We start from the raw sequence: 144,179 nt of genomic DNA, 5'->3' as shown, positions 1-144,179 counted from the left end.
GGCCATCGCTGAGGAACGTAAGACAGATTCTCTCACAATAATACTATACTACTGACAGACTGATATTTTATCTCGTTGCTGTGTGTCTCCCTACCAGAGCGTGTGACTTACGTAAAGATCCAGGCAAAGCCAGATTTCTCCGGTCAGATCACCAGTCCCTTCTACCCCAGCCTGCTGCCCCCTCAGTGCTCCTGCATATGGAGATTTGAGGTATTTAAGTCTATTTGGCTCACATTCACCCCACTGACGAATATTGATGAAATGTCAACAGACGTCATGTGTTGTTGTCCGCAGACCCCCCACATTGCTCTGGGAGTGGCTCTGAAGTTCCAGAACTATGTGCTGAAGCTGAAGGACATAGCGGCCTGTGAGCACGGCTGGTGGAAGGTCAAGGAGATCATGTAAGAGTGTGTGTGTGAGTGTGTGACTGTCTGTTTTAACCTAAAATCTAAATCAAATCAAACTTTATTTGTCACATGCGCCGAGTACAACAGGTGTTGACCTTACCGTGAAATGCTTTCTTACAAGCCCTTAACCAACAATGCAGTTCAAGAAAGAGTTAAGAAAATATTTACCAAATAAACTAAAGTAAAGAATTATAAAAAGTAACATAATTAAATAACAATAACAAGGCTGTGTACAGGGGGTACCGAGTCAATGTGCAGGGGTACAGGATAGTCGAGATAATTTGTACATGTAGGTAGGGGTAAAATGACTATGTGTATGTTGTGTTCCATATCCAGAACCGATGGACAGATTGATTTCCAGATTGGTTTGTTATTTGATTGATTGATTGTGTGCTGGTGTCCATAGATACTGTGGAAGCTACATAGGCCACACCACAGTGTTCCGTATCCCCGACCCCACCGCTGAGGTGGAGTTCCGCAGCAGCTCCCGAAGCTCTGACCAACCCTTCCAGGCCGAATCTAGTAGCTTCAACATCAGCCAACGTAACAACTTCATGAGGACCTTTTCCTCTGTCTTGCTTCCTTCTCTCACTACTTCCTTACCCATCACCTTCACTGAATCTGCATCTTGTTAATGTATGTATTCATTTTAATTTCACTACCATAGTCCTGAGACAGTAGAGGAACCACACTGCTCACTCACCTCTCTCCTACTATACCCCCTGTTCCCATGTTCCCTCACCCCTGTCTCCATGTTCCCTGTCTCCATGTTCCCTCACCCCTGTCTCCATGTTCCCTCACCCCTGTCTCCATGTTCCCTGTTCCCATGTTCCCTCACCCCTGTCTCCATGTTCCCTGTTCCCATGTTCCCTCACCCCTGTCTCCATGTTCCCTCACCCCTGTCTCCATGTTCCCTCACCCCTGTCTCCATGTTCCCTCACCCCTGTCTCCATGTTCCCTGTTCCCATGTTCCCTCACCCCTGTCTCCATGTTCCCTCACCCCTGTTCCCATGTTCCCTCACCCCTGTCTCCATGTTCCCTCACCCCTGTCTCCATGTTCCCTCACCCCTGTCTCCCTGTTCCCTCACCCCTGTCTCCCCCTTCCCTCTCCGCTGTCTCCCCCTTCCCTCTCTGCTGTCTTCCCCTTCCCTCACCCCTGTCTCCCCCAGCTTGTGCAGAGGGCCATTTCCTGTGCTCCACAGGGCTGTGTGTGGAGAAGACCCGACGCTGTGACGGCCTGGACGACTGTCAGGACGAGAGTGATGAGGTCTTCTGCGGTATGTAAACAGGAATTAACAACAGCATCATACATGCTAGAACTTCAGTATTGACATCATCAAAATTGTTGTTAAGAACTGATATATTCCTTTAAATTGATATTTTCCTGTTCAGCAAGGCCTAGTAAGAACTGTGGAGGCTCCAGTCCTCTTCACCCACTGTACATGTGCAACGGCGAGAGAGACTGCAATGACGGCAGGGACGAAACCAACTGCACTCTGGGTAGAAAGGAATCCTATCCTGTTTTTATATATGTGTACACTATATATACAAAAGTATGTGGACATCCCTTCAAATTAGTGCACTTGGATATTTCTGCCACACCCGTTGCTGACAGGTGTATAAAATTGAGCACACGGCCATAAAATTTTTATAGACAAACATTGGCAGTAGAATGGCCTTACTAAAGAGCTCAGTGACTTTCAACTTGGCACTGTCATAGAATGCCACCTTTCCAACAAGTCAAATTGTCAAATTACTGCTCTGCTAGAGCTTCTCCGGTCAACTGTAAATTCTGTTATTGTGAAGTGGAAACGTCTAGGAGCAACAATGGATTAGTTGCAAAGTGGTAGGCCACACAAGCTCACAAAACTGTCCTCGTTTGCAACACTCTACCGAGTTCCAAACTGCCTCTGGAAGCAACGTCAGCACAAGAACTGTTCGTCGGGAGCTTCATGAAGTGGGTTTCCATGGTCGAGTAGCCGCACACAAGCCGAAGATCACCATTGGCAATGCCAAGCGTTGGCTGGAGTGGTGTTAAGCTCGCCAACATTGGACTATGGAGCAGTGGAAAGACGTTCTCTGGAGTGATGAATCATATTTCAGCATCTGGCAGTCCGACAGACGAATCTGGGTTTGGCGGATGCCAGGAGAATGCTACCTGCCTGAATGTATAGTGCCAACTGTAAAGATTGGTGGAGGAGGAATAATGGTCTGGGGCTGTTTTTCATAGTTCGGGCTAGGTCCCTTAGTTCCAGTGAAGGGAAATCTTAACGCTACAGCATACAATGACATTCTAGACGATTCTGTGCTTCCAACTTTGTGGCAAGGTAGGTAGCCAGTGGTTAGAGCGTTGGGCCAGTAACCAAAAGGTTGCTGGATCGAATCTCCGAGTTGTACAACTGACTAGGTATCCCCCTTTCCCCTTTTCCAACAGTTTGGTGAAGACCCTTTCCTGTTTCAGCATAACAATGCCCCCGTGCACAAAGTGAGGACCTCAACCCCATCGAACACCTTTGGGATGAATTGGAACGCCGACTGCGAGCCAGGACTATTCGCCCAACATCAGTGCCCGACCTCAGGAATGCTCATGGTTAAATGGAATTAAGTCCACGCAGAAATTTTCCAACATCTAGTGGAAAGCCTTCCCAGAAGAGTGGAGGCTGTTATAGCAGCAAAAGGGGGACCAACTCCATTTAATTCCCATGATTTTGGAATGAGATGTTTGACGAGCAGGTGTTCACATACTTTTGGTCATGTAGGGTATGAGAAAAAAAGAAGAAACCGGCACACTGCTCTTGCTAGTATCACTGCTCTTTAATACGCTTTACGGTCTTGTAATGTATGTCTCTGTCCATATGTGTGTGTACCACTAATCTGCCATTGTGGATGAGTATACTGAGTGTGTGTTCCCTGGTGCTGTACAGAGACGAGCTGCTCTGACGTCAGGTACAGGTGTAACAGTGGGTCCTGCATCCTGAAGAAGAACGCCAGGTGTGATGGAGTCACCGACTGCCCAGACCATAGTGACGAGAGGGACTGTGGTGAGTCCTCAACCGGAACGCAACCACAACTCAACCACAACATAACCATTCATTTGGTTCATCTCAACTACATCGTGAACATATTCCATATATAGCAACTAAACCTCAATATAAAAACACACAAACAAATTATCCAACCTTGAGTCTAAACCACTTTAATCACTACCATTTATCTACAGTATTTTTACTATGCTGCAGTTATTTAGTGGGGTACTGTAGTACTGTAGCTGCTTCCCTGTAGCTCTGTTCTGCCCCCACTGTAATGGTTCTCTGTGTTTACTGGTAATATGCTGTGATGTAATTGCTCTCTGTGTTTACTGGTAATATGCTGTGATGTAATTGCTCTCTGTGTTTACTGGTAATATGCTGTGATTGTAATGGCTCTCTGTGTTTACTGGTAATATGCTGTGATTGGAGCGGCCTAGGCCTTGATCACACACACACCTCATAGAGCTATCGTTTTTAATAAGGCTGCGGCAGACCTGTCTGTCACAGAAGTGACTCAGCACACATGTACAGTACTTTACTACACACAGACAAACAGTTACTTTACACACACACACCAACATACTTTTATATACACACACAGACAGAGATATTCATACAAACACAAAAAAACACATGATGTACACATTGAGACATGCATGTGTACACACACACACACACACACACACACACACACACACACACACACACACACACACACACACACACACACACACACACACACACACACACACACACACACACACACACACACACACACACACACACACACACACACACATTTCCAAAGTTTTATTAACGATCTGCATCACAGCCTGTGGCCGGTCCTCTACTGCGAAGAAAGTAGACTCGGCCTCGGGTCTTCGGGTGGTCGGTGGAATCAATGCCCTGGAGGGGGAGTGGCCATGGCAGGTCAGCTTGCACTTCTCTGGCTACATGTACTGTGGAGCCTCTGTCCTCTCTTCTGTTTGGCTCATCTCAGCAGCACACTGCTTCAGCAGGGACAGGTGTGTATGCAGTCTACAGACTGACTGACCACATTATGATTATGTTATAACTACTGTACTGAATAGAAGTGGACCAGGTACACACTGATACCAGACTGATACCAGATTCACCCCAGCCCAACATCATCATCCACATGCAACTTTTCTCTGGCAATGACAGTAATGCAATGACAGTAGCTTTTCACTTCATTGAATAAAGTTTATTTACATGATCCCTGTTCAGCCATAACCTTTGACCTTTAACCACTTCCTCTTGACGCTCCCTAGGCTGTCAGACCCGCGCCAGTGGAGTGCCCATCTGGGTATGCTGTACCAGGGTAGTGCCAGGCACGTGGCAGAGATCCAGCGCATCATTGTGCACGAGTACTACAACAGGCTGACCTTTGACTATGACATCGCCCTGCTGCAGCTGAGGAACCCCTGGCCTCCCTCCCTCAGCTTCCTCATCCAGCCCGTGTGTCTGCCGGCCACCTCACAGACCCTCACACATGCACACCGCTGCTGGGTCACAGGATGGGGGTACCGCTCTGAGGAGGGTGAGAGACAGAACCATGGATATACAGAGTTTGGTGTACAAGACTCTCACATACAGATCATGTTCCCCTACTCTTTCCTCAGATAAGACCCTTCCCACAGCGTTACAGAAGGCGGAGGTTTCTGTCCTGGATCAGAGTGAGTGTAAGAGGAGGTACGGCCCCGTCTCGCCCCGCATGCTGTGTGCCGGAGTCCCCTCTGGACAGCGGGACGCCTGCAGGGTGAGTGGCCCACAACCACCCTCAGACTTAGTGTGCTCCTATTCCCCTATGCCCTTTACATTAAGTGTGCCATTTAGCCCTCTTTCTTAGTATGTCCTTATCGTCTATTGCCCTTATCCCCTTTACCCATAGGCCCTAATCCTTACCCTTACTGTGCCCTTTTGGCCCTCCCCAGGGGGACTCAGGGGGTCCTCTGTCGTGCTGGGCCCCAGGCTCAGAGGGGCGATGGTTCCTCACAGGAATCGTGAGTTGGGGGGCGGGGTGCGGCAGACCCAACCTACCAGGCGTCTACACCCGTGTCAACAAGTTCACCACCTGGATCCAGAGCCACATCGTCACCTGAGTCAATTACAACACCCTTTATTTTATAGTCCTATTCAACTGGTAGTTACTGCAAAATTACAATGTGTACTTTCTGGTGTCTACTTCAATGAATCCCATATAAAATGTAATTACTATCTATACCATCTATATCATCTTCGAAAATACCAGGTAATGAGTGGACAGTATGTAAAGCTGTTACGGGAATGAAGATCAGGAGAGATTAACACATGTTAGCACTGGTCCCCTTAAGCCAGTCAACCCTAACCACAAACATACAGTGTAAAAAAATAGATATATGTTTGGTTGACCCAAAAGTTGCGTTACTTAGTTGGGTTGTTTTCTTTAAAAACTGCTGGGTTAACTGCTGGCCAATAAGATCTAGCTGAAAGCCACAACCCTAATAAGCCACGCCTCCTGAAAATAGCCTAAAAAATACCCAGCTGCTAAATCAACCCAGCATGAGAGTAAAAAATACCCAGCTGCTAAATCAACCCAGCATGAGAGTAAAAAATACCCAGCTGCTAAATCAACCCAGCATGAGAGTAAAAAATACCCAGCTGCTAAATCAACCCAGCATGAGAGTAAAAAATACCCAGCTGCTAAATCAACCCAGCATGAGAGTAAAAAATACCCAGCTGCTAAATCAACCCAGCATGAGAGTAAAAAATACCCAGCTGCTAAATCAACCCAGCATGAGAGTAAAAAATACCCAATTGATGGTTAAATTAACCCATGTTTGAGTAATCCCAACAACTCAACTTGTTGGGTTATTCACGCGACCCAGCTGTCTGGGTCAAAGTAACCCAGCGTGTGTTCTGTCCAATATTTACCCAGCGCTTGGTTACCAAATGATCCAAATTGGGTTGTTTTTAACCTAGACTTTTTTAGAGCGTAGACCTAAACCATATGGCCATATAGTCTCCATATCTCTCTGTCTCTGTATGTCTAGCTCTACACTGGTTCTAGCCTAGGCAGCCTGCACTATTGTTTAGGTACTATGTGCATTCCTGGTAATACACTTGAGTCCCCCGTGGAACTGCTCGTACGTAAAGCATCCTCCATTCAGGCTGTGAAGGCGTTATTTTCCTCCTTAACTACCTTTAATGACGAGAAGGCAGAAAAAAACGGGGGAAATATGCATACTTTCGTCATGGAACAATTTTCCACCACTTTCCACCATTTTTGCATTTTCTGACAATTTAGGATGTTGCACATCCATGGCTGAAACAGCTGCCTGGGCTACACTGGCTCAGCTATATGCTGTACTCTATGTAACAGTAACTGATATGTTGTTGGGTCATCACTTTCAACAATAAATATTCCTTGAAAAAACTGCTTCTCGGAGACTAAATTTCCCCCTTAATGTCGAGTAGGCTATTTGTAATGTATTAGGCTACAACTTTGTAACTCATAAATCCTTATAGAGGTACTAAGGGACAGTTCAAAATGTACTGGGGTGGGGGGGCTGGTCCAGGGGAGGGTTGTCTAACTTACTTTTTGGTTTTGAGGAGGGATGTGTGATTTATTTTTATTCCTTCCTGTTTATAAACAAAAGCTCAAACAGGAAGTACCAGTGATGCACAGAAGTGGTCGAACGAAGCAGACGCGAGGCTAAAAGACTGTTTTGCTAGTACAGACTGGGATATGTTCCGGGATTCATTCGATAACATTGAGGAGTTTACCACAACAGTCACAGGCTTCATCAATAAGTGCATAGACGATGTCGTCCCCACAGTGACTATAAGAACATATAGAATGACACGGACATGGACGCACACAAGAAGTTCCGCTACAAACATGCAAAAGGACAGTATAGGAGGAAGGTGGAATCCTATTACACCTGCTACGACGCTCGTTGTATATGCCAGGGCTTGCAGACGATAACAGATTACAAAGGAAGCCCAGCCATGAGTTGCCCAGCGATAAAGAACTCCCAAACTAGCTAAATGTCTTTTATTCTCGCTTTGAGGAATATAGCACATTTACAGACATTTACAATCTCTCCTTGTCCCAGTCTGTAATCCCAACATGTTTCAAGCTGACCACCATTGTCCCTGTTCCCAAGACCTCCAAGGTAACCTGCCTAAATAACTATCGCCCTGTAGCACTAACATCTGTAATTATGAAGTGCTTTGAAAGGCTGGTCATGACACACATCAACACCATCATCCAGACATCCTAGACCCACTCCAATTCACATACCGTCCCAACAGATCCACAGATGACACAATCTCAGTTGCACTTCATATTGCCCTCTCCCACCTGGACAAGAGAGGAAATAACTATCTGAGAATGGTGTTCATAGACTACAGCTCAGCGTTCAACACCCTGTTCCCAGAAAAGCTCATCACCAAGCTATGGACCTTGGGAATGAACCCCTCCCTCTGCGACCGGATCCAGGACATCCTGAAAGGCCGGCCCCAGGTAGTGAGGGTAGGCAATAACACTTCCGCCACGGTGAACATCAACAAGGGGACCCCTCAGGGGTGTGGGCTTAGTCCCCTCCTGTACTCCCTGTTCACCCACACTGCATGGCCGCACACGACTCCAACACCATCAAGTTTCCTGTTGACACGACGTGGTAGGCCTGATCACTGACGGCGATGAGTCAGCCTACAGGGAAGTCAGAGACTTAGCAGTGTTGTGCCAGGACAACAACCTCCCTCAACTTCAGTAAGACCAAAGGGCTGACCGTGGACTATAGGAGAAAGAGGGGAGAGCACACCCCCATCCACATCAATACAGTTTTCTGTTCCCAAAACTAGAATCTGTTACCGACAGTGAACTAAGTTTTGTAGACTTTACCCTTTTCCAAAGTTAAAAAGATAGCTTTGTTTAGGAGTGCAAAAACTAATTGAGTTATTACACACGTACACTAAAACCAGCTAGCAAGACCCTATTGGCATGCTAAAAATGTGCCAATAGGATCTTGCTAGCTCGTGCTTGGCTCTGCCCACCTGCTTGCTTGATCTGCCCCCTATGACTCATTTGTATCCATTTGAAACGATGGGCTGTGCCCTATCTTGGTTAAGTTAAAAACATCTTTGCCACTACAGAGGATGGTGCGGACAACCCAGTACATCACTGGGGCCGAGCTCCAGTTCTTTGTTTCTGGCCATTTTGAGCCTGTAATCGAACCCACAAATGCTTATGCTCCAGATACTCAACTAGTCTAAAGAAGGTCAGTTTTATTGCTTCTTTAATCAGTACCACAGTTTTCAGCTGTGCTAACATAATTGCAAAAGGGTTTTCTAATGATAAATTAGCCTTTTAAAATGATCAACTTGGATTAGCTAACACAACGTGCCACTGGAACACAGGAGTGATGGTTGCTGATAATGGGCTTCTGTACGCCTATGTAGATATTTCATTTGTAACGATGTGCGCTGAGAATCAGGAAGCAAGTTCAGGGAGTGAGTTTTTTAATAAATAAACACAACATAATACAAAACAGACATAACACAGAAACAATAACGCCTGGGGAAGGAACCAAAGGGAGTGATATGCAGTTGAAGTCGGAAGTTTACATACATTTAGGTTGGAGTCATTAAAACTTGTTTTTCAACCACTCCACAAATTTCTTGTTAACAAACTATAGTTTTGGCAAGTCGGTTAGGATATCTACTTTGTGCATGACACAAGTCATTTTTCCAACAATTGTTTACAGACAATTCACTGTATCACAATTCCAGTGGGTCAGAAGTTTACAAACACTAAGTTGACTGTGCCTTTAAAGTGCTTGGAAAATTCCAGAAAATTATGTCATGGCTTTAGAAGCTTCTGATAGACTAAAAATTGTAGACCTCCACAAGTCTGGTTCATCCTTGGGAGCAATTTCCAAACGCCTGAAGGTACCACATTCATCTGTACAAACAACAGTACGCAAGTATAAACAACATGGGACCACACAGCCGTCATACCGCTCAGGAAGGAGACGAGTTCTGTCTCCTAGAGATGAACGTACTTTGGTGTGAAAAGTGCAAATCAATCCCAGAACAACAGCAAAGGACCTTGTGTAGATGCTAGAGGAAACGGGTACAAAAGTATCTATATCCACAGTAAAACAAGTCCTATATCGACATAACCTGAAAGGCCGCTCAGCAAGGAAGAAGCCACTGCTCCAAAACCGCCATAAAAAAGCCAGACTACGGTTTGCAGCTGCACATGGGGACAAAGATCATACTTTTTGGAGAAATGTCCTTTAGTCTGATGAAACATAAAACAAAACTGTTTGGCCATAATGACCATTGTTATGTTTGAAGAAAAAGGGGGAGGCTTGCAAACCGAAGAACACCATCCCAACCGTAAAGAATGGGGGTGGCAGCATCATGTTGTGGGGTTGCTTTACTGCAGGAGGGACTGGTGTACTTCACAAAATATATGGCATCATGAGGAAGGAAGATTATGTGGATATATTGAAGCAACATCTCAAGACATCAGTCAGGAAGTTAAAGCTTTGTTGCAAATGGGTCTTCCAAATGGACAATGACCCCAAGCATACTTCCAAAGTTGTGGCAAAATGAGTTAAGGACAACAAAGTCAAGGTATTGGAGTGGCCATCACAAAGCCCTGACCTCAATCCTATAGAAAATGTGTGGGCAGAACTGAAAAAGTGTGTGTGAGCAATGAGGCCTCCAAACCTGACTCAGTTACACCATCTCTGTCAGGAGGAATGGGCCAAAATTCACCCAACTTATCGTGGGAAGCTTGTGGAAGGCTACCTGAAACATTTGATCCAAGTTAAACAATTGAAAGGCAATGCTACCAAATACTAATTGAGTGTATGTAAACTTCTGACCCACTGGGAATGTGATGAAAGAAATAAAAGCTGAAATAAATCATTCTCTCTACTATTATTCTGACATTTCACATTCTTAAAATAAAGTGGTGATCCTAACTGACCTTAGACAGGGAATTTTTACTAGGATTAAATGTCAGGAATTGTGAAAACCTGAGTTTAAATGTATTTGGCTAAGGTGTATGTAAACTTCCGACTTCTACTGTATATAGGGAAGGTAATCAGGGAAGTGATGGAGTCCAGGTGAGAGATGACACGCAGGTGCTCATAACGATGGTGACAGGTGTGCGCCTTAATGAGCAGCCGGGTGACCTAGAGGCCGAAGAGGGAGCACACATGACACCATTAAAAATCTGCCGTTTCCAGCTACAATAGTCATTTACAACATTAACAATGTCTGCACCGTATTTCAGATCAATTTGATGTCATTTTAGTGGACCAAAAAAATAGCTTTTCTTTCAAAAACATGGACATTTCTAAGTGACCCCAATCTTTGAACAGCTATGTAGGTGTTCCTTTTGTCCAGGCGGGAAAGGGCAGTGTCTTTAGTAATTTAGGCAGGTTACCTTAATGTTCTTGGGCACAGTGACTATGGTGGTCTGTTTGAAATATGTTGGTATTACAGACTCAGTCAGGGACAGGTTGAAAATGTCAGTGAAGTCACTTGCCAGTTGGTCAGAGCATGCTTGGAGTACACGTCCTGGTAATCCATCTGGCCCTGCGGCCTTGTGAATGTTGAACTGTTTAAAGTTCTTACTCACATGGTGATCACACAGTCGTTCGGAACAGCTGATGCTCTCATGCATGCTTCAGTGTTACTTGCCTCAAAGCGAGCATAGAAGTAGCTCGTGGCTGTGGTTCCCTTTGTAGTTTGTATTTGTTTGCAATAAGTGATATCCGTATCGCCGTAGACTACGCTGCTGTCATCCTTACCTCCAAGCGTTTATTCAAGTTAGATAATCTTCGGATGCTGACAGCAGTCGTGCCGTTGGAAGACATACCTTGGACTGTATCCTACAAAAGCCTATTACTGCTCTTTTCCCATGATCCATCAAACACATTTGTTGTGTCATCATAGTGGTCTCTGACTTGTGGTCAGACTCGCTCAGGTGGCACAAACTTAAACTTGCGCCTTTTTTCAATGCTGATTTGAATATCATTGAGAAAACAGAGAAGTGTCAAATATCCTTTCTGAATTTAAAAGTAATCCTTGAAGTATTCATCTAATTTTTCAAAAGTATCTGTAATCTGATTATAACATTTTTGCTGGTAACGTAACGGATTACAATTACAGTTTTTTTGTAATCCCTTACATGTAACAGATTACATGTAATCCGTTACTCCCCAACCATGCTTATAACCTATCTTAAAATAAATATTGACCACAACATTTTAAAACTAATCAAATTTAATTTAGCAAACGAAAATGTCTCAACAGAAGGAAACACAACCCATTTGGAATATTTAAAGAACTAGTTTAGATGAATAAATAGGCCTACAATAACAACAATGATATACAATAAAAATAATAATGCTAAAACAAATCATTATAAATATGACAAAATAAATAAATATAAGTTCAAAAATGTAATCTTTCCTTAATAGTGAGTTGCACAGTAGCCTGCATTTGGCCACACCAACATTCTTCTCATCTTTGTCCACTACAATATTCAAACTTGTCCATATGGATGAAATTCCCCTTGTAGCAGGGCTCCAGACTAACATTTTCCGATGGTGTCACTTGTGCCACTTAGTTTTTCAGTTGGTGGCACCAGCCCATGATTTGGTCACACCAATTTTTTTTGCATCATGCAATAGATAAAATGAGTAGGCCTATCATCGTACAGTGCTTTATTAAAAAGTGTAATAGACTACTAAGACACTATTGAAAAACAAGTTGTTTAATCTTTTCATGTTGTGATTTTTAAAGTTTCTTAATGTGCAATCTAATCCAGTGATTTTCATGCATTGTGGGTAGACAATTATGCTATTGTTGTTATATTTTACTGTTAAAAGATGTCTCCTGAATTTTCTTATTTTCTTTTGTTCAAGAAAGATGAATTTGCCTGCATCTTTAGGTGCTCTAATATCACAGGCTCATTTATTTGGGGCTAATTCACCACCTGAGTAAGTGGAAACTCAAAAACACATCACTAACTCTGAAGATAATACCCACTCATAGTAGCCATGTATTAATCTAACAGTACATTTAATGTCCCCAAATAAATGTTGCAATTGAAGATTACCACCCAATGAGGCTTTTCGCTCGCTCTATATCTCAAAGCCATATCCAAAGTCTTGTTTGTAAAATAGTTGCTATTGAGCTCAAAAAGAGGTTTGAACAATAAAAGTGTGCATACAGAAAGCTGAGAACATCCCCTCTCCATCTGTGACAACAGGATAGCTGTATTTTCAGAGCAATTGAATTTTAAAATGTTATACAATCAGAACACATTTCTTTCTCCCGGAGCATTTTTCCCCCGTGAAGGAAGAGAGAGAGAATGTTCTGCTCTACACAGTAGCAGGTCAGAGCAAAACAGGCACAGGGGGCAGGGAGGCAAACACTTTCATTACAGTAATGTACTTTAATGTTTGACCGAATCATGATTTGAGCCTCCCCAAAAAAAGTTCTGTGTCAGGTGAATGAATGTGCAGCCCGCACGGATGCGACCAATAGGCCTACATTTTTTAACTAGCACAGCAAAGTCAGCAGGTCGCGAAGTGAGACTAAATGGTTACAGGCTTTTCACTATATATACTCTCTAACTTTTGTTTTTACTTCAATGAAAAAGGCCTCCATCTTTGCAATCAACAGTAGCCTACGTCAAGGCTCCTCTCTCATTCTCTCTCACAATTTGGCCAGCAACAATTTTATTTATCAGCTTTTTATTTATTATATCAGCCAAAAGCAGGCATTTAAAGGCTAACGGAAACCCTGCTACCTAGACTAGCCTACAACACCACAAAGCAATGAGTATTGCATTATTGTTTTCACTAGAGTACAATTGATTACAATTCTAGGCTGTAAACTACGGTGAAAATGTCATTTGAATAATGGCACAATCATGTTTCTTTCCTGTCCCAGTCTGACACCTTTCCTGTCCCAGTCTGACACCTTTCCTGTCCCAGTCTGACACCTTTCCTGTCCCAGTCTGACACCTTTCCTGTCCCAGTCTGACACCTTTCCTATCCCAGTCTGACACCTTTCCTATCCCAGTCTGACACCTTTCCTATCCCAGTCAGACACCTTTCCTGTCCCAGTCTGACACCTTTCCTATCCCAGTCTGACACCTTTCCTGTCCCAGTCTGACACCTTTCCTATCCCAGTCTGACACCTTTCCTATCCCAGTCGGACACCTTTCCTGTCCCAGTCTGACACCTTTCCTATCCCAGTCTGACACCTTTCGTATCCCAGTCTGACACCTTTCCTGTCCCAGTGACTATTCTTCGACCTCGAACCTAATGCTTCAATATATCCTAAATATTTGTTATTTAACTTTTAAAATGTATTACATTTTATATGTCGCATAAACACAACCAGTCACAATGTTTTAATCTGATTAGGCTACTTCAAAAGTCTCCTGTAGGCTACCTGCACACATCGGTCCAAAATGTCTCCTGTAGGCTACCTGCACACATCGGTCCAAAATGTCTCCTGTAGGCTACCTGCACACATCGGTCCAAAAAGTCTCCTGTAGGCTACCTGCACACATCGGTCCAAAAAGTCTCCTGTAGACTACCTGCACACATCGGTCCAAAAAGTCTCCTGTAGGCTACCTGCACACATCGGTCCAAAAAGTCTCCTGTAGGCTACCTGCACACATCGGTCCAAAAAGTCTCCTGTAGACTACCTGCACACATCGGTCCAAAAAGTCTCCTGTAGGCTACCTGCACACATCGGTCCAAAAAGTCTCCTGTAGGCTACCTGCACACATCGGTCCAAAAAGTCTCCTGTAGGCTACCTGCACACATCGGTCCAAAAAGTCTCCTGTAGACTACCTGCACACATCGGTCCAAAAAGTCTCCTGTAGACTACCTGCACACATCGGTCCAAAAAGTCTCCTGTAGGCTACCTGCACACATCGGTCCAAAAAGTCTCCTGTAGGCTACCTGCACACATCGGTCCAAAAAGTCTCCTGTAGGCTACCTGCACACATCGGTCCAAAATGTCTCCTGTAGGCTACCTGCACACATCGGTCCAAAAAGTCTCCTGTAGACTACCTGCACACATCGGTCCAAAAAGTCTCCTGTAGACTACCTGCACACATCGGTCCAAAAAGTCTCCTGTAGGCTACCTGCACACATCGGTCCAAAAAGTCTCCTGTAGACTACCTGCACACATCGGTCCAAAAAGTCTCCTGTAGGCTACCTGCACACATCGGTCCAAAAAGTCTCCTGTAGGCTACCTGCACACATCGGTCCAAAAAGTCTCCTGTAGGCTACCTGCACACATCGGTCCAAAAAGTCTCCTGTAGGCTACCTGCACACATCGGTCCAAAAAGTCTCCTGTAGACTACCTGCACATGTTCATCTACGACACTCTTATATATTTTCCAGGTCCAAACTGCCCACCGGCCATGCGATGAATGGAAAGAGACATCTATTACAAAACACTAAAAAGTTTAATGACATTAGGAGATTGTCAAGCCAAGCCTTCGTATATGAGTAGGGAGGGATGTATTTTCTGTTTGTCAAGATCGACATGCTCTATTTGATTGTGGTGTGGAAAATGCAAACCATGATTAAATGCTCAAAGTCGGTAATATGTATGCAGCGCTGCTTATTGGTTGTGTGGTGCATTGACACAGAAACCTGTTGGTGAAATTCATTGCATGTATTTTATATCATTACAAATATGGCATCAGAATGTTCATCTGATTTCCCCCTAGCTGATTATTGTCTGCAACCCGCTCTGATTGTGAAGTAATGAAACAGACAGGGAGAAGAGAGCTCCTCAACCTTCTGGGCTGTAGCCCAGCATGGCATCGACTGTCCCACAAAACCATGCTGAAGTGGTCAAGTGACATCCACATAAACACAGAGTTTACAGTCATTACTTCTGGTGGTAATCATTTTTTTGGTAAATTCTATGACTGGGGAGGATGTGCACATTTTTATTTACAGTACAAGGGGAGGGTCATGTGATAATATTTGTAACTATTTTTTTTAATGACACAGCGAGTTGGACCTGGCTCCTAACCCCTAACTCCTAACCCCCCCCCAGTAAATTTCGATCTGTCTTGTTACACTGGCTGGCCAATAATTACAGGTTATTGTGGTTCCACAGTGCCCTATGTAACACCCACGGATATGGCAGCCAAGTTTCCATTTTTGTAATACCTTACACACAGTGGCATCAAACATTGTTTTGTCCGGCCAGGCACGCGGGGGAGCAAGTTTGCCCCCAATTTCTGTCGCACGGATGGTTGTGTGGATTGTACTCTTTCATAGTGGTCCCATTGTGCCGCACTGCATGCTGGGGCTCCGTGTGACACCTGCTCGCACAGGTATATGGGGGAGTGAGTGAGTGAATGCTCCCGCCGCATCCGACCCGCTCCGGTCCGGTTTCTGCTCTTTTTCAAAGGAACTTTAGGGTCGCAAAAAGGATCTCCTCCCTCTGTAATTTCTATGCCTGGGGTATCATTGCATATCGCCGCCACGGAGCCAAACGGGACAGTGCCATGAGGACTTTCTCTAAAAGCAGAACTTGTGAGGTTTACAGTGTCTCGGGATATGGACATTGTTCTGCTGTCGGTTCACCTGCACAGGTAAGAGAGATGGCTTCAGCACTCACCGCACTTTTCACCCTGTCCGCAAAGACAGGGGGAGACAAAACGATGCTGTTCGGGCTGCACAATCAAAGCAACAGTCTTCTCAGGTATAGGTTTTTATCAATTTACTTTTCATCATATTAGGCCTACTTTTAGCTGTTATAAATTGTTTCAATTGGATGTGCTGTTATAATTGGATGTGCTGGCTCACCGGTAATGGATTTGAGTCGGTCGCCAACTTTCCCCACTTAGTTCTGGTTCATCTTAATTGTAAAATCAGTCTCTAGGGATATCTGGTTCTCACTCTCATGAATGTCCGTCAGAGGACGCCGCTTGATTCAGTGCTGACACTGCAGCGCAAGGCCGTGGGAAAGCAGACCCCTGGAGCCACGCTTTGTGTGCTCCCTTGGGGAATCCTGCCAAGACGCCAAATGTTTTACTTAAATTCCTTCAGAAACAAAGGACGGTTCGCTGCTGTTGTCGCTCTCGGTAACTTGATTTAGTTGTGTGTTTAGTGTTTACCCTACTGTGCTAAGTAAACAGTAGGTTACATGATGGAATGGAAAGGTGGGTACTGGGTAGGCCTACATGTAAGATAAATTACGTTTTTAATTATTATTTTTATTGACTATGTGGCCTGTTAAACCTTTGTAATGCTGACCCATCACTTGAATATGCTGTAACCTAATGTAGCAGGCATAAAATAAATGGCTGAAACTAGATCCCCCTACATACTGATCTTGATGAGAATAAATAAAAAACGGCGGGCCCAACTGTCTCCCACCAACCAAGCAAGGAGTTTTTCTATGGAGGTCTATAGGGTACCACAGTATGAGTTATAATACCCATAAAACCTAGTGGTCAAACAAGGAAATGGTTCCAATAATTTTTCCACCATTAATTTTTCCCATTGGGGAAATAAACTTCAAATAATGGCTGTGTTTCGTGGCTGTGTTTCGTCCCTGGCGTGACATTTTGATAACTCTCTCTAGGGCAAGGTATTTACCCCTCAAAACTGAAATGCTAACTAGCTGCTAATGTTGCTATCATAAAGAACTACAAATGCCATGATGATCTGGACGAGATTGCCAAATCGAGGCAAAGGGAAGAATCTCTGGATTAACTATCTAATGTTAGCTAAATTTAGTCATTAATAAATTAGCTATATTTCTTTAAATTGACAATTCTGTAAATTGTCTTGTGCAAGTTTTAAATTGACACAATAGCTGTAAGAAAAGGTCTCAGCTAGAGATGGAGCTAGCAGGGATTTGTAGTCTTGCATGATGTCTACTTTGATGTTAATTAGCATTTTCGAATCTAAAAGTAGATAGAGATGAATATATTGATAAAAGTCACCTTGTCCGAGAGAGATTTACACAGTTATCAAAACGTCATGCCAGGGTAAGCCTACACGAAACACAGCCATTATTTTAAGTGTTTCAAAAAATGAATGGTGGAAAAACGATTGAAACCCTTTCCCTTTTTGACCGCTTGGTTTTATTTTGTATTATGACACATCCAATGTGGGGCTCTATGAGAGAGTGTCGAATTTGGGCAACATAAACATTTATGGCTTTTTTGCTACAGAGGTTTATTTGATTTAATATAAGTTTCGTAATGCTTAGGTTGTTACGAGTGTACTGATATGACATACCCACAACTTTGAGTAAAAATACTTCATATCGAAGTTGTCTCCAGATGGCTATGCATGTTCATGGCATGAGGCTAGTAGCATAGCATCTCTCTCCATTGAATACAGGCAGTTGACGTCAACAACCCTCATCGAATATTGCAAAAAGTAATGAGATGTATTCACCAATCCAAAGAAAAGATAGGCGGGAGTTAGACAGCCCGCCGTGCCCCTTTGTGGACAACGACTACCATTATTAGAGCGGATAGAAAAGTATCTTGTCAGTATATCCATGATCTTTGGTGTCACCTTGTTATTAATGTCCAAAAGAGGAAGTCGTTTTATGGGTTCTATTTCCATTTCCCCTGAGAACCGGCACATCCGGCGGTTGGGGCCTGGCAGAAACGAAATATGCTGAGACAGATAAGGAGTGCGAGAGAGACCATACAGACATATTTTCTTCTAGGCAAGTCAGTTAAGAACAAATTCTTATTTATAATGACGGCCTAGGAACAGTGGGTTAACTGCCTTGTTCAGGGGAAGAACGACAGATTTTTACCTTGTCAGCTCAGGGATTCAATCAAGCAACCTTTTGGTTACTGGCCTAACGCTCTAACCACTAGGCTACCTGCTATCTGACATAGCCTACTTACACACAAAGAGAGAGGCCTACTCGCACACAAAGAGAGACGGGGGGTGTTGTGATGTGAATAAGTGAAGCAGGTTTGTATCTGATATAGGGGGTCATTACAGAGCCCACCCAGTCACTTAGCCCCCCCATGGAGTCCAAGGCTCAGAGCGACTGGAAGGACCAGGGGGACCAGGGAGGCCAGGGGAACAAGGGAGGCAGAGGACCTGTCTGTGTGGGATGGAGGAGGTGGGCTCTGGGGGTCCTACCCCTCCTACCCTTCACTGCCGCCATTGCACTGAGTCTCCATTTCTTTACATGTAAGTAAGCAGTATCACGTGTGTGTGTGTGTGTGTGTGTGTGTGTGTGTGTGTGTGTGTGTGTGTGTGTGTGTGTGTGTGTGTGTGTGTGTGTGTGTGTGTGTGTGTGTGTGTGTGTGTGAACCCCTCGCCATATAATTGACAGCTAGCAAGAGGCACATGATGCACCCACAGCAGAGCGAGAGTGAGAGCAGTGATGTGATGCCTACATATGCACATATGTCACGCAGTATGCAATTTTCAGGGGACCATTTTTGGCTCGTGAGCTCTACTTTCAGAACTACTTGCTAAAAAGCATAACAATAATGTGTTTGCCTTCAAGCTCCACCCCCTTCAGTGTTCTACCTTGGTGGCAGCGTGGAGTTTCCCAACATTAGCTTCTCATTGGACCTGACTGACCCCGCCTCTCCACAGTTCCGCCTTCAGGCTCAGGCTCTAAGCCGTTATGTAAGTGTTATGGTCTATCTGTCCTGTCCTGTCTTTTCCTGCCCTGTCCTGCCCTGTCCTGTCCTGTCCTGCCCTGTCCTGCCCTGTCTTTTCCTGTCCTGTCCTGTCCTGCCCTGTCCTGCCCTGTCTTTTCCTGCCCTGTCCTGCCCTGTCCATACTTTTCCTGCCCTGTCCTGCCCTGTCTTTTCCTGTCCTGTCCTGTGATGCTCTGAGATAATACTTCTCTCTTTTTCTCCTCTCTCTCATAAATACACTGATGGTACAAAACATTAGGAACACCTTTCTAATATTGAGTTGCACACCGTTTTGCCCTCAGAACAGCTTCAATTCATTGGGGCATGGACTACAAGGTATCGAAAGCGTTCCACAGTGCTGCTAGCCCATGTTGACTGCAATGCTTCCCACAGTTGTGTCAAGTTGGACGGATATCCTTTGGGTGGTGGACCATTCTTGATACACACAGGAAACTGTTGAGCATTGCAGTTCTTGACACACTCAAACCGGTGTGCCAGGCACCTATTACCATACCCTGTTCAAATGCACTTAAATCTTTGGTCTTTCCCATTCACCCTCTGAATGCCACACATACACAATCCATATCTCAATTGTCTCAAGGCTTAAAAATCCTTCTTTAACCTGTCTCCTCCCCTTCATATACACTGATTGAAGTGGATTTAACAAGTGACATAAATAAGGGACCATAGCGTTCACCTGGAAAGTGTAGGTGTTCCTAATGTTTTGTACACTCAGTGTTTATAATCTCCTGTCTAACTTCAGAATGTCACTCTAGATTAGAACATATCAAGTCTAGAACCCTAGTGTTTCTAGAACCTCCCTCCCTGTCATTTTAGAGCATACTCCTGAATGATATGCATCTATTTGGCACTTTAAAGAATGCTGTTGTACTAATTCTACTCCTGAAGGCTGCTGGTCTCTCTCTCCCCTCTCCCTTCTTCCCTTCTCTCCCATCTCTCTCTCCCCTTGTACATGTGTGAAATAGGACAAATATAAGCACCTAGCTTCTCTCCCCCAAATCCCTTTCTCCCTTTCTCCCCCTCCTTCTCTGTGTCTCAGTGTTAAATGTAAAGCGGGTGTGTAACAGGAGCCCAGGTCTGTGTGTGTGTGTGAGTCCTGGGGCGCTGAGGTCTGAGGCCCCTAGGGACCAGGCCCTTTTCAGCAGCGAGGACAAGCCCAGCGTTTGTGAGAACAGCAGGGCCCAAGTAGCTGGAGTGAGAGGAAGAGCAGGCCCTCAATAAAAACATTGTCTATCTGGCTTTCACACAATCAGCTACTCTGTGTCTCACTACCGCCACACCACACAGAAAGAGAGAGAGAGAACTGAGCTGCACTTCCTGACCTCCTGCCAAATGTATGAACACATTAGAGACACATATTTCCCACAGATCACACAGACCCACAAAGAATTTGAAAACAAATCGAACATTGATAAATTCCCATATCTGTTTGGCGAAATACCAAGATTTGTGGCCGTTATCTGTTCATTTATTTTCCCTTTCTTATTGCAACTACTTGCACATTGTTACAACACAGTACATAGCCAATTATATATAATTATATATAATTATTATCATGTTTACTAATGTTTCCCTTGTTTATTGTCTATTCCATTTGCTTTGGCAGAAAGAGAGAGAGAGAGAGTAAGAGAGAGAGAGGGAGAGAAAGAGAGAGAGAGAGAGAGAGAGAGAGAGAGAGGGAAAGAGAGAAAGAGAGAAAGAGAGAGAGAGAGAGAGAGAGAGAGAGAGAGAGAGAGAGAGAGAGAGAGAAAGAGAGAGAGAGAGAGAGAGAGAGAGAAAGAGAGAGAGAGAGAGAGAGAGAGAGAGAGAGAGAGAGTAAGAGAGAGAGTAAGAGAGAGAGTAAGAGAGAGAGAGAGAGAGTAAGAGAGAGAGAGAGAGAGAGAAAGAGAGAGAGAGAGAGAGAGAGTGAGAGTAAGAGAGAGAGTAAGAGAGAGAGAGAGAGGCAGAGAGAGAATGAGAGAGAGAGAGAGAAAGAGAGAGTAAGAGAGTGAGAGAGAGAGAGAGAGAGAGAGAGAGAGAGAGAGAGTAAGAGAGAGAGAGAGAGAGTAAGAGAGTAAGAGAGAGTAAGAGAGTGAGAGAGAGAGAGAGAGAGAGAGAGAGAGAGAGAGAGAGAGAGAGAGAGAGAGAGAGAGAGAGAGAGAGAAAGAGAGAGTGAGACAGAGACAGAGACAGAGACAGAGACAGAGACAGAGAGTGAGAGTGAGAGTCAGTGAGAGTGAGAGTGAGAGTGACAGTGAGAGACAGAGACAGAGACAGAGACAGAGACAGAGACAGAGACAGAGACAGAGACAGAGACAGAGACAGAGACAGAGACCAAAACAAAGACAAGTAAAACAGTCTGCAGCACCTGGCCTCACCCTACTACAATCTAAAGTCAAATGTCTACTGTTTGCTGATGATCTGGTGCTTCTGTCCCCAACCAAGGAGGGCCTACAGCAGCACCTAGATCTTCTGCACAGATTCTGTCAGACCTGGGCCCTGACAGTACATCTCAGTAAGACAAAAATAATGGTGTTCCAAAAAAGGTTCAGCTGCCAAGAGCACAAATACAAATTCCATCTAGACACTGTTGCCCTAGAGCACACAAAAGACTATACATACCTCGGCCTAAACATCAACGCCACAGGTAAAATCCACAAAGCTACGAACGATCTGAGAGACAAGGTAAGAAGGGCCTTCTATCGCATTAAAAGGAACATAAAATTCAACATACCAATTTAGGATCAGTTATAGAACCCATTGCCCTTTACGGTTGTGAGGTCTGAGGTTCGCTCACCAACCAAGAATTCACAAAATGGGACAAACACCAAATTGAGACTCTGCATGCAGAATTCTGCAAAAATATCCTCCAAATAATGCATGCAGGTCAGAATTAGGCTGAAACCCGCTAATTATCAAACTCCAGAAAAGAGACATTAAATTCTACAACCACCTAAAAGGAAGCGATTCCCAAACCTTCCATAACAAACCCATCACCTACAGAGAGATGAACATGGAGAAGAGTCCCCTAAGCAAGCTGGTCCTGGGTCTCTGTTCACAAACACAAACAGACCCCACAGAGCCTCAGGACAACAACACAATTAGACCCAACCAAATCATGAGAAAACAAAAAGATAATTACTTGACACATTGGAAAGAATTAACAAAACAACTGAGCAAACTAGAATGCTTGTCACGTTCCTGACCTATTTCTGTTAGTTTGTTGTATGTGTTAGTTGGTCAGGACGTGAGTTTGGGTGGGCATTCTATGTTTTCTGTTTCTATGTTGGTTTAAGGGTTGCCTGGTATGGCTCTTAATTAGAGGCAGGTGTTTTGCGTTCCTCTAATTGAGAGTCATATTTAGGTAGGTTGTTTCACAGTGTTCGTTGTGGGTGGTTGTCTCCTGTGTCAGTGTTTGTCGCACCATACGGGACTGTTCGGTTTGTTTTTGTACATCGTCATTTTGTGTAGTCTATTTTCCCTGTTCGTGCGTTCTTCGTGTTTAATGTAAGTTCGTCGTCCAGGTCTGTCTACTCCGTTTGTTGTTTTGTTAGTTATAGTGAAGTTCGTGTGTTTTCGTCTTGTCTTTAAATAAATTATGTCATCACAACCCGCTGCGCCTTGGTTCCCTCACTACTCCTCCTTTTCGGTTGAAGAGGAGGAGGACCACCGTTACAATGCTATTTGGCCCTAAACAGAGACTACACACTAGCAGAATACCTGACCACTGTGACAGACCCAAACTGAAGGAAAGCTTTGACTATGTACAGACTCAGTGAGCATAGCCTTGCTATTGAGAAAGGCCGCCGTAGGCAGACATGGCTCTCAAGAGAAGACAGGCTATGTGCTCACTGCCCACAAAATGAGGTGGAAACTGTGCTGCATTTACTAACCTCCTGCCCAATGTATGACCATATTAGAGACACATATTTTCCTCAGATCGCACAGACCCACAAGAACATCGAAAACAAATGCAATTTTGATAAACTCCCATATCTATTGGGTGAAATACCACAGTATGCAATCACAGCAGCAAGATTTGTGACCTGTTGCCACAAAAAAAGGGCAACCAGTGAAGAACGAACACCACTGTAAATTCAACCCATATTTATGTTTATTTATTTTCCCTTTTGTACTTTAACTATTTTCACATCGTTACAAAACTGTATGCAGTATAGACATTACAATGTAAACATATGTTTCCCATGCCAATAAAGCCCCTGAAATTGAAATTGAATTGAGAGAGACGGGAGCCCCACACAGCCAGACTGAGAGATGGGGAGGGGAAGGGGTTTGGAGGAGGGAGGTGAAGGAGGGGAGGGGTGACAGAGTAAGAGATGAAGAGAGAGGAAGAGGAAGGGAGGATTTGAGGGAAGGGGTGAGGAGAGAGATCGAGAGAGATCAGGTTGAGACAGGGTGAGGAAGGAGATGGATTTAGGGGCAGCGATGGAGACAAAGAGAGAGGGAAACTGCGGAGACTGATTGAAAGGAAGGGATCAGGATTCACAGAGATAGTGTAAGGAGAGAGTGAAAAGCATTGAAAGACAAGAGAAGAGATGGAGACACTCTTTAGACAGAGATAGTGTAAGGAGAGAGTGAAAAGCATTGAAAGACAAGAGAAGAGATGGAGACACTCTTTAGACAGAGAAAGGTTAATATATATGGTAGAGTTAATTGATAGGGTTGAAAGTCCTAATAGGTCTGCAGTAATTGCTGTAATTTGGCTATACTGGTCTCTGTTACCATATTAGGTCTCTGTTGATTAAACCCGGGGCCACAGACCCATACCACCAAGGATATACATTACCTCTACATGGCTGACTGGGATGTATGGAGACAATGGAGCTCTGTGCTGCACAAAACCAGTGACACACACAGATGGGCACAGACAGACACACACAGACACACATGCACACATTCACACAAACACATGCACACAGACATCCACATGGGCACACACACACACACACACACACACACACACACACACACACACACACACACACACACACACACACACACACACACACACACACACACACACACACACAATAAAGAGAAGGGCTTTTGTTCTCAGGTTGCAGGTTCCGCCAGGTGCGCTGGTGTCACATATACACAGACACACTCAAAAACACTTACATATGCACACACACAGTTGTGACCTCAGTCTTGGTGCTGTGATGTCACTCTGTGACATCACATTCAGTGGAACATTTCCTCAGTTAAAAGTTTATCCCATTATATGTTTTCCAATGGGTGTTTTCATCAACGTTGGGATGGCATTATAACAATGTTGTGATCAGTTCTCAGAGCTGTATGAGTCCTCTCCCTGGAGCGCCTACTACCTACGCTCAGGAATTACTGCCTTCAGGTGAGCCATGGATGTGAGCTTACACAGGAAACCAGATAATCACTGTTAGTAATGTAGTCCCTTTGTAACGCTGTTTGTGTGTGTGTGTGTGTGTGTGTGTGTGTGTGTGTGTGTGTGTGTGTGTGTGTGTGTGTGTGTGTGTGTGTGTGTGTGTGTGTGTGTGTGTGTGTGTGTGTGTGTGCGTGCGTGCGTGCGTGCGTGTTGACAGTGAAGGAGCAGATGGACTGAACGTGTTCTACTGGAGTAAGTTCTCGGGCCCTGGGGGCGTTGCCATGGAGATCCAGCGGTGGAGTACAAAGCGCGTACAGCGCCGTCTCCCTGGCACCAGTAAGCTGCTGTACAGCCAGAGCGAGGAGCGCTATTACATGGAGAGAGACGACGAATCACTCAACCTGCTGGGTACTGTAACTTCTCTCTCTCGCTCTCCTTCTCTCTCTCTGTATCCCTCTCTCTCTCTTTCTGTATCCCTCTCTCTCTCCCTCTCTCCCTCTCTCTCTCTCTCTCTCTCTCTCTCTCTCTTTCTCTCTCTTTCCTTCTCTCTCTCGCTCTCCTTCTCTCTCTCTGTATCCCTCTCTCTCTCTTTCTGTATCCCTCTCTCTCTCTCTCTCTCTCTCTCTCTCTTTCTCTCTCTTTCTTTCTCTCTCTCTCTCTCTTTCTCTCCCTCTGCCTCTCTCTCTCTCTCGCTCACGCTCTGTCTCTCTGTGACTACAGCTCCCAGAATCCTTTCGTTTAGTGTGTATTCTTGCTTCTCATGCCATTTAAAACTCAATTTTGTATCTACCATATTGTATGTATTTGTGTACAGGTTTAGACTATGACTATGATTCAGACGACAAGGCAGATAAAATCAAGAACCCCAACTCCCTGCAGAACTCTCTACAGAGCGGCAAGTGGCAGCTGGGATTCCAAGGTGAGGAATCATTGTCTTTCTTAGAACATAAACATACAGATATGGTCACGCCAAAGACTCTTCACCCAAGGACACTTCCAGGTATGACCTATAAAGTATGAACCCACAACCTTGATGACAGTAACCCCACACTTCCACCAATCTTTCCCTCTCCCTAGCAATGTCCTTTGACCTCTATGCGAAGTACGGTAACAACCGTACCCTGAGCTTGGTGAGTCCCAAGAAGCCATACTACCAGTGGCGCCTTCGTGTCCCGTCGGGTCATGTGGTGCGTCTGGTCGTCCTCACCCTGCACGGAGCCACACCCGGAAGCTGCTCCTCCCACAAACTGTCTGCCTACGACTTCCTGTTGCCACTACAGAACAAGATCATTGCCAGGTAGGACATATTACAATACATGAACAAAAGTATGTGACACCTGCTCGTCCAACATCTCATTTCAAAATCATGGGCATTAACATGGAGTTGGTCCCCCCTTTGCTGCTATAACAACCTCCATTCTTCTGGGATGCATTTCCATTAGATGTTGGGACATTGCTGCAGGGACTTGCTTCCGTTCAGCCACAAGAGCATTAGTGAGGTCGGACACTGATGTTGGGTGATTATGCTCGCAGTCAGCATTCCAATTCATCCCGACGGTGTTCGATGGGATTGAGGTCAGGGCTCTGTGCAGGCCAGTCAAGTTCTTCCACACCGATCTCGACAAACCATTCCTGTATGGACCTCGCTTTGTGCACGGGGACATTGTCATGCTGAAAAGGTAAAGGGCCTTTTCCCAAACTGTTGCCACAGAGTTGGAAACACAGAATCGTCTAGAATGTCATTGTATGCTGTAGCATTATGATTTCCCTTCACTGGAACTAAGGGGCCTAGCCCGAACCATGAAAAACAGCCCCAGACCATTATTCCTCCTCCACCAAACTTTACAGTTGGCACAATGCATTCGGGCAGGTAGCGTTCTCCTGGCATCTGCCAAACCCAGATTCGTTGGTCAGACTGCCAGATGATGAAGTGTGATTCATCACTACAGAGAACGCATTTCCACTGCTCCAGAGTAAAATGGCAGCAAGCTTTACATCACTCCAGCCGACGCTTGGCATTGCGCATGGTGATCTTAGGCTTGTGTGCGGCTGCTCTGCCACGGAAACCCATTTCATGAAGCTCCCGACGAACAGTTCTTGTGCTGACGTTGCTTCCAGAGGCAGTTTGGAACTTGGTAGTGACTGTTGCAATCGAGGACAGACAATTTTTACGCACTTAAGCACTCGGAGGTCCTGTTCTGTGAGCTTGTGTGGCCTACCACTTCGCGGCTGAGCAAATTGTTGCTCCTAGACGTTTCCACTTCACAATAACAGCACTTACAGTTGCCTGGGGCAGCACTAGCAGGGCAGAAATTTGACGAACTGACTTGTTGGAAAGGTGGCATCCTATGAGGGTGCCACGTTGAAAGTCAGCGAGCTCTTCAGTGAGGCCATTCTATTGCCAATGTTTATCTATCGAGATTGCATGGCTGTGTGCTCGATTTTACAAACCTGTCAGCAACAGGTGTGGCTGAAATAGCCAAATCCACTAAACTGAAGGGGTGTCCACATACTCTTGTGTATTTAGTGTATGTGCACAATATTATTGTGTGTGTGTGTGTGTGTGTGTGTGTGTGTGTGTGTGTGTGTGTGTGTGTGTGTGTGTGTGTGTGTGTGTGTGTGTGTGTGTGTGTGTGTGTGTGTGTGTGTGTGTGTGTGTGCGTATGTGTGCGTATGTGTGCGTATGTGTGCGTATGTATTGTGATATAAATGTATTGTGATATCACCTGTATCACACACCTGTATGTATTGTGACATTTCTATCTGTCTATTCCAGGTGGTGTGGTCTCCCAGTGTCTGGCTCATCTCCTGTAATGAAGCTGACGTCGTCTGGTAACGTGATGCTGGTCACCTTCTCCTTCAGCAGACAGAGAGATGGAGCCATCTTCAAGGCCTACTTCCAGGCCATCCCCAAAGCAGGAAAGACACACTATTACCACAGACAGATATTTCACCGGATGTATAAATATGAAGCATCCGCTTGGCATTTCCTCTAGTGAGAGGAAGCCAAGTGCCGGCAGTGGGAGAAGATGGAACGAGATGGATTTTGGCCGACATTCTGCAAATTTTGATAGCGATGAAACATTTGATCTCAATACAGTTTTCTGTTCCCAAAACTAGAATCTGTTATGAACAGAGTGGACTAAGTTTCGCAGAAAAGGTTTTCTAAAAATGTAGTTCTTTAGAAAGAAGCAAGGGCGAATTCAGTTATTGCACACGTGTACTTCACAGAGTAGACGTTACCTAACGGAAATGTGCAAGTATATGCTAGAACGCGCCAATAGGATCTCGCTAGCTCCTGTTTGGCTCTGCACACTATGACTCATTTGTTCCTGTTTGAAATGACAGGCTGTGGTCCATCTTGGTTTAGTTATAACAAATATGTTCTATTACCACACACTACAACCCTGGTGAAGGCACTGCTTGCCAAATGTTGGTTGTAAATTAAATGATTGGGTGCATATTTAGAGTGTTCGACTTTCTTTCGTTCTTTATTACACCTTTGTAACAGACATTCTAGAATAAAAACCATGTTAGTCCAATGAGCTAAAGCCTTGGCTCTGGGAGCTAAGACAAGTCACCAAGATACCGTCTGTGTTTTACATTAGGTCTTATTACATGTCTTATGTAATAACTTGTCTATTACAGCTGTCCTATAGACTCCTGTTGATGTGTGGTCTGTGTCACCGTTGCCCCCTGTAGGTTGTGGAGGCTCTCTGTCCTCCTGGAATGGCTCTCTGTCCTCTCCGTACTACCCTGCCCACTATCCCCCAAACATCGACTGCAGCTGGACCATACGGGTGAGCTCACACCCCAGGAGACTTAGATATAACACCCACAGTGTGTGTGTGTGTGTGTGTGTGTGTGTGTGTGTGTGTGTGTGTGTGTGTGTGTGTGTGTGTGTGTGTGTGTGTGTGTGTGTGTGTGTGACAGTAGGTCTCTCCACATTCCTGCGTCTGAACCACTGCTTCTCTCCGTTGTGTCTCTTTCAGGCGCCGTTGCCTGGATACCTGATCTCCATGACGATTGTGACGTTGAACATCCAGGACTCTTCGTCTTCGGACGGCTGTGAGAAAGACTGGCTGGACATTGGAGGGGTCAAGTAAGTGTTGCCGTGGTAGCAGTACTGGTGACATACTGCACAGTGAATGTGAATACTGTCTATGTGGTGTGTGCATGTTACATGAATTGTTGTGTATGTATTTAGTGACTTTAATAACTCTACCTACATGTACATATTACCTCTACCTCGACTAACCGGTGCCCCCGCACATTGACTCTGTACCGGTACACCCTGTATATAGCCTCGCTACTGTTATTTTACTGCTGCTCTTTAATTATTTGTTACTTTTATTTCTTATTTTTGTAGGTATTTTTCTTAAAACTGCATTGTTGGTTAAGGGCTTGTAAGTAAGCGTTTCACTGTAAGGTCTACTACACCTGTTGTATTCGGCGCATGTGACAGATACAATTTGATTTGATGTGTGTGTGTGTGTGTGTGTGTGTGTGTGTGTGTGTGTGTGTGTGTGTGTGTGTGTGTGTGTGTGTGTGTGTGTGTGTGTGTGTGTGTGTGTGTGTGTGTGTGTGTGTGTGTGTGTGTGTGTGTGTGTGTGTGTGTCATATTAACTGTGGCGTGTGTTGTCTCAGGCTGTGTAACCCTATGACTGACAGCAGCAGAAAGAAGACCTACTCCTCTCCTGTCTCTCTACACTTCCACTCTGATGAATCTGTCACTCACAAGGGCTTCTATCTTCTCTACAGAGCCTTCTCCCCTGAGAGCAGTATGTCTCACACACCTCTACTACACACCTCTACCTCACACCTGTCTCACACACCTCTACCTCACACCTCTACCACACACCTCTACCACACACCTGTCTCACACACCTCTACCTCACACCTGTATCCCACATCTCTACCACACACCTGTATCACACACCTCAACCACACACCTGTATCACACACCTGTATAATACACCTCTACATCACACCTCTACCTCACACCTGTATCACACATCTCTACCACACACCTGTCGCACACACCTCTACCTCACACCTCTACCTCACACCTCTACCACACACCTCTACCTCACACCAGTATCACACATCTCTACCACACACCAGTATCACACACACCTGTCTCACACACCTCTACTACACACCTCTACCTCACACCTGTATCCCACATCTCTACCACACACCTGTATCACACACCTCAACCACACACCTGTATCACACACCTGTATCATACACCTCTACCTCAAACCTCTACCTCACACCTGTATCACACATCTCTACCACACACCTGTATAACACATCTCTACCACACACCAGTATCACACACACCTGTCTCACACACCTCTACCTCACACCTCTACCTCACACCTGTATCACACATCTCTACCGCACACCTGTATCACACATCTCTACCACACACCTGTATCACACATCTCTACCACACACCTGTATCACACATCTCTACCACACACCTGTATCACACATCTCTACCACACACCAGTATCACACACACCTGTCTCACACACCTCTACGTCACACCTCTACCTCACACCTGTATCACACACCTCTACCACACACTTCTACCTCACACCTATATCACTCACACCTGTATCACACATCTTTACCACCCACCTCTACCTCACACCTATATCACTCACACCTGTATCACACATCTCTACCACCCACCTCTACCTCACACCTGTATCACACATCTTTACCACCCACCTCTACCTCACACCTATATCACTCACACCTGTATCACACATCTCTACCACACACCTCTACCTCACACCTGTATGACTCAAATCTGTATCACTCACACCTGTATCACACATCTCTACCAACCCACCTCTACCACACACCTATATCACTCACACCTGTATCACACACACCTCTACCACCCACCTCTACCTCACACCTGTATGGCTCAAATCTGTATCACTCACACCTGTATCACACATCTCTACCACCCACCTCTACCACACACCTATATCACTCACACCTGTATCACACATCTCTACCACACACCTGTATCACACATCTCTATCACAGACCTCTATCACAGACCTGTATCACAGACCTCTACCTCACACCTGTATCACACACCTCTATCACACACACCTATATCAATCACATCTACCACAGACACCTGTATCACACTCCTCTACCACACACACCTGTATCACACACCTCTGCCAGACACCTGTATCACACACCTCTATCACACACCTGTATCACACACCTCTGCCAGACACTTGTATCACACTCCTCTACCACACACACCTGTATCACACACCTCTGCCAGACACCTGTATCACACACCTCTATCACACACCTGTATCACACTCCTCTACCACACACACCTGAATCACACTCCTCTATCACACACACACACCTGAATCACACACCTCTATCACACACACACACCTGTATCACACTCCTCTATCACACACACACACCTGTATCACACACCTCTACCAGACACCTGTATCACACACCTCTACCAGACACCTGTATCACACACCTCTACCAGACACCTGTATCACACACCTCTATCACACACCTGTATCACACACCTCTACCACACACCTGTATCACACTCCTCTACCACACACACCTGAATCACACTCCTCTACCAGACACCTGTATCACACTCCTCTACCAGACACCTGTATCACACACCTCTACCAGACACCTGTATCACACACCTCTACCAGACACCTGTATCACACACCTCTACCAGACACCTGTATCACACTCCTCTAACAGACACCTGTATCACACACCTCTACCAGACACCTGTATCACACACCTCTACCAGACACCTGTATCACACACCTCTACCAGACACCTGTATCACACACCTCTATCACACACACCTGAATCACACTCCTCTATCACACACACACACCTGAATCACACATCTCTATCACACACAGCTGTATCACACACCTCTATCACACACCTGTATCACACTCCTCTATCACACACCTGTATCACACTCCTCTACCACACACACCTGAATCACACTCCTCTATCACACACACACACCTGAATCACACACCTCTATCACACACACACACCTGTATCACACACCTCTACCAGACACCTGTATCACACACCTCTATCACACACACCTGTATCACACACCTCTACCAGACACCTGTATCACACACCTCTACCAGACACCTGTATCACACACCTCTACCAGACACCTGTATCACACACCTCTACCAGACACACCTGTATCACACTCCTCTACCAGACACCTGTATCACACACCTCTATCACACACACCTGTATCACACTCCTCTACCAGACACCTGTATCACACACCTCTATCACACACACCTGTATCACACACCTCTATCACACACCTGTATCACACACCTCTATCACACACACCTGTATCACACACCTCTACCAGACACCTGTATCACACACCTCTACCAGACACCTGTATCACACACCTCTATCACACACACCTGTATCACACACCTCTACCAGACACCTGTATCACACACCTCTATCACACACCTGTATCACACACCTCTACCAGACACCTGTATCACACACCTCTATCACACACCTGTATCACACTCCTCTACCACACACACCTGAATCACACACCTCTATCACACACACCTGTATCGCACACCTGTATCACACATCTCTACCAGACACCTGTATCACACACCTGTATCACACACCTGTATCACACTCCTCTACCACACACACCTGAATCACACACCTCTACCACACACACCTGTATCACACTCCTCTACCAGACACCTGTATCACACACCTCTACCACACACACCTGAATCACACAGCTCTATCACACACCTGTATCACACTCCTCTACCACACACACCTGTATCACACACCTGTTTCACACACCTCTATCACACACCTCTATCACACACACCTCTACCACCCACCTCTACCTCACACCTGTATGACTCAAATCTGTATCACTCACACCTGTATCACACATCTCTACCACACACCTCTACCACACACCTATATCACTCACACCTGTATCACACATCTCTACCACACACCTGTATCACACATCTCTATCACAGACCTCTACCACAGACCTCTATCACAGACCTCTACCTCACACCTGTATCACACACCTCTATCACACACACCTATATCAATCACATCTACCACAGACACCTGTATCACACTCCTCTACCACACACTACACCTGAATCACACAGCTCTAATAACACCGTATCACACTCCTCTTAACCACACACATCACACACCTCTACACAGAACACACCTGTATCACACACCTCTCCACACACCTGTATCACACACCTCTACCAGACCCTGTATCACACACCTCTACAGACACCTGTATCACACACCTCTACCAGACACACCTGTATCACACTCCTCTACCAGACACCTGTATCACACACCTCTATCACACACCTGTATCACACACCTCTATCACACACCTGTATCACACACCTCTATCACACACACCTGTATCACACACCTCTACCAGACACCTGTATCACACACCTCTACCAGACACCTGTATCACACACCTCTATCACACACACCTGTATCACACACCTCTACCAGACACCTGTATCACACACCTCTATCACACACCTGTATCACACACCTCTACCAGACACCTGTATCACACACCTCTATCACACACCTGTATCACACTCCTCTACCACACACACCTGAATCACACTCCTCTACCAGACACCTGTATCACACACCTCTATCACACACCTGTATCACACACCTCTGCCAGACACTTGTATCACACACCTCTATCACACACCTGTATCACACTCCTCTACCACACACACCTGTATCACACACCTCTGCCAGACACCTGTATCACACACCTCTATCACACACCTGTATCACACTCCTCTACCACACACACCTGAATCACACTCCTCTATCACACACACACACACACACCTGAATCACACACCTCTATCACACACACACACCTGTATCACACTCCTCTATCACACACACACACCTGTATCACACACCTCTACCAGACACCTGTATCACACACCTCTACCAGACACCTGTATCACACACCTCTATCACACACCTGTATCACACACCTCTACCACACACCTGTATCACACACCTCTGCCAGACACTTGTATCACACACCTCTATCACACACCTGTATCACACTCCTCTACCACATACACCTGTATCACACACCTCTGCCAGACACCTGAATCACACACCTCTATCACACACCTGTATCACACTCCTCTACCACACACACCTGAATCACACTCCTCTATCACACACACACACCTGAATCACACACCTCTATCACACACACACACCTGTATCACACTCCTCTATCACACACACACACCTGTATCACACACCTCTACCAGACACCTGTATCACACACCTCTACCAGACACCTGTATCACACACCTCTACCAGACACCTGTATCACACACCTCTATCACACACCTGTATCACACACCTCTACCACACACCTGTATCACACTCCTCTACCACACACACCTGAATCACACTCCTCTACCAGACACCTGTATCACACTCCTCTACCAGACACCTGTATCACACACCTCTACCAGACACCTGTATCACACACCTCTACCAGACACCTGTATCACACACCTCTATCACACACCTGTATCACACTCCTCTAACAGACACCTGTATCACACACCTCTACCAGACACCTGTATCACCCACCTCTACCAGACACCTGTATCACACACCTCTACCAGACACCTGTATCACACACCTCTATCACACACACCTGAATCACACTCCTCTATCACACACACACACCTGAATCACACACCTCTATCACACACAGCTGTATCACACACCTCTATCACACACCTGTATCACACTCCTCTATCACACACCTGTATCACACTCCTCTACCACACACACCTGAATCACACTCCTCTATCACACACACACACCTGAATCACACACCTCTATCACAGACACACACCTGTATCACACACCTCTACCAGACACCTGTATCACACACCTCTATCACACACACCTGTATCACACACCTCTACCAGACACCTGTATCACACACCTCTACCAGACACCTGTATCACACACCTCTACCAGACACCTGTATCACACACCTCTACCAGACACACCTGTATCACACTCCTCTACCAGACACCTGTATCACACACCTCTATCACACACACCTGTATCACACTCCTCTACCAGACACCTGTATCACACACCTCTATCACACACACCTGTATCACACACCTCTATCACACACCTGTATCACACACCTCTATCACACACACCTGTATCACACACCTCTACCAGACACCTGTATCACACACCTCTACCAGACACCTGTATCACACACCTCTATCACACACACCTGTATCACACACCTCTACCAGACACCTGTATCACACACCTCTATCACACACCTGTATCACACACCTCTACCAGACACCTGTATCACACACCTCTATCACACACCTGTATCACACTCCTCTACCACACACACCTGAATCACACACCTCTATCACACACACCTGTATCGCACACCTGTATCACACATCTCTACCAGACACCTGTATCACACACCTGTATCACACACCTGTATCACACTCCTCTACCACACACACCTGAATCACACACCTCTACCACACACACCTGTATCACACTCCTCTACCAGACACCTGTATCACACACCTCTACCACACACACCTGAATCACACAGCTCTATCACACACCTGTATCACACTCCTCTACCACACACACCTGTATCACACACCTGTTTCACACACCTCTATCACACACCTCTATCACACACACCTCTACCACCCACCTCTACCTCACACCTGTATGACTCAAAGCTGTATCACTCACACCTGTATCACACATCTCTACCACCCACCTCTACCACACACCTATATCACTCACACCTGTATCACACATCTCTACCACACACCTCTACCACAGACCTCTATCACAGACGTCTACCTCACACCTGTATCACACACCTCTATCACACACACCTATATCAATCACATCTACCACAGACACCTGTATCACACTCCTCTACCACACACACCTGTATCACACACCTCTGCCAGACACTTGTATCACACACCTCTATCACACACCTGTATCACACTCCTCTACCACATACACCTGTATCACACACCTCTGCCAGACACCTGTATCACACACCTCTATCACACACCTGTATCACACTCCTCTACCACACACACCTGAATCACACTCCTCTATCACACACACACACCTGAATCACACACCTCTATCACACACACACACCTGTATCACACTCCTCTATCACACACACACACCTGTATCACACACCTCTACCAGACACCTGTATCACACACCTCTACCAGACACCTGTATCACACACCTCTACCAGACACCTGTATCACACACCTCTATCACACACCTGTATCACACACCTCTACCACACACCTGTATCACACTCCTCTACCACACACACCTGAATCACACTCCTCTACCAGACACCTGTATCACACTCCTCTACCAGACACCTGTATCACACACCTCTACCAGACGCCTGTATCACACACCTCTACCAGACACCTGTATCACACACCTCTATCACACACCTGTATCACACTCCTCTAACAGACACCTGTATCACACACCTCTACCAGACACCTGTATCACACACCTCTACCAGACACCTGTATCACACACCTCTACCAGACACCTGTATCACACACCTCTATCACACACACCTGAATCACACTCCTCTATCACACACACACACCTGATTCACACATCTCTATCACACACACCTGTATCACACACCTCTATCACACACCTGTATCACACTCCTCTATCACACACCTGTATCACACTCCTCTACCACACACACCTGAATCACACTCCTCTATCACACACACACACCTGAATCACACACCTCTATCACATACACACACCTGTATCACACACCTCTACCAGACACCTGTATCACACACCTCTATCACACACACCTGTATCACACACCTCTACCAGACACCTGTATCACACACCTCTACCAGACACCTGTATCACACACCTCTACCAGACACCTGTATCACACACCTCTACCAGACACCTGTATAACACACCTCTACCAGACACACCTGTATCACACTCCTCTACCAGACACCTGTATCACACACCTCTATCACACACACCTGTATCACACTCCTCTACCAGACACCTGTATCACACACCTCTATCACACACACCTGTATCACACACCTCTATCACACACCTGTATCACACACCTCTATCACACACACCTGTATCACACACCTCTACCAGACACCTGTATCACACACCTCTATCACACACACCTGTATCACACACCTCTACCAGACACCTGTATCACACACCTCTATCACACACCTGTATCACACACCTCTACCAGACACCTGTATCACACACCTCTATCACACACCTGTATCACACTCCTCTACCACACACACCTGAATCACACACCTCTATCACACACACCTGTATCGCACACCTGTATCACACATCTCTACCAGACACCTGTATCACACACCTCTATCACACACCTGTATCACACTCCTCTACCACACACACCTGAATCACACACCTCTACCACACACACCTGTATCACACTCCTCTACCAGACACCTGTATCACACACCTCTACCACACACACCTGAATCACACAGCTCTATCACACACCTGTATCACACTCCTCTACCACACACACCTGTATCACACACCTGTTTCACACACCTCTATCACACACCTCTATCACACACACCTCTACCACCCACCTCTACCTCACACCTGTATGACTCAAATCTGTATCACTCACACCTGTATCACACATCTCTACCACCCACCTCTACCACACACCTATATCACTCACACCTGTATCACACATCTCTACCACACACCTGTATCACACATCTCTATCACAGACCTCTATCACAGACCTCTATCACATACCTCTACCTCACACCTGTATCACACACCTCTATCACACACACCTATATCAATCACATCTACCACAGACACCTGTATCACACTCCTCTACCACACACACCTGTATCACACACCTCTGCCAGACACCTGTATCACACACCTCTATCACACACCTGTATCACACACCTCTGCCAGACACTTGTATCACACACCTCTATCACACACCTGTATCACACTCCTCTACCACACACACCTGTATCACACACCTCTGCCAGACACCTGTATCACACACCTCTATCACACACCTGTATCACACTCCTCTACCACACACACCTGAATCACACTCCTCTATCACACACACACACACCTGAATCACACACCTCTATCACACACACACACCTGTATCACACTCCTCTATCACACACACACACCTGTATCACACACCTCTACCAGACACCTGTATCACACACCTCTACCAGACACCTGTATCACACACCTCTATCACACACCTGTATCACACACCTCTACCACACACCTGTATCACACTCCTCTACCACACACACCTGAATCACACTCCTCTACCAGACACCTGTATCACACTCCTCTACCAGACACCTGTATCACACACCTCTACCAGACGCCTGTATCACACACCTCTACCAGACACCTGTATCACACACCTCTATCACACACCTGTATCACACTCCTCTACCAGACACCTGTATCACACACCTCTACCAGACACCTGTATCACCCACCTCTACCAGACACCTGTATCACACACCTCTACCAGACACCTGTATCACACACCTCTATCACACACACCTGAATCACACTCCTCTATCACACACACACACCTGAATCACACATCTCTATCACACACACCTGTATCACACACCTCTATCACACACCTGTATCACACTCCTCTATCACACACCTGTATCACACTCCTCTACCACACACACCTGAATCACACTCCTCTATCACACACACACACCTGAATCACACACCTCTATCACACACACACACCTGTATCACACACCTCTACCAGACACCTGTATCACACACCTCTATCACACACACCTGTATCACACACCTCTACCAGACACCTGTATCACACACCTCTACCAGACACCTGTATCACACACCTCTACCAGACACACCTGTATCACACTCCTCTACCAGACACCTGTATCACACACCTCTATCACACACACCTGTATCACACTCCTCTACCAGACACCTGTATCACACACCTCTATCACACACACCTGTATCACACACCTCTATCACACACCTGTATCACACACCTCTATCACACACACCTGTATCACACACCTCTACCAGACACCTGTATCACACACTTCTACCAGACACCTGTATCACACACCTCTATCACACACACCTGTATCACACACCTCTACCAGACACCTGTATCACACACCTCTATCACACACCTGTATCACACACCTCTACCAGACACCTGTATCACACACCTCTATCACACACCTGTATCACACTCCTCTATCACACACACCTGAATCACACTCCTCTACCAGACACCTGTATCACACTCCTCTACCAGACACCTGTATCACACACCTCTACCAGACGCCTGTATCACACACCTCTACCAGACACCTGTATCACACACCTCTATCACACACCTGTATCACACTCCTCTACCAGACACCTGTATCACACACCTCTACCAGACACCTGTATCACCCACCTCTACCAGACACCTGTATCACACACCTCTACCAGACACCTGTATCACACACCTCTATCACACACACCTGAATCACACTCCTCTATCACACACACACACCTGAATCACACATCTCTATCACACACACCTGTATCACACACCTCTATCACACACCTGTATCACACTCCTCTATCACACACCTGTATCACACTCCTCTACCACACACACCTGAATCACACTCCTCTATCACACACACACACCTGAATCACACACCTCTATCACACACACACACCTGTATCACACACCTCTACCAGACACCTGTATCACACACCTCTATCACACACACCTGTATCACACACCTCTACCAGACACCTGTATCACACACCTCTACCAGACACCTGTATCACACACCTCTACCAGACACCTGTATCACACACCTCTACCAGACACACCTGTATCACACTCCTCTACCAGACACCTGTATCACACACCTCTATCACACACACCTGTATCACACTCCTCTACCAGACACCTGTATCACACACCTCTATCACACACACATGTATCACACACCTCTATCACACACCTGTATCACACACCTCTATCACACACACCTGTATCACACACCTCTACCAGACACCTGTATCACACACCTCTACCAGACACCTGTATCACACACCTCTATCACACACACCTGTATCACACACCTCTACCAGACACCTGTATCACACACCTCTATCACACACACCTGTATCACACACCTCTACCAGACACCTGTATCACACACCTCTATCACACACCTGTATCACACTCCTCTACCACACACACCTGAATCACACACCTCTATCACACACACCTGTATCGCACACCTGTATCACACATCTCTACCAGACACCTCTATCACACACCTCTATCACACACCTGTATCACACTCCTCTACCACACACACCTGAATCACACACCTCTACCACACACACCTGTATCACACTCCTCTACCAGACACCTGTATCACACACCTCTACCACACACACCTGCATCACACAGCTCTATCACACACCTGTATCACACTCCTCTACCACACACACCTGTATCACACACCTGTTTCACACACCTCTATCACACACCTCTATCACACACACCTCTACCACACACCTGTATCACACATCTCTACCACACACCTGTATCACACTCCTCTACCACACACACCTGTATCACACACCTGTTTCACACACCTCTATCACACACCTCTATCACACACACCTCTACCACACACTTGTATCACACATCTCTACCACACACCTGTATCACACTCCTCTACCACACACACCCGTATCACCCACCTGTATCACACACCTCTACCACACAACTGTATCACATACCTCTACCTCACACCTGTATCACACACCTCTACCACACACACCTGTATCACACATCTCTATCAGAACCCTCTACCACACACACCTCTATCACACACCTCTATCACACACCTCTATCACACAGCTGTATCAAACACCTCTGCCACAGACACCTTTACCACTCAACTCTACCACACACCTCTACCTCACACTTCTACCACACACTAGTAAGACAGCAAGTGTAGTTCATTGGGATGTGAAACTTACTCCTCAGACTGAAGTGTCGCCACTTGCGCAGCCAAATTGTTAACTTTCACTGGCGCCGACTGGTAAGAGGCTTCAAGAGGGCTGTCATGTGTGCTAGCAAGGCAGAGGTCCTAGGTTCAAGCCTCGGTGGAATCAGGAGGAAGTGGTACTCGCTGAGCAAGCAGTGTGACGTCCTTTACACTAGCCTATACAGAGCTATACAACTGAAATACTCAACTCTACCACACACCTCTACCTCACACCTCTACCATACACACTGAGACAAACCTGTAGATTCCAGGTTCTCACCCATACAGAGATACTGTAGTCTCCCTTTCTCAACCCCCGCTCTCTCTCTCCAGCGTGTCCTCGTCAGTTCCGCTGTGGGGATGGGAGGTGTGTTCCTCTCAGGAAGGTGTGTGATGGAGTCAGAGACTGTTCAGACGGACGGGATGAGGCTAAATGCTGTATGTTACCCTCAACACTCTAACTCCTCACATACTGTACATGCATTCAGTAAGGATGCCGAAGATCACCATAAGTGATCTGCCTGTGCAATAAGTACTGTATTTCTTCAAAACAAGACCAGTATGTTGTGTTATGTGTAGCGACCTGTCGTCCAGGTGAGGTGTATTGTGGGAACGGTCAGTGCCGGCCTCACAGCAGCCAGTGTAACAGCCAGAGTAAATGTGGAGATAGCAGCGAAGAGGCCGACTGTGGTGAGTACCATACACACGCCTGGACCACATACTTTATCTTAATTATAAACTACTTATAAACATCAATGCATTGTTTGTTCATCATAAGGTTGTGTGAGACCATGTGTTACTTGTTTTCATTATGCCAGCTGCATAGAGGACTGGTCTGTGGTAAGGACGGCCCCTCTCCCCATTTCTGTGTGTGTGTGTGTGCGTGTGCGTGTGCGTGTGCGTGTGTGTGTGTGTGTGTGTGTGTGTGTGTGTGTGTGTGTGCGCGCGCGCGCGCGCGCGCGCCCCAGGTCAGGTGTTTACTCTGTAGTAATAATGCCGCCGGGGGGGATGACTGCCGTTTTACGGGCTCCCAACCAATTATTTTGTTTGTTTTTTTGCATTGTTTGTAACTTATTTTGTACATAATGTTGCTGCTACCGTATCGTATGACCAAAATTAGCTTCTGGACATCAGAACAGCGATTACTCACCTCAAAGAAAAGACGGAAATACAGGGGGCAGAGATCGGGGTGCCTTGTGAGAATTCGTTGACGAGTGGGTAACCCACCTCTACCATCTGTTCTATTGGCCACTGGTGAATAAACTGGATGATCTCCATTGTGATTATCCTAACAACGGGACATTAAAAACGTGAATATCTTCTGTTTCACTGCGTCGTGGCTGAACGACGACACAGATCATATAGAGCTGGCTGGGTTTTCCGTGCTTCGGCAGGATAGAACAGCTACGTCTGGTAAGACGAGGGGTGAGGGTGTGTGTATATTTGTCAATAACAGCTGGTGCACGATGTCTAACATTAAAGAAGTCTCAAGGTATTGCTCGCCTGAGGTAGAGTACCTTATGATAAGCTGTAGACCACATTATCTACCAAGAGTGTTTTCATCTATATTTTTCGTAGCCGTCTGTTTACCACCACAAACCGATGCTGACACTAAGACTGAACTGAACGAGCTGTATAAGGCCATAAGCAAACAAGATAATTCTCATCCAGAAGCGGTGCTCCTAGTGTCCGGGGACTTTAATGCAGGCAAACTTAAATCCGTTTTACCTCATTTCTACCAGCATGTCACATGTGCAACCAGAGGAAAAAAACTCTATACCACCTTTACTCCACACACAGAGATGCATACAAAGCTCTCCCTCAACTTCCATTTGGCAAATCTGACCATAATTATATCCTCCTGATTCCTGCTTACAAGCAAAAACTAAAGCAGGAAGTACCAGTGACTCGCTCAATATGGAAGTGGTCAGATGATAAGGATGCTATGCTACAGGACTGTTTTGCTAGCACAGACTGGAATATGTTCCGGGATTCATCCAATTGCATTGAGGAGTATATCACCTCAGTCACCAACGTCATCAATAAGTGCATCGACGATGTCAGCCCCGTCAATACAGGGCTAAGATTGAATCATACTACACCGGCTCTGGCGCTTGTCGGATGTGGCACGGCTTGCAAACTATTACAGACTACAATGGGAAACCCAGCTGCGGGCTGCCCAGGGAAGCAAGCCTACTAGACAAGCTAAATGCCTTTTATGTGCGCTTTGAGGCAAGCAACACTGAAGTATGCATCAGAGCACCAGCTGTTCCGGACGACTGTGTGATCACGCTCTCCTTCCCCGATGTGAGCAAGACCTTAAACCAGGTCAACATTCACAAGGCCGCAGGGCCAGACAGATTACCAGGATGTGTACTCAGATCATGCATGAACCAACTGGAAAGTGTCTTCACTGACATTTTCAACCTTTCCCTGGCCGAATCTGTAATACCTACATGTTTCAAGCAGATCACCATAGTCCCTGTGCCCAAGAAAGCGAGGGCAACCTGCCTAAATGACTACCGCCTGTAGCACTCACGTCGGTAGCCATGAAGTGCTTTGAAAGGCTGGTCATGATTCACATCAACACCATCATCCCGGACACCCTAGACCCACTCCAATTTGCACACCGCCCATACAGATCTACAGATGACACAATCTCAATTGTACTCCACACTGCCCTTTCCCATCTGGACAAAAGGAACACCTATGTGAGAATGCTGTTCATTGACCACAGCTCAGCGTTCAACACCATAGTGCCCACAAAGCTCATCACTAAGCTAAGGACACTGGGACTAAACACCTCCCTCTGCAACTGGATCCTGGAATTCCTGACGTGCAGCCCAACAACACATCTGCCAGGCTGATCCTCAACACGGTGTGTGCTTATTCCCCTGCTGTACTCCCTGTTCACCCACGCCTGCGTGGCCAAGCACAACTCCAACACCATCATTAGATTGCTGACTACACAATGGTGTTGTTCTCTCTTTTTCTCTCTTTCTTTCTTTCGTTCTTTCTCTCTCTCGGAGGACCTGAGCCCTAGGACCATGCCCCAGGACTACCTGGCCTGATGACTCCTTGCTGTCCCCAGTCCACCTGGTCGTGCTGCTGCTCCAGTTTCAACTGTTCTGCCTGCGGCTATGGAATCCTGACCTGTTCACCGGACGTGCTACCTGTCCCAGACCTGCTGTTTTCAACTCTCTAGAGACAGCAGGAGCGGTAGAGATACTCTGAATGATCGGCTATGAAAAGCCAACTGACATTTACTCCTGAGGTGCTGACCTGTTGCACCCTCTACAACCACTGTGATTATTATTATTTGACCCTGCTGGTCATCTATGAACATTTGAACATCTTGGTCATGTTCTGTTATAATCTCCACCAAGCACAGCCAGAACAGGACTGGCCACACCTCATAGCCTGGTTCCTCTCTAGGTTTCTTCCTAGGTTCTGGCCTTTCTAGGGAGTTTTTCCTAGCCACCGTGCTTCTACACCTGCATTGCTTGCTGTTTGATGTTTTCGGCTGGGTTTCGGTACAGCACTTTGTAACATCAGCTGATGTAAGGGCTTTATAAATACATTTGATTTGATTTGATTTGGTAGACCTGATCACCGACAACGATGAGACAGCCTATAGGGAGGAGGTCAGAGACCTCTCCCTCAACGTGAGCAAGACAAAGGAGCTGATCGTGGACTACAGGAAAAGGAGGGCCAAACACTCCCCCATTCACATCGACAGGGTTGTAGTGGAGCAGTTCCTTGGTGTCAAGTTCCTTGGTGTCCACATCACCAACACAAACACACCAAGACAGTCGTGAATAGGGCACGACAACACCTTTTCCCCCTCAGGAGACTGAAAAGATTTGGCATGGGTCCCCAGATCCTCAAAAAGTTCTACAGCTGCACCATCAAGAGCATCCTGACAGGTTGCATCCCCGCCTGGTATGGCAACTGCTCGGCATCTGACCATAAGGCGCTACAGAGGGTAGTGCGTACGGTCCAGTACATCACTGGGGCCAAGCTTCCTGCCATCCAGGACCTCTATACCAGGCGGTGTCAGAGGAAGGCCCAAATAATTGTCAGAGACTCCAGTCACCCAAGTCATAGACTGTCCTCTCTACTACCGCACGGCAAGTGGTACCGGAGCACCAACTCTAGGTCCAAAAGGTTCCTTAACAGTTTCTACCCACAATCCATAAGACTGCTGAATAATTAATCAACTGGCCACTCGGACTATTTACGTTGACCCCCCTCCCCCTGTTTTTACACTGCTGCTAGTCGCTGTTTATTATCTATGCATAGTCACTTTACCCCTACCTACATGTACAAATTACCTCGATTAACCTGTACCCCTGCACATTGACTAACCGGTACCCCCTGTATATAGCCTCGTTATTGTTATTTTATTGTGTTAATTTTTAGTTCTTTTTTTGCTTTAGTTTATTTAGCAAATATTTTCTTATCTCTATTTCTTGAACTGCATTGTTGGTTAAGGGCTTGTAAGTAAGCATTTCACGGTAAGGTCTACACCTGTTGAATTCGGGGCATGTGACAAATAACATTTGTTTTGATTTGTTGTCCCCCCAGCAGGTCAATGCTACCACATGTGCCACAACAAGGTGTGTGTCTCCAAGTCCTCAGTCTGTGATGGTGTCATAGACTGCAAGGACCGCAGTGATGAGATCAACTGCACTAAAGCATGTGAGTCAGTCCGTCTGTCAATTGGTCCGTCCGTCCTTCTATCCGTCTGCATCTTTCTTTGTTTATATTCATCCAATCCTCAATCCCTCTCTCTTTTTCTGTTTTTCCCTCCCTCCCTCTCTTTCTGTGTGTCCAGTCCATAAGGGCTGCTCTCCATCCTCCTATAAGTGTGCCAATGGGAAGTGTGTGAATAAGATCAACCCAGAGTGTGACGGCGTCAAAGACTGTTCTGATGGATCAGACGAGACGCGCTGCGGTGAGACTCATTACCACTTATAACACACGTATGAACCTACAATACCAGTTATAACACATGTATGAACCTACATACACCAGCTATAACATACGTATGATCCTACATATACCAGTTATAACACATGTATGAACCTACATATACCAGTTATAATACACGTATTAACATACATACACCAGTTATAACACACATATGAACCTACAAATACCAGTTATAATACACATATGAACCTATATATAACAGTTATAACACATGTATGAACCTACATATACCAGTTATAACACATGTATGAACCTACATATACCAGTTATAACACATGTATGAACCTACATATACCAGTTATAACACATGTATGAACCTACATATACCAGTTATAACACACGTATGAACCTACATATACCACTTATAACACACGTATGAAATTACATATACCAGTTATAACACACGTATGAACCTACATATACCAGTTATAATACACGTACGAACCTACATACACCAGTTATAACACATGTATGAACCTACATACACCAGTTATAACACATGTATGAACCTACATACACCAGTTATAACACATGTATGAACCTACATATACTAGTTATAACATACGTATGAACCTACATACACCAGTTATAACACATTTTTACACCAGTTACTTTCCCCCAGGTTGTGGCACCCGGCCCAGGAAGCGTGCTAAGATAGTGGGCGGGTCTGATGCGGGGACGGGGGCGTGGCCGTGGCAGGTCAGTCTACAGATGGAGCGTTATGGGCATGTGTGTGGAGCGACCCTGGTAACCAGCCGCTGGCTCGTCTCTGCTGCACACTGCTTCCAGGACTCTGACACCATCAAGTGAGATGCTTTGTTATTGTAGTCAGCATTGTTGTGTTCATTCGTTTCTTCGTGATGATGATCATCATCATCATAGTACTCCTCATCATCATCATCATCATCATTGTTCTTATCATCATCATAATAGTCCTCATCATTGTCTTTATCATCATCATCATCATCATCATAGTCCTTATCATCTTCATCATAATCCTTTTCATTATCATCATCATCATCATAGTCCTTCTCATCATCATCATAGTCCTTTTCATTATCATCATCATCATCATAGTCCTCATCATCATCATTGTTCTCCTCATCATCATCATAGTCCTTATCATCATCATCATAGTCCTTTTCATTATCATCATCATCATCATCATCATAGTCCTTCTCATCATCATCATAGTCCTTTTCATTATCATCATCATCATCATAGTCCTTCTCATCATCATCATAGTCCTTTTCATTATCATCATCATCATCATAGTCCTTATCATCATTATCATAGTCCTTTTCATTATCATCATCATCAGCATAGTCCTTATCATCATCGTCATAGTCATTTTAATCATCATAGTCCTTTTCATCATCATCATCATCATCATCATCATCATAGTCCTTATCATCATCATCATAGTCCTTTTAATCATCATCATAGTCCTTTTCATTATCATCATCATCAGCAAAGTCCTTATCGTCATCATCATAGTCCTTATCATCATCATCATAGTCCTTATCATCATCATCATAGTCCTCATCATCATCATCATCATCATTGTCCTCCTCATCATCATCATAGTCCTCCTCCTCCTCCTCATCATAGTCCTTATCATCATCATCATCATCATCATCATATTCCCCGTCATCATAGTCCTTTTCATTATCATCATCATCATCCTAGTCCTCATCAACATCATCTCATAGTCCTCATCATCATCATTGTCCTCCTCCTCATCATCATCATCATAGTCCTTATCATCATCATCATAGTCCTTTTCATTATCATCATCATCATCATAGTCCTCCTCATCATCATCAGCATCATAGTCCTCCTCCTCCTCATCATAGTCCTTATCATCATCATCATCATCATCATAGTCCTCATCATCATAGTCCTTTTCATTATCATCATCATCATCATAGTCCTCATCAACATCATCATAGTCATCATCATCATCATCATCATTACTGTAATAATGATTAGTGTGCCTGTGTACTTCCATGTGTGTCCCTGCATGGCTGTGTGTGTAGGTACTCTGATGCGCGGTCGTGGCGTGCCTACATGGGCGTGCGTGTGATGAACACGGCCAGCAACGCTGCAGCCACCAGACAGATCCGTCGTATCATCCTCCACTCCCAGTACGACCAGTTCACCTCTGACTATGACATCGCCCTGCTGGAGCTCAGCACCCCTGTCTACTTCAATGACTTGGTACAGCCCGTCTGTGTCCCCGCCGCTTCCCACGCCTTCACCACCGGGACCAGCTGCCACGTCACGGGCTGGGGGGTCCTGATGGAGGATGGTAAGAGCTGCCCAGGGATAACGGCTGATGTTGGATACCTGGCAGAAAACAGACAATGTGTCCAACATGTAGCTAGTTACCGTTCATACAACATTCTATAAAGAATGTTCTGTTGAGTTCCAGGTGCTTGCACATAATTCTTTTGTAAATACCAGGTAAATACTAACTCTAACAGAACTAGCTATATAAAACAAAGTGTTACTGAGTTCCTGTGTTTGTTCCAGGTGAGTTGGCATCTCTGCTGCAGGAAGCCACAGTGAAGATCATCAACAGGAACAACTGTAACAAGCTATATGAGGACGCTGTTACTCCCAGGATGCTGTGTGCTGGCAACCTGCAGGGAGGAGTGGACGCCTGTCAGGTGAGGAGGGGTTTCTGAGTGTGTGTGGTGTGTGTGTGTTAAAGTGCCTCTACATTGTCTTTGTTGAGTTTTATCTGTGTGTATGTTTTCCTGTGTGTTTTCCTGTTTACGTGTCTGTCTGTGTTTAAACGTGTGTGTGTGTGTGTGTTTAGGGTGACTCAGGGGGTCCTCTGGTGTGTCTAGAGAGGGGTCGGCGGTGGTTCCTGGCGGGGATCGTGAGCTGGGGGGAGGGGTGCGCTCGGCAGAACCGCCCTGGAGTCTACACACAGGTCACCAAGTTCACAGACTGGATCCACCTGCAGACTAAAGGACAGGTCTGACAGACTGGCAGACTGACAGACAGACAGACAGACGTCTGGATGACATCAGCATGTGAACAGACTCAGTGGCTGGCACCATGTGACTGTAACGGGGGTAAAGAGACATCACCACGCAGCCCCTGCTTTATGATTTATACCAGGCCCCATGTCACTGACATCATTATCAACTGTTACCCCCCACCCCATCATACCCACCCCCTCTTCATTTATGGCCAAGCACCTCTCTTTGTCTCCTCATGGTTTTCGTTGTCCTCCTGACTGTTCCTCTCTCCCCACTTGTCCCTGATCATCCCAGTGGTCTGTCTGTCCTGACTGTTCCCCTCTCTCAACTTGTCCCTGTCCCCACTCCTGATCATCCCAGTGGTCTGTCTGTCCTGACTGTTCCCCTCTCTCCACTTGTCCCTGTCCCCACTCCTGATCATCCCAGTGGTGTAATTGTTCTCTGTGAAGTGACCACTTGGAGATGATGATGTGCCTGGTCTATCTCATGTCCACACTGCACACAGCAATTGAAGTGGAATGAGTTCTCTATGTCGTAGTACAATGTGCTGTAGCGAGTGTGTTATTATGTCTATTTACATTGTGTGTGCATGACTGTATTTGTGAACATATGTACTGTATCATTGTATGAATATGTACAGTACCAGTCAAAAGTTTGGACACACCTACTCATTCAAGGATTTTGCTTTGTTTGTACTATTTTCTACATTGTAGAATAATAGTAAAGACATCAAAACCAAGAAATAACATATGGAATCATGTAGTAACCAAAAAAGTGTTAAACAAATCAAAATATATTTTAGATTTTAGATTCTTTAAAGTAGCCACCCTTTGCCTTGATGACACACTCTTGGTATTCTCTCAACCAGCTTCATGAGGAATGCTTTTTCAACAGTCTTGAAGGAGTTCACAAATATGCTGAGCACTTGTTGGCTGCTTTTCCTTCCCTCTGCGGTCCAGCTCATCCCAAACCATCTCAATTGGGTTGAGGTTGGGTGATTGTGGAGGCCAGGTCATGTGATGCAGCACTCCATCACTCTCTTACTTGGTCAAGTAGTCCTTACACAGTCTGGAGGTGTGTTGGGTCATTGTCCTGTTGAAAAACAAATGATAGTCCCACTAAGCGCAAACCAGATGGGATGGTGTATTGCTGCAGAATGCCTCCTCCATGCTTCACGGTGGAAACCACACCTGCGGAGATCATCCATTCACCTACTCTGTGTCTCACAAAGAACCAAAAATCTCACATTTGGACTCATCAGACCAAAGGACAGATTATCACCGGTCTAATGTTCATTGTTCATGTTTCTTGACACAAGCAAGTCTTTTCTTCTTATTGGTGTCCTTTAGTACTGGTTTCTTTGCTGCAATTCGACCATGAAGTCCTGATTCACGCAGTCTCCTCTGAACAGTTGATGTTGAGATGTGTCTGTTACTTGAACTCTGTGAAGCATTTATTTGGACTGCAATCTGAGGCTTGTAACTCTAATGAACTTATCCTCTGCAGCAGAGGTAACTCTGAGTTTTATTTTCCTGTGGCGGTCCTCATGAGAGCCAGTTTCATCATAGCGCTTGATGGTTTTTGCGACTTCACTTGAAGAAAATGTCGAAGTTCCTGAAATGTTCTGTATTGACTGACCTTCGCGTCTTAAAGTAATGATGGACTGTGGTTTTTCTCTTTGCTTACTTGAGCTGCTCTTGCCATTAAATGGACTTGGTCTTTTACCAGATCTTCTGTATACCACCCCTACCTTGTCACAACACAACTGATTGGCTCAAACGCATTAAGAACGAAAGAAATTCCACAAATGAACTTTTAACAAGGAACACCTGGTAATTGGAATGCATTCCAGGTAACTACCTCATGAAGCTGGTTGAGAGAATGCCAAGAGTGTGCAAAGCTGTCATCAAGGCAAAGGGTGGCTAGTTTGAAGAATCTCAAATATAAAATATATTTTGATTTGTTTAACTTCTTGCCGCACGGATCCCTTTAGCGGGATCATTTTCGTAAACAACCGCTGAATTGCAGAGCGCCAAATTTAAAAAAATACAAAAAATATTTATAATCATGAAATCACAAGTGAAATATACCCAAACACAGCTTAGCTTGTTGTTAATCCACCTATTGTGTCAGATTTTGAAAATATGCTTTACAGCGAAAGCAATCCAAGCGTTTGTGAGTTTATCAATCACTAGACAAAACAGTAAGAACAGCTAGCCTCAAATTACCTTGGTCACGAAAGTCAGAAAAGCAATAGAATTAATCGCTTACCTTTGATAATCTTCGGATGTTTGCACTCACGAGACTCCCAGTTACACAATAAATGTTATTTTTGTTCGATAAAGATTAGCTTTATAACCAAAAACCGCCATTTGGTTTGCGCGTTATGTTCAGAAAACCCCAGGCTCGTTCCGGTCCTGAAAGGCATACGAAAATTCCAAAAGGTATCCGTAATGTTCGTAGAAACATGTCAAACGTTTTTTTATAATCAATCATCAGGTTGTTTTTAACATACATAATCGATAATATTTCAACCGGACGGTAACCTATTCAATATTAGAGAGAAAGAAAATGTCGAGCTACATCTCTCGCGCGCAGGAACTAATCAAAGGACACCTGGCGCGTTTTGAAAAATCTTGCTAATTTTTCAAAATAAAAGCTTGAAACTATGTCTAAAGCCTGGTCACAGCCTGAGTAAGCCATTGGAAAAGGAATCTGGTTGATATCCCTTTAAATGGAGGAGGGGCAGGCAACGGAACAGGGATTTTTCCAAATAAAAGGCACGTCCGGGTTGGATTTCCTCAGGTTTTTGCCTGCAAAATCAGTTCTGTTATACTCACAGACAATATTTTGACAGTTTTGGAAACTATATGCATGTCAATTATATGCATATTCTAGCATCTGGACCTGAGAAATAGTACGTTTACCTTGGGAACGTTATTTTTCCAAACATAAAATTCTGCCCCCTAGCTGAAAGAAGTTAACACTCTTTTGGTTACTACATGATTCCATATGTTATTTCGTAGTTTTGATGGCTTCACTTTTATTCTATAATGTATAAAATAGTAAAAATAAAGGGAAACAATTGAATGAGTAGGTGTTTCCAAACTTTTGACTGGTGCTGTATATTATGAGCCTGTTTGATTTATAGGCAATATTCTATTTAGATTATATTTGTTTTGTGGTAAACGTTCCCTGTGTAGGGGATAATATTGTCTGTTTCAGATGTACACTGTTATCTTATACTAGTATGATATCCTTCATTGAGACTAGTGAGTAAGGCTTCTTTTACTAATAGCCTCGGAACCTGAGTGAGGGTTGCTGCCCCCTCTTTCCAAGATACCAGCGCCTCACAGTGGCCATTGTATGACATTACACCTCAATCATCCAATTCCATTTCAATTTTTTTAATTTCCTAACACTTTTTATTAAGATGTAAATGAAAAAAACAATCCTGTTTATTAATTTGTATTTAGATTATTGAAGGAGTTAAATCCATATTAAACAGAGCGCTTATGTGGTATGTTCAATGTGTGTGTTGTCTATTTGTGTCTGTACAGTGTACACGGAAAAAAAGGTTTCAAAAGGATTCTTCGGCTGTCCCCATAGGCGAACCCTTTTTGGTTCCAGGTAGAACCCTTTTTGGTTCCAGGTATAACTCTTTTGGGTTCCATGTAGAATCCTCTGTGGAAAGGGCTTTACATGAAACCCAAAAGGGAACCTGGAACCAAAAGGAGGGTTCTACCTGGAACCAAAAAGGATTCTTTAAAGGGTTCTCCTATGGGGGCAGCCAAATAGCCATTTTAGGTTCTAGATAGCACCTTTTTTTCTAAGAGTGTACCTTTTGTTTTGTTGCCTTTTGTTATGTTGTCTGTCTGCTCATTTGATCTTTGTATGGTGGACCGACAAAATTATTTTACTGTAGTAGGTTGTGAAGCTCAAACCATCATGCCATTGTATGTCTCTCTCTAGATGGCACTATTGTCTATATGTTGTCTGTTGTTTATACATGTACACCTGCTGATTGGACTGCACATTTCACCAAGACTCACTAAACATGATAGATATCCTATTTATACTGAACAAAAATATAAACGCCACATGTAAAGTGTTGGTCCCATGTTTCATGAACTGAAATAAAATATCCCAGAAATGTTCCATACGCACAAAAAGTTTATTTCTCTCAAATTTTCTGCACAAATTTGTTTACATCGCTGTTAGTGAGCATTTCTCCTTTGCAAAGATAATCCATCCACCTGACAGGTGTGGCATATTAAGAAGCTGATTAAACAGCATGATCATTGCAAAGGTCCACCTTGTGCTGGGGACAATAAAAGGCCACTCTAAAATGTGCAGTTTTGTCACATAACACAACGCCACATATGTCCCAAGGGTTGAGGGAGAGTGCAATTGGCATGCTGACTGCAGGAATGTTCACCACAGCTTTTGCCTGAGAACTTAATATTAATTTCTCTACCATAAGCCGCCTCCAACGTTGTTTTTGAGAATTTGGCAATACGTCCACGTGTAACCACGCCAGCCCAGGACCACATCCAGCTTCTTCACCTGCGGGATTGTCTGAGACCAGCCACCTGGACAGCTGATGAAACTGAAGGTTTGCACAACCAAATAATTTTTCACACAAACTGTCAAAAATCGTCTCAGGGAAGCTCATCTGTGTGCTCATCGTCCTCACCAGGGTCTTGACCTGACTACAGTTCATCATAACTGACTTCAGTGGACAAATACTCACCTTTAATGGCCACTGACACCCTGGAGAAGAATGCTTTTCACGGATGAAACCCGGTTTCAACTGTACTGGGCAGATGGTAGACAGTGTGTATGGCGTCGTGTGGGCGAGCGGTTTGCTGATGTCAACATCATGAACAGAGTGCCCCATGGTGGCGGTGGGGTTATAGTATGGGCAGGCATAAGCGATGGACAACGAACACATAGCATTTTATCGATGGCAATTTGAATGCACAGAGATACCGTGGCGAGATCCTGATTCCCATTGTCATGCCATTCATCCGCCGTCATCACGTCATGTTTCAGCATGATAATGCACAGCCCCATGTTGCAAGGATCTGTACGCAATTCCTGGAAGCTGAAAATGTCCCAGTTCTTCCATGGCCTGCAAACTCACCAGACATATCACCCATTGAACATGTTTGGGATGCTCTGGATCGATGTGTACGACAGCATGTTTCATTTCCCGCCAGTATTTGCCAGCAGCATACCATCCTGCATCCCACTGCTGGCTTGCCTCTGAAGCTAAGCAGTATTGGTCCCTGGATGGTAGATCAGATGCTGCTGGAAGTGATGTTGGAGGGCCAGTAGGATGCACTCTTTTCTCTGGTCTAAAAACATATCCCAATGCACTGAGGCAGTGGTTGGGAACATTACCCTGTGTAGGGTGCCCTCTTTCGGATGGGATGTTAAATGGGTGTCCTGACTCTTTGTGGTCACTGATGATCCTATGGCACTTATCGTAAGAGTAGGGGTGTTAACCCTGGTGTCCTGGATAAATTCCCAATCTGGCCTTCATACTATCATGTCCACCTAATCATCCCCTGCTTCCAATTGGCTCATTCATCCCCCTCCTCTCCCCTGTAACTATTCCTCAGGTCATTGCTGTTAACTTACCTGGTAAAATAAGGGTTAAATTAAAGAAAGAAATATCCAGCAACTTTGCCCAGCAGAAGTGAGACCACATTCCACAGGCCACAATCAACAGCCTGATCAACTCATTGCTAATGTGTGTGTTGCGCAACATGAGGCAAATGGTGGTGACACCAGATACTGACAGGTGTTTCTCATCCACGCCCCTTCCTTTTTTTAAGGTATCTGTGACCATCGGAAGCATATTCCCAGTCATGTGAAATCCATAGATTAGAGCTTAATGAATGTATTTCAATTGAGTGAATTTCCTCATATGAACTGTAACTCAGTAAAATCTTTGACATTTTTGCATGTTGCCTTTATATTTTTGTTCAGTATAGTTGAAACGACTGTAAAAAAAAAAAGTACACCGTGACTCGTGCACACTTTTAATATGAGCACTCAAATCAAATCAAATTGTATTTGTCACATGCGCCAAATACAACAGGTGTAGGTAGACCTTACAGTGAAATGCTTACTTACAAGCCCTTAACCAACAATGCAGATTTAAGAAAAATACCCCAAAAAAGTAAGAGATAAGAATAACAAATGATTAAAGAGCAGCAGTAAATAACAATCGCGGGGCTATATGCAGGGGGTACCAGTACACAGTCAATGTGCAGGGGCACTGGTGTTGAGGTAATTGAGGTTATACGTACAAGTATGTAGAGTTCTTAAAGTGACTATGCATAGATAATAACAGAGAGTAGCAGCAGTGGGGTGGGGGGGGGGGCAAAAAAGTATTTGACCATTTTTAGGGCCTTCCTCTGACACCGTCTGGTATCGAGGCCCTGGAGGCAGGAATCTAGGCCCCGGTGATGTACTGGGCAGTACACACTACCCTGTTTAGTGCCTTGCGGTCGGAGGCCGAGCAGTTGCCATACCAGGCGGTGATGCAACCCGTCAGGATGCTCTCAATGGCGCAGCTGCAAAACCTTTTGAGGATCTGAGGACCCATGCCAAATCTTTTCAGTCTCCTGAGGGGGAATAGGTTTTGTCGTGCCCTCTTCACGACTGTCTTGGTGTGTTGGACCATGTTAGTTTGTTGGTGATGTGGCCGCCAAAAAACTTGAAGCTCTCAACCTGCTCCACTACAGCCCCATCGATGAGAATGGAGGCGTGCTCGGTCCTCCTTTTCCTGTAGTCTACAATCATCTCCTTTGTCTTGATCACGTTGAGGGAGAGGTTGTTGTCCTTGCACCACGCGGCCAGGTCTCTGACCTTCTCCCTATAGGCTCTCTCGTTGTTGTCAGTGATCAGGCCTACCACTGTTGTGTCATCAGCAAACTTAATGATGGTGTTGGAGTCGTGCCTGGCCGAGCAGTCATGAGTGAACAGGGAGTACAGGAGGGGACTGAGCATTCACCGCTGAGGGGCCCCTGTGTTGAAGATCAGCATTGCGGATGTGTTGTTACCTACCCTTACCACCTGGGGGCTAACCGTCAGGAAGTCCAGGATCCAGTTGCAGAGGGAGATGTTTAGTCCCACGGTCCTTAGCTTAGTGATGAGCTTTGAGGGCACTATGGTTTTGAACGCTGAGCTGTAGTCAATGAATAGCATTCTCAAATAGGTGTTCCTTTTGTCCAGGTGTGAAAGGGCAGTGTGGAGTGCAATAGAGATTGCATCATCTGTGGATCTGTTGGTGCGGTATGCAAATTGGAGTGGGTCTAGTGTTTCTGGGATAATGGTGTTGATGTGAGCCATGACCAGCCTTTCAAGCATTTCATGGCTACCGATGTGAGTGCTACGGGTCGGTAGTTATTTAGGCAGGTTACCTTAGTGTTCTTGGGCACAGGGACTATGGTGATCTGCTTGAAACATGTTGGCATTACAGACTCAGACAGGAAGAGGTTGACAATGTCAGTGAAGACACTTGCCAGTTGGTCAGCGCATGCTCGGAGTACTCATCCTGGTAATCCATCTGGCCCTGCGGTCTTGTGAATGTTGACCTGTTTATTGGTCTGACTCACATCGGTTACGGAGAGCGTGATCACACAGTCGTCCGGAACAGCTGATTCTTTCATGCATGTTTCAGTGTTTACCTGCCTCGAAGAGAGCATAGAAGTAATTTAGCTCGTCTGTCTCATGGCACTGGGCAGCTCTCGGCTGTGCTTCCCTTTGTAGTCTGTAATAGCTTGCAGGCCCTGCCACATCTGACGAGCGTCGGAGCCGGTGAAGTACGATTCGATCTTAGTCCTGTATTGATGCTTTGCCTGTTTGATGGCTTCTGGATTAGAGTCCAGCTCCTTGAAAGCTGCAGCTCTATCCTTTAGCTCAGTGCGAATGCTGCCTGTTATCCAAGTGTTTTAGTATTATATCTCTTGACACAATGATGAAAATAATCATGGCCTTTAACCTCTAACGCCTCACAAACCCGGATCCGGGATCCCCCCCATCAAAAAAGCTGACTAGCATAGCCTAGCCTAAAGCCACAGGGATATCATATAATAAAATGTTCATGAAATCACAAGTCCAAGACACCAAATGAAAGATACACATCTTGTGAATCCAGCCATCATTTCTGATTTTTAAAATGTTTTACAGGGAAGACACAATATGTAAATCTATTAGCTAACCACGTTAGCAAAAGACACCACTTTTTTACTCCACCATTTTTTTACTCCATCCGTAGCTATCACAAATTCGACCAAATAAAGATATAAATAGCCACTAACCAAGAAACAACTTCATCAGATGACAGTCTGATAACATATTTATTGTATAGCATATGTTTTGTTAGAAAAATGTGCATATTTCAGGTATAAATCATAGTTTACCATTGCAGCCACCATCACAACTCTCACCAAAGCGACTAGAATAACTACAGAGACCATCGTGTATTACCTAATTACTCATCATAAAACATTTCTTAAAAATACACAGCGTACAGCAAATGAAAGACACAGATCTTGTGAATCCAGACAATATTTCAGATTTTCTAAGTGTTTTACAGCGAAAACACAATATAGCGTTATATTAGCTTACCACAATAGCAAACATCACAACAGCATTGATTCAAGCCAAAAATAGCGATAACGTATAAACCACCAAAATATATTAATTTTTTCACTAACCTTCTCAGAATTCTTCAGATGACAGTCCTATAACATCATATTACACAATGCATATAGAGTTTGTTCGAAAATGTGCATATTTAGCGGCACAAATCGTGGTTATACAATGTGATTAGTGGCCAAAACTTCAAGCAATCTGTCCGGCGCCATCTTGGAGAGGCACCTATTCTAATCGAAAACTATTCATAAACTTGACTAAAAAATACAAGTTGGACAGCAAATGAAAGACAAATTAGTTCTTAATGCAATCGCTGTGTTACATTTTTAAAATTAACGTTACTTCAGCATACAGCGTGCGCTAAAGCGAGACCGCACCGAAATTCATGGCGGAATTATTATTTGACATTTGTCAACATAAATACGAATTAACAACATAAAGATTGCTTACTATTTGCCGAGCTTCCATCAGAATCTTGGGCAAGGTGTCCTTTCTCCAGAACAATCGTCTTTTGGTTGAAAGATGTCCTCTTCTCATGTGGAAATAGCAGCTAACGATAGCCACCCACTGGAGAGGTGTCCAACTCGTGAAAGCGCATCACAAAGAAATCCAGGAAAATCGCAATAAACTGATATAAACTGCTATAAGTCGGTTTAAATTAACTACCTTATGATGTCTTTAACAACTATAACGAATAAAAACATGACCGGAGATACAGAACTGCTAAAACGAAAGCTTTGCAGGAGGCCATTGTGATGTCCCTGATGCGCCAGGCGCCCCGTTGAAAAGAACGGTACTTCCGTTCCACGGTCTTATATAGGGCCCCAGATTGCGCAATCCACTCCATTCAAATTCTCCCCGCTTACTGACATCTAGAGGAAGGCGTATGCAGTGCATGTAGCCCGATGGCTTACATGGGGACTTATAAACTGACCTCAGAACAGGGACCTCGATTTCTGAAATCTCACTCCCTGACAGGAAATGTGCTGCAGAATGAGTTCTGTTTCACTCAGAGAAATAATTCAAACGGTTTTAGAAACTAGAGAGTGTTTTCTATCCAATAGTAATAATAATATGCATATTGTACGAGCAAGAATTGAGTACGAGGCAGTTTAATTTGGGAACGAATTTTTACAAAGTCGAAATGGCGCCCCCCTAGTGTCAAGAAGCTAAACCTTCAAGCTGCATACTGGACCCTATTCCAACTAAACTTTTGAAAGAGCTGCTTCCTGTGCTTGGCCCTCCTATGTTGAACATAATAAATGGCTCTCTATCCACCGGATGTGTACCAAACTCACTAAAAGTGGCAGTAATAAAGCCTCTCTTGAAAAAGCCAAACCTTGACCCAGAAAATATAAAAAACTATCGGCCTATATCGAATCTTCCATTCCTCTCAAAAAAAAAAACTCACTGCCTTCCTGAAGACAAACAATGTATACGAAACACTTCAGTCTGGTTTTAGACCCCATCATAGCATTGAGACTGCACTTGTGAAGGTGGTAAATTACCTTTTAATGGCGTCAGACCGAGGCTCTGCATCTGTCCTCGTGCTCCTAGACCTTAGTGCCTCCTTTGATACCATCGATCACCACATTCTTTTGGAGAGATTGGAAACCCAAATTGGTCTACACGGACAAGTTCTGGCCTGGTTTAGATCTTATCTGTCGGAAAGATATCAGTTTGTCTCTGTGAATGGTTTGTCCTCTGACAAATCAACTGTACATTTCGGTGCTCCTCAAGGTTCCGTTTTAGGACCACTATTGTTTTCACTATATATTTTAACTCTTGGGGATGTAATTCGAAAACATAATGTTAACTTTCACTGCTATGCGGATGACACACAGCTGTACATTTCAATGAAACATGGTGAAGCCCCAAAATTGCCCTCGCTAGAAGCCTGTGTTTCAGACATAAGGAAGTGGATGGCTGCAAACTTTCTACTTTTAAACTCGGAAAAAACAGAGATGCTTGTTCTAGGTCCCAAGAAACAAAGAGATCTTCTATTGAATCTGACAATTAATCTTGATGGTTGTAAAGTCGTCTCAAATAAAACTGTGAAGGACCTCGGCGTTACTCTGGACCCTGATCTCTCTTTTGACGAACATATCAAAACTGTTTCAAGGACAGCTTTTTTCCATCTACGAAACATTGCAAAAATCTGAAACTTTCTGTCCAAAAATGATGCAGAAAAATTAATCCATGCATTTGTTACTTCTAGGTTAGACTACAGCAATGCTCTACTTTCCGGCTACCCGGATAAAGCACAAAATAAACTTCAGTTAGTGCTAAATACGGCTGCTAGAATCCTGACTAGAACCAAAAGATTTGATCATATTACTCCAGTGCTAGCCTCCCTACACTGGCTTCCTGTTAAGGCAAGGGCTGATTTCAAGGTTTTACTGCTAACCTACAAAGCATTGCATGGGCTTGCTCCTACCTATCTTTCCGATTTGGTCCTGCCGTACATACCTACACTTACACTATGGTCACAAGACGCAGGCCTCCTAATTTTCCCAAGATTTTCTAAGCAAACAGCTGGAGGCAGGGCTTTCTCCTATAGAGCTCAATTTTTATGGAATGGTCTGCCTACCCATGTGAGAGACGCAGACTCGGTCTCAACTTTTAAGCCTTTACTGAAGACTCATCTCTTCAGTGGGTCATATGATTGAGTGTAGTCTGGCCCAGGAGTGTGAAGGTGAACGGAAAGGCTCTGGAGCAACGAACTGCCCGTGCTGTCTCTGCCTGGCCGGATCCCCTCTCTCCACTGGGATTCTCTGCCTCTAACCCTATTACAGGGGCTGAGTCACTGGCTTACTGGTGCTCTTCAATGCCGTCCCTAGGAGGGGTGCGTCACTTGAGTGGGTTGAGTCACTGACGTGATCTTCCTGTCTGGGTTGGCGCACCCCCTTGGGTTGTGCCGTGGCGGAGATCTTTGTGGGCTATACTCGGCCTTGTCTCAGGATGGTAAGTTGGTGGTTGAAGCTATCCCTCTAGTGGTGTGGGGGCTGTGCTTTGGCAAAGTGGGTGGGGTTATATCCTTCCTGTTTGGCCCTATCCGGGGGTATCATCAGATGGGGCCACAGTGTCTCCTGACCCCTCCTGTCTCAGCCTCCAGTATTTATGCTGCAGTAGTTTATGTGTCGGGGGGCTAGGGTCAGTTTGTTATATCTGGAGTACTTCTCCTGTCTTATCCGGTGTCCTGTGTGAATTTAAGTATGCTCTCTCTAATTCTCTCTTTCTCTCTTTCTTTCTCTCTCTCGGAGGACCTGAGCCCTAGGACCATGCCTCAGGACTACCTGGCATGATGACTCCTTGCTGTCCCCAGTCCACCTGGCCGTGCTGCTGCTCCAGTTTCAACTGTTCTGCCTGCGGCTTTGGAACCCTGACCTGTTCACCGGACGTGCTACCTGTCCCAGACCTGCTGTTTTCAACTCTCTAGAGAGCAGGAGCGGTAGAGATACTCTTAATGATCGGCTATGAAAAGCTAACTGACATTTACTCCTGAGGTGCTGACTTGCTGCACCCTCGACAGCTACTGTGATTATTATTATTTGACCATGCTGGTCATTTATGAACATTTGAACATCTTGGCCATGTTCTGTTATAATCTCCACCCGGCACAGCCAGAAGAGGACTGGCCACCCCTCATAGCCTGGTTCCTCTCTAGGTTTCTTCCTAGGTTTTGGCCTTTCTAGGGAGTTTTTCCTAGCCACCGTGCTTCTACACCTGCATTGCTTGCTGTTTGGGGTTTTAGGCTGGGTTTCTGTACAGCACTTTGATATATCAGCTGATGTAAGAAGCGCTATATAAATACATTTGATTTGATTTGATATTCACAATAACCCATAATGACAAAGTGAAAACAGGTTTTTAGACATTTTTGCAAATTAATTCAAATAAAAAATTACATCATTTACATAAGTATTCAGACCCTTTGCTATGAGACTTGAAATTGAGCTCAGTTGCATCCTGTTTCCATTGATCATCCTTGAGATGTTTATACAACTTGATTGGAGTCCACCTGTGGTAAATTCAATTGATTGGACATGATTGGAAAAAGCACACACCTGTCTATATAAGGTCCCACAATTGACAGTGCATTTCAGGGCAAAAACCAAGCCATGAGGTCAAAGGAATTGTCCGTAGGGCTTCGAGACAGGATAGTGTCGAGGCACAGATCTGTGAAAGGGTCACCAACACATTTCTGCAGCATTGAAGGTCCAAGAACACAGTGGCCTCCATCATTCTTAAATGGAAGAAGTTTGGAACCACCAAGACTTTTGCTAGAGCTGGCCGCCCGGCCATACTGAGCAATCAAGGGGGATCGGCCTTGGTCAGGGAAGTGACCAAGATCCCGATGGTCACTCTGACAGAGCTCCAGAGTTCCTCTGTGGAGATGGGATAACCTTCCAGAAAGACAACCATCTCTACAGCACTCCACCAATCAGGCCTTTATGGTAGAGTGGCCAGATGGAAGCCACTCTTCAGTAAAAGGCACATGACAGCCCGCTTGGAGTTTTCCAAAAGGCACCTAAAGGACTCTCAGACCATTAGAAACAAGATTCTCTGGTCTGTTGAAACCAAGTTGAACTCTTTGGCCTGAATGCCAAGCGTCACGTCTTGAGAAAATCTGAAACCATCCCTACAGTGAAGCATGGTGGTGGCAGCATCATGCTGTGGGGATGTTTTTCAGCGGCAGGGACTGGGAGACTAGTCAGCATCGAGGGAAAGATAAACGGAGCAAAGTACAGACAGGTCCTTCATGAAAACCTGCTCCAGAGCGCTCAGGATCTCAGACTGGGGCGAAGGTTCCCCTTCCAACAGGACAACAACCCTAAGCACACAGCCAAGTCAATGCAAGAGTGGATTCTGGGCAAGTCTCTGAATCTCCTTGAGTGGCCCAGCCAGAGCTCAGACTTGAACCTGATCGAACATCTCTGGAGAGACTTGAAAAAAGCTGTGCAGTAACTCTCCCCATCCAACTTGACAGAGCTTGAGAGGATCTCCAGAGAATAATGGGAGAAACTTCTCAAATACAGGCGTGCCAAGCTTGCAGCGTCATACCCAAGAAGAATCAAGTATGTAAATCACTGCCAAAGGTGCTTCAACAAAGTACTGAGTAAAGGGTCTGAATACTTATGTTATGTGATATTTCAATTTCTATTTGTAATAAATTTGCACAAATTTCTATAAATATTTTTTTGCTTTGTCATTATGGGGTTTTGTGTGTAGATGGGGCGGCAGGTAGCCTAGTGGTTAGAGCGTTGGACTAGTAACCGAAAGGTTGCAAGATCAAATCCCCGAGCTGACAAGGTCAAAATCTGTCATTCTGCCCCTGAACAAGGCAGTTAACCCACTGTTCCTAGGCCGTCATTGAAAATAAGAATTTGTTATTAACTGACTTACCTAGTTAAATAAATAAAAGATTGACGAGGGGAAAAAACTATGCAAACCATTTTAGAATAAGGCTGTAACCTAACAAAATGTTGAAAAAAATCAAGAGGTCTGAAAACTTTCCAAATGCACTGTACACACACACAGACTACAGCTGTCTTATACACCAAAATGCTACAACTCATTAATCTTTCTATCACACACACAAACACACTAAAGCTTGTGAGAATTTGTTGGCGAGTAGGTAACCCGTCACTACCATCCCTTCTATTGGCTTATGTGCAATACCTGGAGAATAAACTGGATGAGCTCCATTCGAGATTATCCTACCAACTGGATATTAAAAACTGTAATATATTATGTTTCACTGAGTCATGGCTGAATGACAACACGGATAATATACAGTTGGCTGAGTTTTCCGTGCATCGGCAAGACAGACCAGCTACCTCCGGTAAGACAAGGGGTGGTGGTGTGTGTCTATTTGTCTGGTGCGTGATGTCTAATATTAAGGAAGTCTTGAGGTATTGCTTGCCTGAGATAGAGTACATGATCATAAGCTGTAGACCACACTACCTACAAAGAGAATTTTCATCTATATTTTTCGTAGCTGTCTATTTACCACCACAAAACCAATGATGACACTAAGACCGCACTCAACGAGTTGTAAAAGGTCATAAACACAAAAATGCTCATCCAGAAGCGATGCTCCTAGTGGCCGGGGACTTTAATGCAGGCAAACTTAAATGGGTTTTACCTAATTTCACATGTGCAACAAGAGGGGAAAAAACTGGCCTTTCTAGGGAGTTTTTCCTAGCCACCGTGCTTATACACCTGCATTGCTTGCTGTTTGGGGTTTTAGGCTGGGTTTCTGTACAGCACTTTGAGATATCAGCTGATGTAAGAAGGGCTATATATATACATTTGATTTGATTTGATTTGATCCATGGCTTCTGGTTGGGGTATGTACGTACAGTCAATGTGGGGACGACGTCCTCGATGTACTTATTGATAATAAGCCAGTAACTGATGTGGTGTACTCCTCAATGCCATCGGAAAGAATCCCAGAACATATTCCAGTCTGTGCTCGTAAAACTGTCCTGTAGTTTAGCATCTGCTCAATCTGACCACTTTTTATAGACCAAGTGGTCCATTTGTGGCTAGATGGTATACAGCTATGGACGGAAGTGACTTTTCATAGCAGGTTAGGATAGCATTTTAGCCAGCCCTAACCACCCTAACCTTTTTCCTAACCTTAACCTAATTATCCTGACCGGCTAGGTTGATTATCCTAGCCTGCAGCATATGTTCTCATAACCTGATATGAAAGATCACTTCAGTCAGTAGCTGTGTACCATCTAGTCAAAACTCTTGCCAGCCCTACTGTTATGCTGTTGCCATGAATAAGTGAATGAATTATGTGCGTCCCTGACACCAGGTAAAGTATTGCCATGGGCATACACCCACCACTGTCATAGGAGACCTGGGTGGGGGCGATACAGTAGATAGACATTGGTGGTGTTTTATAGGATATTGTTGGTCCAATCAAAAGCTGGTAATTGTCTCAAGAAAGTCTCACCTGTTGGCGATATATCCTATTGCCTACGTGCCACTTTTCCCGCAGCCACCCAGGTCACTGCGATTTAGGCAGCAGTGGCGCGTAATTGCTTGGGTATGCTTATGTTTACTCACTGTTTTTGAGTAAATCGTATGGTTATCTGATGTTTGTGGGTCAGACAGGGTATCAGTATCAGTACTTCATCTTCATTGTTTCAATTAGTCTAGAGTGACTGTGTAAGAATGGGTACTGTACGGGTGGGACTCGGCTTTTACGCGCCATGGGTGTGGCGATGGGACGTCACGGGAAGGCCCGTTATCCGCTTGCTATGGGAACTGTATAAAACCGGTGCCCACGATCACATTGGGGAAAAAGTTTACTGGAGTTGATGCGCGGTGTTCTGTAGCGTCTCCCACGGTTCTCCTCTCCTCTATTCGGGAAACCTATCCTACTCGTCAGAATCAATGCGAATCAGCAGCGATAGGCGCGCTGATGCTGTGCGGTCTGTAGCTTTCTATTCTCTGGAGAATAAGGACTAAACTCTCTGTTACACGTTTCTTCTTGCATAGCTCTTCAGTGCAACGGGGAAGACAGACAACATGATTTGCTTTATCTTCGTGGTTCTATGTGGATTGTCTGGCAGTGCGCTCGCAAAAGGTAAGTAGAGAGTTCACTGATTGATGAAACTATCAACTGCACGAATATGCAACAGCCCGCTCCCCATGGGGCGCACGCTCACCATCCCTATTCGGTCGCCTTCGGACAAATCACACAAATCATTCCTTATTCAAGTGTGCTTATATTTATGATTTCATGTGTTCATGTTTTAAATAAATATCAATAGTTGATAATAATATCAAATTAAATATCAATATTTCTTCATCAATTTATTATGGACACAGTGAGGCATGATGCGTAATTATTGTCTAAATGCTTGACGCAGGATGTGCGCATAGGTTGCCAACTTGCCATCTTTTAGTAGTAGTCCTATTGTGCAAGACCATGTAAGATGGATTGCCACATAATCAGGAGGAACGTGCGTACTGTCACAGTAAAGAGATAGTATTGACGCCAGGGGAACATTCTTCAAACACGTGGCACTTGGCAGACAGTTTAGCCAGCATCCCGAGCTTTGAACATAACGGGCCAAGGCTTCTTGGCGCTATTCCGTCGACTGTCTCATTAATCGGTCCATTGAGATATCAGTGTGGTCATATAGCACGGGTGGTTGAAGAAGTGCGCTTCTTTTATAGCTAACTGTTGTTTAGTAGATAAGCCTTGTCCTGTGGGATAGTTGTTTGGATAACGGAGAGCTCTGTGGCCCTGCTTTCTATCCGCCTTTCTGTGCGCTCTTTGATCCGGGTTGAATCGGCACACACAGGGCGTTAGGCTACTTCCTGACGCTGATGAGTTTGTGAAATGGAAGTTCTAATATAAATGAGTGTGGGGTCATGACCAACGCAAGGAAACTTTCTAGAGCGCAGGAACTGGCGCTAATCAGCGCTTATGGCTAAAACAGACGCACGGGGAGGAAACTGAGGTGAACTGGCTCGAACTGGCTCCTGTGTGCGTAAAGTATGGAGGCAGCGCATATGGTTATTGGTCAACAACTTTATACTATACTGAACAAAAATATAAACGCAACATGCAACAATTTAATTAATTGCAAAAATGTCAAAGATTTTACTGCGATACAGTTCATATGAGGAAATCAGTCAATAGACATACATTCATTAGGCCCTAATCTATGGATTTCACATGACTGGGAATACAGATATGCATCTGTTGGTCACATATACCTTAAAAAAATGGGCCTCACAATGGGCCTTAGGATCAACTTGCCACCGATCAAATGCTATTGTTTTTGTTGTCCGTAGCTTATGCCTGCCCATACCATAACCCCAGTACCACCATAGGGCACTCTGTTCACAACATTGACATCAGCAAACCGCTCACCCACATGACGCCATACATGTGGTCAGTGTTTGTGAGGCCAGTTGGATGTCCAAATTCTCCCAAACTATGTTGAAGGTGGCTTATGGTAGATAAATGAACATTAAATTGTTTGGCAACCGCTCTGGTGGACATTCCTGCAGTCAACGTGCCAATTGTAGCTTCCTTAAAACTTGAGACATCTGTGGCATTGTGTTGTGTGACAAAACTACACATTTTAATGCACAATATTTGAATGGGAATGGTGCAGCGTACCCATGTAGCATATAATGTTCTGAGAACTATATGTTTCTTAGGTGGGAATTTCACATAGAGAATGATTGAGGCCTCTGGTGGCCAAAAGGCCGTTTTAGCATGGGCTTCCACCAAGCTTCCACCCTTTAAAAGTAGTCAACTAGGTGGTGATTCCTATGGGTTGTAGCCTCAATGGCACTGCCCATGCTGTCACAGATGCTATAATGTCACAGATATAAAGATGAGTCCTCTATCTATCTCTATGGAATTCCAGTACTTCAGCATAGCCTTTCCTACAGGTTTCTTCATTGTTCTATTTAAAGTAAGGATCTCAAATTGTTCCAAGAATGTTAAGAAACAACGTTCTTCTATGTGAATTTCAGTACTTCAGCATAGCGTTTTCTACAGGTTTCCTCATGGTTCTATTTAAAGTCATGTTCTCAGAACATTAAGAAAACTTTCTATAAAAACCACAAGAAAACATTAGTAACATTCAAAGAACGTTCTAAGAATGTTATTTAAGAACATACATTCTGTTCTCAGCGGAGAAAATCCTCTCTCTATTCTTTATCTTGTTAAGTGTGTTCAGGTGCGTTGGTTTGAATCTCACTGACTTCATGCCACAATAAAAAGTAAATGTGTTACCAAGCAAATTAGTTACCATGTGTCCTCTCTGTGCTTGGAGTTCAAAACAGTTAACCCAAACTAAGCTAGCCATGTTATTAGAAGTCTTATTGCAACATGCTCTCAGAACTTTATTTAATTACATTCAAATAACCTATAATATTGTTTCTCAGAGCGTTGATAAAACTTCCCAGGAAAACATTCAGGGAACCATAGAACCTTCCGTTTTTACGGTCAGGAAACAACATTTATGGCTTCGTTGCCAGAACCAATGGGAAACCAAAGACTTACGCTCCCACAACTTCCAAGGAACCAAATGTGCTAGCTGGGATTTACCATACTGTTTCCACTTCTAAATACTGTGTTATTTTGTGTGTCAGACTTTTTTTCTTCTGTATTTAACTAGGCAAGTCAGTATTTAATTAGGCAAGTCAGTATTTAACTAGGCAATTCTGTACTTAACTAGGCAAGTCAGTATTTAATTAGGCAAGTCAGTATTTAACTAGGCAATTCTGTACTTAACTAGGCAAGTCAGTATTTAATTAGGCAAGTCAGTATTTAACTAGGCAATTCTGTACTTAACTAGGCAAGTCTGTACTTAACTAGGCAAGTCAGTATTTAACTAGGCAAGTCAGTATTTAATTAGGCAAGTCAGTATTTAACTAGGCAAGTCAGTATTTAACTAGGCAAGTCTGTACTTAACTAGGCAAGTCAGTATTTAACTAGGCAAGTCATTTTTATTTACAATGATGGCCTACCGGGGAACAGTGGGTTAACCAACTTGTTCGGGGGCAGAATGACAGATTTTTACCTTGTCAGCTCAGAGATTTGATCCAGCAACCATTCGGTTACTGGCCCAATGCTCTAACCACTAGGTTACCTGCTGCCCCAGATAAGGATCTGAAAATAATGATTTGTACCATGTGAACACAAGACATCAAAGGTCAAGCATTATTATTTCCCTCTAATGATATGCAAATGTCACCACACTTTGTAAAACAACTTCTGTGGTTTACATAATTGGAATAACATGTACAACACATGAGGAAAAACATGTCAATTTTTTTTTATTGTAATCTACATTCAGCTCATGATCTTATTCCTGTCGTGCAGGCACATTCTGGGGTTTCAAATGGTCATGTCCTTGAAGTGCATGAGATCCAACACTAGGGTTTGTTGGATGAAAGCTCCAGCTGTATTGAGTGAAATGGGAAGGGACTTTCTGTCCTATTCACAGCCTGTTGAAATGCCCCTTGGGCCCGTGCTGAGAGAGACTTGACTTCCCTTCCTCCTTTAAACTATTTACCCCGACATATAGACTCTGCGGCAGGACTCTGGGTGTGTGTATTCGTGTGTGTGTGTGTGTGTGTGTGTGTGTGTGTGTGTGTGTGTGTGTGTGCGTGTGCGTGTGCGTGTGCGTGTGCGTGTGCGTGTGCGTGCATGCGTGCATGCGTGTGCGTGTGCGTGTGCATGTGCGTGTGCGTGTGCGTGTGCGTGTGTGTGTGTGTGTGCGTGTGTGCGTGTGCGTGCATGCGTGTGCGTGTGTGTGTGTGTGTGTGTATGACTCAGAGTGGAAGCAGAGGAAACACTACCAGAGTGAGTAAAATTAGAGCGTCCACTGGTAACCAAGACAATGAGTAGTAGTAATGGGGTTGCATTTGTATTGTCCAGCTGAGGTGGAACTCAACTCATGCATCATCATAAGGTCAACCTCATTTGAGGGTTGCTAGTGACTGAGGGGTCAGATAATGGTCGTAGAGCAATGATGTGTTTGATCAGGAAGATAGTAGAGAGGATAGCATACTGGCACACTTTTGGTAAATTGAACGTGCTTGACATGCTGGTTATGACGTGGAGGACCCAAAGAAAGCCTTTACTCAAAGCAGGAGAGTGAAATGACTGTTAGAAGCCCTGAGGACCTGGGAAGTCACACCCAGTCTGCTGTACTATGACGAGTTATAAACCCCATCATATCAGTCATCAATACCCTGCTGTTGGCTCAAGCCACAACTCATTGGTAATTTGTAACACATAAATCATCTCCTTTAAATAACGGCTTGCAACAGTAAAAACACACTTGATTTCCTGGAAATAGATTTTTAGATCACTCAATACATTGCTACGCATAATTTCCTTTTTTCCTGTTATAGCTATATCAATTTAATCAAGTGCACAGTATAGGGAATTAGGTTTGTGTATGTTCCAATAGGATCCAAAAGTGTGAATTAGGTTCCATTTATGAGTTGGCTGGTTTAAGGACATGTCTGTGTGAATGTTTCCGTTTGGACTGAGAGGAAGGAAGGGTGGATGGACAGCACCATTTATCTCTCATTAATAATCCTCACTTACCATGGAGTAGAGCATTGCTTTTATTTAATAAACAAAAGTGACACTGCTTACGCATTTCCACTTTGGTCCTCAAGTGGTTTAGTGGCATGGGAACGAGGAGGTGACGAGGGTCTGGTGTTTCTGCCTGGGAGTGTCTATGATGAGGCTGTCAGTTGATCTGTCAACACCACTAGTGTTGTGGTCAGTTGTTGTATTGTTCTCTGGTATTTATTGGTTCATGTTGTTGTGTCCAGCATAGCTCTGGACCAGGGTGTTAGTGTGCATTCCTTCACGAAGGAAATCATTTGCACTAACCCCCTGGACCAGAGCTATGGTCAGTAGTGTAACAGTGAGTGGTCAGTGGTATTATTGGCTAATATGGTGGGAGTGGTTGATTATGTTAGAGTAGGTGCGTTCGTGTTGTTATCACTTGTGTGCCATCGTAGTGGCTAGTAGTTTTGCGAAATTCAACCTGTATATATGAGTATATTGCAAAGTTGATTCAGATTTTCATGAGGAAATATGTTGATCAGTCACTGATTGTTATGAGCAAAGAGCAATGTATGGGGGCCTGCCTGGCCTGCAGCCTTTAAGACATATCTGTTCTCTCTCCCAGGTAAAGCCAATAAGACATCCTCTCTGTTCTCTCTCCCAGGTAAAGCCAATAAGACATCATCTCTGTTCTCTCTCCCAGGTAAAGCCAATAAGACATCCTCTCTGTTCTCTCTCCCAGGTAAAGCCAATAGGACATATCTGTTCTCTCTCCCAGGTAAAGCCAATAAGACATCCTCTCTGTTCTCTCTCCCAGGTAAAGCCAATAAGACATCATCTCTGTTCTCTCTCCCAGGTAAAGCCAATAAGACATCCTCTCTGTTCTCTCTCCCAGGTAAAGCCAATAGGACATCTCTGTTCTCTCTCCCAGGTAAAGCCAATAAGACATCTCTGTTCTCTCTCCCAGGTAAAGCCAATAAGACATCATCTCTGTTCTCTCTCCCAGGTAAAGCCAATAAGACATCATCTATGTTCTCTCTCCCAGGTAAAGCCAATAAGACATCTATGTTGTCTCTCCCAGGTAAAGCCAATAAGACATCTCTGTTCTCTCTCCCAGGTAAAGCCAATAAGACATCCTCTCTGTTCTCTCTCCCAGGTAAAGCCAATAAGACATCTCTGTTCTCTCTCCCAGGTAAAGCCAATAAGACATCTCTGTTCTCTCTCCCAGGTAAACCCAATAAGACATCATCTCTGTTCTCTCTCCCAGGTAAACCCAATAAGACATCATCTATGTTCTCTCTCCCAGGTAAAGCCAATAAGACATCTCTGTTCTCTCTCCCAGGTAAAGCCAATAAGACATCTCTGTTCTCTCTCCCAGGTAAAGCCAATAAGACATCATCTCTGTTCTCTCTCCCAGGTAAAGCCAATAAGACATCTCTGTTCTCTCTCCCAGGTAAAGTGGAGAGGGAGCCTAAGGGGAAGTTCAGTGTTCCTGTTCTGGATGTGAAAAGTCGACAGCTGGTCCTGGAGGCCAACCAGACGCTGACGATCCACTGCAGGTGAGTCTCTCTGGAGTCAAAGGTTAGAGGTCAGAGGTGATAGGTGGCGGGAATGGGTGGGAGGGCAGTCAGTGCAGATCAGTGAGCGCTGGTCGCGGTGGGGTGGTTGTAGGTTAGTGAAAGGGGTCAAGTGGGAAATGTCAAGATAAAGGAAAGATTGTCTGCCTAGACTTATTCACTGATCAGATTACCTTTTATATACACCTTTTAAATACACCTTTTTATGGTCAGCTTTCAGAAGTTGTGATGCAATGAGAGAGAAGAAATGTTTTACAGCAATCTACCTTTGACCAATCAGGGGTCGATGGGAGCTGTCGTGGGTGTTCCCTGGAGGTGTGGCCAGAGATAAAGAGAGTGTGCAATTGGAGGATTCTCGCTGTGGGAGGCAGAGCCAGCATTACTGCAGCCAACTGATTATTAGCTCAGCACAGGCCCAGCACACAGGATCGTTCCGGTGTCGGTACAGCCATCGGACCCGCAGGCAGAGTGCTGTCTACATCTATGTCACAGGTAACATTTAACAACTACCAACTCACTCTGGGATTCACTCATTACAGTGTCCTGTACTCCCAAGTCCCTGTCAGTGCCGCTCTGTCACAAATGCTAGAGCTCAGGAAATGGAAATAAGGTTTAGGATATGAATCATCTGTCCACCTCTTTCTCACTGATGCACCCTCTCTGTTAAACTCTCTCTGTCTCCCTCTCTTTCCCTCTCGCTCGCTCTCTTTCTCAATTACACTTTCTCTCTCACCCTCTCTCTTTATCTCTCCCTCCTCCCCCCACTCTCTCCCTCTCTCTCTTCCCCATTGATGGAATGGTCTCTCTCTCTCTCTCTCTCTCTCTCTCTCTCTCTCTCTATTCCCCCCTCTCTGATGGAATGGTCAGTCAATCTCTTGCTCACTCTGTCTCATTGTTTATGTGGTTAGGTTCAACAAAATATAGTGGCAGTGGGTGCTAAATACACACCAATACCAGAGAGAAATGTATATCTCAACACTGTTTGTACCAACAATACATCCTAATGACTCTGGCACAGTTTCTCCCCCTTAGCCTGTCTCTTTTCTCAGCCTCCCTCCCTCCCTCCCTCTCTCCCTCTACCAGGTCTATATATAAAAGCTTTTTACTTTCGTTTACGTGCTACCTTAGTCCTCAGGGCCAGGAATAGCCCAGCTGCTGAAATGCTCAGGTTTGGGCAGAGTTTCCCAGGGCACCAGGCTTATCTGCTCCCCTCAGCCCTGCTCACAGCATCCTGTGCTGGGGGACGGGAGGAGGCTGCGGGGGGTGGAGGTGGGAGGGGAGCTGGAGGTCTAGAGACAGGGGGGGGGGGGGGGGGTCTCTGGTTCTGTTCAAAGGTGGCAGGAGTGGAAGGTGGGAGGGTAAGGGGGGTGAAATAGGATGAAGGCCAGGCAGGATTCAGGATTCAGGGGCATCCAAGGGCAGAGGAGGCACCGTGACAGCCCTGTCTGCCCCACTCTGCCTTTCCCTGTCCTGGGTAGAGGCTGGCTGGGCATGGAGCTGGGCCAGGGGCCAGAGGAGATAGCAGCGCCAGAGGAGCCAGGGTCACAGGGTGGGGCTACTGTTTGGCCAATAGGACCCCTGGGGCCCATCAATCGCTCTGGCTGCCAAGTCCATTAGGCGTCTGACTCCATCACCCGCTCTGCTCTCACTCTCCTGCCCCTCTCTGCTCTCACCCTCCTTCCCCTCCTGCCCCTCTCTGCTCTCACCCTCCTGCCCCTTTCTGCTCTCATCCTCCTGCCCCTCCTGCCCCTCTCTGCCCCTCTCTGCCCCTACTCTCCTGCCCCTCCTGCCCCTCCTGCCCCTCTCTGCTCTCACCGTCCTGCTCCTCCTGCCCCTCTCTGCTCTCACCCTCCTGTCCCTCTCTGCTCTCACCCTCCTGCCCCTCCTGCCCCTCTCTGCTCTCACCCTCCTGCCCCTTTCTGCTCTCATCCTCCTGCCCCTCCTGCCCCTCTCTGCCCCTCTCTGCCCCTACTCTCCTGCCCCTCCTGCCCCTCCTGCCCCTCTCTGCTCTCACCGTCCTGCTCCTCCTGCCCCTCTCTGCTCTCACCCTCCTGTCCCTCTCTGCTCTCACCCTCCTGCCCCTCCTGCCCCTCTCTGCTCGCACCCTCCTGCCCCTCCCGGCTCTCACCCTCCTGTCCCTCTTTGCTCTCACCCTCCTGCCCCTCTCTGCTCTCACCCTCCTGCCCCTCCTGACCCTCTCTGCTCGCACCCTTCTGCCCCTCCTGCCCCTCTTTGCTTTCACCCTCCTGCCCCTCTTTGCTCTCACCCTCCTGCCCCTCTCTGCTCTCACCCTCCTGCCCCTCTCTGCTCTCACCCTCCTGCCCCCTCGCTAGCTCCTTCATATGTAATCAAAGCAGCAGGAGGAAGCCCTGCGGTCCAGGCCACTAGTCCTTGGGGTACTTTTGTTAAAATGTTCAGAGATTATACTTTCCTTGAATAACACAGTACAGTAGCTGACAAACAATGAGGGGAGCTCCAACCGCCCACGCCTTTCAATGGCACAGGAATATTAGAGGGTGGGTGTGGAGGGGGTAATGTACCTGGAAGGATCACAGGCTGTTTGATTACCTCGAAACAATCTGTGTGTGTTTATTGTTGACTCCAGGAGACTATTTGCTGAATGGGTATTAAGTATGTGTGTGTGTGTGTGTGTGTGTGTGTGTGTGTGTGTGTGTGTGTGTGTGTGTGTGTGTGTGTGTGTGTGTGTGTGTGTGTGTGTGCGTGCGTGCGTGCGTGCGTGCGTGCGTGCGTGCGTGCGTGCGTGCGTGCGTGCGTGCGTGCGTGCGTGCGTGCGTGCGTGCGTGCGTGCGTGCGTGCGTGCGTGCGTGCGTGCGTGCGTGCGTGTGTACCTCTCCCTAACCTCAGTGTTGTGGTTTCAGACAGACAGCGGCCATTTGTGAGGGAGCAGAATAAAAGTCCAGACGTGGTGTATATCAAGGAGAGCCAGCCACTGGTCTTCCCCTGTAGGGTCACCAACCCTGACGCCACCGTGTCATTGGTCAAGGTGAGTTCCCTTCACTATTTCCACTACTAGCACTCCTGACTACATCTTAGAACAAAACACTTCACTCTGTTTCTCCATCAGCACTCCCATCTGTACACAAGTCACAGTCATGTTGTTTCTGCTAGTACAGATCATTCAACACATTGTTCTTATCTTGGCAACCGTTCTGCCTTGGAGTGTGTGTGTCCGTTTGTTTGTGTCAGTCTGCGGATGTGTGTGGATGTGTTTGTGAGTGTTGCTGCCTGAGTGGTGAGTGAGTGTACGTAAGTGCAATGAAGTGCAGTGTGTGTGTATGTATGTTTGTGGCAACGTCTCAGTGTGTCAGTGATACCTATTTTTTACTGCCATGTTCCGAGTGAGCGGCGCCTGCAGTTTCCTCTGTTGGCACTGTTGTTACCCCCGGAGACAGGACGTGGGGTCTGGAGGGCCCCCTGCCTCCGCCCCCCCTCACCCCCCTCACACACCCCTCACCCCTATCCTGGCTGCCAAACTCCTCCTGATTCCTTAACCAGCCGCCCTTCTGGCCAGAGGACGATGAGGTGCCAGGAGTAATGGGCTGGCCAGGACTGACTGGTGCTAGCAGGGCAAGGCATGCCCCTCAGGCAGATCTGTTAACTGTGGTATTGTACGTAGGTAGCATCTTCTGTGTGCAGAGACTGCACAGTTTGACCTTTACAACGCAATAACATCCAGGTGAGAGAAGTGGGCTACTGGAACTTTATCAGGTGAATGATGGAATTGTCTTTTCTTAAGAGGTTCCGATGGAATTTCCAAAGAGAGTTTCAGGAAACTGAAAAAGAGTGAAAGAAGAAAATGAACCCCTCAGTCCTCTCTCCTCTTGTCCCTGGCTCTCCCTTCAGGATGTGAGGCGGACCCCGAAACGGAGTGTTGCACAACACACACATTCTCACACACACACTTCCCTTCTGTTGGCTCTCTGTGTTTACGTCCTGCTCCTATCTCCACACAAACGTCCAGCCTAGAGCCACAAAGGTAATTATTCTAAAAATATCCCCTGTTCTCTCACTCCCTCCATCCGCCCCGGCCTGGCCCGGCATTCCGAACCTGGAGTCCACTCCACACACAAACACTGTCACACACTCTGGAGTGTTTTTTTCCTGGAAGGATTTTGCACTCTGCCTGGATCTTTAATTTGTTGTCCCACCTCTCGGCAGGGAACAATACCCAGGGGGCCATTCCCTCTCCCTGCCGCCGTGAAAGTGACCCAGTGGGGCGAGGAGTGGAGGCAAGCGGAAGGGGGTGGTGTAGCATGACCTAGGGTTCCAGTCCAGTCCAGTCTCCATCCTGTAGTTACAGGATGTGAGCAGATGACTGGAGTCACGTTTCCCACATCCTTACTTCTCTCTCACCTTGCAACCCACCTGCACCCCCTTCTGACCCCCTTATACCCACCTACACCCCCTCCACCCGTCCGTCCGTCCGTCCCCAACATCCTCTGAATCCTCACCTCCCAGGATTCAGCTACCAGGGGGTGGGGTGGAGGGGGGCACCAAGGGCATTCACAGGGGCCTAATGAGACAGAGGAGACATAGAGGCATTTACTATAGTGTAGTGTATAAGGCAGAGGGAAATAGGAGGGAAAAGAGGCATCTTAAGGTTGGATGAGGGATGAGGGGGCTATCAGCCAGTTAACACTGGGGATGAGGGGGTTATCAGCCAGTTAACACTGGGGATGAGGGGGGCTATCAGCCAGTTAACACTGGGGATGAGGGGGCTATCAGCCAGTTAACACTGGGGATGAGGGGGGCTATCAGCCAGTTAACACTGGGGATGAGGGGGTTATCAGCCAGTTAACACTGGGGATGAGGGGGGCTATCAGCCAGTTAACACTGGGGATGAGGGGGTTATCAGCCAGTTAACACTGGGGATGAGGGGATTATCAGCCAGTTAACACTGGGGATGAGGGGGGCTATCAGCCAGTTGACACTGGGGATGAGGGGGGCTATCAGCCAGTTAACACTGGGGATGAGGGGGTTATCAGCCAGTTAACACGGGGGATGAGGGGGGCTATCAGCCAGTTAACACGGGGGATGAGGGGGTTATCAGCCAGTTAACACTGGGGATGAGGGGGGCTATCAGCCAGTTAACACTGGGGATGAGGGGGTTATCAGCCAGTTAACACTGGGGATGAGGGGGGCTATCAGGCAGTTAACACTGGGGATGAGGGGGTTATCAGCCAGTTAACACTGGGGATGAGGGGGGCTATCAGCCAGTTAACACTGGGGATGAGGGGGTTATCAGCCAGTTAACACTGGGGATGAGGGGGTTATCAGCCAGTTAACACTGGGGATGAGGGGGGCTATCAGACAGTTAACACTGGGGGCGAAGGGGGCTGTCAGCCAGTTAACACTGGGGATGAGGGGGGTATCAGCCAGTTAACACTGGGGGTGAAGGGGTGAGGAGGGCTATCAGACAGTTAACACTGGGGTGAAGGGGTGAGGAGGGCTATCAGCCAGTTAACACTGGGGGTGAAGGGGTGAGGGGGGTATCAGCCAGTTAACACTGGGGGTGAAGGGGTGAGGGGGGTATCAGCCAGTTAACACTGGGGGTGAAGGGGTGAGGGGGGTATCAACCAGTTAACACTGGGGTGAAGGGGTGAGGGGGGTACCAGCCAGTTAACACTGGGGGTGAAGGGGTGAGGGGGGTATCAGCCAGTTAACACTGGGGATGAAGGGGTGAGGGGGGTATCAGCCAGTTAACACTGGGGGTGAAGGGGTGAGGGCGGTATCAGCCAGTTAACACTGGGGGTGAAGGGGTGAGGGGGGTATCAGCCAGTTAACACTGGGGGTGAAGGGGTGAGGGGGGTATCAGCCAGTTAACACTGGGGTGAAGGGGTGAGGAGGGCTATCAGCCAGTTAACACTGGGGGTGAAGGGGTGAGGGGGGTATCAGCCAGTTCACACTGGGGGTGAAGGGGTGAGGGGGGTATCAGCCAGTTAACACTGGGGTGAAAGGTTATCAGCCAGTTAACACTGGAGGTGAGGGGGGCGAGGTGGGGGGTCCACATGTTCCCCTGAGAGAGGGCGGGATGCTTCCACCATGTCACTGAAACTCTAGTAAACATTTCCTTGAGTCTGCCTCCTCCAAGAAAACAACCCTTTTACACAAGACTGACTCTAAAGTAGCACAATACTTTGTCTCTACAGTAACATAATACTTTTTCTCTAAAGTAGCACAATACTCTGTCTCTACAGTAACACAAGACTCTTTCTCTAAAGTAGCACAATACTCTGTCTCTACAGTAACACAAGACTCTGTCTCTACAGTAACACAAGACTCTGTCTCTACAGTAACACAAGACTCTCTCTCTACAGTAACACAAGACTCTGTCTCTACAGTAACACAAGACTCTGTCTCTACAGTAACACAAGACTCTCTCTCTACAGTAACACAAGACTCTGTCTCTACAGTAACACAAGACTCTGTCTCTACAGTAACACAAGACTCTGTCTCTACAGTAACACAAGACTCTGTCTCTACTGTAACACAAGACTCTGTCTCTACAGTAACACAAGACTGTTTTTACACTAACAAGACTCTCTTTCTACAGTAACACAATACTCTGTCTCTACAGTAACACAAGACTCTGTCTCTACAGTAACCCAAGACTCTCTCTCTATAGTAACACAGATTTTTTAGTAATCGTTTTGTGGTATGCAGTAATAATAATAACATGCATCATGCGTCTTGCCAATGTGGCCTCATTTGAGTCATTAATAGCCCCCATACTGTTCTGTGTGGTTGTGATGTTCATGATTTGCTCAGGAGTTGTGAATGTGTGCAGTGTTGCTTTTGTGTGACTGTAAGTATGGTTGTGTTGTGTTCAGGATGTGGTCATGGTTCTGAATAACTCATGACATGGCTGGGTTGAGTTCATGATTGGTTGGTTGGTGGTTGAGTTCACAAAATGGTTATGGTTGTGTTGAGTTTATGGTTTGGCTATGGTTGTTGACCATGTTTTCTAATCCCTAATCGGAAACAGATATTTCATTTTGTGTGACATTGATTTTATTAGACTGTTTTTACAGTTGTGGTTGTGGTCATGACCATGTGTGTTCATGCCTCCAGTTCCCTGACCGTGAGTTGACCCCAGACCAGAGGAACATAGTGTGGAACAGCAGACAGGGCTTCCTTATCCGCAGTCCCACCTACTTCTACATCGGCCTGTTCTCCTGCAAGACCTCTGTCAACGGGACCACACACTCCCTCAGTTACCTCACACACAGACAAGGTGAGCACACACACACACAAATGCAGACACATACACACAGACACATACTTACACACATGCACACACACTCAAACACACTCATACACACACACACACACACAAACAAACACACACACACACTTACATGACACACCTATAGACCAGGTGAGCACTACCAAGGCCAAGCATCTCTATTGACCTTTCAGATTTTATATATTGCAGGAATTAAATTAGTGTCTCTTCCCCTCCCCCTCTCCTCTCCAGTGAATAAGATTATGGAGGTGTATCTGAACAGTACCAGTCCAGTCCAGACTTTACAGGGGGACAGTCTGGCCATCAACTGTACTGTCACTGCAGAGTGGAACAGCAGAGTGTCCATAAGCTGGGACTACCCTGGGCAGGTGAGAAACATATGAAGTACACTAGAATTATGAAGTACACTACAATGAAGTACACTATGTTATGTAGTACTGTATGTAGAATAATTTTGAAGTACGTATACAGTACCAGTCAAAAGTTTGAACACATCTACTTATTCAAGGGTTTTTCTTTATTTAAAAAAAAAAATGAAATAACACATATGGAATCATGTAGTAACCAAAAAAGTGTTAAACAAATCAAAATATATTTTATATTTGAGATTCTTCAAAGTAGCCACCCTTTTCATTGATGACAGCTTTGTCAAAGTTCTTGAAATAGATTTGTTTTATGGAATATCTACATAGGCGTACAGAAGCCCATTATGAGCAATCATCCCTCCTGTGTTCCAATGGCACGTTGTGTTACCTAATCAAAGTTTATCATTTTAAAAGGCTAATTGATCATTAGAAAACCCTTTTGCAATTATGTTAGCACAGCTGAAAACTGTTGTTCTGATTAAAGAAGCAATAATAACTGGCCTTCTTTAGACTAGTTGAGTATCTGGAGCATCAGCATTTGTGGGTTGGATTACAGGCTCAAAATGGCCAGAAACAAATAACTTTCTTCTGAAACTCGTCAGTCTATTCTTGTTCTTAGAAATGAAGGCTATTCCATGCGAGAAATTGCCAAGAAACTGAAGATCTCGTACAACGTTGTGTACTACTCCCTTCACAGAACAGTGCAAACTGGCCCTAACCAGAATAGAAAGAGGAGTGGGCGGCCCCGGTGCACAACTGAACAAGAGGACAAGTTTGATAAACAGACGCCTCAGAAGTCCTCATCTGGCAGCGTCATTATATTGTACCTGCAAAACACAAGTCTCAACGTAAACAGTGAAGAGGCGACTCAGGGATGCTGTAGTACACCTTGTGGAAGGCTACCCAAAACGTTTGACCCAAGTTAAACAATTTAAAGGCAATGCTACCAAATACTAATTGAGTGTATGTAAACTTCTGACCCACTGCGAATGTGATGAAAGAAATAAAAGATGAAATAAATCATTCTCTACTATTATTCTGACATTACACATTCTTAAAATAAAGTGGTGATCCTAACTGACCTAAGACAGGGAATTTTTACTAGGATTAATTGTCAGGAATTGTGAAAAATTGAGTTTAAATGCATTTGGCTGAGGTGTATGTAAACTTCCGACTTCAACTGTATATATATATATATTACTTAGTAGATAACAACTTCATCATCTGCCTACCTGTTTGGAAGACTTTTACTATCACAATAACATCTCTCCCTTTCTCTACGTCTCTCCCCCTCCCTCTCTCTCTCCCCTCAGGTAAACAGGGCAGCCATAATTAGTAGGCGTATCATGGCCAGTAAAACTCACATGGTGTTCTACAGTATTCTGTCCATCCCTAAACTCCACCGCTCTGACAGAGGGCTCTATATCTGCCGAGTGACCAGTGGACCGGTCAGCCGAGAGACTAACGTGTCTGTCACAGTCTACGGTGAGTCAAAATATACGTACTACTTCTCACCTCCGACTACACCCACATCTGTGACAAATTCATTGATGAGCAAATTCATTGATGGTTAACACCCCCTTTTGCCATAATAATATTAACCACAACCACAGTCTGTGTCACTCTCTGTAATATGTCATTAATGCGTTGTATTTTCTGTCTGTCTGTCTGTCTGTCTGTCTGTCTGTCTGTCTGTCTGTCTGTCTGTCTGTCTGTCTGTCTGTCTGTCTGTCTGTCTGTCTGTCTGTCTGTCTGTCTGTCTGTCTGTCTGTCTGTCTGTCTGTCTGTCTGTCTGTCTGTCTGTCTGTCTGTCTATTTCTGTGTATCGTCCCAGACCGTCCGTATATCCGTCTGACACCCAGACAAGGGGCTATAGTGGAGGCTTATGCAGGACAGAAATCCTACCGACTCTCCCCCAAACTACGGGCCTTCCCTGCCCCAGAGATTATCTGGTAAGAACATACAGACTGTCAGCTGGCCTGCACACTATCTTACACCAGCCTACACTATTTGAGAGACAAATACAGATACTGTACATGACATTGTATCATTCTTAATTTGATCGTTCTTTAAGTTAATTGAGGAATTTCCTGCATGTTTTTCCGTGTTAGGTTGAAGGATGGGAAGGTAGCAGCAGAACAGTGTTCCCGTTATCATGTGGATGGGAATTCCCTGGTGATCCGGGATGTGGCGAAGGAGGACGCAGGGAAGTACACTATCCTGGTGGGAATCCAGGAGCACAGACTCTACCAGAACCTAACGCTCTCTCTGGTGGTCAACGGTGAGGACCAAGTCTTCCCTCCTCTCTTTACCCTCCATCGCTCTTTACCCTCCATCTTCATACACCCTCTCTTTTGCTCTGTGCCCACTTTGTGTCTCCAACCCATTATTCTGTTCCACATTGTCCCCTCTCGCTTCACTCATTCTCACCCTTTTTATCTCTTTCTCCCGCGTTCTTTGTTTGTTATTTTTCTCTCTCTTCTTCTCAACCTTTCTCTTTCCTTCACACTCTCTCTCTCTGTGCTCATGGTTTGTCCTCTCTCTCTCCCACTGTGCTCAAGGTTTGTCCTCTCTCACTCTCTGTGCTCATGGTCTGTTCTCTCTCTCTCTCTCTCTGTGCTCATGGTCTGTCCTCTCTCTCTCCCTCTCTGTGCTCATGGTCTGTCCTCTCTCTCTCTCTCTCTCTCTCCCTATGTGCTCATGGTCTGTCCTCTCTCTCTCCCTCTCTGTGCTCATAGTCTGCCCTCTCTCTCTCCCTCTCTGTGCTCATGGTTTGTCCTCTTTCGCTCTCTGTGCTCATGGTCTGTCCTCTCTCTCTCCCTCTCTGTGCTCATGGTCTGTCCTCTGTCTCTCTCTCTCTCTCTCTCTTTGTGCTCATGGTCTGTCCTCTCTCTCTCTCTGTGCTCATGGTTTGTCCTCTCTCTCTCTCTGTGCTCATGGTCTGTTGATAGTGATGCATAGTTTATCCCCCATGGGACAGGTGGGTTTAGGGTCTTTAAATATTGTGTGGATGAAGGGTAGCAGCAGAACAGGTGGGTTTAGGGTCTTTAAATATTGTGTGGATGAAGGGTAGCAGCAGAACAGGTTGAAAATAGTTGAAAATAAATAGAAGGAGGGCCAGAACAGTAGTCTAATGTTTGGTAAAATTTGGTGAAGTGGTAAAAGAAGATGATAGCAGTGCTGGCTGTGTTATGTGTGATGATTGTGAGGTGCTATACAAATTCAACAGTCATAAGATGGGGACTTCAAAATGGCACGTCAAGGAACTGTACTGTTCAGATGGGTTAATTGGAATAGTAACCTGACTGAAATCTGGACACTGACTGTAGGTCTATAACCTCCCACTTAGCCTAATATAATATTAACTCCTGCAGAATTAAGCATTTCATGCAGTAAAATTATACACCAAATGTAAATGTTGACTCAGGAACAGGAGTGAAGTATTATTTATTTATTTCAGCATATCGAGAGAATGAATGTGTGGTTAGGGACTGGGTTATCTTTATCAGCATCATCAAAGCTAATTGTATTTCAACCACATAAAATATGTATCCAAGCCAAACTAAAATCTTATCAAAAAAACATGTTGGGTTGTTTTAACAGCTTTTCATTACCTTAAAACTGTCAAACCTGGGTTTTTTTGTGCATTTTATTGCATTTTATGAAGTGCCTTTGAACGGGGTATGGTAGTAGGTGCCAGGCGCCTCTTTTTGTGTCAAGAACATGCTACACTGCTGGGTTTTTCACACAGTTTGTGTGTATCAAGAATGGTCCAACAGCCAAAGGACATCCAACCAACTTGACACAACTGTGGGAAGCGTTGGAGTCAACATGGGCCAGCATCCCTGTGGAACGCTTTCAACACCTTGTGGAGTCCCTGCCCTGACAAATTGAGGCTGTTCTGAGGAAGAAAAGGGGGGGGGGGGGTGCAACTCAAGATTAGGAAGGTGTTCTTAATATTTTCTACACTCAGTGTATAGTCGGCTGGTTGCGGATGGGTTATTAGCAATTGCGGGTAGGTGAACAAACAGCAGACCCGTACACCACTAGTCTGTGTCTCTGTCTGTGTTCTTCCAGTGAGTCCTGGAATAGGGGAGAAGGCGGTGTCATTGCAGGACCCAGGTAGTCTCCCGCAGGGCAGCAGACAAGCCCCGCACTGCAGCTCCCACGGAGTCCCCCCTCCTCACATCGCCTGGCTCTGGCACCCCTGCCCCCCCAAAGGCCTGTAAGTACACCTGGTGCTCACATTGTCACACGCAGTAGCACAGAAACACACGTCTTCCTAAAGTTGTGTAAGTTCTCCTTTACACAAACACACCTACAGTTCTGACACCCTTGCCAATACATATTCAATTAACATACTTGCATACTGTGTATCTATAATCGTGTATACACGCACACCGTCACTATGCCCACATAGTCTCCCAATACTGTGCACAGAACAAACCATGTCAACGTTTAAGTAATGTTCTTAAAACCTGGTAGGCATTACGTACGTCAGGTATTTTAGTCATATTGTTCCTAACTTAGAACTGGGACAGAAAGGTGTCTGTGACTATAATATGAGGGCCTGTTTTAGGGTGTGAATGGAGAATGTCTGTGTCTATAATACGAGGGCCTGTTTTAGAGTGTGAATGGAGAATGTCTGTGTCTATAATACGAGGGCCTGTTTTAGAGTGTGAATGGAGAATGTCTGTGTCTATAATACGAGGGCCTGTTTTAGGGTGTGAATGGAGAATGTCTGTGACTATAATACGAGGGCCTGTTTTAGGGTGTGAATGGAGAATGTCTGTGAGTTTGTTTGTGAAGGGAGACATGTTTGGTCTATTTCAGCATGTGTTCAGACAGGGTTTCCTCTTTGCAACCAGAACAGATGCCTTTTGAAGCCTTTCATGTCTGTGAGTGTGTGAATGTGTGTGTGTCTGTGTGTCTGTGTGTTTCATCATGTCTTTGTCTGAGTCTTTTACCATATGTTACCGTGTCCATATCCGTGTGTATACATCTGTCGTTTGTCCGTCCGTGTGTGTGCCTGGTACATTCACAGACACAGTACAGTGTAACTCAGACTTAAAGAGCAGAGTAGTAAAACGCCCACTTCAATAGAGGCCTGTTCTGTGTTCTCAGTCACTTCAATAGAGGCCTGTTCTGTGTTCTCAGTCACTTCAATAGAGGCCTGTTCTGTGTTCTCAGTCACTTCAATAGAGGCATGTTCTGTGTTCTCAGTCACTTCATTAGAGGCCTGTTCTGTGTTCTCAGTCACTTCAATAGAGGCCTGTTCTGTGTTCTCAGTCACTTCAATAGAGGCCTGTTCTGTGTTCTCAGTCACTTCAATAGAGGCCTGTTCTGTGTTCTCAGTCACTTCATTAGAGGCATGTTCTGTGTTCTCAGTCACTGTTCTGTGCTCTCAGTCACTTCAATAGAGGCCTGTTCTGCATTCTCAGTTACTTAAATAGAGGCCTGTTCTGTGTTCTCAGTCAAGATTGGTTGTTTTCTAAATCAAACGCTATGATTTAATGAACTTCCTGTCCAGAACGCAGGGTGAGATGTTTATTATTGTGATTGCACACTGCATTCTTTGATGTCTTTTCTAATATGACACACACACACTTTCAAACCACTCTCACAAAACACACACTCATACACTGACACACACATTTTTTGAAAGGTCTTGTAAGAAACAACCCTGCCCAACAATCAGCAATAATATTCCAACACACACTGATCTTACCATACACACATTTTTAAGTTCTCATGAGAAGTGGCCCTGCCCAGCAATCAACTGTCATTGACACACACACACACACACACACACACACACACACACACACACACACACACACACACACACACACACACACACACACACACACACACACACACACACACACACACACACACACACACACTTGGCAAAAACATGACTTGGGTTGGTCTTGGAGGTCAGACACTATTGTGTTGGTTGTGTTCAGGTCAAAGAGGTTAACCGTTACCTGAACATCATAGCTTCCAGACCAAGCTACCGCCCATGTTATATTCCCCTACTGAGACACACTGTGACATCACTGTGTACTTGACATTTCACACCAGCATACACACACACTGCCTACTTCCAATGCTTGTGGAAAGTCTTTATCGTCACATCTCCACATTAAATGTCCATAGCAACATCACATAACTTCACTGAACCAATGAGCAGTGACTTGTGCTCCTACTTCAACATGGATGGCTTTACCTGGTAAAACTCTGGTAGAAATGACATTTTCAATGATTATGAATTGGCAAGCCAGCCAGGAGAAAGTGTGACACCTCACAGTCCAGAAAGGTCTAACGAGGCTTACACAGCCTAACAAGAAGATGCCTTCCGTGCACAGAGGAGCTGTGACAAGTCATCAATCATAGCCTATGTTGAGTCTTGCATGCGTACTGATAGTCGCCGTTGGCCGCTCTCACTACCTGCAAAGAGTGATCCATTTAAGTAGCTTTCATTACAAATGAGGTATTCAGACAGGTGCAAGAGATTTGGGGTATCAGACTTGTGAAATGAGATTTCTTTGAATGTGATTTCCTTGTTGTTTGTTTACGCTGTAAAGCACTGAGAGCTCTAGCATTCTGTTCTGGTTCTAGAGTTCTAGAGTAATGATTCAGAATGTGAATAGATTATGATTTGCCCTGACCAGGCCCTTGTTCTTTGTAGCTCTGGCGGAACACGGGCCTGATGCCGCGCCGGAGGAGGCCCAGCGACAGTGGGCCAGGCTGGGCCAGGCTGATAGGGACCTGGGTCCTCAGGGTAGGGTGTGGGTCTAGAGCCTGTTTCTGGCCCTGGATCCTTGGACCTGGGTCTGGGGCCTGGATCCACCCTGCTAAATGACTTAAATGTAAATGTAAATGTCTGGGTCCTTGGTGCTGGATGTGTCCCTGGGTCCAGTTGTGGATCCTTGGTCTTGTCCTGGGCCCTGGGAACCGCAGCGCTCTTATCTGGCCCGGGCAGGAGGCTCGCCGGGTTTCCTGTGCGAAAATCAGAGCGCTTTTCCTCTCCTTGTTTGGCTTCCTCCCCGACGCGAGACGCTTCCCAGCAGCGTGATTGTCCCTCCGTCTTCAAACGTGGCAGAGTCCTGCTTCCTCAAGGGCTTGATCTATTCTTGAGACCCCCCCCCCTCCCCTTCTCATTCCCCCCTCCCCTGGCCTTCCCCCCCTCGCCAGCTCTGCCCCTCATCCCCAAACCTTCGTTTCACTTCATTAAAATATCCCCCCACACCACCATCACCACCACCACCACCATCACCCCTCCACACCTCCACCACACTCAGCAGGGCTGTTTCCAAGGCAGCCGGCGCCTTCAATGACAGACATTACAGCCACCCAGCGACCCCACATTGGTGCTCTCTGGGATCTTGGGGTTGGAGGGCAGGGGGGGGCAGGACAGTGACCTGGTACACTGTTGAAGAGGAGGATGAGGAAGAAGAGGAGTGAGAGGTCACACCACACTGAGGACAATGATCTGATCTGCTTTTAATGGTTATTATTATATTTATTTATTTCCCCTTACCCAGGTTGCATTTTTACACCCCTTTTCTGGCATTTTTTTTTTTACATTGTTACTTTTCTCATTGTTACTTTTTTTTTGAGCCAGAAAGAAGTGCCCTTCCATCCTTCCACTAAGCCACGTTTTTCTGGAGCTGCTTTTGCTTCTTGTGTTCCTAGAGTGGTACTATAATGGGTACATGAGCCTGTCCCCAGCCCCGAGCCCTGCCATCCTGTTGTAGTTCTGACATCCACAAAAGCTGTGAGTTCTGACTGTAAATCATATACCTTATAAGTAAGTTGCTACATCTCAGATGGGCGAGCGGGAGACAGAGAGAGACAGAGACAGAGACAGAGAGACAGAGAGAGACAGAGAGAGAGAGAGAGAGAGAGGAGGAGGTATGCTCTGGGATGCCCTACAGTTTTCTATTACTGGAAGATACTCTGGGACTGCTCATCAAACACCTACCATGTAGGAGTTACCCAGGACCCAGAGTCAATGACAGTCATATGTCATCTTATGTCATGTTATGTCATTTGTAAGGTGTTTCACTGTATATCAACCATTTGTCATCCAGAGTGAATTTATGTATTATACTGCAATTTATTGTGTGGAAAATAGTTTGTCTTTGCGTGTGATATATGAAGAATGTATTTCCAAAATGCTATATATCAATTTTCAGAAATGTTGGTAAATTAGCTTTTATTGTTTAAAGTTATGAAAGAGATTGGTGTATTTTTTCACTATCTAATCATGACATGGGGTTGTTCAATGAAAGACATGTATTTTTTTTAAATCTCTCACTTGATGGTTTCATTTCAGAGAAAAATTGTTTTACATTTCTTTTGCAAAACGCTAAATATCTGCCTCACTCTCAGAGAAACAAGTAGTCCTGCTAGGTATTACACATTCAAATGTAACAAATAACTACATTTTGAATAAAGAACTGTTCAAATGATACATTTGTGACATCAATATTTTTAAAAAAATATTTAAAATGTTTTATAAATATAATTCAATACAGTAATATGAGATCTGTATGTAAAACATTTAACATTTTAGTCATTTAGCAGATGCTCTTATCCAGAGCGACTTAGAGTTAGTGCATTCATCTTAAGATAGCTGGGTGAGACAACCACATATCACAGTCAAATATGCAGGATACAAACATTCCATTCCAGCGTAACAATTGATATATAGCGGTTTGCAAAAAAACGTTACAATTCACATCTAAAATCTATGAATAAAACAAATCTGAGGACAGTAATATTTTACACACACATGAAGGTACCCATAAGCAATAATTTCTGATAAAAAAACACAAATGTGAATAATTGGTGGATATAACGTTTTGGAACTAAACTCTTCATATGCACAGGAAGCTGTTTTTATGGTTTGTTTGAGTGTCATAGTTGTGCATGTAGGCTTCCAAAATGGTTCTTTGGCTGTCCCATAGGAGAACCCTTTTTGATTCCAAGTAGAACCCTTTTTGGTTCCATGTAGAAGACTTTTGGGTTTAATGTAAAACCCTCTGTGGAAAGGGTTCTACATGGAACCCAAAAGGGTTCTACCTGAAACCAAAGGGGTTCTTCAGGGTTCTCCTATTGGGACAGCCAAAGAACCCTTTTAGGTTAAAAAAAATTCTAAGAATGTAGTGTGTGTTTGTGTGCGCGTGTGTGTGTGTGTTGATGAGAGCAAGCGAGACTTCCACACTGAGTTTATTCATTCTACGGGTCTCTCCCTTTGTGATTCATTCCATGTATACAGATTTTCTATGAGTAATATATGAATCTAATATTTAATAATTTTATATGACTAACTTACTTATGATAATTGCCAATAATGGCCAAATTTGTATGAAAACTTTTCATATGTATTGTTTTAAATGTTATATTAAATGTATGTTTTTTACATTAAATGTTGCTTTAAATTGTGTGTTGCTTCCTACTTTTCGACTTATCATGGTTTTAGGTAGTAACTCATTTAGCAGGATCTCTAAATGAAATACTGAGACAACATCATAGACAGGCCAACAGTCAGTCATCTCACCCTGGGAAGGCACACTGTGTGAATGTATCTATGTATGAGTGTGTATGTGTATATGTGTGTGTTATGTCATCTAACTAAACTTGTTTGTGTCCACATATGTAGAACCATCTCTGTGTGTTTGTGTGTGTGTGTACGTGCAAGCGTGTGTGCACGTATGTGCATGTGTTTCCTGGGAGGCGTGGGAGAGTCGGCTGGCTGATGGGTGTATGTGTGTGTGAGTGAGTGTGTGTCAGGGCCCTTGGTGTCATGCACAGGGTGGGTCACCCCTACAGGACACGGGCACTCGCTATCTCTGCCAAGAGGAAGAGCAATCAGAAAGATAGAGGGCTGAGAGGAGGATGGGAGAGATGAGAGGAGCCAACCAGGGAGTGGTACGGGATAGCCTGAGGAGAGAGAGAGAGAGAGAGAGAGAGAGAGAGAAGAGGGGAAGGGAGGGGAAGAGGCACTGGCCATGGGATAGAATCAGTTTGTGATCATTTGAGATTATGAAAGGTGTTGAAATATTGGTGTAGGAATATAAAATCAGAGTTGCTCTGCGAGAAAAATCTCTAATTATCTACTTGAAGGCGCACAATATCATTCAAAAGCAGGCAGAGAGATATTATTTTTTCTTCAGATGGATATAGAAAGGTAACGGTGTAGCCAGGAGTTTTTCAGTGGTAATCCTCTTGGAATGTTTAAGAATAGAATGGACAATTAATGAATGGTGGGATGATTTTAGGAATGGAGGGATGTTAGTTGACAATACCACCTCTACATCCTACAGTACAGAAATGAAGAATGTCGGCTGAGAATACATGCTGCTACAGACACTGACACCATTGACAAGACTCCATCGGGAAAGCAGTTGAGCAGTGAACAAGGGATGATGATGATGATGATGATGATGGTAGTAATGCTGATGTCATAATAAGGATGATGATGGTTAGGAGACAATAATAGGGATGATGATGACGATGATGGCCAAGATAAAGATGAAGATAGCGATCACAATAGTGATGATGAGTTCCGGTCTTCCTCCTGCAGCGCACAGCTGTGGAACAAACACACTCTCACACCCACACCTGCCGTCTGGCTAGCCGTGACTTCACTGTGTCAACACAGCTGAGCCCAGCACGTCCACACAGAACCACATCCTACACACAGACAGGAAGTGCTCCAGGGGAAGAATAAGGTGAGCGCACCACCAGTGGAGTGGACAGGCTGAGACACAGAGGGAGGGACTGTGATGGATTACAAACACATACCCCAGAGAAACACGTATCACACTTACACAGCCATGATGGATTACACACACACACACACACACACACACACACACACACACACACACACACACACACACACACACACACACACACACACACACACACACACACACACACACACACACACACACACACACACACACACACACGTGAACCCCTTGGAATTACCTGGATTTCTGCATAAATTGGTCATCAAATTTGATCTGATCTTCATCTAAGTCACAACAATAGACAAACAAGTGTGCTTAAACTAATAACAGACAAATGATTGTATTTTTTTTGTCTATATTGAATACATAATTTAAACATTCACAGTGTAGGTTGGAAAAGTATGTGAACCCCTAAGCTAATGACTTCTCCAAAAGCTAATTGGAGTCAGGAGTCAGCTAACCTGGAGTCCAATCAATGAGATGAGATTGGAGATGTTTAGAGCTGCCTTGCCCTATAAAAACACTCACAAAATTTGAGTTTACTATTGACAAGAAGCATTGCCTGATGTGAACCATGCCTCGAAATAAAGAGATCTCAGAAGACCTAAGATTAAGAATTGTTGACTTGCATAAAGCTGGAAAGGGTTACAAAAGTACCTCTAAAAGCCTTGATGTTCATCAGTCCACGGTAAGACAAATTGTCTATAAACTGAGAAAGTTCAGCACTGTTGCTACTCTCCCTAGGAGTGGTCATCCTGCAAAGATGACTGCAAGAGCACAGTGCAGAATGCTCAATGAGGTTAAGAAGAATCCTAGAGTGCCAGCTAAAGACTTACAGAAATCTCTGGAACATGCTAACATCTCTGTTGACGAGTCTACGATACGTAAAACACTAAACAAGAATGGTGTTCATAGGACACCATGGAAGAAGCCATTGCTGTACAAAACAACATTGCTGCAAGTCTGAAGTTTGCCAAAGCGCGCCTGGATGTTCCACAGCGCTACTGACAAAATATTCTGTGGACAGATAAAACTACAGTTGAGTTGTTTGGAAGGAACTCACAGCACAGCACACCGACATCAAAACCTCATCCCAACTGTAAAGTATGGTGGAGGGAGCATCATGGTTTGGGGCTGCTTTGCTGCCTCAGGGCCTGGACAGCTGGCTATCATCGACGGACAAATTAATTCCCAAGTTTATCAAGATATTTTGCAGGAGAATTCTGTCCACCAATTGAAGCTCAGCATAAGTTGGGTGACGTAACAGGACCACGACCCAAAACACAGAAGTAAATCAGCAACAGAAGAAAATACACCTTCTGGAGTGGCCCAGTCATAGTCCTTACCTCAACCCGATTGAGATGCTGTGGCATGACCTCAAGAGAGCAGTTCACACCAGACATCCCAAGAATATTGCTAAACTGAAACAGTTTTGTAAAGAGAAATGGTCCAAAATACCTCCTGACTGTTGTGCAGTCAGTTACAGGTCTGATCCGCAACTACAGAAAACATTTGGTTGAAGTTATTGCTGCCAAAGGAGGGTCAACCAGTTATTAAATCCAAGGGTTCACATACTTTTTCCATCCTGCACTGTGAATGTTTACACGGTGTGTTCAATAAAGACATGACAATTGTTTGTGTGTTATTAGTTTAAGCACACTGTGTTTGTCTATTGTTGTGACCTAGATGAAGATCAGATTAAATTGTATGACCAATTTATGTAGAAATCCAGGTATTTCCAAAGGGTTCACATACTTTTTCTTGCCACTGGTATCATAAACAGTTGAAGTCGGAAGTTCACATACACCTCTCCAGGAGAGGGCTCAGAACGCACCCTTGTGGGGCCCCAGTGTTGAGGATCAGCGGGGTGGAGATGTTGTTACCTACCCTCACCACCTGGGGGCGGCCCGTCAGGAAGTCCAGTACCCAGTTGCACAGGACGGGGTCGAGACCCAGGGTCTCGAGCTTGATGACGAGTTTGGAGGGTACTATGGTGTTAAATGCTGAGCTGTAGTCAATGAACAGCATTCTCACATAGGTATTCCTCTTGTCCAGATGGGTTAGGTTAGTGTGCAGTGTGGTTGCGATTGCGTCGTCTGTGGACCTATTGGGTCGGTAAGCAAATTGGAGTGGGTCTAGGGTGTCAGGTAGGGTGGAGGTGATATGGTCCTTGACTAGTCTCTCAAAGCACTTCATGATGACGGAAGTGAGTGCTACGGGGCGGTAGTCGTTTAGCTCAGTTACCTTAGCTTTCTTGGGAACAGGAACAATGGTGGCCCTCTTGAAGCATGTGGGAACAGCAGACTGGGATAAGGATTGATTGAATATGTCCGTAAACACACCAGCCAGCTGGCCTGCGCATGCTCTGAGGACGCGGCTGGGAATGCCGTCTGGGCCTGCGGCCTTGCGAGGGTTAACACGTTTAAATGTTTTACTCACCTCGGCTGCAGTGAAGGAGAGCCCGCAGGTTTTGGTAGCGGGCCGTGTCAGTGACACTGTATTGTCCTCAAAGCGAGCAAAAAAGTTATTTAGTCTGTCTGGAAGCAAGACATCCTGGTCCGCGACGGGGCTGGTTTTCTTTTTGTAATCCGTGATTGACTGTAGACCCTGCCACATACCTCTTGTGTCTGAGCTGTTGAATTGCGACTCTAATTTGTCTCTATACTGGCACTTAGCTTGTTTGATTGCCTTGCGGAGGGAGTAGCTACACTGTTTGTATTCGGTCATGTTTCCGGTCACCTTGCCCTGGTTAAAAGCAGTGGTTCGCGCTTTCAGTTTCACACGAATGCTGCCATCAATCCACGGTTTCTGGTTTGGGAATGTTTTAATCGTTGCTGTGGGTATTACGTCGCCGATGCACTTTCTAATGAACTCGCTCACCGAATCAGCGTATTCGTCAATGTTGTTGTTGGACACAATGCGGAACATATCCCAATCCACGTGATCGAAGCAGTCTTGAAGCGTGGAATCAGATTGGTCGGACCAGCGTTGAACAGACCTGAGCGCTGGAGCTTCTTGTTTTTGTTTCTGTTTGTAGGCTGGAAGCAACAAAATGGAGTCGTGGTCAGCTTTTCTGAAAGGACGGCGGGGGAGGGCCTTATATGCGTCGCGGAAGTTAGAATAACAATGATCCAGGGTTTTACCAGCCCTGGTAGCACAATCGATATGCTGATTAAATTTAGGGAGTTTTGTTTTCAGATTAGCCTTGTTAAAATCCCCAGCTATGATGAATGCAGCATCAGGGTGTGTGGTTTCCAGTTTACATAGAGTCCGATAAAGTTCGTTCAGGGCCATCGATGTGTCTGCTTGGGGGGGAATATATACGGCTGTGATTATAATCGAAGAGAATTCCCTTGGTAGATAATGCGGTCAACATTTGATTGTGAGGAATTCTAAGTCAGGTGAACAGAATGACTTGAGTTCCTGTATGTTGTTATGATCACACCACGTCTTGTTGATCCTAAGGCATACCCCCCCGCCCCTCTTCTTACCAGAAAGATGTTTGTTTCTGTCGGCGCGATGCGTGAAGAAACCAGCTGGCTGCACCGACTCCGTTAGCGTCTCTCGAGTGAGCCATGTTTCCGTGAAGCAAAGAACGTTACAGTCTCCGATGTCTCTCTGGAATGCTACCCTTGCTCGGATTTCATCAACCTTGTTGTCAAGAGACTGGACATTGGCAAGTAGTATGCTAGGGAGTGGAGCGCGATGTGCCCGTCTCCGAAGCCTGACCAGAAGACCGCTTCGTTTGCCCCTTTTTACGGCGTCGTTGTTTAGGGTCGCCGGCTGGGATCAGATCCATTGTACTGGGTGGAAGGCAAAACACAGGATCCGCTTCGGGAGAGTCATATTCCTGGTCGTAATGATAGTGAGTTGACGTTGCTCTTATATTCAGTAGTTCCTCCCGACTGTATGTAATGAAACCTAAGATTACCTGGGGTACCAATGTAAGAAATAACACGTAAAAAAACAAAATACTGCATAGTTTCCTAGGAACGCGAAGCGAGGCGGCCATCTCTGTCGGCGCCGGAAGTCCTTCTATTGGCTTATGTGCAATCACTGGAGATTAAACTGGATGAACTCCATTCGAGATTATCCTACCAACTGGATATTAAAAAACTGTAATATATTATGTTTCACTGAGTCATGGCTGAATGACAACACGGATAATATACAGTTGGCTGAGTTTTCCGTGCATTGGCAAGACAGACCAGCTACCTCCGGTAAGACAAAGGGTGGTGGTGTGTGTCTATTTGTCTGGTGCGTGATGTCTAATATTAAGGAAGTCTTGAGGTATTGCTTGCCTGAGATAGAGTACATGATCATAAGCTGTAGACCACACTACCTACAAAGAGAATTTTCATCTATATTTTTCGTAGCTGTCTATTTACCACCACAAAACCAATGATGGCACTAAAACCGCACTCAACGAGCTGTAAAAGGTCATAAACACAAAAATGCTCATCCAGAAGCGATGGTCCTAGTGGCCGGGGACTTTAATGCAGGCAAACTTAAACGGGTTTTACCTAATTTCACATGTGCAACAAGAGGGAAAAAAACTATAGACCGCCTTTACTCCACACAAAGAGACGCGTAGAAAGCTCCCCCCGCCCTCCACTTGGCAAATCTGACCATAATTCTATCCTCCTAATTCCTGTTTACAAGCAAAACTAAAGCAGGAAGTACCAGTGACTCGCTCAGTACGGAAGTGGTAAGATGAAGCGGATACTACGCTACAGGACTGTTTGCAAGCACAGACTGGAATATGTTCCGTGATTCATCCAACGGCATTAAGGAGTATACCACCTCAGTCACCGCATTCATCAATAAGTGCATTGACAACGTCGTCCCCACAGTGACTGTACGCACATATCCCAACCAGAAGCCATGGATTACAGGCAACACCTGCACCAAGCTAAAGGCTAGAGCTGCCGCTTTCAAGGAGCGGTACACTAATCCGCACGCTTATAAGAAATCCTGCTACGCCCTCTGACGCACCATCAAACAGGCAAAGCATCAATAGAGGACTAAGATTGAATCCTACTACACCGGCTCTGACGTTCATTGGATGTGGCAGGGCTTGCAAACTATTATGGACTACAAAGGGAGACCCAGCCGCGAGCTGCCCAGTGGCGCGATCCTACCAGACGGGCTAAATGCCTTTTATGCTCGCTTCGAGGCAAGCAACATTGAAGATTGCATGAAGGCACCAGCAGTTCCAGATGAATGTGGATCACGCTCTCCGTAGCCGATGAGAGCAAAACCTTTAAACAATTCAAGATTCCCACCTGGACAAAAAGAACACTGTTCTTGAATGCTGTTCATTGACTACAGCTCTGCATTCAACACCATAGTGCCCACAAGGCTCATCACTAAGCTAAAGACCCTGGGACTAAACACCTCCCTCTGCAACTGGATCCTGGACTTCCTGACGGGCCGACCCCAGGTGGTAAGAGTAGGCAACAACACATCCGCCAAGCTGATCCTTAACACGGGGGCCCCTCAGGGGTGAGTGCTTAGTCCCCTCCTCTACTCCCTGGTCACCCACGACTTGGCCAGGCACAACTCCAACACCATCATGAAGTTTTGTGATGACACAACAGTGGTAGGCCTGATCACTGACAATGATGAGACAGCCTATAGGGAAGAGGTCAGAGAACTGTCAGTGTGGTGCCAGGACAACAACCTCTCCCTCAACGTGAGCAAGACAAAGGAGCTGATTGTGGACTACGGGAAAAGGAGTGCGAACATGCCCCCTTTCACATCGACGAGGCTGTAGTGGAGCAGGTTGAGAGCTTCAAGTTCCTTGGTGTCCACATCACCAACAAACTATCATGGTCCGAACACACCAAGACAAAATGTTCCTCTTCGTTTTAATGTTTTATCATCTCGCTGTCATACTGTGTTCAACCGTGTTGGATCTTGCCTAGCCATCTTGTCTCAAGAGGACCACAATGGAAATAAGTCCCAGACATTATTGTGTGTTATCCTCCATGATTGTACTCATGTGCATATATGGCTTTTTCATGTTTTATGTGTGCTTGTTTTTTTAAATGGTCGAATTAATGAACTAAACTAAACTAAGACAGTCGCGAGAGGGCACCACAACACCTATTCCACCTCAGGAGACTGAAAAGACTTGGCATTCTTCTCCAGATCCTCAAAAGTTATACAGCTGCACCATCGTGAGTATCCTGACCGGTTGCATCACCGCCTGGTATGGCAACTGCTTGGCATTCGACCGTAAGGCGCTACAGAGGGTTGTGCGTAAATGTCAGTACATCACTGGGGCCAAGCTTCATGCCATTCAGGACCTCTATACCAGGCGGTGTCAGAGGAAGGCCCCAAAAATGGTCAAAGACTCCAGTCACCCAAGTCACAGACTGTTCTCTCTGCTACCGCATGGTACCAGAGCGCCAAGTCTAGGTCCAAAAGGCGCCTTAACAGCTTCTACCCCCAAGCCATAAAACTGCTGAATAATTAATCAAATGGCCACCCAGACAATTTACATTGACCCCCTTCCCCCTTTGTTTTACACTGCTGCTACATAAATTACCTCAATTACTTTGACTAACCTGTACCCCTGCACATTGACTCGGTACCGGTACCCCTTGTATGTAGCCTTGTTATTGTCATTTTATTGCGTTATTTACTCTAGTTTATTTACTAAATATTTACTTAACTGCCTTGTTGGTTAAGGACTTGTAAGTATTTCACGGTAAGGTCTACACCTGTTGTATTCAGAACATGTGACAAATACAATTTGATTTGATTTGATTGATATCATACAGCCAAAGATGCTACAACTCATTAATCTTTCTATCACACACATACACACACTTAGTTAATTGCGTGCGTGTAGTGTGTTTAGCTGCCCTGTGGTCTGGAGGTGGGCAGTAGTGCTGGCTCAGAGACATCTATTATCCCAATCGGCTGCTGGAAAATGTTACTACTGCTATCGGTGGTAGCAGAGGTAGAGAGTGTGTGTGTGTGTGCGTGCGTGTGTTTATTTTCCACAGACCATGGGGATTTGATGGTTGCTGAAGCGTTTGTATCCGGAGTGTATCGCTGTATTGCCTCTGGACATGTCCTTTTATATTACAGTACAACGACATCACTACACAGTCACATAATCCAAACAACGTCCTACATTAGGACTTGCAGTATAGTACTACCAGTATGTGCACTATTGCATACGTTGGTGTGTTTGTGTGTCATGATGTAAAAGCTATGAGTGACTATCATATTAATCATCACTGCCTCTCCCCATCTTTCCCCCCTCTTTCCCCCCCTCTCTCTCTCTCTTCTTGTCATTTGTCTCGCTCTCAATTCCTCCCCCTCTCTCACTGTGACGATAGCGAGAGAGAGAGAGAGAGAGAGAGAGAGAGAGAGAGAGAGAGAGAGAGAGAGAGAGAGAGAGAGAGAGAGAGAGAGAGAGAGAGAGAGAGAGTGTGTGTGTGTGTGTGTGTGTGTGTGTGTGTGTGTGTGTGTGTGTGTGTGTGTGTGTGTGTGTGTGTGTGTGTGTGTGCGTCTGTACGTGTGTGTGTGCTGGTGTTGTTGTGTGTGTATGCGCGTGAGTGAATGTTGTCCGCTGTGTATATGTATGTGTGTGTTTACCCCTGTGTGTGTTGTCCGCTGTGTATATGTATGTGTGTGTTTACCCCTGTGTGTGTTGTCCGCTGTGTATTTGTATGTGTGTGTTTACCCCTGTGTGTGTTGTCCGCTGTGTATATGTATGTGTGTGTTTACCCCTGTGTGTGTTGTCCGCTGTGTATTTGTATGTGTGTGTTTACCCCTGTGTGTGTTGTCCGCTGTGTATTTGTATGTGTGTGTTTACCCCTGTGTGTGTTGTCCGCTGTGTATATGTATGTGTGTGTTTACCCCTGTGTGTGTTGTCCGCTGTGTATTTGTATGTGTGTGTTTACCCCTGTGTGTGTTGTCCGCTGTGTATTTGTATGTGTGTGTTTACCCCTGTGTGTGTTGTCCGCTGTGTATATGTATGTGTGTGTTTACCCCTGTGTGTGTTGTCCGCTGTGTATTTGTATGTGTGTGTTTACCCCTGTGTGTGTTGTTCGCTGTGTATTTGTATGTGTGTGTTTACCCCTGTGTGTGTTGTCCGCTGTGTATATGTATGTGTGTGTTTACCCCTGTGTGTGTTGTCCGCTGTGTATATGTATGTGTGTGTTTACCCCTGTGTGTGTTGTCCGCTGTGTATTTGTATGTGTGTGTTTACCCCTGTGTGTGTTGTCCGCTGTGTATTTGTATGTGTGTGTTTACCCCTGTGTGTGTTGTCCGCTGTGTATATGTGTGTTTGAGTGAAACAGGAACCTTGGGCTCTTATCGAGTCACTTCCCTGTGCGGGGTGCACTTCCCTGGGCCGCGAGGCCCTCTTTATTTCGAGAGAACTGGGGGTGTTGGAGACAGATAAACACTATCTGCCATCAGGAAAGCCTCGAGCCGTTTCCACGGGAAGTTTCAAATAGCTAAAGTTAATAAAAGGCCTTTTCACCGTATTCCTCAAGCTGCTTTTACCCACAATAGTTATTCAACTTTGTCATCAAAGCTTAAGAAAATGGTGGCTTGGTGGACTCAAATTCGATAGAGGTCTAGTGAGATGGGCAGGAAGGTTTGTTGTGGTGTTACAAGGGTTTTCAGAGTTGTGTGATAGGGAGGTGTAGACCAAAGTGGCTTGAATAGGAACTGAATCTCTGCAGCCCTCCCTCCCTCTCTCCCTCCTCACCTCCCTGTCTCCCCCCTCCTTCTTTCTCTCCGACCTCCCTCTCTCAGATGTCCCAGGAGGCTTCAGTGTGAAACAGGAGGAGGAGCTAAGAGAGGGAGGAGACCTACACCTCACTTGCGTAGCCAATAAACAACTGTACACCAAGTTGTCATGGTAACTGGTGACTGACACAGCAGAGCCCTCTAACCTCTCACACGTGATCACTCTGATCATCATCATCATCATCATCAACATCACTATAACACATACACGCATCCACTGACAAACAGGGTTATAGACACACATACAATATAATTTCAACTCAGCAGAAAATAGATCTGCATTGCCTATATGGCCCTTTCCATTGTATGGCGATAACACCATTCACCACCTGGTATGCACATAAACCCTCAAGTTCACACATAACGACACACACACACACACAGTGTCAGATCAGTGCTTGGGAACTGGGTCCTGTAGTTTCCTGGGGCCCCTCCCTGCCTCAGTCTTTCTTTCACGTGGGAATGCTCCCTTGTCAGGAGGAAGAGGACACAATGGCACTTCCCACAATGCCACATTTACAGGCCCCTTCACAGGGCCAGAGGAACAATCAGCCAATCAGACACTGTCAGACCACGAACTCACAGACAATCATCAATTGTTGTCCAGGAGGAAGATATGGGAAACAACAGTCAGTCCCGCGTTACTTAAGTCCCTTTTATTCATGTCTTTTACTGCTGCTGCTCACAATCAAATCCTGACGCGTACACTTCCTCTGCAAGACCCCATGGGCTTTTTACTAGAGAGAGACAGAGAGAGAGAAGGAGAGAAAGAGAAAGAGATAATACAAAAGAGAGAGGGGGGGAGAGAGAGAATAAGAAGGAGAGAGGGGGGAGAGAGAGAATAAGAAGGAGAGAGGGGGGGGAGAGAGAGAATAAGAAGGAGAGAGGGGGAGAGAGAGAATAAGAAGGAGAGGGGGGAGAGAGAATAAGGAGATAGGGGGAGAGAGAGAATAAGAAGGAGAGGGGGGGAGAGAGAGAATAAGAAGGAGAGGGGGGGAGAGAGAATAAGGAGAGAGGGGGGAGAGAGAGAATAAGAAGGAGAGGGGGGGAGAGAGAATAAGGAGAGAGGGGGGAGAGAGAGAATAAGAAGGAGAGAGGGGGGAGAGAGAGAATAAGAAGGAGAGGGGGGAGAGAGAATAAGGAGAGGGGGGGAGAGAGAGAATAAGAAGGAGAGGGGGGAGAGAGAATAAGGAGAGAGGGGGGAGAGAGAGAATAAGAAGGAGAGAGGGGGAGAGAGAGAATAAGAAGGAGAGAGGGGGGAGAGAGAGAATAAGAAGGAGAGAGGGGGGAGAGAGAGAATAAGAAGGAGAGGGGGGAGACAGAATAAGGAGATAGGGGGGAGAGAGAGAATAAGAAGGAGAGGGGGGAGAGAGAATAAGGAGAGAGGGGGGAGAGAGAGAATAAGAAGGAGAGAGGGGGGAGAGAGAGAATAAGAAGGAGAGGGGGGAGAGAGAATAAGGAGAGAGGGGGGGAGAGAGAGAATAAGAAGGAGAGGGGGGAGAGAGAATAAGGAGAGAGGGGGGAGAGAGAGAATAAGAAGGAGAGAGGGGGGAGAGAGAGAATAAGAAGGAGAGAGGGGGGGAGAGAGAGAATAAGAAGAAGAGAGGGGGGAGAGAGAGAATAAGAAGGAGAGGGGGGGGAGAGAGAATAAGAAGGAGAGGGGGGGGAGAGAGAATAAGAAGGAGAGAGGGGGGGAGAGAGAGAATAAGAAGGAGAGAGGGGGGGAGAGAGAGAATAAGAAGGAGAGGGGGGGGAGAGAGAATAAGATGGAGAGAGGGGGGGAGAGAGAGAATAAGAAGGAGAGGGGGGGAGAGAGAATAAGATGGAGAGAGGGGGGGAGAGAGAGAATAAGAAGGAGAGCGAGAGAGAGAGAAAGGGGAGAGAAAAGGGAAAGAGGGGCGGAATGTCCATATTCTAGGTGGTGAGTAATGTTTAGTGGCCATTTATGACTAATGGTCAATGGTCTATTAACAGCTAATAACAGCCCTGATGATGAATGATATATTGTTTTGGTCAGTGGGGAAATAGGTATTTTAAGGTTACTACTACAAACCCAAGAGGGACCCACGTCAGCTGATGTGAAGTTGAAGTTAAGGCCACACACACATACACACATACACTCACACAGAAATGTGTTACTAACACACACATTGTCATCAGAGCGTGGCAAGGGTCCAGGGATGGATGTCAAATATCCCTCCTTTCGATTTGCAGGAAAAACGCCACTCATTCTATTCAGAGGACTACTGTATGACCTATTCAGAGGACTACTGTATGATCTATTCAGAGGACTACTGTATGACCTATTCAGAGGACTACTATATGACCTATTCAGAGGACTACTGTATGATCTATTCAGAGGACTACTGTATGACCTATTCAGAGGACTACTATATGACCTATTCAGAGGACTACTGTATGATCTATTCAGAGGACTACTGTATGATCTATTCAGAGGACTACTGCATGATCTATTCAGAGGACTACTGTATGACCTATTCAGAGGACTACAGTATGATCTATTCAGAGGACTACTGTATGACGTATTCAGAGGACTACTGTATGATCTATTCAGAGGACTACTGTATGATCTATTCAGAGGACTACAGTATGATCTATTCAGAGGACTACTGTATGACCTATTCAGAGGACTACTGTATGATCTATTCAGAGGACTACTGTATGATCTATTCAGAGGACTACTGTATGATCTATTCAGAGGACTACTGTATGACCTATTCAGAGGACTACAGTATGATCTATTCAGAGGACTACTGTATGATCTATTCAGAGGACTACTGTATGACCTATTCAGAGGACTACAGTATGATCTATTCAGAGGACTACTGTATGACCTATTCAGAGGACTACTGTATGATCTATTCAGAGGACTACTGTATGACTTATTCAGAGGACTACAGTATGATCTATTCAGAGGACTACTGTATGATCTATTCAGAGGACTACTGTATGACCTATTCAGAGGACTACTGTATGACCTATTCAGAGGACTACTGTATGATCTATTCAGAGGACTACTGTATGACCTATTCAGAGGACTACTGATCTATTCAGAGGACTAATGTATGATCTATTCAGAGGACTACTGTATGACCTATTCAGAGGACTACTGTATGATCTATTCAGAGGACTAATGTATGATCTATTCAGAGGACTACTGTATGACCTATTCAGAGGACTACAGTATGATCTATTCAGAGGACTACTGTATGACCTATTCAGAGGACTAATGTATGATCTATTCAGAGGACTACTGTATGATCTATTCAGAGGACTACTGTATGATCTATTCAGAGGACTACTGTATGATCTATTCAGAGGACTACTGTATGACCTATTCAGAGGACTACTGTATGATCTATTCAGAGGACTACTGTATGACCTATTCAGAGGACTACTGTATGACCTATTCAGAGGACTACTGTATGATCTATTCAGAGGACTACTGTATGATCTATTCAGAGGACTACTGTATGATCTATTCAGAGGACTACTGTATGACTTATGAATGTGGTGCAGTGATGACCTCTTTTCTCATGGACCTTGGCCATTGGGTTCTTAACAACACACACACACACACACACACACACACACACACACACACACACACACACACACACACACACACACACACACACACACTCACACACACACACCTCCTATCACACACTCATTGTGTGTGTTCCCCCACAGTACTGAAGACTCCGGTGCTGTTACAGACTCTGTCAGCGGTTCAGTGACACTCAGCTGCCCCGCCCACGGCGTGTGCCACACCCCCTCATCACATGGTACAAGGACCTACACTCTCTTCTGCAGGACTCAGGTAAGATACACAGTGCTCAGGTAAGATACACAGTGCTCAGGTAAGATACACAGTGCTCAGTAAGATACACAGTGCTCAGGTAACATACACAGTGCTCAGGTAACATACACAGTGCTCAGGTAAGATACACAGTGCTCAGGTAACATACACAGTGCTCAGGTAAGATACACAGTGCTCAGGTAAGATACACAGTGCTCAGGTAAGATACACAGTGCTTTTTACTATTTAGTGAAAGTTGGGTTCCTTCTGACTCCCTCTCCTCATCTCCTCTTCATCTGTACTGTCTGAATGAAAAGGAGATGGAATCCTCTTCAGACTATTGAGATTGACCTCTGAAGTTAGTGTTGTAAAATGACTGTGACATGTTCTGTTTCACATGAGCAGGAGGCGGGACCCTCCACATTGACCGAATCACGAATCACAGCCAGGCCACCAATGAGAGAAGCTCTGCTGTGGGCTCCACCTACATCTGGGTTCACAGTAAGGATCCGCTAACCAATAGTAACTCTGGAATACATTAAACTCTCTATCTTCTCTCTTTCTATAACCATCCAAGATGGGTTTCTTCCATATATGGGCATTTTATGTCTGTGGACACATTGTTGTGATGCCTACCTTTAGATTATTAAATGTATACATATTACAGTAATTTATTATAACAAGAGAGAAGAGTAAAGCTTCAGCTAACAGAGTGAGATACAGTATGAAGACAATTCTGCATACTGTTTACTTGGTCTTAGTCTTGATAGATTTTCCCAGAACACATTTGAAGGTTTACATCACAGTTCTGTTCCTCATTTAGAAAGCCTTGGCCCAGCCCTTTCCAGTATAGGCTAGTCTTCTGTGTCATCACGCCCTATTTGGAGGGCCCTTCCCTGGGCAGCAGCAGCGGATGCTCCCTAGCCTGACCATGGAGAGGAGTGGTTGAGTGTTGTTGTGTTCTGATAAGTCAGGAAGGAAGCTGTCTCCCTTTTTGATTTCCTTTCGGAAGCGCCCCACTCTGCTGCCCCGTCAACTGAGGCTATTTCTATATCTTCAGAAACACTCCTCTGCTGCCCTGTAAACTCGGGCTATTTTCTCTCTCTCTCTCTCTCTCTCTCTCTCTCTCTCTCTCTCTCTCTCTCTCTCTCTCTCTCTCTCTCTCTCTCTCTCTCTCTCTCTCTCTCTCTCTCTCTCTCTCTCTCTCTCTCTCTCTCTCTCTCTCTCTCTCTCTCTCTCTCTCTCTCTCTCTCTCTCTCTCTCTCTCTCTCTCTCTCTCTCTCTCTCTCTCTCTCTCTGTGTCTGTCTGTCTGTCTGTCTGTCTGTCTGTCTGTCTGTCTGTCTGTCTGTCTGTCTGTCTGTCTGTCTGTCTGTCTGTCTGTCTGTCTGTCTGTCGACTCATCAGAGGGCCTGTCTCTGGAGATCCTTACTCTCACCTGTACCTGTCTGGTGGCCACTCTCTTCATACGTAAACTCAAACAGGTGATCACTCGCTTCATACGTAAACTCAAACAGGTGATCACTCTCTTCATACGTAAACTCAAACAGGTGATCACTCGCTTCATACGTAAACTCAAACAGTTGATCACTCTCTTCATACGTAAACTCAAACAGGTGAGACAAATGGAGCAGACTAGAGTGTATATAATTGCATAAATACCTTATTTTTGATAATACCATATAAATCCATTTCTCTCTCAGCCAAACTCCTCTCAAACCCAAACGGGGTATACCTTTACACCATTGGTTACCGACCCAGTACACTGTGTATTGATTGGTTACAGACTTTCTAGGAACTCCCTGTGTATAAACTTAGGAAAGAGGAGATGATTAAGATTGAAGATGGATAAGATCACTTTCTCATCTGCTTCAGAGATGACTAGGAGTGTCCCATGTAATCAGCATTATCTTGGTTGTGCAAGGGTGGGAGCTGTGTTTACTGTAACTAATCAGGTCTGGCTTGGGTGTGATCTGAGTTTGACTCATCGGGCTTGTTGGATATACAGAAAATGTAGTTTTAATACAGTCTTGTTGAATTTCAACTAAACTTTATAACATCTAGGTTCCCACCTAAAGCCTTCTGAACTTTCTCATGACCGTAAAGATTTAACAAAACATTGACTCTGCCAGACAGACTTTGGGAAGGTCATGCAGGTGTCTGCCTTTGGCATCGACAACTCTACAGGCTGCAGAACTGTGGCTGTCAAGATGCTCAAAGGTACCTGCTTCCTTATGTTCATAAAGGTACCTGATTCCTTATGTTCATAAAGGTACCTGCTTCTTATGTTCATTATACCTCAGTCATGATATCTAAGAACAAATGAGGACCGTTCAGAATAGAGTAGAGTAATACAAAAGTGAATAGAATATAACATGACAGTACTTTACTACCATAATGACTGAGGCAGGTGCTGTATTTATAATGTGCTGTCCTGACTGCTGTCCACCAGAGGGGGCTACTCACAGTGAGCACAAGGCTATGATGAATGTGGTCAACCTGCTGTGAGCCTGCACCAAGGCAGGGCCTCTGATGGTCATAGTGGAGTACTGTAGGCAAGGAAACCTCTCCACCTACCTGAAGAGCAAGAAAGACGTGTTCCTGCTCAACAGTGTGAGTTCAGACAGACAGGCAGATAGGCAGACAGATGGATACTCACAGCCTTTTTTTACAGACCTCTAGATTATTGGATTAAATTAGAGAGTTTAATAGTCACATGTACAGGGTTGCAGATGTAATTACAGGGTACAGTGACATTCTTGAGCACCAACATGCAGGGCAAAGAGAAATAAAACAATACAAATTATACAAATAGATAACGATAAAAATAATGGTAACGATAAATGCCCATTGGGGTGGGGGCAGGGTAAATGTCTGTTGGGGGGTGGGAAATGTCCATTTGGGGAGCAGCGGGGGGGGGGGGGGGGGGGGGGGGGGGGCAGGTAGTTGACTAGTGGTGGCAATTCAGAAGCCTGATGGTCTGGGGGCAGAAGCTATTGGCCTGTCTTACAGTTTTTGCCATGTTGCTCCTATACTGCCCACGTCTGAGTGATGGAGAGGGGGGAGCAATCTATGGTTCGGGTGGCTGGAGTCCCTGATGATCTTCCTGTCCTTCCTGCGACACCTGGTGTTGTAGGTGTCCTGGAGGGAAAGCAGTGTGCACCCAATGGTGTCCTGGAGGGCAAGCAGTGTGCACCCAATGGTGTCCTGGAGGGCAAGCAGTGTGCATCCAATGATGTCCTGGAGGGCAAGCAGTGTGCACCCAATGGTGTCCTGGAGGGAAAGCAGTGTGCACCCAATGGTGTCCTGGAGGGCAAGCAGTGTGCATCCAATGATGTCCTGGAGGGCAAGCAGTGTGCACCCAATAGTGTCCTGAAGAGCAAGCAGTGTGCACCCAATAGTGTCCTGAAGAGCAAGCAGTCTGCACCCAATGGTGTCCTGGAGGGCAAGCAGTGTGCACCCAATGGTGTCCTGGAGGGCAAGCAGTGTGCACCCAATGGTGTCCTGGAGGGCAAGCAGTGTGCATCCAATGATGTCCTGGAGGGCAAGCAGTGTGCACCCAATAGTGTCCTGAAGAGCAAGCAGTGTGCACCCAATAGTGTCCTGAAGAGCAAGCAGTCTGCACCCAATGGTGTCCTGGAGGGCAAGCAGTGTGCACCCAATGGTGTCCTGGAGGGCAAGCAGTGTGCACCCAATAGTGTCCTGGAGGGCAAGCAGTGTGCACCCAATGGTGTCCTGGAGGGCAAGCTGTCTGTAGTGCCTTGCGGTCCGGGGTGCTGAAGATGCCGTACCAGGCTGTGATGCAGCCCGGCAGTATCTCCTCGGGGACAGGCTGAATTTCTTCAGCATCCTGAGGTTGGACAGTCGCTGTCGAGCCTTCTTCACGACAGTGTCTGTGTGGTTTGCCATCTGAGCTCCTCAGAGATGTGTACTCCGATTAAGTTTTTGACCGTCTCCACGGTAGCCCCATTGATGAGGTTCAGGGCGTGTCCAGCCTGGTTCCTCCTGAAGTCCACAATCAGCTCCTTTGTTTTTCTGACATTGAGGGAGAGGTTGTTTACCTGACACCACGCCATCAGAGTGCCTACCTCCTCCGTGAAGGCCGTCTCGTCGTTGTTGGTAATCAGGCCTAATACTGTCGTGTCTTTTTAGCGAATTTGATGATGTAGTTGGAACTGTGTGAGGCTACGCAGTCGTGGGTATACAGGGAGTATAGGCGGGAACTGCGGATGCACCCTTGTGGGGCCCCCGTGTTGAGAATCAGTGTCGAGGAGGTAATGTTATCAGTGTGGAGGAGGTAATGTTGCCTACCTTCACCACCTGGGGGCGGCCCATCACGAAGTCCAGGACTCAGTTGCACAGGGCTTTGGGTAAATCAGTGTTTCCCCTAGGATTTTTTTCAGCAGTGGTGGAAAGGGTAACGACATTGCTACTAGCGTTAGCGCAATGACATGCTAGCTGTGCCATAGACTTCCAGTCATTGAACCAACAACTATCCATTAAAAGGGCACCTCGGTGTTGTTGCAAAGTTGGCAACAATTTTGCATGAATATAGGGGAAACACTTGGAAACACAGGTCTCCATTGATAAGACATCCTGTCTACACTGAGTATACCAAAAATTAGGAACACCTTCCTAATATTGAGTTGCGCCCCCTCCCCCCCTACCCCCACCCTTTTGCACTCAGAACAGCCTCAAATGATCGTGGCATGGCCCGAACAGGGTGTCAAATACGTTCCACAGGGATGCTGGCCGTTGTTGTTTCTAATGCTTCCTAAAGTTGTGTCAAATTGGCTGAATGGCCTTTGGGTGGTGGACCTTTCTTGATACACGCAGGAAACTGTTGAGTGAAAAACCATCAGCATTGCAGTTCTTGACACAAACCGGTACGCCTGGCACCTACTACCATACCCGGTTCAATGGCATTTCAATATTTTGTCTTGCCCATTCACCCTCTGAATGGTATACATACACAATCCATGTATCAATTGTATCAAGGCTTAAAGTCCTTCTTCAAATCAAATCTAAGTTTATTTGTCACGTGCGCCGAATACAACAGGTGTAGACCTTACAGTGGAATGCTTACTTACAAGCTCTAACCAATAGCGCAAAAAAGGTGTTAGGTGAACAATAGGTAAGTAAAGAAATAAAACAACAGTAAAAATACAGGCTATATACAGTAGCGAGGCTACATACAGACACCGGTTAGTCAGGCTGATTGAGGTAGTATGTACATATGGTTAAAGTGACTACGCATATATGATAAACAGAGAGTAGCAGCAGCGTAAAAAGAGGGGTTGGGGGGGTTGGGGTGGCACACAATGCAAATAGTCCGGTTAGCCATTTGATTACCTGTTCAGGAGTCTTATGGCTTGGGGGTAAAAACTGATGAGAAGCCTTTTTGTCCTAGACTTGGCACTCCGGTACCGCTTGCCATGCGGTAGTAGAGAGAGCAGTCTATGACTGGGGTGGCTGGGGTCTCTGACAAGTTTTAGGGCCTTCCTCTGACACCGCCTGGTGTAGAGGTCCTGGATGGCAGGCAGCTTAGCCTCAGTGATGTACTGGGCCGTACGCACTACCCTCTGTAGTGCCTTGTGGTCAGAGGCCGAGCAATTGCCGTACCAGGCAGTGATGCAACCAGTCAGGATGCTCTCGATGTGGCAGCTGTAGAACCTTTTGAGGATCTCAGGACCCATGCCAAATCTTTATAGTTTCCTGAGGGGGTTATAGGCTTTGTCGTGTCCTCTTCACGACTGTCTTGGTGTGTTTGGACCATTCTAGCTTGTTGTTGATGTGGACACCAAGGAACTTGAAGCTCTCAACCTGCTCCACTACAGCCCCGTCGATGAGAATGGGGGCGTGCTCGGTCCTCCTTTTCCTGTAGTCCACAATCATCTCCTTAGTCTTGGTTACGTTGAGGGATAGGTTGTTATTCTGGCACCACCCGGCCAGGTCTCTGACCTCCTCCCTATAGGCTGTCTCGTTGTTGTCGGTGATCAGTCCTACCACTGTTGTGTCGTCTGCAAACTTAATGATGGTGTTGGAGTCGTGCCTGGCCATGCAGTCGTGGGAACAGAGAGTACGGGAGGGGACTGAGCACTCACCCCTGTGGAGCTCTAGTGTTGAGGATCAGCGTGGCAGATGTGTTGCTACCTACCCTCACCACCTGGGGGCGGCCCGTCAGGAAGTCCAGGATCCAGTTGCAGAGGGAGGTGTTTAGTCCCAGGATCCTTAGCTTAGTGATGAGCTTTGAGGGTACTATGGTGTTGAACGCTGAGCTGTCGTCAATGAATAGCATTCTCACATAAGTGTTCCTTTTGTCCAGATGGGAAAGGGCAGTGTGGAGTGCAATAGAGATTTCATAATCTGTGGATCTGTTTGGGCGGTATGCAAATTGGAGTGGGTCTAGGGTTTCTGGGATAATGATGTTGATGTGAGCCATTACCAACCTTTCAAAGCACTTCATGGCTACGGACGTGAGTGCTATGGGTCTGTAGTCATTTAGGCAGGTTGCCTTTGTGTTCTTGGGCACAGGGACTATGGTGGTCTGCTTGAAACATGTTGGTATTACAGACTCAATCAGGGACATGTTGAAAATGTCAGTGAAGACACCTGCCAGTTGATCAGTACATGCCCGGAGCACACGTCCTGGTAATCCATCTGGCCCCGCAGCCTTGTGTATGTTGACCTGTTTAAAGGTCTTATTCACGTGGTAGGCTCGTGTCACTGGGCAGCTCGCGGCTGTGCTTCCCTTTGTAGTCTGTAATAGTTTGCAAGCCCTGCCACATAAGATGAGCGTCGGAGCCGGTGGAGTAGGATTCAATCTTATCCCTGTATTGACGCTTTGCCTGTTTGATGGTTCGTCGCAGGGCATAGCAGGATTTCTTGTAAGCTTCCGAGTTAGAGTCTCGCACCTTGAAAGCGGCACCTCTACCCTTTAGCTCAGTTGCCTGTAATCCATGGCTTCTGGTTTGGGTATGTACGTACAGTCACTGTGGGGACGACGTCCTCAATGCACTTATTGATAAAGCCAGTGACTGATGTGGTGTACTCCTCAATGTCATCGGAAGAATCGCGGAACATGTTCCAGTCTGTGATAGCAAAACAGTCCTGTAGTTTAGCATCTGCTTCATCTGACCACTTTTTTATAGACCGAGTCACTGGTGCTTCTTGCTTTAATTTTTGCTTGTAAGCAGGAATCAGGAGGATAGAGTTGTGGTCGGATTTACCAAATGGAGGGCGAGGGAGAGCTTTGTACGCGTCTCTGTATGTGGAGTACAGGTGATCTAGAATTTTTTTCCCTCTGGTTGCACATTTAACATGTTGATAGAAATTTGGTAGAATTGATTTAAGTTTCCCTGCATTAAAGTCTCCGGCCACTAGGAGCGCCGCCTCTGGGTGAGTGGTTTCCTCTTTGTTTATTTCCTTATACAGCTGACTGAGTGCGATCTTAGTGCCAGCATCTGTCTGTGGTGGTAAATAAACAGCCACGAAAAGTATAGCTGAAAACTCTCTAGGCAAGTAGTGTGGCCTGCAATTTATCACAATATACTCTACCTCAGGCGAGCAAAATCTAGAGACTTGCTTAGATTTCGTGCACCAGCTGTTGTTTACAAATATGCACAGACCGCCCCCCCCTCGTCTTACCGGAGTGTGCTGTTCTATCTTGCTGGTGCAGCGTATATCCCACTAGCTGAATATCCATGTCGTCATTCAGCCACGATTCCGTGAAACATAGGATATTACAGTTTTTGATGTCCCATTGGTAGGATATTCATGATCGTACCTCGTCTAGTTTATTGTCCAATGATTGCACGTTGGCGAGTAGTTTTGACGGTAACGGCAGCTTTCCCAGTCGCCTTCTCCGGGTCCGGTCCTCTGTACCTGCGTCACTTCCTCTTACAAATAACGGGGATGTCGGTCCTGTGGGGTGTTTGGAGAATGTCTTGTGTGTCGTACTTGTTGTAGAAAAAATCTTTGTCTAAGCCGAGGTGAGTGATCGCTGTCATGATATCCAGAAGCTCTTTTTTGCCGTAAAATACGGTTGCAGAAACATTATGTGCAAAATTTGTTACAAATAACGCGAAAAAAACCACATAATAGCGCAATTTGTTGGGCGCCTGTAAAACTGCTGCCATTTCTCCCGGCACCATTCTTTAACCTGTCTCCTCCCCTTCATCTACACTGATTGAAGTGGATTTAACAAGTGATATCAATAAGGGATCATAGCTTTCACCTGGATTCACCTGGTCAGTTTGTAATGGAAAGAGCAGGTGTTCCTAATGTTTTGTACACTCAGTGTACACTCACCACACAGACAGTGTGGTGAAGAAGGCGCAACAGCGCCTCTTCAACCTCAGGAGGCTGAAGAAATTTGTCTTGGCACCTAAAACCGTCACAAACTTATACAGATGCACAATTTAGAGCATCCTATCGGGCTGTATCACAGCCTGGTAAGGCAACGGCACCGCCCACAACCGCAAGGCTCTCCAGAGGGTGGTGCGGTCTACCCAACGCATCACCCGGGGCAAACTACCTGCCCTCCAGGACACCTACAGCACCCGATGTCACAGGAAGGCCTAAAAGATCATCAAGGACAACAACCACCTGAGCCACTGCCTGTTCACCCCGCTATCATCCATTAGGCGAGGTCAGTACAGGTGCGTCAAAGCTGGGACCAAGAGACTGAAAAACAGCTTCTATATCAAGGCCATCAGACTGTTAAATAGCCATCACTAGGCAGCTTCTACCCGGTTACGTAACCCTGCACCTTAGAGGCTGCTGCCCTATATACATAGACTTGAAATCACTGGCCACTTAATAATGGAACACTAGTCACTTTAATAATGTTTGCGTATTTTTGCTTTGCTCATCTCATATGTATATACTATATTCTATTCTACTGTATTTTAGTCTATGCCACTCTGACATTGCTCATCCTAATATTTATATATTCCCTTATTCCATTATTTTACTTTTAGGTTGTATGTATTGCGTGTATTGTTGTGAATTATTAGATATTACTGCACTGTTGGAGCTGGAAACACAAGCATTTCGCTACACCCGCGATAACATCTGCTAAACGTGTATGTGACAAATAAAATGTTATTTGGATTTTTATTCACATGGTCCGTCTGTGTCATGGAAAGAGCAGGTGTTCTTAATGTTTTGAATACTCAGTGACTATGTCTATGCTGTGAAGTGCATCAAGAAGGTGTCAATGTCACACTAACAGACATATCTCACAGCCAACTCTTATTTCCTCTTATGGATCTACAAAATTAACCTCAAGCGCGCAAACACATGGACTCACTTCTGCAATCAATTTATGTTCTGTGGTATTATCTGTAATAAGAGCAAGAGTGACATTATCCTCAAATCTGTAGTTCTGAGTATCTAGTTCTCTATGATTCATGTAAAGACTCACAGTGCGTGTTTTTAGAATCAGCTCAGTTCCATATCTGTACACACTGAACTCCAGTTTACACCACTTAACACACTATGCTTGATTTACATTTGGTTGAGTTGTCAACTGATGTGAATTCATCATGAAATCAACAACAAAATATCACCATGTCACTGGATTTAGGTTAAACGTTGGGAGAAAAAAAGACAAAATGCCCGTATGTTGCTGACTTTTTGCAAATCCAATTAGTTTTCCACGTTGATTCAACGTCATCACATAGATTTTTGGGTTTAAAATGACGTGGAAACAACATTGATTCAATCAGTGAGATAACACACTGCATTAGAACCTTAAGTCGACTATCACTCTATATTGACTACTAGCACTACCAAAACACACTAATCACAACTCTCTCTCTCTCTCTCTCTCTCTCTCTCTCTCTCTCTCCCTCCCTCCCTCTCTCCCTCCCTCCCTCACTCACTCACTCACTCACTCACTCACTCACTCACTCACTCACTCACTCACTCACTCACTCACTCACTCACTCACTCACTCACTCACTCACTCACTCACTCACTCACTCACTCACTCACTCACTCACTCACTCACTCACTCACTCACTCACTCACTCACTCACTCACTCACTCACTCACTCACTCACTCACTCACTCACTCACTCACTCACTCACTCACAGGTGTGTCCAGCAGTGAGAGCAGCACCAGCTCAGGGTTCAAGGAGCAGAGAGAGAGTATAGAGGAGGGTGGTAAGAGAGAGACGAGCCAAAAAGTTTATCTACACATCATTTGATCTCTTTCTTTCTCTCTTTCTCTCTCCAGGTGTCTCCAAGTCTCCTCTGCTCCTGGAGAATCTCATGTCCTACAGTTTCCAGGTGGCTCGAGGCACGGAATTCCTCACCTCATAGAGAGACTTGGCTTGAGTATAACTGGTGTGTGTTTGTCTGTAGTTACAGCACCATGTTGGCATGCTGGGAGGCAAACCCCTCAGCCCGCCCCACCTTCACGGGCCTACTGGAAACACTGGGAGATCTGCTGGAGGCACGGGCTCAACAGGTAACAAACACATGAATGCACACACCCAGCTGTTTGTGTGTGATTAGGATGGGAAGGACTACATTTCAGTGTACACACAGACTCACCAGCCTGGGCTAAGGCTAGTAACAGTAGGTAGAGTCCAATTTGTTGTAGTTAGTCATGTTTTCATAGTGTGGGTTGTCTGTTCCAGCTACATGAACACCAGGAGCACAGCAACACTCAGGACCTTTGAGGAGCTGCCATAAAAGGGCCTGCCTGGCCCTGACGTGAGGACACACACACCTGCCTGACAACTCCCTCTGGCTACTCTATCAATCCTTTACCCCTCCCTCTAACTACTCTATCAGTCCTCTATCCCTACCTCTAACTACTCTATCAGTCCTTTACCCCTCCCTCTGACTACTCTATCAGTCATTTACCCCTCCCTCTAACTACTCTATCAGTCCTTTAACCCTCCCTCTAACTACTCTATCAGTCCTTTATCCCTCCCTCTAACTACTCTATCAGTCCTTTACACCTCCCTCTAACTACTCTATCAGTCCTTTACCCCTCCCTCTGACTACTCTATCAGTCCTTTACCCCTCCCCCTAAATACTCTATCAGTCCTTTACCCCTCCCTCTAACTACTCTATCAGTCATTTACCCCTCCCTCTAACTACTCTATCAGTCCTTTAACCCTCCCTCTGACTACTCTATCAGTCATTTACCCCTCCCTCTAACTACTCTACCAGTCCTCTATCCCTCCCTCTGACTACTCTATCAGTCCTTTATCCCTCCCTCTGACTACTCTATCAGTCCTTTACCCCTCTAACTACTCTACCAGTCCTCTATCCCTCCCTCTAACTACTCTATCAGTCCTCTATCCCTCCCTCTAACTACTCTATCAGTCCTTTACCCCTCCCTCTGACTACTCTATCAGTCCTCTACCCCTCCCTCTAACTACTCTACCAGTCCTCTATCCCTCCCTCTAACTACTCTATCAGTCCTCTACCCCTCCCTCTAACTACTCTATCAGTCCTCTACCCCTCCCTCTAACTACTCTATCAGTCCTTTACCCCTCCCTCTAACTACTCTATCAGTCCTTTACCCCTCCCTCTGACTACTCTATCAGTCCTTTACCCCTCCCTCTAACTACTCTATCAGTCCTTTACCCCTCCTTCTGACTACTCTATCAGTCCTCTACCCCTCCCTCTAACTACTCTATCAGTCCTTTAGCCCTCCCTCTGACTACTCTATCAGTCCTTTACCCCTCCCTCTGACTACTCTATCAGTCCTCTATCCCTCCCTCTAACTACTCTATCAGTCCTCTATCCCTCCCTCTAACTACTCTATCAGTCCTTTAACCCTCCCTCTGACTACTCTATCAGTCCTTTACCCTTCTAACTACTCTACCAGTCCTCTATCCCTCCCTCTGACTACTCTATCAGTCCTTTACCCCTCTAACTACTCTACCAGTCCTCTATCCCTCCCTCTGACTACTCTATCAGTCCTTTACCCCTCCCTCTAACTACTCTATCAGTCCTCTACCCCTCCCTCTAACTACTCTATCAGTCCTCTATCCCTCCCTCTAACTACTCTATCAGTCCTTTACCCCTCCCTCTGACTACTCTATCAGTCCTCTATCCCTCCCTCTAACTACTCTATCAGTCCTTTACCCCTCCCTCTGACTACTCTATCAGTCCTCTACCCCTCCCTCTAACTACTCTATCAGTCCTCTACCCCTCCCTCTAACTACTTTATCAGTCCTTTACCCCTCCCTCTAACTACTCTATCAGTCCTTTACCCCTCCCTCTAACTACTCTATCAGTCCTTTAACCCTCCCTCTGACTACTCTCTCAGTCCTTTACCCCTCCCTCTAACTACTCTATCAGTCCTTTACCCCTCCCTCTAACTACTCTATCAGTCCTTTACCCCTCCCTCTGACTACTCTATCAGTCATTTACCCCTCCCTCTAACTACTCTATCAGTCCTTTACCCCTCCCTCTGACTACTCTATCAGTCCTTTACCCCTCCCTCTAACTACTCTATCAGTCCTTTACCCCTCTCACTACTCTATCAGTCCTCTATCCCTCCCTCTAACTACTCTATCAGTCCTTTACACCTCCCTCTGACTACTCTATCAGTCCTTTACCCCTCCCTCTGACTACTCTATCAGTCCTTTACCCCTCTAACTACTCTACCAGTCCTCTACCCCTCCCTCTAACTACTCTATCAGTCCTTTACCCCTCCCTCTAACTACTCTATCAGTCCTTTACCCCTCCCTCTAACTACTCTATCAGTCCTTTACCCTGCCACTTATCTCACCATCATTCCCTTTTCCCTGTCTATATCACTCCATCATTCCCTGATGTTCATTCCCTGATGATGACCATGATGTTCCTTCACACTTGTATGCTGGAAGAATTTATTAATTGGAAACTATGGATTAGTGTTTTAGCTATTTATTTACAATATGTTAACCTCATGAGATTGCGTCAAGGAAGGCTGCAGAAAGATATAGGCTCAATTGTGGTCAATGATCAATATATGTACAGTAGCAGTCAAAGTTTGGACACACCATCTCATTCAAAAGTTTGCCTTTTATTTTTACTATTTTCTACATTGTTGAATAATAGTGAAGACATCAAAACATCAAAACGACATCAAAACGATGAAATAACACATATGGAATCATGTAACCAAAAAAAGTGTTAAACAAATCAAAATATATTTTATATAGCCACCCTTTGCCTTGATGACACCTTTGCACACTCTTGGCATTCTCTCAACCAGCTTCATGAGGTAGTCATCTGGAATGCATTTCAATTAACAGGTGTGCCTTGTTAAAAGTTTATTTGTGGAATGTATTTTTCTTATTGCATTTGATCCAATCAGTTGTGTTGTGACAAGGTAGGGGTGGTATACAGAAGATAGCCCTATTTGGTAAAAGACCAAGTCCATATTATGGCAAGAACAGCTCGAAACAAGCAAAGAGAAACGACAGTCCATCATTACTTTAAGACATGAAGGTCAGTCAATCTGGAAAAAAGTTTATTCAAGTGCAGTTGCAAAACCCATCATGCGCTATGATGAAACTGGCTCTCATGAGGACCGTCACAGGAAAGGAAGACCCAGAGTTACCTCTGCTGCAGAGGATAAGTTCACTAGAGTTACCAGCCTCAGAAATTGCAGCCCAAATAAATGCTTCACAGTTCAAGTAACAGACACATCTCAACATCAACTGCTCAGAGACTGGGTGAATCAGGCCTTTGTGGTTGAATTGCTGCAAAGAAACCACTACTAAAGGACACCAATAAGAAGAAGAGACTAGCTTGGGCAAAGGAACACGAGCAATGGACTGGTGGAAATCTGTCTGATGAGTCCAAATTTGAGATTTTTGGTTCCAACCTCTGTGTCTTTGTGAGGCACAGACTAGATGAATGGATGATCTCTGCATGTGTGGTTCCCACCGTGAAGCACGGAGGTGTGATTGTGTGGGGGTGCTTTGCTGGTGACACCGTCGCTGATTTATTTAGAATTCAAGACACACTTAACCAGCATGGCTACCACAGCATTCTGCAGTGATACGCCATCCCATCTGGTTTGCGCTTAGTGGGACTATCATCTGTTTTTCAACAGAACAATGACCTAAAACACACCTCCAGGCTATGTAAGGTCTATTTGACCAAGAAGGAGAGTGATGGAGTGCTGCAGCAGATGACCTGGCCTCCACAATCACCCAAACTCTACCCCATTGAGATGGTTTGGGATGAGTTGGACTGCAGAGTGAAGGAAAAACAGCCAACAAGTTCTCAGCATATGTGGGATCTCCTTCAAGACTGTTAGAAAAGCATTCCAGGTGAAGCTGGTTGAGAGAATGCCAAGTGTGTAAAGCTGTCATATCAAGGAAAAGGGTGGCTACTTTGAATAATCTAAAATATTTTGATTTAACACTTTTTTGGTTACATGATTCAATGTGTTATTACATAGTTTGATGTCTTCACTATTAATCTACAATGTAGAAAATAGTAAAAAGAAAAGAAAAACCCTTGAATGAGTAGGTGTCCAAACTGACTGATGCTGTATGTCCAACCATTCCAATCTATGCAGAGCTATGGTGTAGAAGTTCTATATAACATGCATGATAGTGCAAAGAACTCAGTGGCTAACTGACACGTGCATGTATTCAAAACACATTTAAAATGTTTAAGCAAAGAAGAGTTACCACACTTCGCAAGCTGACTGACAACACAATCCTATTTTCTCACCAGCATGAACCTAGAAGACAAACACACTATGTTTTGGTGTTCTTTATTAAAATACTGCTGTACACACAAAAATTACAACATTTTAGTCAAACACAAGAGGGGCATAAAACATACTAAGATGGTGATGGAGGTGTGTGTGGGGGGAGAGAGCTGTGTGTGTGGGAGAAAGGCAGCAATAGTTAGTGATGCACGGGTTGACTCATACCCCACAGACCCCACGGTTATATCCGCAGGGCAAGGGTTTTAGGGTCCTGAAATATTGTGTGGATGAAGGGTGGGTGGGTGGCAGGTTGAATAAAGTGAAGGGGGAAAAAATAATTTAAAAAAAATCTGTACATGTATAATTGTGTAACTCATATCTATAGGCTACATTGAGGTTTTTATTTAATTAGATAAATGAGTGTGTAAACCTAAGCTTCAGGGCCTAACTGCAGACTACGCGTGCCAACTAACCTAGCACAGAGGACGCTATTTTGTTTCTCAACAGTGCTGCAAAAGAAAGATGAAAGTAGGCCATTATAGTCTCAACTGGACAGTGGCTACTTTGGTTTTCAAAATTTTATTTTGTGTAACAGCGTATTTATTTTCTAAGCCTTATATATACACACACATTTCATTCGATGTTTTATTTAATTCATATGCTGGTAGAGGCTATTAGCCCACAGGCAGTCGGCCTAAAATATATCCATTTATTGTTTCACATTTGTTTCCGCAAAACATTAGGCTACTGTTCATAATTGATGAAAAGTTGAAAAAAAACATAATTGTTCAATAAATGTTCAAGAGAAAAAAGGGAACAGAGCATTTTCTATATTAGCAGGTTAGGGTTGGATGCAGCCCTCAGATTTTCCCTATCACATACAGTCGGGTTGTTGCAGATGAGTTTTTAGCAATTGCGGGTGGGGGTGCGGGTGAACAAACAGCTGACCCGCGCATCACTAGCGCTAGTATTACTGGAGTGTGTATCATGATGGTGATATGATAAACGTTGACATGTGTGGATAGGGATGGCTGTGTGTTGGTATGGGTGTGTGTAAGAGATTGGTTTAAAGATAGGGGTCTAAGCACCACATTCACCAAATATGCTTTCGGTCTTGATCATGTCACTAAAAACAGGAAACAGTACATGATTCTAACATAGCCAACTCACAGCTCACCTCATGGAGTAGGTAGAAGATGCCCCTAACAACTGACATAGGGTCAGATATGTTGTCATCCCCCTAGTAGTTCAGGTAAGACTGGACTACGGTAAATTGATGCTAGATCTGTGATTAGGAGCATCCATCTCCTCACAATTTCCCCCCACAGTACCCCCCCACCCCCACTTAAGAGTCCCGCCCACACCAATCTGACTGGATAAAGGGCGACCAATGACGGCCAAAAACATTCAGTCATTGGGCCCCTGCAGCTGTCCATTGTCCTGAGAGAATTCCAAACCATCCAACAGAGGGTCTATTCAATAGGGTTGAATGTTGCACATAGAACTGATGTATAGAATAGACAGTTACCTTCTCATGTGACTAGAAGTCTTGGTATGATCTATATAATACATTTCTAAGACGCTTTGAATGTTTCACCCTTCTGAATAGATCCTTGCTTCTGAGTGCAACAGCCACCACCCCACCCCCCTTACCAATTCTCCATCCTTCTCCCTGATGTGTACACTCCTTCACTACCCATTATGAATTCAAAGGCATTGGATTGGTATAAGCATGGTTTGGAGTTCCCATCATCTCTTATGCCAATCCATTATTTTTAAAGCCATGAGAGGGTGTGAATGAGAGCACACTTCAGGGGAAAAACCCAGGGGACCTCCGGAAGGGGTCAAAGGTGAAAGGTGACTCCTGGTCATCGCTGCTCGGTGTCTCCAGCACGTTTTGTGTCACATGATCTTAAAAGGTCAAATAAAAAACACATTTTCTTAAAATGATTCAAAACCCCTTCCTACAATCCACTTCGCCCCCGCTGGAATTGGTCCACAGAATAAAGTTTGTGTTGAGGCAGAAAGACTGTCCCTTCCATGTCCTATCATGCATCACTGCACTACAGCAGAGTAAAATGAGAAGAACCAGCTAGAAAGAATCACAAAAAGCATAACGTATTCTCAAACGAAGAGGTCACCAGGGACCCTTCAGGAGAGGGAGAGAGGGACCCTTCAGGAGAGGGAGAAAGAGGGAGGGAGGGACCCTTCAGGAGAGGGAGAAAGAGGGAGGGAGGGACCCTACAGGAGAGGGAGAAAGAGGGAGGGAGGGACCCTTCAGGAGAGGGAGAAAGAGGGAGGGAGGCAGCAAAGAAAATAATTGAGGCAGAACTGGCTCCATTCTCTAGTTATGCCCAATCCATGGGTTCTACCCCAGAGCTGACAAAACAGTTCCATCCCCCGAGTTCATAATTTGTGTCACAACATTTTCCACAATAGTGTCCATCATTAAGCAATAAAGGAGGTGCTGCCTGACCTGCATGACTCTGCTCTAACAAACACGGCCATCGGGAGAAAAACCCAACACACCCCTCAATGGTCTGTTTCAACAGAGTCCCCATCCCAACCCGCACCCTACTCCAAAACTCAGTGGGTTGTCCTTTCTGAGTGGGAACCGACAACTAAGGCTGACTTGGACCGGCCCATTTCATGAATGGGTTCTTTGACCACCCCCTTAGAAAGCATCCAGTGGTCTGTCCCATCTCAATGTGTTGGTATGAAGGGGTGTGGTCTCCAGCAGAGACACGTAGTAGAAAGCCTGATTTATATTCAGTTCTCAGTCTGTGTCGGTGTGTGTCTGTGACTTCACCTCTGTCTGTAGATGCATCTTGTAGGCCACTCACACATTCATTAAAAGTCAAATCTTAGTGCATCCTCCACAGAAAAAAAAGCAGGAAAAAGTTCAATACCACGTGGTTGGTTTATTTTTTAGTATCCGTTTTGTTCCCCAGTTCTAAAATATAATAATGCAGTGTTCATCATCCTTGTTGTCATCGTCACAGCTTCCATTTCTGTCCCCCAAAAAAAATCTGCTTTAGCAAAGCCTTCCTGGTTGCTAAGACAGTGTATGTGACTGATCCAGCAAGTCCCGCCCCCTTTGATGATGTCATCACTATGCACCTGGTCCTCCGATGTAGTGCAATAATGTGCTTTCAGGTTCCGGGTTCAGGCAGTCCCACCCCGCTGCCTGTGTGTGGGGGGCGGCGGGGACGCTACAGGGGGCCAGTGGCAGCGGCCTGCTGCAACTCCTGGAAGGTACTGTCGAAGCAGCGCTTCAGGTCCGAGTAGGTCACCACCAGAACACTCTTCTCATCACGAGACACCAGGTTTATCTTCTCAGGCACGCCCGCGTCCAGCTACACAGAGAGGCGGGAGAGAGAGAGATAAGTACTGCTAGTCCAGCTACACAGAGAGACGGGAGAGAGAGAGATAAGTACTGCTAGACTGGTAGTCCAGCTACACAGAGAGACGGGAGAGAGAGAGATAAGTACTGCTAGACTGGTAGTCCAGCTACACAGAGAGACGGGAGAGAGAGAGATAAGTACTGCTAGACTGGTAGTCCAGCTACACAGAGAGACGGGAGAGAGAGAGATAAGTACTGCTAGACTGGTAGTCCAGCTACACAGAGAGACGGGAGAGAGAGAGATAAGTACTGCTAGACTGGTAGTCCAGCTACACAGAGAGACGGGGGAGAGAGAGATAAGTACTGCTAGACTGGTAGTCCAGCTACACAGAGAGACCAGAGAGAGAGAGATAAGTACTGCTAGACTGGTAGTCCAGCTACACAGAGAGACCAGAGAGAGAGAGATAAGTACTGCTAGTTCAGCTGAGCACCAATACAGTAACACACAGGAAGAGATATATATATATCTGAAAACAAGTGGCTCACACAGAAAGAGGGAGGGAGGGGAGGGTGAGTGGAGAGTGAGAAGAGGGTGAGTGTAAAGTTAGGAGGGAGGGAGGGTGAGTGAGTGGAGAGTGAGTGTAAAGTTAGGAGGGAGGGAGGGAGGGTGAGTGAGTGGAGAGTGAGGAGAGGAGGGTGAGTGGAGAGGAGAAGTGGGTGAGTGGTGAGGAGAAGTGGGGGAGAGGGGGGTGAGGAGAAGAGGGTGAGTGGAAAAGAGGGATGGAGGATGGAGAGTGAGTGGAGAGGAGGGTGAGTGGAGAGGATGGAGAGTGAGGAGAAGAGGGTGGAAAGTGAGGAGAGGAGGGAGTGAAAGCGGAGGGAGTGAGGAGAGGAGGGAGGGTGAGTGGAGAGGAGAAGAGGGTGAGTGGGTGGGGAGTGTGTGAGTGAGTGAAGCGGAGGGAGCGAAATCGGAGGGAGGGTGGAGAGGAGAAGAGGGTGAGAGGAGGGTGAGTGGAGAGAAGGGGGAGGGAGTGCAGAGGAGGGAGGGTGAGTGGAGAGTGAGTGCAAAGGAGGGAGGGTGAGTGGAGAGTGAGGAGAGGACGGAGGGTGAGTGGTGAGTGGAGAGAAGGGGGAGGGGTGAGTGGAGAGGAGGGGGAGTGAGTGAGTGGAGAGGAGAGGAGGGAGGGTGGGTGGAGAGTGAGGAGAAGAGTGTGAGTGCAGAGGAGGGAGGGTGAGTGGAGCGCGAGTGCAGAGGGAGGGTGAGTGGAGAGCGAGTGCAGAGGAGGGAGGGGTGAGTGGAGAGGAGGGGGAGTGAGTGAGTGGAGAGGAGAGGAGAGGAGGGAGGGTGGGTGGAGAGTGAGGAGAAGAGTGTGAGTGCAGAGGAGGGAGGGTGAGTGGAGCGCGAGTGCAGAGGGAGGGTGAGTGAGTGGAGAGGAATGAGTGAGTGGAGAGAGGAGAAGAGTGTGTGGAGTGAGGGAGGGTGAGTGGAGAGAGAGGAGCGTGAGTGAAGAGGAGGGAGGGTGAGTGGAGAGTGAGGAGAAGAGAGTGAGTGGACAGTGAGGAGAAGAGAGTGAGTGGACAGTGAGGAGAAGAGAGTGAGTGGACAGTGAGGAGAGGACGGAGGGTGAGTGGAGAGGAAGGGGAGGGGTGAGATGAGAAGAGTGTGAGTCCAGAGGAGGGAGGGTGAGTGGAGAGTGAGTGAGTGCAGAGGATGGAGGGTGAGTGGACAGTGAGGAGAGGACGGAGGGTGAGTGGAGAGAAAGGGGGGGTGAGTGGAGAGAAGGGAGAATGAGCGAGTGGAGAGGAGGGAGGAGGGTGAGTGGAGAGGAGGGAGGGTGAGTGGAGAGGAGGGAGGGTGAGTGGAGAGGAGGGAGGGCGAGTGGAGAGAAAGGGGGGGTGAGTGGAGAGAAGGGAGAATGAGCGAGTGAAGAGGAGGGAGGGAGGGTGAGTGGAGAGGAGAGGAGAGGAGAGGGAGGGTGAGTGAGGGTAGGTGAGTGAGTGAGTGGAGAGGAGGGAGGGCGAGTGGAGAGGAGGGAGGGCGAGTGGAGAGAAAGGGGGGGTGAGTGGAGAGAAGGGAGAATGAGCGAGTGAAGAGGAGGGAGGGAGGGTGAGTGGAGAGGAGAGGAGAGGAGGGAGGGTGAGTGGAGAGGAGAGGAGGGAGGGTGAGTGGAGAGGAGAGGAGGGAGGGTGAGTGGAGAGGAGGGAGGGTGAGTGGAGAGGACGGAGGGTGAGTGGAGAGGACGGAGGGTGAGTGGAGAGGACGGAGGGTGAGTGGAGAGGACGGAGGGTGAGTGGAGAGGACGGAGGGTGAGTGGAGAGGACGGAGGGTGAGTGGAGAGTGGAGTGGAGTGTGAGTGAGACGAGTGTGAGTGAGTGGAGTGTGAGTGAGTGGAGCAGGGTGAGAGGAAGGCACAAGGGAGAAGGGAATGACAGGGAAATGAGAGAAGAGAATGAGAAAAAGAGATTAGTGACGAAAGACAGCACTGAGTAAAAGACAGAAAGAAGGGTGAGAACAACCCAGAGAAGAGAGAGGCAGAAAGATAGAGCGAGGGAGAAAGAGAGAAATACAGAAAGAGAAGCAGGAGGAGGAGACATACTTTGTTGAGGCAGGAGACGATGTGGCTGAGGTCTATCCAGGGGGTCCCAGCCTCCGTCACCTGGTGGAACAGGTGGTCTCTGAACAGTTTCAGCAGATACCGGTCCCCCGTCTCCGACCACGTACGGTCCTTCTGAAACCTGGCACAGAGAGACACAAAGTTAGACACCTACAAGTGAAGAGAGCTTGTAGAAGTGTGAAATGAAGGGAGAGTCAATTGGTCAATGTGAAACATTTACTTCAGAGTGATACAGTACTTACTCTGGCCTCTCGTTGATGGTGCCCAGTTTGGCCAACAGACGGAAGAGACGACCATTCTGGACCTCCTACAACAGATAGAAAACAACTTGATCAGTCAAATATCATACTCCTAGAACCACAACACAATGGGTCAAATGAAAATGTATTATTTTCAACTGGAAGAGGTGTCTGTGTGAACTGTAGGTGGTAGTATTAGTTATACACTGAGTGTACAAAACAGTCCTAATATCAAGCTGCACCCTCCCTTTTGTCCTCAAAACAACCTCAATTTGTCAGGGCATAATCCATGGCTTAAACATCCTTCTTTAACCATCTCCTCCCCTTCAACTACACTGACTGAAGTGGATCTAACAAGTGACATCAATAAGAGATCATAGCTTTCACCTGGATTCACCTGGTCACTTTGTCATGGAAGGGGCAGGTTTTCCTAATGTTTTGTACACTCAGTGTATATTACTTTACTGGAGTTAAACAGGCAATCTGCAATACATTGCTGGACTTTTAAATGAAATGGTATATACCCATTGATTCTTGAAGAATATAAATTATAAATATAGCCTCAATATTTTGATAAAATCTTTATGGCTCAGTTGGTAGAGCATGGCATTTGTAACACCAGGATAGTGGGTTCGATTCCTGGGACCACCCATATGTAAAATGTATGCACACATGACTAAGTCACTTTGGTTAAAGTGTCCGCTAAATATTATTATAGTAATTTTGATCTCACGGACAGTCAGTCCTTGCATCCATAGCTAAATCTATGAATTTGAGAGTGGTTACATTTCTCCAGTCCTATCCTTCAACTATTTTCCAAAACAGAGGCGGGGGTGGACACTTTTTTAGATTTTGAACTGCAGATTGTTCCTTTAAATAAGTCACCATCAATGCAAACCCACAGAGAGCATGAACACACACACACACCATTTCCTGTTGGTAACACAATTCGAAACAGTGGTGCTTATCTGTGTTGTATGTAAGGAAGGAGAAGTACATGTAAAAGCATGAAGGTTATTGTGGATAAAAATACTAGCAGAAACCCATCTGAACAGGAACCCCACACCAAGGGACTAACATGACTCTCGCACATACACAACTGATCGACTGAAAGGTGGCATTTCCTGTTTAATGCTAAAGATGACAGCAGAACCGCTCACACAGGACATACTCACTCCTCTCTTCCCTGATACAAGCACCAAAACAAAACTGAAGAAGGGGGAGGGCAGGACAGAAGAGGAAAGCAGAAGCTGTAGAGTGTGGACAGAGGGCCCACAGCCCACACCCTGTATCTTCACACCCTCTCCTTCCTCACCCTCTTGCGTGCCTTCCCTTCACCACGCCTTCTACAGAGCAGAGGTGGCATCACAAAAACACACACACCAGGTTTCCAGCCTTTTTATGCGAGTAAAGTACATGACGGATAAAAAAAAAGGGTCACGACAGGCCTGATGGAAACATGTCGACAATACTAAATATGCTTGACAAGGTGAGATCTCTGCGTCAGTCAAATTAATTATGCAAGAAATGGCGGTGGAATTGCCTTTATGAGCAAATATTGATATAATAACTAACCATCATATCGAAGTCAACTTGGAGTCACACGATGATATGGTGTGTGGTCCTCCCACTACAACTCAGAAAACCATTCCGTTTATTAGGCTACAGATTAAGTTCTGATTAACTTCACAGGGTGGGGAAGGCTTGACGCTCCTTTCCTATAAATATCCAGGGTCCAACTCTGGTGGCATGATGATCGATACTTGGCTGCCGTTTCACAGAATAATGCTCTTTTGTCCATAACAATCTCATCATGTAGGTAGTCTACCCTCGCTGTATCTGCCAGCTGTTGGCTAGAGCGCACATACCAACACCAGAGTGGACACATTCGCTATATAACGCAACATTTATGACAAAACCCATCTGTAAAGTAGAAAATGAGATGGAAATCCATTTAACTTGCAAGAATTTAAGTGCAAAAGTTATTTGAACTACGTAATCACGCACAGCATTTTATCAGCAACAAGTCAATTTGATGGAAACATCTCTGGTGGGAAAATATGCATATTGTGTGTATGCAGATTTGAGAATATTCACATGAAAATCTGTCACCAATTGGATGAAAACTTAGTGTGTGTGTACCTTGGCAAGGTCCTCCTCGATGACATCATTCCTCATCTGTGATGCGTCCAGCTGTGTGTAGAAGCGAGCTCCGATCATAGGCATGATGTCATTGACGCTTCGCAGCCTTGACTGCTCTGTCAGCAGATACCTACAACACAGACAGCATTACTTCAGTCAGTCCAAACTAACAACGCAGGAGTGTCAAACTCAATTCCTGGAGGGCCACGTCTGAGGCTCTTGTTCTTGTCTTTCAATTAGTGTCCAATTAAGACCAAATAACCAGGTGAGGGGAGTTCCTTACTCAGTAGTGACCTTTAATTCATCAATCAAGTGGAAAGGAAGAGTGAAAACCTGCAGACACTCAGCCCTTGAGGACTGGAGTTGGACATGTGATGCCATATGTGAGTGTTTGTTGCAGATGCGTGAGCAGTTGATTAACACCAGCTTCTTAGCCTTGTGCAGGTTCTGTCTGTGGGTGTCTTACAGGATGAGGTTCTTGAGGTCTGATGAGTAGTTGATTGACACTAGCTCCATGGCCTTCTGCAGGTTCTCTCTCTGAATTCCAGCCAGAGAGTTACAGGCCAGGGCCAGCACCACCTTGCCCAGGGATATCAGGTCCGCTTGCTACACACACACACACACACACACACACGAGAAACGGGTTAATAAAACACACACTACAGGGAGGGGCCAACTCAACCATTTCAAAGAAAATCAGGTCAACATCTCACAAAGCCAAGTATAACAGACACACACTAGGATTTAAAACTGTATCCGGTATCCTGAGATTTCCCACCCAAGCTCCTTCCCATAAAAAAATCTAATAAAATGACAGGTAGTGACATATCAACTCTCTGGCTTCATTCATACATGAAACTAGGTCCGGGACGATACCACTATTGAGATACTCATTACTATCGTGGCAAGGAAACAAAACACAAAGCTGATTTAACTTCTTTAGGAGAACAGCCCTAATGTTGGAAACAAACATTATGTTGTCATCCAGAGTCACATGTATTTATTTTCTAAACTATAGCACATTATTTTACATACAGCAGGTTATTAATGGAACAAAGAGTGATGTCTGCTTCATGTTTACATTTTTGCCATCGGAAGAATACTGGTATCGTCCCAGCCCTACATTACACCAGTCATCACTACACTAGCAGCCTACCATATTCACTCAACTGAAGTCATCACTTACCTGCATGGCTTCTATACATTGAATTGCTTACTATCATGTACAGGCGACATGCAACCTCTTGCCGCAGCTAGTGTAGACAATGTCCAATCTCAATCTCATATTTTTATCTCCAAACTAGCTGTGTGGCAGTGGCAGATGCTAAAATAGAAACCGTGGCTAACAAAATGGCTGATACAGTGTGGCCACTAAAGTCCTTGACAAAATACACATTTCCAGTTTGAATGGGAATACCAGGAAGGAAAATTGACACACACACACACACACACACACAAACAGGGTACAGAACAGAACCATGTGTCCATCTGAATCAGAACTAGGCTATGTTCTGCCAGACTGACAGACAGTGGGGTTACTGTACCTGGTACTGTGGCATGAGGGTCACATGGTTGGTCTGACTGTTGTCAAACGTTAAGACATCAAACACCCCTACACAGTTCACCCGTAACCTGCAGGGACAAACGGCATGGTGAGCTGTGTGTGTGTGTGTGTGTGGGTGGGTGTGTGTGCGGGTTCTCCACATTCTGCCGTCTGAAAAAAGGAAGCCAGGACTAATACAGAGCTTCTGCTTTCACTGTACTGTACAGGAAATAAGCCACCAGATAAGCATCCGGGGGCTTCAGACACAATGGTTTATACACAGTTCCCTAGCAGGGAACTTTAGGTAGCTTGCCCACAATCAAGCAATGCAAAAATGGTGGGAATTCAGGACTACACAGAGACAGCAGCTGCAACATTGAACTGGTTTGAAGTAGCTATCAGTTTCTGACCACACTGCGTCACATTAAAAATCTGTGTCTCTACCTGGTATCAGAAAACATGGACCTTGCTGGGATCCATAACCTTGGTCACCATTATGTGTGCCTGCAAGGTCTGCATGTGTGTGTGTGTGTGTGTGTGTGTGTGTGTGTGTGTGTGTGTGTGTGTGTGTGTGTGCCTGCAAGGTGTGTGTGTGTACCTGGTCTTGCCGGTGATGAGGATCTTGCTGGGGTCCATGACCCTACAGGCCAGGCCAGCAGTGTGGATGGTTCTGAGAGCTGAGCTCAGCTGGACGATGTAGGCCCAGATCAGAGACTCAGGAAGCAGACCAGCGTGCTGCCGGGGTGGTGGAGGCTCGTGCTGTCCTACAGGGGGGCACCAGACTCACATGATTAGAAACACGTAGAGGCTTCTCAAATAAAAAGGATCAACTTCCTAGGCCAGTTTTGTTTATTTAACTAGGCAAGTCAGAAGAACAAATTCTTATTTACAATGACAGCCTACACCGGACAAACCCGGACGATGCTGGATCAGTTGTGCGCCGCCCTATGGGACTCCCAATCACGGCTGGTTGTGATACAGCCTGGATTCGAACCAGGGTGTCTGTAGTGACGCCTCAAGCACTAAGATGCAGTGCCTTAGACCGCTGCGCCACTTGGGAACCAAATGTCAAGACACGTAGTCACAGACATACACACACAATGAACACTTGAGAGAGGTGTTAGTGTGATATAGAGTAGTAATTACAACAGAGGTCAGAGAGGCTGAGAGGCTCTGCTTCCTCTGGGCCTGCCTAGTAGCTATAGCACCTGTCTCAGGATCAGTTTCAGCCACAGCTTCCCCCCTACCCCAACTACAGCATGAGCACACCAGCAACCACACACACACACACACACACACACGACATCCCTACTATCACAGACCAGCAACTGTCAGTGCTGGCACCACAAACATCCACTTACCCCCTACACCCCTTTACCACACTCAGAGAAACCGTTAGCACCGGTCACCTCAGAGAAACCGTTAGCACCGGTCACCTCACAGAGACAGACACCACTAGTTGTATACACACACAACCCCTCACACAGACGGACATGTCTATACTTTCAAAATAAATCACTACACAAGACATTCACTCCGGGACATACAGAAAACCTGTTAGGAACAAGTCAAGTTTTTAAAAACGAGACGCGGTGAGGAACAAAGGGGGTCATGAAAGGGGGATCAGTATGAGAGAGGTGGAGGGAGTACGTTGGGGTCAGTATGAGAGAGGTGGAGGGAGTACGTTGGGGTCAGTATGAGAGAGGTGGAGGGGGGAATGCATTGGGGTCAGTATAAAAGAGGTGGACAAAGACTCACCCCACTTCCTCTTGGTGAAGTAGGAGTCGGCAGTGGGGTCGTTGAAGTGCCTGCTAAACATGGTCTCTGCCCCCGCATGGAAGTCATAGGAAAACACCAACGCTGAGAGAGGAACAGGAGGTTAGCGTGGGGGTTATGAATCAAACATGCACTGAAAACAAAAACCAATGGAAACACACTTAGAGATCACCCACCCCCCCCCCCCACACACACACACACACAACTCACAGTGGTCTCCAAAGGCCTTGGTGGTGAAGACCTCCCTCAGGGTAACAGAGTTGGAGTGCTGGATCTTCTTCCACATGTCCACCAGCATCATACACTTGGTGTTCACCAGCCTGAAACCTGAACACACACACAGGAAAGACATTTAGAGAACATGACCACTCAAGAAACCTTTTATTTTCAATCAAGGCTGAGAAAAGACCTGATCATTTAAAATCTCAAGGACATGAAGGCAAAGTGTGTGTGTGGTCTCACCATGTACCCTCCTCAGGCAGTAAGGCAGGTCGTCCTTGCTGTTGACGGCCTTGTAGCAGGAAGTGATGTAGCTGAAGTTGCTGGTCTTCTGCAGGCGGTTGGGAGGAGGGACAGGCTCCAGGGGAAACAGGCTGTGGTAGCTGTCCACCTCAGATGGAACACCTGGGACAGGGATACACATCATGAGAACACACGTACACGGAGTGGACAAATCATTAGAAACACACGCTCTTTCCTTGACAGACTGACCCGGTGAAATCTATGATCCCTTATTGATGTCACTTGTTTTAACAAGTGTAGATGAAGGGGAGGAGACAGGTTAAATAAGGATTTTTAAGCCTTGAGACTATTGAGACATGGATTGTGTTTGTGTGTCATTCAGAGGGTGAATGGGCAAGACAAATGATTTAAGTGCCATTGAACAGGGTATGGTAGTAGGTGCCAGGCACACCGGTTTGAGTGTGTCAAGAACTGCAACGCTGCTGGGGTTTTCACACTCAAGTTTCCCAAGTGTATCAAGAATGGTCTACCACCCGAAGGACATCCAGCCAACTTAACAACTGTGAGAAAACATTGGAGTCAACATGTGCCAGCATCCCTGTGGAACGCTTTCAACACCTTGTAGAGTCCCTGCCCTGACAAATTGAGGCTGTTCTGAGGGCAAAGGGGGGTGTACACAGTGTATATACACCAGCACACAATGTCTACATCAACTACATCAGTTGACACTCATCTTCAGTTACAAGTTTTTATAGTTGAACAACATGACAATGTTCTACAAACCAACCAGTGTTACTATTTGTGTGTGTGTGTGTGTGTGTGTGTGTGTGTGTGTGTGTGTGTGTGTGTGTATGTAAACTGTCGTCAGGAATCCTACAGACAGAGACGTGACTCAGATGAGTCTCACTTTCAGCCTGCAAGGAAACTCCACATCGACCGCAACAGAAGCTACACAACCACACCGTCAGAACACATTTCAACTGTCCAACAATGACCACAACGTCAGAACACATATCAACTGTCCACAATGACCACAACTCCAATAACCCAATAATAGCCCCTCCACTACCTCTGTTCAGCCAATCAGGGAAGGAATGCTTTACCGGTGTTCTCTGATTGGTCGATCTGAGCCATGGTGATTAGATGTCTGTTTATCAGCTCCTAGAGGGAACCACAGAAAATGACATCACAGTATGATTGGAGGAATAGAACAGAGCCAGACAAACAGAACCAGGTAGATGAGAGAGAAAGAGTGAAATATGGAGACAGGGCAAAAAAGAGAAGGGACCGAAAGGGAAACAGAAAGTTGGGGTTTCAGACAGGAAGAACCAGGGGGATGAAGAGAGCGAGAGATGGATACTGACAAATAAGAGACGGGGGGGGTACCTGTCGGAGTTCATCAGCCATGAAGAAGGACGGGGCGTTGGCTTTGGGCTGCATGTAGGCCACGTGGGGAGCAGTGGGGGGGTAGATGTGGTAGGTAGGAAACACCTGCACAGAAACACATTTAATGACTGCACTTCCTATTGATGGAGAAATCATAACTGACAGTCCACTGATGATAATGAGGAATTTATTTTCAATGTCGTCAAGTAAGGGCAGACTAAATGGAACGTACCATCCCGGCCATGGGAGCGGGGGTATTGTCGGTGTAGAAGTAGGTGGTCCCCCCCACCGTCTCCTTCTGGATGATGTGGGCCCCCTGGTCAGACACACTGGTGGGCACCATGTAGTTAGCTGGATTGGGGTTGTTGGGGTTGGGGGTGTGGCTGCGCCGGCGAGGGGCGGGGGAGGTGTGGGGGGTGATTTTGGGGGAGTGGAGGGGGGAGGACCCTGCAGAAAGAGACATCCCTGTGGAGAGGGGGGATACCAGAGAGGACATTGGTTAAACAGAGGTACAGAGTTCATTGGAATGGCTCCAATCATTGTTCTGACTAACGGGTGACTGACTATGGTGGAATTCATCATGTTGGGGATATACTTGAATAATACATTGTCTGCTGTTTTTTCTAGAGCATCTCCATTGTATGGAGTCCATTCACCTGGTTGCCAGGAGAACAATGGGAAGTAACATCATTAGAGAACCTCTACACTGCAAACTCACTCAACCTGACATATCCACGATATGGTGCAAAAAGACAGCAAGGCTGAAAGCAATACAACCCCTTGGTTGGTGGGTTCTAAGTCAGAGAATGAAGTGGTTTTTGTAGTGGGTGGCTCACCGGGTGCTAGGGCAGCGGCAGTGGAGCTGCTGAGGCTGGGGTGGGGGAAGAGGGGCAAGGGGAAGGCTGGAACACTGGACTGGACCATAGTGGCCATGCGGGGAACCCCCTTTGGGATGAACTCATTGGCTGTAGGGTTGGGAGCCTGGGAGAGCGAGCGAGAGGGAGCGTGAGAGAGAAAGAGCGAGAGATGCATGATATTAGAATTAGATTAAGTTGTTCTGCTTCATCAGAGATTGTATTAGTATAATGTTTGTTTCCTTGTAAGCAGCTTTGGCTTCATCGCATACTGGAAAACATACACTTCTCTATGTATTTATTTGGACAGTGAAGCTAAAACTTTTAATTTGGCTCTATACTCCAGCATTTTGGATTTGAGCGCAAATGTTTTATATGAGTAGACATCAGGGGTGCAACTTTAATTTTTGAAGTGGGGGGAGCAGCATAATTTTTTTTATCCGACTGGATAAATACTCCAAACAGCTTACCCGATCCCTCTGAGGCGTGTGTCCACATGGTCCTAAAGCACACTATTGCCTCGTTTTGTATCACATTTCAATAATAAAACACGGGGAGACAAAAATAAAATTTCAGAACGTCCCCAGTGAAAGTTGCGCCCATGGATGATAGTACAGAATGTCACTTCATTTGACGGTATTTTCATACACATCCGTTTAACCGTTTAGAAATAAAAGTATCTAGTCCCTTCATTTGAAGGTGTCACTATTATTTGGATAAATTCACTTATAGGGCTCTATTTTCAGCTGGCGGTAAGGAGTTCAGAACTGTAAAACGCACGTTAGTTTGCAATTTCATCATGTAAAATCTGGCGCATCTGGCGCACTTTCCACCTCTTGCACCAGGTTCAGCAATTTACCGGTCTAAAAATCAGCTGGTTTGCACTGAGGTGGGAGAGATGGAAATATTTTAGGTGTGTCCTTAAAAAAGTGTACAAATATGCCAATTTCAATGCAACTAGGGATATTTAAGACCGATCAAAGCTGGTTTTAGCGGTAATGCAATTGGTTATGGCATTGATTTTGCCATAAATCGTGAACAATGATGAGTGGGAAAGTTGCAGATCCACAAAGATCATGCCCCCAAAACATACTAACCTCTCACCATAACCAATAACAGGGGAGGTTAGCATTTTATATCATAACTCCAAAACATACTAACCTCTCACCATAACCAATAACAGGGGAGGTTAGCATTTTATATCATAACTCCAAAACATACTAACCTCTCACCATAACAGGAGAGGTTAGCATTTTATATCATAACTCCAAAACATACTAACCTCTCACCATAACCAATAACAGGGGAGGTTAGCATTTTATATCATAACTCCAAAACATACTAACCTCTCACCATAACCAATAACAGGAGAGGTTAGCATTTTATATCATAACTCCAAAACATACTAACCTCTCACCATAACCAATAACAGGGGAGGTTAGCATTTTATATCATAACTCCAAAACATACTAACCTCTCACCATAACCAATAACAGGGGAGGTTAGCATTTTATATCATAACTCCAAAACATACTAACCTCTCACCATAACAGGAGAGGTTAGCATTTTATATCATAACTCCAAAACATACTAACCTCTCACCATAACCAATAACAGGGGAGGTTAGAATTTTGGGGGGGGCGTATGATATGCCTCTCACACTCTTCATTAATCACGATTCATTCATGATTATCTGTAATCATGATAGCATCCACATTAATGCAGAAGTATTCAGAAACCTATTATATTCTTATTTACAATGAAAGTGACTTCAAAATGACAACACATTATTTAGCATGAATTTCTATTGGGCACAACATAATCCAAACAAACTGCAAATGCATCCAACAAGTTTGAAGAGTGACAAGCTTGATGTAGTCATTGCGTGCTAAGAATATGGGAACAAATACTAAAACTTGACCAAATTGAATATACTATAAATGGAATTTCTCCAAATACCTATGACACCTCCATTTCTAAATATAAAAAAAACATGAAAACACACTCAAATAAAAAAGGTGACTTTTTGTAATGTTGCCTCATAAAACATTTGATCTCAAATCCAAAATGCTGGAGTACAGAGCCAAATTAAACATTTTAGCTTCACTGTCCAAATAAATAGGTAGGGGAGTGTATAAAACAACCAACAGAGACAGGATGACATGAGCTAGAGAAAACACACAACCCAACCACCACGGATGGGTTTAGGTTGAACTATTTTCCACCGTAGGCCCTAAAAAAAAACACAATAGACGCCTCAAAATCCAACTATTACCCTTGGTTGATAACCGCACCAGGACCCAGGGTAGTGGTGCTCTTACCTTTCTCCTTTGTGATATGCTCAGAGCACCAAAGTCACTGAAGAGTGAGGACATAGGAGAACTAACTGGATCTGGAAGAGGACATAGAGGAAGAGGGAACGAAGACTGTGTTGTCCAAGGGGAGTTTTCCATCGACCCACAACTCTGACCTGGTCCAACTGCGAGGGTTCCATGGAATAGATCTGTCAGTGATTCCATGGGTGTTCCAATCAAAAAGTTAGAAGTAGTTTCAATTATAATTCTACAGTTTTTAGTTTCAATGATCTGATACATAAAGTGTTCTGTAGGTGCTGGGTTCTAACTTCTTACCGTGAGCGCTGTGGCTAAAGTTCTTTGCACCATCATCAAGGAGACTGGGAGAACTGCTGCTGGTCATTCTCTACAAAACAATGACAAACAAAACACATATGCTTAAACGTGTACTCTCTTAGTTAGCTAACATATCCTAGCAAAGCAAACAACCCTGATTTTCTTAAAAGGTACTAGTCTGTAGCAAAATAATTCCCATTAGTATCTGCATCACTGGCTGATTGTTTTTTTTGAATTCTGCTTAGGTGTATAAATCTGGTTGAATTACAGATTAAATAGCCTACATACGTGCACAATTGAAATAAACAAGCACCTAGGCCTATGTAATTAATAGTCTTTGGACCAGTACTGAACCAGACTTTCTGATTAACATACAAGAAGAACACCTTTTTCACATTAGCCAAGTAGCACTATCATTCAGTAATTGACCCATATTTCCTCATTTACCGTAGCTCTAAAGCTGGTACCGGAACACTTGAGTGCATATGTTCAGTCAGTACTATATAGTTTAATTCTGAGGCTGGTCATACCTGCATCATTGAGTATTTAGACTCTGCGGGGCTCCCGAAGCCATTGACCCCAATGAAGCTGCTGCTGAAGTAGGAGTTGGTCAGATTAGCATCAGTCCCACCCTCCATACCAGGGACTGCAGAGGACAGGGATGAGGGGTTCAGAATCAGACATCCCTTCTACTACACAGGCACAAGATCTGGATGGTCCTGGTAAATGTCCTATTCAATGTTTGGAAAACATTATGGAGACTGAGACAAACGATGCCATACAGACTATCAGCCTAATGTATTGTTTGGCCAGTTGCTGGTCGAAAACATCGAAATTAAAGAACAGCTCACTTTCTCCCTTAAAGAGTCAACAAGAATCTCATTCATTAAATGGCTGTGTGAAGCAAAATGCACGTAATGCACAAAAGTCGTTTAACTAATGTTGACTGTCTTCATTTGCAGGACTGGTCCGTTACAGATGAGTAGCCAATCAGCAAGCTTCTTGAGAAGATGTAAACACTTCAACTATATCCAGTCAGCTAGCTAGCCAACTTGTGTGCAAAATGATAATATCCACGTTGCAATCAAACGTGTTATTGTGCATAGTTCAATAACATCACATACAGCTGTGTGGTGGTTGCAATATGTTGCTAGTTAATTATGCTAACTAGCTACTAAGGGACTTCATAACACTGCAGCAGCTGTTTTGGGTTAGCATGTAAGCTAGCTAGCCATCCTACTCATGCATGAAGACAAGAATGATAAAATATCTCGCTTCCAAACTATTCCACATTAACTAGCGCGTTAACTTAGCTATTGCAAGAGTTGTGTAAACGTTAATTTGCCACAAACTTTGATTTTGCAAGAGTTGATTATGGCTAGGCTAAGTTGTTTAGCCATAGTTTGATAGTTAACAAGTTAGCCAATGATTGTCTGAATTTGCCCACTCACGTCTTGAAGCGGTCAAATACAAAACACTGAATTGTCTCAGTTAGCTAAATGCATTATTTGAAGGAGCTCAAACGTCGACGCTGGATGAAAACTTTAGTGCTCAGACACTTTAATTAGGTATGCTTGATTATGTAGCTTGAAAAAACACGTTTTTGGGGGCAGAGGCCTCAGAGAATCCCCGGGCTCAATTTTAACAAAGCCACTCACTCGCCCCAAAACCAACAACCACCGATGAGGATGTACTAGGCCCTGTCGTGTCGAACAGGGGGCAACCAGACCAAGCATACTCACTGGTTAACAGCTGTCCATCCAGAGCCGTGCCTGCAGACCCCAGAGAGTCGCTCTTTTTGGTGACGGTCGGCACCCCTACCGGGCAGGCCGGGGGTGCACTAAGCGGATACCCCGCTGCCGTCACGGCTCCTCCTGACATGGATAAAGGGACAGGGCTTCCTCCACCGTGAAGAGACATGCTTGCCATGGACGGTTCCTCGTGCAAAAACTGACACTCGTCCCCATAAAAGCAAGTCTTGTCCTTTGCGTAGTATCGGCAGAACTTCACCTTGACGCAGGGTATTCCGACACCCCCGAGCGGAGCAGCTGAAGCTGGGAGTCCACTGTTCATGGCACCGCTGCTGCCGCCGGAAAATATTCGAGCATAGAGAGACGTCGATTGCTAGTTAGCTTGCTCTCGAGCTGGGTTCGATTAATGTAAATGCAAAGCGATATGCAACAGCAAATATGATTCGTCCTCACCTAAAATTACATCACTCACATATACGTTTAGATGATAAGGACATCGCGTTTGATAAATCCTGGTCTCTTTTGTCGCTACCCATGTAGCTGGCCTAGCTAGTAGCTAGCCTGTTGTTGAGCCTCGTTCACCCTTGTTGTTGTTGTTGTTTTCTGCTCTCTGGCTACTCCGCTAAGAACCAGCTAGCATAGCATTGCATTATGGGTAGCTTGCTACAAAGCAAAGCTCCTACCGCAAAAGCCAGCGGACTGGGTGTAATCATTAGTCCAAACAGTTGCAAAACGTTTCATTTTTGCAACATAAACAACAGTTTATATTAGACAAATTCAGGTAGGTCCCGCCCCGTTTCGTTCCGTTTGCTTCCGTTTAAGAAACGTTTAGCAACAGGTTCGGCGTAATGAATACGCCCCAGTGACATGTGAAGCGGCTTTGACTGAGGGACAGCTTTTTTGTCTCTGTACAGAACCAACGATTTCCAATACAGAAATGTGTTAGTTTGTCACCATACCCAATCGTTGTATAGAATATGCAGTCATGAAAGTGCAAGTGACGTGTGATATTAAACCTCTGTGATGTAGTAAATCACTGATGTCACAAAAAAGGCTGAATGTCATGTCACATTGTAGCAAGCCAACATTTAGGACTGTTTGTAGCAGGCTAAGCACAGTATTCCTTTTCCCTTTGACATTTCACCAGTCATTGGATTACTCGGTATTTGTATTGTGTTAGCAACTATGAAAGTAATCACTTGATAAAGACATTTCTGTAAAGTAAAATACCTATGATCCTACAATAATATTATTATCAATCCAATGAAAATGTGAGAATATGAGAATATTTCAGACTAAATAAATATGTGTGATATTTTATATACATTTGGTTTCATTTTATTAGGTTATTAGAAATATTGCTATAAAATACGTAAGCGGTTATTACATTAGGGCCTATAGGCTCTAGTTCATCACCAGGTTATAATAGGTAGTCTAGCAGTTAGAGTGTTTTTTTAATACATTTTTTTATTTAACCTTTATTTAACTAGGCAAGTCAGTTAAGAACCTATTCTTATTTACAGTGATGGCCTACCCCAGCCAAACCCTAACCCGGACAACACTGGGCCAATTGTGCGCTGCCCTATGGGACTCCCAATCACGGCCGGTGGTGAAACAGCCTGGAATCGAACCATGGTCTGTAGTGACGCCTCTAGCATTGAGATGCAGTGCCTTAGACCGCTGTGCCACTCTGGAGCCCAGCGTTGGGCCAGAAACCGAAAGGTTGCTGGTTTGAATACCCGAGCCGACAAGGTAAAAAGTCTGTCAATATGCACTTAACCTAATTTGATCCAGTTTTGATCCACTTAACACTAATTTGTTGCCGTACTACTACCCTGTAAAACTACACATTTCACTGCACCTATCTGGTGTGACAATATACACTAAATATACAAAAGTATATGGACACCCCTTTCAAATGAGTGGATTCTGCTATTTCAGCCACACCAGTTGCTGACACCAGTTGCTGACAGCACACAGCCATGCAATCTCCATAGACAAACATTGACAGTAGAATGGCCTTACTTGAAGACCTCAGAGACTTTCAACGTGGCACCATCATAGAATGTAACCTTTCCAAAAAATAAGTGTTGTTATTTGGAAGTGGAAATGTCTAGGAGCAACAATGGCTCAGCCCTGAAGTGGTAGGCCACACACACTCACAGAACAGAACTGCAGAGTGCTGAAGCACTTAGCGTGTAAAAATGGTCTGTCCTCGGTTGCAATACTCACTACCAAGTTGCAACAGTGAGCCAGGCCTAATCACCCAACATCAGTGCCCGACCTCACTAATGCTTTTATGGCTGAATGGAAGCAACTCCCTGCAGAAATGTTAGAACATCTAGTAGAAAGCCTTCCCAGAAGAGTGGAGGCTGTTATAGCAGAAAAAGGGTACCAACTCCATGTTAATGCCTAGGATTTTGGAATGAGATGTGTCCACATACCTTTGGTCAGCATTAGTAGTAGTGTAGTGTATTTTTTTTTTTAAAGCCAACCATCGCCATTTTCGTGGCCTGACATTCAAAGTTACTGTGATAACGTCATGAACCTTCAAGTACCAAATAAGTCTCTCTGAAAAAGAACCACAGATCAAACGTCACACATAAAATATACCTTCTTGGGGCATCACTCTCGAGAGCTTCTCATTGTGAAAAAAAGAGACACACGTTGAACACCAATGCCAGTGAAGGAAAATAGCAGAGTTCTCATCGGTGAGTTATTAAAATAATCAACGTTTTTATTCAAAAAATAATCAATTGAATATTATTATCTCTAATCACGTTATTGACATTTTTTGCCTTATGTCCAACGACTGTTTTATTCGATAACCCTAAAATAACAATCCTAGCCTATATATTCTCAAAATACGTTTTATAATCTATGTTGCACAACACTATATGCTGAATTGTATACTTTCCCATAGTCGCAATTTCCCCAATAGACCTATCACCCATCTGCTGCGCATCATTTTGTACTTTTTTAATGCATCAAAAGTTTTATTTTTTGTCTTTATCTGAAAGAAAAACATTACAACAAGTTGATGATTCTTCGTGTTGATTAGCTATTATAAACTCTTGTGTTTCACTGATCTTGTTCTCTCTGCAGCTGTGCTCCTGCTGCTGTTCGCCCGTTGTGATGGAAACGCGTCGCAGCCTCAGGGAGACTCACCTCGAGCGTACTGTATCACCAGCCTGGAGGTAGGTGGCTAAACTGTGCATCGGTGGGATTATAATTGACCAAACTGACCGGTCACCCACTATAAACCTATGGCACATCAGGTTTTGGCCTCATCCAGGTTTTCAAACAGTTGTTCAAGAAAATTAGCCAGGGACGAGAAAGGAGAGTGGGCGAACTGCAGCCGGTGACTGTTGCGGGAATGTACACTGAGTGTACAAAACATTAGGAACATCTGCTCTTTCCATTACAGACTGACCAGGTGAATCCAGGTGAAAGCTATGACCCCTTATTGATGTCACTTGTTAAATCCACGTTAATCGGTGTAGATGAAGGGGAGGAGACAGGTTTTTAAGCCTTGAGACAATTAAGATATGGGTTGTGTATGAGTGTCATTCAGAGGGTGAATGGGCAAGGCAAAATATTTAAGTGCTTTTGAACGGGGTATTGTAGCAGGTGCCAGGCGCACGGGTTTGAGTGTGTCAAGAACTGCAACACTGCTGAGTTTTTCACGCTCAACAGTTTCCTGTGTGTATCAAGAATGGTCCACCACCCAAGGGACATCCAGCCAACTTGACACAACTGTGAGACGCATTGGAGTCAACATGGGCCAGCATCCCCGTGGAACGCTTTCGACACCTCGTAGAGTCCATGCCCTGACGAAATGAGGCTGTTCTGAGGATAAAACCAAACCTTGGGGATAGTACCAGATTTAATCATTAGGTAAAAATATGGGTTAATTATTCAGCAATCAGGGGGGCAGAGAGCTGCAGCAAAAATGGATCAAGCATATCAGCCCCAGTGGATTTTTTTTTATATCAATCTTAAGCAAGGCATCTAGCACATCACAGGTAGTAAATTGTTAACATGAAAACAAAGATTCACTAGAAGTTGACGGGTTAACCGTCGGGGCAGCTAGAGGCTGGCGGAGGGAAGAGCAGGGTCAATTAAACCACTATTTCTCTAAAATAAAAAGCTTGCCGAGGTAAAATTATAATTAAAAGCATCACTTATCCCATTCTTCTCAGTTATGATGCCAGAGTCAAACAGAACTTGCTTATGCAGCGAAGAAGAGCAATTTCTACGCTTCAGTGCATTTGCTGTTTTCCAAAATGTAGAAGGATCACCAGCAGAGTCAGAGATAGAGTTTTAAAATTAGCTTGATTTAGCTTTCTTTATTATTATTTTTTTTCCCACCTTGATTTAACCAGGTAGGCTAGTTGAGAACAAGTTCTCATTTACAACTGCGACCTGGTCAAGATAAAGCAAAGCAGTGTGACACAGACAACAACACAGAGTCACACATGGAGTAAACAATAAACAAGCCAATAACACAATAAACAAGTCAATGACACAGTAGGAAAAAAAGAAAGTCTATATATAATGTGTGAAAAAGGCATGAGGAGGTAGGCCATAAATAGGCCAATAGGAGCGAATAATTACAATTTAGCAGATTAACACTGGAGTGATAAATGAGCAGATGATGATGTGCAAGTAGAGATACTGGTGTGCAAAAGAGCAGAAAAGTAAAAAATAAATAAAAACAGTATGGGGATGAGGTAGGTAGATTGGGTGGGCTATTTACAGATGGACTATGTACAGCTGCAGCGATCGCTTAGCTGCTCAGATAGCTGATGTTTAAAGTTGGTGAGGGAAATAAATGGAGATAGTACATCTATATCTCAATTATCTCAATTGTCTGAAAGATTGCCAGTCCGCTACAGAGTCCGTTTTTCTCGCTTTGGCCCAGGCCTGATTTCTCAGTTAGCTCCGAAGAAAACCAAGGGTTAGATCTATCTTTGACTCGAAATAGTTTAAAAGAGGCATCTTTATCTGCCAGAGGAATAAATAGGGCTTTTCACATTTAGTTGTGTGGGTTTTGAGATCAATTGAGTCAGATTCAAATCTATGCATATACTCTTAAATTAATATGAGGCCGAGGAAAGCCAATCCAGATTCAAATCCCTTAAAATGACCAACTCGGAGGACAAAAAAGGTGTTAAACACTCAGATATAGCGCTAATAGCATCCGCCATGGCAGCAGGGGGGAGGTCAATCCCAGCAACAAATAAATGTGTATTCTGGTTTATGGACACATCATGGGGAAATTGAAGAGGTATGTGTGGAAGGCAGTATGGCATAGCTCAGTGTATCTGCATGCAGTTCCTGGTAGAGAAGTGGTGGAGGGTGGTGTGGGGGGCAGGGTTGCTGGCTGTTCTCCAGTCTCTGTGAGGCACCACCGGACGTAGTTCTAAAGGAGCTTCTGATTTGTCTCAGGGAGTTGATGACTGGTCTGTTGCTCCTGTCAGGTGAGGTGGACTGGCCACCCGGAGCAACATCCTTTAACGAAGGTGGGGACTGTCTCTTTGTACAGGTCTACATTGTCGTAAAGATAGTCCAGGCTGAGGGTGGGATGGTGGGCCAGGTGTACGATGGGCCATAGCACACAGTCCTGAGAGAGGCTGGCTTTACCCTCTGGATGGTGGCAGGATGAAAATCTCTCCTCTGGAGCAGGTTAGATATTACAATCTTTGCAACAGGGAAGATGGTGGAGGCCCTCTCCATCACTCCCCTTAGTGATGTGGCCACCCTCTCTTGTTGGGCTCGCAGGTCATTGATCCCAAGGTGAATGATGATATGGCTGGGGGAGCCAAGCTGGGCCACAGTCAAGAGCTCCATAGCTCCCTCTGTTGTGGTGCACTATAACTTTTCCACTTTTTTATTTGGGAAAAGTTTGTTCTCTGATATAAACTTTACATTGGTGTCTATCACTAATATAATGTCTGGTTTCTCGTCAGGTCTATGGAGGATGGCAGGAGGGATGTGAGTAATTACAGGCTGTGAGATGGGGATGGAGGGGGTCAGCTGGGTTGGTGCATTGGTTGGTTGGGTTGGTGGGTGGGTGGGTTCTGATTCAGCTGTTGGTTTGATCCTGTGTTTTTTATGGGACTCTTTGTAGAGTGGATGGTAGTAGCTGAGATATTCCTGCCTTAGCTCATGTAGCTCCTTCTTATTTGGTCGAAGTAATGGACAAATTTATCCAGACTGGCCTCCGAACCTTGAACCATCACAGTGCCAATATTATAAATATTAATGTTACATTTGGGGGTGGAATCAATGTACAGTTGCCTAATTTTTCTGTTTTATGACATTTTAAGTTAATTGTTGGAGCAGGGTGCCAAGGATAATGTGTGTAGAACAGGTCTACTTTTATTTCCTTGTTCATTTTTAGGATGAAGTCTTCCCTCAGAGTCTCTGGGGATTGACTTTTTCACATTTTCAGGATACGTGATGGCAAGGTCTCTGAAACAATGTCTAGAGAATGTGTCCATCTCCATCTCCATGGTGACCTCTTTAAACAACTCTTTGCTACAGAATGATGTGCATGTGCCTCTTGATGTACCTATAGATAAATGCTCTTTTTAACAAAACACTTTTATGAAAAATACAAATAAAGATATTAAATGTGGCCTATTTTAGGCTATAAAGACACAGCTTAGGCTGTAAATACATGACGTTACCGTTTCGTTTCCCCTGGCCCAGATGGGTTTAGAGCGCATAGGCTTCTCTAGGCTTCCTGCAGCTGTGGTTGTTATCAGTAGGCTACAGTTGACCAGATTGAAGCACAGATTAATTGTGTACGAGTTGACAAAATCATGAGGCAAAATCAGTCTAAACAGCAGAACTTTGTCCCTCCTTTCAACACTTTTGTGTCAATATTTTGTATTAAACCAAATCAAAAGCGCTGGGGCAAATGGCAGCTCACCACACGTTTGCTGTGCTGATCTCTGCAACGTGGACAGATGGAAATTGCCACACAATGTCATAAATGAAGAAACAACATATATTTATGATCTACTATACATTTTTTGGTTGTTGATAGTATCTCAAAATGTTTCCTAAAGTATCTCAAAATGTTGAGATAGTATCAACATTTTATGAAAGAAATGTGGGTGGGTGGCGGGAATGTGGCCGGAATTCCTACACTGTAAACTTTTCCCTTGAAATGTACAGCATTGTACTGGCAGTAAAGTTGCCAGCTTAATACTGTAATTTTGCAATACAGCAGGGATGCTGTAATATGACTTACAGTATTATTACTGTAATCATTACTGTAACACAGCTGTATTATAATTACAGTATTTTGAGTCACTGTACATTTACAGTGTCCTTTTGAGATGAACCTCACAAACAGTAAACCTGTATTTATCTTGGGTATTTTTCTGATGGCAGACCTATAGGCTGTGTAGCATAATGCCATTTCACATTGCATTGCAGAAGGATGCAGAATTGCTCTGATCATTTTGTAGGTCTGTTGTATTGTGTTCTTGAAGAATCTTGTGAATTTTTTAGAAGATAATAAAAATGAAATTCTGCTGCCTTAACATAACTCTGAAAAGAAGACTCTGACCTCAACAAGGTCAAAATAATAAAAATGCATAAGAGAGGAAGGTAGAAACTCATAGGTAGTAGTGGTGATATAGCACCACACCTACTAGCCTACAGTTCCTTCAGAAAGTATTCATACCCCTTGACTTATTCCACATTTTGGAATATTCAGTGTCATCCTGGTAAGCAACTCCAGTGTATATTTGGCCTTAGGTTATTGTCCTGCTGATAGGTGAATTTGTCTCCCAATGTTTGCTGGAAAGCAGACCAAACCAGATTTTCCTATAGGACTTGGCCTGTTATGTTTATATATATAATATATATATATATATATATAAACTCCCTAGTCCTTGCTGATAACAAGTATACCCATAACATGATGCAGCCACCACCATGCTTGAAAACATGAAGAGTAGTACACAGTGATGTGTTGTGTTGGATTTGACCCAAACATAAGGGCAATATGTAGCCAAGCGATTACGAGCGTTGGGCCAGTAACCAAAAGGTCGCTGGTTCGAATCCCCGAGCTGACTAGGTACAATTTTTTATCGATGTGCCCTTAAGCAAGGCACTTAACCCTAATTGCTTCTGTAAGTCGCTCTGGATAAGATCATCTGTTAAATAATAAAAAATTAAGTAATGCTTTTTATTCAGGACATAAAGTTAACTTCTTTACCACATATTTTGCCATTTTACTTTAGTGCAAACAGGATGCATGTTTTGGAATCATTTTATTATGTGCAGGCTTCCTACTTTTCACTCTGTCATTTAGGTTAGTATTGTGTAGTATTATTTATTTAACCTTTATTTAACTAGGCAAGTCAGTTAAAGGACAAATTCTTATTTACAATGACTGCCTACCCCGGCCAAACCCTGACAACGCTGGGCCAATTGTGCGCCGCCCTATGGGACTCCCAATCACGGCCTGATGTGATACAGTCTGGAATTGAACCAGGGACTGTAGTGCAGTGAGATGCACTGAGATGCAGTGCCTTAGA

At 45.3% G+C, this 144,179-nt stretch overlaps 4 protein-coding genes across 5 annotated transcripts in view; 3 read left to right on the top strand and 1 right to left on the bottom strand.

Moving 5' to 3' along the window:
* Positions 1-5,559, top strand: part of tmprss7 (transmembrane serine protease 7) — a 7,419-nt gene extending 1,860 nt beyond the window's left edge. The window contains exons 7-17 of the mRNA XM_038972697.1: positions 1-17; positions 98-210; positions 295-401; positions 814-950; positions 1,577-1,684; positions 1,800-1,907; positions 3,332-3,448; positions 4,269-4,461; positions 4,729-4,997; positions 5,080-5,216; positions 5,392-5,559. The exon at positions 1-17 is cut by the window's left edge and continues 108 nt beyond it. Of these exons, the coding sequence (XP_038828625.1) occupies positions 1-17; positions 98-210; positions 295-401; positions 814-950; positions 1,577-1,684; positions 1,800-1,907; positions 3,332-3,448; positions 4,269-4,461; positions 4,729-4,997; positions 5,080-5,216; positions 5,392-5,559 (1,474 nt within the window). The remainder of the gene's footprint in view (positions 18-97; positions 211-294; positions 402-813; positions 951-1,576; positions 1,685-1,799; positions 1,908-3,331; positions 3,449-4,268; positions 4,462-4,728; positions 4,998-5,079; positions 5,217-5,391) is intronic.
* Positions 5,560-24,791: 19,232 nt separating this feature from the next.
* LOC120028155 (suppressor of tumorigenicity 14 protein) lies at positions 24,792-48,861 on the top strand. Its single transcript, XM_038973357.1, has 15 exons — positions 24,792-24,918; positions 25,349-25,429; positions 25,588-25,807; positions 27,287-27,427; positions 28,211-28,310; positions 28,503-28,612; positions 29,158-29,291; positions 41,208-41,312; positions 41,454-41,564; positions 45,462-45,575; positions 45,712-45,831; positions 46,492-46,675; positions 47,909-48,180; positions 48,405-48,541; positions 48,694-48,861. Exons 1-15 carry the CDS (start codon positions 24,792-24,794, stop codon positions 48,859-48,861), a joined length of 2,124 nt encoding a protein of 707 aa, XP_038829285.1.
* A 16,008-nt stretch (positions 48,862-64,869) lies between these two features.
* Positions 64,870-87,305, top strand: flt1 (fms related receptor tyrosine kinase 1). The gene is made up of 11 exons (XM_038973284.1): positions 64,870-65,141; positions 71,068-71,173; positions 71,472-71,683; positions 74,071-74,195; positions 78,284-78,446; positions 78,690-78,826; positions 80,137-80,308; positions 80,658-80,775; positions 80,935-81,104; positions 82,901-83,048; positions 85,518-87,305. The coding sequence occupies exons 1-11, from the start codon at positions 65,084-65,086 to the stop codon at positions 85,537-85,539; spliced, it is 1,431 nt and encodes a 476-aa protein (XP_038829212.1). The 5' UTR covers positions 64,870-65,083; the 3' UTR covers positions 85,540-87,305.
* A 30,930-nt stretch (positions 87,306-118,235) lies between these two features.
* Positions 118,236-136,260, bottom strand: pan3 (poly(A) specific ribonuclease subunit PAN3). 2 transcript variants are annotated; one of them, XM_038973282.1, is made up of 18 exons: positions 135,610-136,259; positions 134,398-134,513; positions 133,868-133,937; positions 133,559-133,740; positions 131,220-131,364; positions 130,616-130,848; positions 130,384-130,488; positions 130,101-130,158; positions 128,998-129,159; positions 128,746-128,862; positions 128,518-128,619; positions 127,358-127,523; positions 126,761-126,848; positions 125,683-125,822; positions 125,217-125,346; positions 123,078-123,142; positions 122,818-122,956; positions 118,236-120,233 (listed from the first exon to the last, which is right to left on the bottom strand). In XM_038973282.1, the coding sequence occupies exons 1-18, from the start codon at positions 135,938-135,940 to the stop codon at positions 120,090-120,092; spliced, it is 2,493 nt and encodes an 830-aa protein (XP_038829210.1). In that variant the 5' UTR covers positions 135,941-136,259; the 3' UTR covers positions 118,236-120,089. The 2 variants fall into 2 exon arrangements, with proteins under 2 accessions (XP_038829210.1, XP_038829211.1); XM_038973283.1 differs by having other exon boundaries at positions 120,090-120,233; positions 133,559-133,716; positions 135,610-136,260.
* Between the last annotated feature and the right edge of the window lie 7,919 nt (positions 136,261-144,179).

Source organism: Salvelinus namaycush, chromosome 33 (genome assembly GCF_016432855.1).
Source record: "Salvelinus namaycush isolate Seneca chromosome 33, SaNama_1.0, whole genome shotgun sequence".
Taxonomy (NCBI): domain Eukaryota; kingdom Metazoa; phylum Chordata; class Actinopteri; order Salmoniformes; family Salmonidae; genus Salvelinus; species Salvelinus namaycush.
The sequence above is the reverse complement of the archived record's forward strand: the minus strand, read 5'-3'. Positions and strand labels throughout refer to the sequence as shown.

Excerpts from the sequence above, each read along its gene's own strand:
- LOC120028155 (XM_038973357.1), top strand. The coding sequence starts at position 24,792 with ATGGAGATCCAGCGGTGGAGTACAAAGCGCGTACAGCGCCGTCTCCCT. Across the intron at positions 28,311-28,502 it reads ACTGCAGCTGGACCATACGG|GCGCCGTTGCCTGGATACCT; the intron begins GTGAGCTCACAC and ends TGTCTCTTTCAG. Across the intron at positions 45,832-46,491 it reads ATCAGACGAGACGCGCTGCG|GTTGTGGCACCCGGCCCAGG; the intron begins GTGAGACTCATT and ends ACTTTCCCCCAG.
- flt1 (XM_038973284.1), top strand. The coding sequence starts at position 65,084 with ATGATTTGCTTTATCTTCGTGGTTCTATGTGGATTGTCTGGCAGTGCG. Across the intron at positions 78,827-80,136 it reads GCTGGGACTACCCTGGGCAG|GTAAACAGGGCAGCCATAAT; the intron begins GTGAGAAACATA and ends CTCTCCCCTCAG. Across the intron at positions 80,309-80,657 it reads CGTGTCTGTCACAGTCTACG|ACCGTCCGTATATCCGTCTG; the intron begins GTGAGTCAAAAT and ends GTATCGTCCCAG.
- pan3 (XM_038973282.1), bottom strand. The coding sequence starts at position 135,940 with ATGAACAGTGGACTCCCAGCTTCAGCTGCTCCGCTCGGGGGTGTCGGA. Across the intron at positions 127,524-128,517 it reads CTTCACCAAGAGGAAGTGGG|GACAGCACGAGCCTCCACCA; the intron begins GTGAGTCTTTGT and ends GCCCCCCTGTAG. Across the intron at positions 120,234-122,817 it reads TCGTCTCCTGCCTCAACAAA|CTGGACGCGGGCGTGCCTGA; the intron begins GTATGTCTCCTC and ends CTCTCTGTGTAG.